Source organism: Mustelus asterias, chromosome 3 (genome assembly GCF_964213995.1).
Source record: "Mustelus asterias chromosome 3, sMusAst1.hap1.1, whole genome shotgun sequence".
Classification (NCBI taxonomy): domain Eukaryota; kingdom Metazoa; phylum Chordata; class Chondrichthyes; order Carcharhiniformes; family Triakidae; genus Mustelus; species Mustelus asterias.
Window position 1 is genome coordinate 72,474,461 of NC_135803.1, and position 144,179 is coordinate 72,618,639.

At 43.3% G+C, this 144,179-nt stretch overlaps 4 protein-coding genes, 1 non-coding gene and 1 pseudogene across 11 annotated transcripts in view; 2 read left to right on the forward strand and 4 right to left on the reverse strand.

The window, feature by feature from the left end:
• Positions 1–10,405, reverse strand: part of scly (selenocysteine lyase) — a 26,642-nt gene extending 16,237 nt beyond the window's left edge. The window contains exons 1-6 of one of the 2 annotated variants that reach the window (XM_078209187.1): positions 10,290–10,405; positions 8,271–8,372; positions 5,167–5,276; positions 4,118–4,218; positions 2,080–2,266; positions 914–1,041 (exon numbers count right to left, since the gene is read on the reverse strand). In XM_078209187.1, the coding sequence (XP_078065313.1) occupies positions 914–1,041; positions 2,080–2,266; positions 4,118–4,218; positions 5,167–5,276; positions 8,271–8,332 (588 nt within the window). In that variant the 5' untranslated portion in view covers positions 8,333–8,372; positions 10,290–10,405. The remainder of the gene's footprint in view (positions 1–913; positions 1,042–2,079; positions 2,267–4,117; positions 4,219–5,166; positions 5,277–8,270; positions 8,373–10,289) is intronic. The other variant, XM_078209188.1, reaches the window with a different exon arrangement.
• Positions 10,406–23,180: 12,775 nt separating this feature from the next.
• On the forward strand, positions 23,181–36,174 carry LOC144491404 (alpha-1,4-N-acetylglucosaminyltransferase-like; annotated as a pseudogene).
• LOC144491916 (U2 spliceosomal RNA) lies at positions 28,307–28,499 on the reverse strand. The gene has a single exon (XR_013497512.1). It is a non-coding gene; the product is annotated as a U2 spliceosomal RNA (small nuclear RNA).
• Positions 36,175–42,232: 6,058 nt separating the features above from the next.
• On the reverse strand, positions 42,233–86,453 carry pigx (phosphatidylinositol glycan anchor biosynthesis, class X). 3 transcript variants are annotated; one of them, XM_078209190.1, is made up of 8 exons: positions 86,240–86,436; positions 80,438–80,516; positions 79,100–79,244; positions 67,159–67,294; positions 62,431–62,644; positions 57,351–57,451; positions 48,669–48,840; positions 42,233–43,077 (listed from the first exon to the last, which is right to left on the reverse strand). In XM_078209190.1, the coding sequence occupies exons 3-7, from the start codon at positions 79,105–79,107 to the stop codon at positions 48,697–48,699; spliced, it is 603 nt and encodes a 200-aa protein (XP_078065316.1). In that variant the 5' UTR covers positions 79,108–79,244; positions 80,438–80,516; positions 86,240–86,436; the 3' UTR covers positions 42,233–43,077; positions 48,669–48,696. The 3 variants fall into 3 exon arrangements, 2 of the variants coding, with proteins under 2 accessions (XP_078065316.1, XP_078065315.1); XR_013497438.1 differs by lacking the exon at positions 79,100–79,244 and having other exon boundaries at positions 48,538–48,840; positions 86,240–86,453; XM_078209189.1 differs by lacking the exon at positions 79,100–79,244 and having other exon boundaries at positions 86,240–86,453.
• Positions 86,454–86,489: 36 nt separating this feature from the next.
• On the forward strand, positions 86,490–100,347 carry cep19 (centrosomal protein 19). The gene is made up of 3 exons (XM_078209191.1): positions 86,490–86,637; positions 97,069–97,355; positions 99,650–100,347. The coding sequence occupies exons 2-3, from the start codon at positions 97,226–97,228 to the stop codon at positions 100,012–100,014; spliced, it is 495 nt and encodes a 164-aa protein (XP_078065317.1). The 5' UTR covers positions 86,490–86,637; positions 97,069–97,225; the 3' UTR covers positions 100,015–100,347.
• Positions 100,348–116,166: 15,819 nt separating this feature from the next.
• Positions 116,167–144,179, reverse strand: part of LOC144491407 (septin-2) — a 94,062-nt gene continuing 66,049 nt past the window's right edge. For 2 of the 4 annotated variants that reach the window (XM_078209193.1, XM_078209192.1), the window contains exons 7-13: positions 143,231–143,348; positions 133,298–133,399; positions 127,924–128,069; positions 126,534–126,656; positions 121,660–121,717; positions 121,012–121,128; positions 116,167–120,087 (exon numbers count right to left, since the gene is read on the reverse strand). In XM_078209193.1, coding sequence (XP_078065319.1) covers positions 121,021–121,128; positions 121,660–121,717; positions 126,534–126,656; positions 127,924–128,069; positions 133,298–133,399; positions 143,231–143,348 — 655 coding nt within the window. In that variant the 3' untranslated portion in view covers positions 116,167–120,087; positions 121,012–121,020. The remainder of the gene's footprint in view (positions 120,088–121,011; positions 121,129–121,659; positions 121,718–126,533; positions 126,657–127,923; positions 128,070–133,297; positions 133,400–143,230; positions 143,349–144,179) is intronic. The other 2 variants (XM_078209194.1, XM_078209195.1) reach the window with 1 other exon arrangement.

Consider the following 144,179-nt stretch of genomic DNA (forward strand, 5'->3'; position numbering starts at 1 on the left):
GCCCTGTATCAATTTGCATTTACATTTCTTACTTGCTGGTTTATCTAGCACTGCTGGTTCATCAGTGGATGAACCTGAACATTTTTTCCTTTGGCTAAAAATATACAAGGTAAGAAAAATGTATTTGATTTTATATGTGGTTCATGAGACTCCATGAAGCCAAGGACCTTACTAAAAGCTCAAACACCACTTCAAGAACAACATGACATGTGACATGAAAAGGACATTTTAACCAGGAGTACTATAATGTAGTGGTTATGCTACTGGACTTGTAATCCAGGGAAAGCGAGTTCAAATCCCACCATGGCAGTTTGAAACACTGAATTCATTTTAAAACAAAATCTGAAAATAAAAATCAGTTAAAGTGAAATGAACATAGGAAATAGGAGCAGGAGGCAGCCATTTGGCCCCTTGAGCCTGCTCCGCCATTCTACCTCAATACCATTTGCCTGCACTATCCAGATATCCCTTGATGTCTTTAATATGTAGAAATCTATTCAGCTCTATCTTGAACGTACTCAATGGCAGAACCTCCACAACCCTCTGGGTAGAGAATTCCAAAGATTTATCACCCCGAGTGAAAACATTCCTCTTCATATTGGTCCTAAATGGACTCTCTCTTATTCGGAGACAGTCGTGTCATGTTTCCTGCATGAATTTGTCAGATCGTTGTGAAACCCAATTGATTCACAGGGTGGGAATCCTGCCATCGTAACCCAGTCTGGCCTACATGGGACTTCAGTTCCAGACCAACATGGTTAACTCTGCTCGCCGAGCAAGCTACAGTTGTATCAAACCTCTACCAGCAGTTCAAAAATAAGGCCCACTACCACGTTCTCAGGAAAATGATACGTATTAAATGGTGACCTTGTCAGACACCCACTTCCTGAGAATGAAATAAAGACATAATTACCATGACAACACCTGTCTCATTGTTAGCAAGCATAACAGAAATAAGACAGGTGGACGACCTGACAGCAGCCATTAAATCATTTACTTCAATGCGGCCGGATACCTTGGAAACAGGCAAAAACGTGGCTTCTGAAATGGAGAAAAATGGTCCTTTCACTTAAAGGCAATTTTTATTATAAAATCACTCAATTTGTAACCAATTGGAAGATTTTTCACTACTTTTTAGCAGCTGCTTTTTCTCCTGCTAAGAGGCCACAGACTCCAAAGCACGCTTAACAACATGCTCAAAAATTCTAAACACACCTGCACTCCGAGTTAAGTTTATTTATTGGTGTCACAAGTAGGTTTATATTAACACTGCAATGAAGTTATTGTGAAAATCCCCTAGTCACCACACTCCGGCACTTGTTCAGGTACACGGAGGGAGAATTTAGCATGACAAATGCGCGTAACCAGCATGTCTTTCGGACTGTGGGAGGAAACCAGAGCATCACTTCCACAAACATTCACTCCCTCCAGCAATGACGAACAGTGGCAGTCGTGTGTACCATCTACAAGATGCACAGCAGGAACTCACCATGGTTCCTTAGGCAGCATCTTCCAATCAATATTCCTCTATCACCTAGAAGGACAGGGCAGCAGGCACATAGAAGACCAACACCTGGAAGTGCTCCTCCAGTTCACTCACCATCCTGACTTGTCATTTGTCTTTTTTTGTCACCTTGTCATTTTTTTCATTGTCACCAGGTTAAAATGCATGCACCTACACAACAGGGACTGCAGCAATTCAAGGTGGCAGCTCACCGCCACCTTTTCAAGGACAGCTAGGGATAGGCAATAAATGCTGGCCTAGCCAAAGACACCCACATCCCATAAAATCCATTTTTTTAAAAAGTTCCTCCAGTGGTTGTAGAATGTACTTGGCCTGCCATCAGAGTTCTTTTGGAGAAAATCTGCTCCAACATTCCAAAATAAAGAAAATACATTTCAGCTGCTCATCTCAGATGATGTGCTGATAATCATAGCCAAGATGCCAACCATGTAAATGCTTTGCATATTCATAACACATTGGTAGAACTTTGATTATACATTTACATTTGGAGGTATTGTATCATGGGGAGAAAGAGAGGCAGAACTGTTTTTCATTTCTAGATGCAAGTACATCACCTGCTTTTCCCTCCTTGATCAGATTGTCTACCACCAGTTGCACTGAATCATGCTCGACATTTGATATAATGATGTGCGGTAATGGCTTAGCAATGCAAGCAATCTCCATACTCCCAGCTTGCTGTGCCAGATGCTGATAATGGTCCCAATAGTGCTTGATTGCCGTGTGAAAGACCAAATTGTTCGCCTGAAAAACATGGACCCTTCTAAGTTTAAGTTGGGACTCCCACATTCTGCATAAATACCTGTGCATGAGACAGTGACAAACTCTAGAAAATTCTTTGAAGAGACATAGCATGTAGAAGAAGGGAATCTTTCTATTTTTTTAAATTCAGTGTCTTCATTGAACACACTAAGGATGGCTTCCTTCACTGTATTTTTAGCCACTCACTTCACTGCAAAAAACATCAAGGGGCTGGTCCCACAACATGACATGGGCTTTGATTGACTCTGCCCAACCAGATTTTTAACAAATGAAAATACAAACATCCTCCCCCCCACCACCACCCATCATCAGGCATAAAAGCCTGATAATGATACAGAAATTTATGCAAATGCAGATCGCAACTTTCAAAGTCAGGATTCCCATTATGTCATTGGTGAGGGGGAGGGATGGGATTGAGTGGGGAACACCTGCCAGCATAACAGCAGTTTTGGGACTCCCATGGGATTTTCCACCCTTGCCGCTGTTCCCTCCCCCCCCCCTCCCCTGAAAACAAGAACGGAAATCTCCCCCCCATCCCCCCCAAACCATGCGGGCGGTTCTCCCAGCCCGCTGTGCTGCCACAGTGGCGCATTGGGCCAGGAAACTCAAGGGGAGGCCGTGTAGTGGGCATCCTACTGGGCACCACAGCCTCTGGCTGCCAGATTTCCAGTGTCACCAGTTCTGCACCAGAAATCAGCGCAGAACTGAATAAATCATTACAATGAGGGTTAACATATCATTAACGGGCCTGGGACTGAAGTCTCCGGGCCCACTAGCCTCCCTCCATCCCCCCAGCACCCCCAGCAGGAATGTTTCACTTCAGTGGGGTTTACAACAACTCCCCTTTAGTAGGGAACGGGCGGCCCAACCCTGCTGGAGTGAAGGGGGGGGGTCCCCCAGGAGGTTGGGGTAAGAGGGGTGCCCCCTGGGCATTGCCAGTTTGGCAGTGCAGCTGGTCCCTTGGCACTGCCCAAGGGACAAAGTGGCAATGCCCAGGGGGCATCTTAGCACTGCCCACTGGGCAGTGTCACTGATACTCTGCAGTCGGGCTTCATGACAGAAGGAGGAAGGCCAGCGATTGGGGCAGGAAATCGATGCTGACCCGGACACGTCCAGAAAGCCAGCGATCGTGTAGTAAGGGGTCGCACAGCCAGCGATTGAGAGGCCGGCAGTGCGGGGCTACTGTGCATGCACCGATCCCCGTTCCGACAGATCGCCGCATGTGCAGTGGCCCACTCAGTGCTTTGCTGCCGGCCTCAAGTGGGAATAGGCTCCACCCCAGGATTTTTCATGAGATTCACGCTAGGGCATCCTATAATGCATAGAGTATGGGAGGTTCATTTTGAAAATCCCGCTGAAAAAAAACCAGGGCTTTACTCCAGTTTTTACATGAGTTCAGCACGTAGAATCTTTTTGGAAAAATACCACCCCATGTCAGGTACTGTATGGGGAGATTCATAATCTTTTGATATTGTTTCATTAAAAGTCCATGTTTGAAAGTCTCCACACTTTCTCTTGCTCCCCCTCTATCCTAGCTGGAAGGACTGAAATGAACGTCAACCCAACTCTTTAAAGGGCATGAGCACATTGCATAGAAGTGTTTGTAACTTGTCACAAATTGTCAGTCACTCAGGAAGCTCATCTATCAAAGTTGAATGTGATGCAGGTTTGCAATGTTGACCCTTACATTGTCTAACAGCCATGGATTTTGTGGTGGCAGGGGTAAAGAGTTGCGTGGAGTTAGAAGGGTGGATTGCCTCACACATGGGTATATACCACAGGCAATCAAAACTGGAACTTAAATTATATTTCTTTAGATAGAAACCTTCTTACCTCAGTTCCACCAGAGGTAAAAATGATATCTTCTGATTGACCTCCAACCATTTGAGCCACTTTCTCTCTTGCCCAATCTATCAGCTCTTTGGCTTTTCTACCTAATCATAATTAGACACACAAAGAAAATGGAAGGCATCATTTGTCTTTATTTTCACTGAAACAATGTCAAAGTCTTTTCCACTTTTAACATGGGGAGGAGGATTGGGCATTTGATGCAGGGACCAAAAAAAGTTTGAAGTTTATTTATTAGTATCACAAGTCGGCTTACATTAACACTGCAATGAAGTTACTGGGAAAATCCCCCAGTCGCCACACTCCAGTGTCTGTTCGGGTACACAGAGAATTTAGCATGGCCAATGCACCTAAATCAGCACACCTTTCAGACTGTGGGAGGAAACCCACACAGACACGGGGAGAACATGCAGGCTCTGCACAGACAGCTGGGAATCGAACTTGGGTCCCTGCGCTGAGAGGCAGCAGTGCTAACCACTGTGCTACCCTGAAAGAAGAGCTTCTTTGCAGTTGAAACAGCTCTGAAAAAAAATCACCCTCAGTGCAAGTAATCCAGATTTTGACCGACTTGTAAGAAGAGAAGCTAATTCCTGCTACAGCCTCTTTCAACACAAATGTCAGGTCATGTGATAGTTGCTGATATGATCTCTGCCTTAAGGGTGCATCGAGACCGTGGCTACCGGTTTGAGGCCAGTAGTTGCAGTACGAGTTCCAGCCAGGCAGTACATGTTGCCCTTATTTAGGAATTATGTGCAGCAAACAGTTGGGAACATGCATGGAGACCCTTCCCAGTAATTAAAAGACAAGAGGTGGAATTTTCCGACCGTTCCCCTCACTGGGTTCTCCAGTGGCAATGCAGGCAAGCCATAGAAAATGCCACAGACCTCAGTGGGATTGGAAGATCCTGCTGATGGCCAATGGCGAGTTGCCTCCGCTGCCGGGAAATGCGCTGCAGGGGATTTCTGGAAAATCCTAGCCAAGGTGTAAAATTTCCATGGTAGGGAGGCAGGAAGGACAGTTAAGAAGTTACACACCTGGTCTGTACGAACTGCTGGGGTTTCCCCAGGCCACTTGTATGGCTTCGGTAACAGTCTGGATTACCTCAGTGTCCACAGGCGTTGTTGCATTGTAATCCATGTAAATGCTGTTTCAAATGGAAGGTATTATTTTAACTCCATTTATTTATTCACTTTTCCTATAAAAACACAGGACCCAACCTTCACTGGGTGGCTAAAACTAATTACACCCACAGTATGTCACTATGAAGGAAAAATTACAAATTGAGGAAATTTAGTTGATGCAATGGTTTTGATGGCTTCCTTTTACCTCTATAACCTGGATGCAAATCTGTTCCATAGTGAGAAAGCAAAGATCTCCTCATTCTCAGAATGACAAGATATGGATTAATTTACATTAAATCAATATTAAAATACACTGGCAGAAAGTGGCACCAACTTAAGGCGATTAAGCAAAAGAATAAGAGACGTTGAGGGAAACGTTTTTATACAGTGAGTGGTTAGGATCTGGAGTGCACTGCCTGAAAATAGAGGCTGATTCAATTGTTGCTTTCCAAAGAGAATTGCTTAATTATCTGAGAAATAAAAAAGTGCAGGGCTACAGGGAAAAAGCAGAAGTGTGGGGCTAGCTGCTGCTTTTCCAAGAGCTGGCATGGATATAATAGGCCAAACTGTGCTGCAACTATTCTGCAGTTCTATGATTATTCAGTGGATTGGTACTCTGCACTTTCATCCTAGCCCAGACTGCAAAGGTATAGGTTTCCTTCTCCTGATACCATAAATGATCCTTGTGCAAAAAAAAAAGAGAGCCTCAAATCAATTCCCAGTTGGAATATATTCAGAGCCATTTTCCACTGCCCCCACTAATCGCTAAGCTTTAATTTCACAGTAGACAGATCTCAAGCATAGGAGACAGAAATTGAATGTAGCAATGGAGAAAGAGCATCCATTCATGTGTGCACCGCCTGAAGCCAGGTCATGGCTCGTTGTCTGCTGTTGCTACATCCGGAGCCATTTTATGGACAGTTTTTGTCAGAGATGGTTTGCCACTGCCTTCCAAAGTCAATGGACAGGGTGAGGAGACATCTCTCAGCCAGAATGGAAATCAAACCCATGCTGTTGGGTTTTTTTTTTTGCTGAACCACACACCATCCATCGAGCCAACTGAACTAATTAGCCCAAGTGGGCATTAAAATGGGAAAACATACAAGATCCTGAGAGTAATTGATAGGTGGTTTACCATGATGGAAGATGTTTCATCTTGTGGGGGAGACGGGATCTAGCCAACACAATTTAAGAATAAGAGATCTCCCTTTTAAGATGGGGATGTGGATGAGTTTCTTCCCCACTTCCGTGGAAGTTGACTCATTGAACTTATCCAAGACGGAGTTAGATCATTTTTGATTGACAAGGGAATCAAGGATTGAGGAGCAAACAAGAAAATGGAGTTTAGACCACAACTAGGTCAGCTATGATCTTACTGGTGCAAGCTCGAAGGGCCAAATGGCCTACTCCTGCTCTCAAGTCTGATATTCCTATAAGATCGAATTCCAATGAAGGACCTTAGCAAAACCTTTCACAGATGCGGTCAAGCCTGGAGTATATTTTCTAGTTTACCTTGGTATTCACTGTTTTAATTCAAATACAGTGCATAAGGAGTTAGAAGTGGTTGCAGTTTATATTCATGTCCCTTGTCTGCCTCAATGAGAACTACTGGTCAGTTCAGTTTCATCTCTCAACAGAATGCTTTAATGAGGAGCTAAAGCAAGCAACTCAAATAGACTTAAGTGTATGATTTATTCAATTATGTGCATAACTGGGCTATCCTCTTACACTGAGCTGGCAATTGTTCAAATCCACAAACGCTTTGGTAACTGCTCTAATTTCTTGGAATTAAGAATCTAATGGTGACCATGAAACCATTGTCGATTGCCATTAAAAACCTATCTGGGTCACTAATGTCCTTCATGGAAGGAAATCTGTCATCCTTACCTGGGTGGCCTATACCAGAGCCACAGCAATCTAGTTAACTCTCAAATGCCCTCCCTAAAGGCCTAGCAAGTCACTCATTAAGGGTAATTACAGATGGGCAATAAATGCTGGCTTTGCTAACCACATCCTTATTCCATAAAATAATTTTTTTTTTAAAAGAAAGAAAATTAGCTTCGACTGTTCAAATTGAGATGGCTAGTAAGGAACTTTTAGAGAGACTAGGAAGATGGGTCAGCTTCTCAACAGCAAGAATTCATACAACACTTATCATAAAACATCCAAAGGATCTTAATTAAAGTGTTATTAAATAAAATATGACACCAAGCCACCTATGCAAATATTAGGACAGATGACCAAGAGCTTAATCAAAGAGGTGAACTTTAAGCAGTATCTTAAAAGGAGGAAAGCAAGGAAGAAAGTCGAAAGGTTTAGGGAGAGAATTCCAGAGTTCAGAGCCAATTGAAGGCATTGCTATCAAAGGTGTAGCGACTGAAATTGGGCGTGTTGCAAAAAAAGGCTCTAGATGGCTCGATGGAATTATGCCAACAGCAAGGGTTTGATTCCTGTTCCGGCCACGGAGGACTTGGCACCTGCCTTAGAATGGAAGGCAATGTTAAACCACTACTAGCAAGAGAACAGCTTAGGTTGAAGCATCAGCAGACAATGAGCCAAGGACCTGCTTTTGTGCAAAGTACACATGAATGGGTGAGTTGGTAAGAACATAAAAAGTTAACGATAAAATATAGTCCAATCTTAGAGATTGTGAGCCACTTGCTTTCCTTATTTTAAGGAGTTAGTGCAGCATAACAACAATTGTAAATATAAAACTTAGAATAAAAGCAAAATAATGCACATACTGGAAATCTGAAATAAAAACAAGGGCTGGAAATGCTCAGCAGGTCTGGAAATGCTCAGCAGGTCTGGAAGCAGCAAGACAATAACAGTTAACATTTTGAGTTGAATATTACTCTTCTTCAGAACAGAAGTATCTGAAAGACCTCTATTCAACTCGAGATATTAAATGCTGTTATAATTGAGAGTGAATTGGCAGCCCCTTTTCACATAACAGCTGCTATCATATTGCACAAAGGCAAAATTATCTCCAAAGTGTTTCCCAAGCTCATACTTACTTGTCAGATGCAGGGTCGACTGCACACCCACCAGTTATTGCAGTACAGCAATTCTTCTCCATGGCCTGGCACTTTACAGATAGCACAATTCTCAAAACAAACCTTTAAAATACAATTAAAATATCAAATTCAGATGTTTGAATGAATCACATCTGACTAACAGAGGGACAGTGTGTAAGCCATGAGATTCTGAGAGCTTTGTATCAGAGGCAGTGAAACAACTTTAAGGGGTTATATGAAAAGCAACACAGTGGTTAGCACTGCTGCCTCACAGCTCCAGAGACCCGGGTTCAATTCCAGCCATGGGCGACTGTCTGTAAGGAGTTTGCATATTCTCCCTGTGTCGGTTTTCTCCGGGTGTTCTGGTTTCCTCCCACAGTCCAAAGATGTGCGGGTTAGGTGAATTGACCGTGCTAAATTACACCCTGGTATCACAAGCTGTGTAGGTTAGGCAAAGACCTATGTTTTGAGAGTTTGATTGTATTGCTGCCAGGTTTCAATGTTCAACTGTTGCCCAGCATTTTGGCAAAGAAACACAACAGCTGCACACGTAGACAGGGCAGAACAGTGTCAGGAGACACCATTCTCTCAAATAGTAGAACCATAGAATCCTTACTGTGTAGAAAGAGGGCATTCAGCCCATCAAGTCTGTACCGACTCTGAAAAAACATCCCACCCAGGCACTCCCTTCTGCCTATCCCCATAACACAGTAAGAGTTTTAACAACACCATGTTAACGTCCAACAGGTTTATTTGGTAGCAAATGCCATTAGCTTTCGGAGCGCTGCTCCTTCGTCAGATGGAATGGATATCTGCTCTCAAACGGGGCATACAGAGACACAAAATCAAGTTACAGAATACTGATTAGAATGCGAATCTCTACAGCCAACCAGGTCTTAAAGATACAGACAATGTGAGTGGAGGGAGCATTAAGCACAGGTTAAAGAGATGTGTATCGGCTCCAGACAGGACAGCCAGAGAGATTCTGCAAGTCCAGGAGGCATGCTGTGGGGGTTACTGATGGGTTTATGTCACACTATCAGTAACCCCCACAGCTTGCCTCCTGGACTTGCAGAATCTCACTGGCTGTCCTGTCTGGAGACAATACACATCTCTTTAACCTGTGCTTAATGCTCCCTCCACTCACATTGTCTGTATCTTTACGACCTGGTTGGCTGTAGAGATTCACATTCTAATCAGTATTCTGTAACTTGATTTTGTGTCTCTGTATGCCCTGTTTGAGAGCAGATTTCCACTCCATCTGACGAAGGAGCAGCGCTCCAAAGGCTAAAGGCATTTGCTACCAAATAAACCTGTTGGACTTTAACCTGGTGTTGTTTACCCCAGTCCAACACCGGCATCTCCACGTCATATCCCCATAACCCCATGCATTTACCATGGCTAATCCACCTAACCTACACATTTTTGGACTGTGGCAGGAAACCCACACAGACACAGGGAGGATGTGCCAACTCCATACAGTCACCCAAGGCTAGAATCGAACCTGGGGTCTCTGGCACTGAGGCAGCAGTGCAAACCATTCACCATAGCATCACAAAAACATACATACATCAAGTAAACCAGCTGCCCACACTATTTACAATTTTTAGTTTTACCTCTGAACTTTTGAAAATGTCATGGTACATGACTGAGGGCCAGTCAGGTCAGCAATATAACTATCAATGTGAAGCTGACATGGATGTGGCTCAGCTGACTTCACAAGAGGACCTTTTGGGAGGTCCTGAGACTGTGACAATAGCTGTCTAAAAGTGAGCTCCCATTCGCACAACAACAACAAAACCAATTGCGGAGAACAGCAAAGTCTGGCTAGCTGACCCCTGAGTGGCAAGGTCCTGGTGTGCAGAGAGCCCCCCCTTGTATTTAAAGGAGACTGAGTTTATTTTGCAGAGTGTGTGAGAGAGCTGGGGATGTTGTGAATGAGACTTCCATGTACCATTTACAGCACCTGCCCACCTCCTGCTGCTGCTGCTGCTGCTGTTCCCCCATCATTTTACTCACTTGCTGTTCACTGATTATGGTTTATTCTCCACAGACTCCGGCTGTTGAATCCTGTGAAGATTTTAGCAGCCACTCAGCCTAATACTTCCTCCCCTGGCCGCTGGCCCCTCCTCACCCCCGGCCTCCGCCCACTTTCCCATTGGCGACTCCCTTCACAGCGCCACCGGCAGCGGAATGGGAGAATTACAGACAGGCGCCTACTGTCACGGTGGGGGGGGGGGGGGGGGGGGTGATGGAGAGAATTGGAAGAGGGAAGAATGGAGGAGGATGAAGGAAGGAAGGAAAGGATGGGGGAGGAGGGAGAGGAGAAGAAGGGACGGAGTGAGGGAGAGCAGAGAGAACCGGACGGGGAAAGGGGGGGCGAAGATGGGAGGAAGAAGAAATAAAGGGGGTGAGAGTGCTGTAATGTGTGGGAGCAGGAGGAGGCAATGGGAGGAGGCAATGATTGGATTACTTCACCTCAGATCTTTTCGTTACAAAAACGCAGAGATGGAGAAAAAACATTTATTTTCTCCTAATTTTCAGCAGCTTTTAGTATCCCTGTTTGAAACCATGGTCATGATGTGGAGATGCCGGCGTTGGACGGAAACCATGATGTCAGATCTTGCATCTAATTAAAATTGTTCTGTTTACCTGCCTGCCATTCCCTAAGGATCCGCTCACACATGTCACCGGCTTTCTATATTTCACTTCCACTGACATCTGGAATATGTTCAACCAAATTCAGTGACCTTAGGGTTGAGGGGAGGAGAAATGGTGGGGGATACCTGCTTCATCCCTGTTTCAGAGCAGATTTCCACTCCATCTGATGAAGGAGCAGTGCTCCGAAAGCTAATGGCATTTGCTACCAAATAAACCTGTTGGACTTTAACCTGGTGGTGTTAAAACTCTTACTGTGTTTACCCCAGTCCAACGCCAGCATCTCCACATCATCAGCTTGGACCAGGAGAAAGCCTTTGACCTATCAGAAAAGTGATGGAAGGTGTTGACACACACCTGCATGATGAATGTGCTCTCCTAAACATCGCTTGTGGAGAGAATCCACAATTGGATCCAACTGCTCTGCAGAAACAGCTGTACTGTTTTATTTGCACAGTAAGAAGTCTCACAACACCAGGTTAAAGTCCAACAGGTTTATTTGGTAGCAAATACCATAAGCTTTCGGAGCGCTGCCCCTTCGTCAGATGGAGTGAAAATCTGTTCTCCAACAGTGCACAGAGACACAGAAATCAAGTTACAGAATACTAATTAGAATGCAAATCTCTACAGCCAGCCAGGTCTTAAAGGTACAGATAATGTGGGTGGAGGGAACATTAAACACAGGTTAAAGAGATGTGTATTGTCTCCAGACAGAACAGGTAGTAAGATTCTGCAAGATCAGGGGGAAAGCTGTGGGGGTTACTGATAATGTGACATAAATCCAACATCCCGGTTTAGGCCGTCCTCATGTGTGCGGAACTTGGCTATCAGTTTCTGCTCAGCGACTCTGCGCTGTTGTGTGTCGTGAAGGCCGCCTTGGAGAACGCTTACCTGAAGATCCAAGGCTGAATGCCCGTGACTGCTGAAGTGCTCCCCCACAGGAAGAGAACAGTCTTGCCTGGTGATTGTCGAGCGGTGTTCATTCATCCGTTGTCGCAGCGTCTGCATGGCTTCCCCAATGTACCATGCCTCGGGACATCCTTTCTTGCAGCGTATCAGGTAGACAACGTTGGCCGAGTTGCAAGAGTAGGTACCGTGTACCTGGTAGATGGTGTTCTCACGTGAGATGATGGCATCCGTGTCAATGATCCGGCACGTCTTGCAGAGGTTGCTGTGGCAGGGTTGTGTGGTGTCGTGGTCACTGTTCTCCTGAAGGCTGGGTAGTTTGCTGCGGACAATGGTCTGTTTGAGGTTGCGTGGTTGTTTGAAGGCAAGAAGTGGGGGTATGGGGATGGCCTTGGCGAGATGTTCGTCTTCATCAATGACATGTTGAAGGCTCCAGAGGAGATGCCGTAGCTTCTCCGCTCCGGGGAAGTACTGGACGATGAAGGGTACTCTGTCCACCGTGTCCCGTGTTTGTCTTCTGAGGAGGTCGGTGTGGTTTTTCGCTGTGGCGCGTCGGAACTGTTGATCGATGAGGCGAGCGCCATATCCTGTTCTTCTGAGGGCATCTTTTAGCGTCTGGAGGTGTCTGTTGCGATCCTCCTCATCCAAGCAGATCCTGTGTATTCGGAGGGTTTGTCCGTAGGGGATGGCTCCTTTTACGTGTTTAGGGTGGAAGCTGGAGAAGTGGAGCATCATAAGGTTATCCGTGGGTTTGCAGTACAGTGAGGTGCTGAGGTGACCGTCCTTAATGGAGATGCGTGTGTCCAAGAATGCAACCGATTCCGGAGAGTAGTCCATGGTGAGTCTGATGGTGGGATGGAACTTGTTGATGTCATCATATATATTGCTCACCATGACTCCAAAGGAAGAAAATGTCATCGATGTATCTAGTGTATAGCATCAGTTGAAGGTCCTGTGCGGTGAAGAAGTCTTGTTTGAACCTGTGCATGAAGATGTTGGCATATTGAGGTGCAAATTTTGTCCCCATGGCTGTTCCGTGTGTCTGGATGAAGAACTGGTTGTTGAAGGTGAAGATATTGTGGTCCAGGATGAAGCGGATGAGATGTAAAATTGCATCTGGAAACTGGCAGTTGACGGCATTGAGTACTGAGGCCGTTGCAGCAACGCCATCCTCGTGGGGGATGCTGGTGTAGAGTGCCGAGACATCCATTGTGACGAGGAGTGCTCCTGGTTCAACTGCTCCATGTGTGTTGAGTTTCTGTAGGAAGTCCGTAGTGTCGCGACAAAAGCTGGGGGTTCTTTGTACAATGGGTTTCAAGATGCCCTCGACATAGCCGGAGAGGTTCTCGCACAGGGTTCCGTTTCCTGAAACGATGGGACGGCCGGGTGTGTTTGCCTTGTGTATTTTTGGGAGGCAGTAGAGATCTCCAACGCGTGGAGTACGTGGGATGAGAGCACGGAGGGTGCTCTGAAGGTCCGGATCAAAGGTTTTGATCAGAGTGTTGAGTTGACGGGTGTGTTCTTTGGTCGGATCTGTGGGTAACTGTCTGTGGTGTTCCTCGTTGTTCAGTTGTCAGTACACTTCTTTGCAGTAATCCGTTCTGTTCGGTATGACGATGGCCCCTCCTTTGTCTGCTGGTTTGATGACAATGTTGCGGTTGGTCTTGAGAGCGTGGATGGCGTTGCGTTGTGCTTGGGTGATGTTCGGTGCTGTCTTGTGAGTGCGGCTGATGAATTTGGTGTTGACGCACCTCCTGATGGCTTGGGCATACATGTCAAGTCGAGGGCAGCGGCCTTCCGGAGGAGTCCAATTCGACTCTTTCCTCTTCGGTTGCACTGCGGATCTCTCTGTCGGCTGTTCCGGTTCATTAGCTGTCTCATTGTGTTCGCTGTTGGCCTCTTGGGGTTTGTGGAAGAACTCCCGCAGCCTCATTCGCCTGATGAATTCCTCTGTGTCCGCTGCGAGATTGATGGGGTCTATTTTGGTAGTGGGGCAAAAGTTGAGCCCTCGGCTGAGAACTTCGATTTCATCTGGTTGAAGTGTGTAGTCGGACAAGTTGACAATGGACTTCCCTGCAGTGGTACTGTTTTCTACTGTGGTACCGGGGGAGGCTTGGTTGCTGCTGGTGGTGATGCCAAGTTTCTCAAGTTTCTTGTTCTTGGTGTGCATGTAGATGGTGTCGTTCCTTTGTCTTGTCTGCTTGGCAGAGTTTCGCAGCTGGTCTGCGTCCTGAGCGTGTTGTAGGTAAAAAAAACCTCTGACACTATTAGTGGATCGAAGTGCAGGTTTATTTTCACAATTGTGAGAGAAGTGAGGTTCCTAACAGTGGACCCCCAGCCTTCTCTTCGAACACAAGTAAGAACAGAGTTTTATACATCCCGGTTCCCGCCCCTATTACATTACAATTTTCTCAGATGTCTGTCATTGTTCATGGTGAGATTCTTGTTCTGTGTAGTTTGTTCGATCTCCAAGGCCACAATCGTTCGTCATTTATAGCCTTGAAACAACATCACAGGTTTTGCACAACAAGTTAACTGATATACATACAAGTGTGTATAATACTTTATATCAGTATAAGATGAATAACATATGATGAATATATATATGAATCTATGGTTATACGATCACCGAAGGCATACATGTCAACTCCATCGTGTTAAACAAAGGTACAAAAAAATGGAGTCTTGCTTAGCTTATTTGAGCTGGGTTAGCTGCATTCCTGAATACGATAAGTGGAGACAGCAGGGTTATTTGTTCCTCTTATCTGGTCTGGATGCACGAAAACAATGAATTCTAACAAAAACAATGAATTCTACAGTACCCCTCACGAATCTCTTAAGTATTACAGAGGTGAGTCTAAATGCTTAAGCGTTACAAAGTTCATTAACCCATTCCGTCTTCATTTTCCCCCCTTTTGGTCAGGTGCCAGGTCCAAACATGGCACCTATGACCAACTCAGAACCACATGTTATTGGGGAATGGGCCTAGCTCCTTAGTCGGGAGCTCTGCTCTCTCTGCCTGTACGCATAATTTGCGCTGTTACTGTTTTGCAACAGGCGTTCAATAATGCCATACAAACACAGCAAGTAATTACAATTACAATTAATACTATCAATCTATGCATCAGGTATGAACCCCACGACCCGAACCATTGCCCCAGCCAGCCCGGGGGGTTATAATTGTGATATTGGTTCCCCTCACCCTGTATTGTTTTCGCCACGTGTTTAATATGGTCTGCCAAGTGAGTTATATTCTCCGAAGCATCAGGAATATACGTACAGCATTCGGAGCCAACTATGGCACATGTTCCTCCTTGGGAGGCTAGCACATAATCGAGTGCTAATCGGTTCTGTAACACCACAGTCCGAATAGCTACGACCTCTGCTGATATTTCAGAGACGGCCGTGCTCACCTCCTCTAACCCATTTTTAGTCTCATTTGCAATTTTCTCTAGGGTTGAGGCCAGCTATATAAGTTCCAATGTCAAGCCAGTGTTCTTGTCTGACCGCTGCCTCCTACTGGCTGACTGTCACCTACAGAAAGACCAGAGGTTTAGCAGGGGGACATGGAAGCTGAATGTAAAACTGTGGTGGCACGGTAGCACAGTGGTTAGCACTGCTGCTTCACAGCTCCAGGGTCCCTGGTTCGATTCCCGGCTCGGGTCACTGTGTGGAGTTTGCACATTCTCCTCGTGTCTGCGTGGGTTTCCTCCGGGTGCTCTGGTTTCCTCCCACAGTCCAAAGATGTGCGGGTTAGGTTGATTGGCCAGGTTAAAAATTGCCCCTTAGAGTCCTGGGATGCATAGGTTAGAGGGATTAGCGGGTAAATATGTGGGGGTGGGGCCTGGGTGGGATTGTGGTCGGTGCAGACTCGATGGGCCGAATGGCCTCCTTCTGCACTGTAGGGTTTCTATGATTCTTCTATGTTGACCCCAGAGAACCTCGAGGAACTGAAAAGATTGGAGAACTGTGAAACCCCTCCTTGAGTCTCCATCAATCTGGTGGGAAGCAATAAAGGAGAACATCAAGAGGTTTTTCATCCTTAAAGGTGTTTAGAAGGGAAGAGAGAGAGCCGGGGTCCTGCTGCAGTCAATGGGGAACGATGTCAAGGAGGATCTCCAGGAGGTGAAGAGCCAGCAAGCCTCGCTCTTTGCCTTGGAGTCCTCCAAGGTCATCTTCTGATCCAGAGTCTGCTCCGTGGAGCAGGAAGAAATGTGCTCACATTCCTTCTTCCAAAAGGTGCATAAAGAGAGCTCTGTGATCAGCAGCCTGAAGGAAGAAGATGGCTTGGTAAAGTCATCGCAGTCTGACTTTCTGAGGATCAGCAAATCCTTCTATACCAGACTGTATGAACTGAAGCCAACAGACAGCATGGCCTCCCTGTCCTTCCTGCCTTCTATCACTGAGGTCTTCACAGATAGTGAGCGGGAGAGCCTAGACAAACCATTATCTCTGGATGAGTTGACAAAGGCCGTCAAGTTCTTTGAGATGAGTAAACCTCCCGGAAGTGACGGCTTAGGACTAGATCAGCCTAGACCTGCCAGAAGTGTACAAGAGTATGCTTCTGGAAGGCAGCATGTCAGAATCCATGAAGAAAGGCAACATTACCCTCATCTACAAGCAGAAGGGGGGAAGGGAAGAAATTAGAAATTGGCGACCCCCCATTTCACTTTGAATGCGGACTATAAAATTCTAGCCAAGGTCTTTGGGTCAAATCTGCTCTGTGTTAGAATGTAACCAATGATAACATTGGATCTGTTGTAGTGTGACCAATGGTAACTTGCTGTAAGGGTCAGCTGACCCAATAAACTATGTAACCAATGACAAAATGATGTGGTGGTCAGCTGACCAGCTGACTCAGTATAAATAAGAAGCTGCTGGGGTTTGTGGGAGCTTGGAATGGCCCAGGGTGATGCCTCAAGTGTGGAGTAATGAAGTTTCTTTATAAACCTTTTTTTTTGATTTATAAGTTGGAGTAAGTCTTGTTTTATTTTATTGCCTGCAACTGAAGAGTTCCTTCTGGTGGATCAATACTCTGGAGTGTGTGATCCACCCTGACCAAACCTATGCTGTTCCCAGCAAGAAGATCTCTGATAACCTCATACTACTCAAGGATATAATTGCCTACATGCAGGACAGGAGGGTGGATATGTGCCTTATCAGCCTGCCCCAGGAGAAGCCATTTGATAGAATTTGATGGATGTGCTCTCCAGAATGGAGCTTGGGGAGGGAATCCACAATTGGATCTGACTGCTCTACATAAACCAGTAGTGCAGTTTCAGTCAGTGGGAAGAATCGTAAAGCTTTCAGATCAAATCTGGAGTCAGGCTGGGCTGCCCTCTTTCCTCTGCCCTGATTGTGTGTTGCATAGAATCTTTTGCTGAGTCCATCAGGAAGGATCCAGGCATAAGAGATGTGACAACCCCAGGTAGCAGAGGCAGGCTGGTCAAAGCCTCCCTATAAATGGATGACATTGCTGTCTTCTGCTCAGATCTGTTGCTGGTGTGCAGGCTCCTGAACATCTGCGACCAGTTTGAACTGGCCGCGGGAGCAAAGGTAAATTGTGGCAAGAGGGAGGCCATGTTGGGGTTGGAGTATAAGAGTAGGGGAGTCTTGTGCAATTGTACAAGGTATTGGTGAGACCACATCTGGAGTACTGTGAGCAGTTTTGGTCCCCTTATTTAAGGAAAGATATGATTACTTTAGGGGCAGGTCAGAGAAGGATCACTCGGATGGTCCCTGGTATGGAGGGATTGTCTTGAGAAAAGATTGGACAGGTTGGGACTCTACTCGTTGGAGTTTGGAGGGGTGGTTTTATGGGATTCTTGCGGGACTTGGCAGGATGGGTGTGCTGAAGGGTGGGGGGTGGTCTGGGACCAGAGGGTATAGTCTCGGGGCGGAGGAGCTCCACTTTGGGACTGGGATGGGGCGGAATTTCTTCTCTCAGGAGGTTGTGGTCTTTGTGGCTCCTTGCTGCAGGAAGCTTTGGGGGCAGCGTCCTTGTGTGTACTTGGGGTTGAGAGATTTTTGATCGGTGGGGGAGTTGTGGGGGTGGGGGCTGGGGAGTGGACATGGGGAGGTTTGAATCAGCTACGGTCCTGTTGAATGGTGGGGTGGATCAAGGGTCAGGTGACCTGCTCCTGTTCCTACTTATGGTCTTGTGTTCTTTGGGAACTGGGCTGATGGATCCTTTGTCCCCTTCGCCATCAGATCAGATCAACTGAAGGTGTTGGGATACAGATCAGAGTGGCTGGGGTGTGCACCAAAAACTGGGAGGAGCATATTGCCAAGGTAAAGCAGAAACTGGGCATGTGGGGACAATGCTTCCTCCCCACAGGAAAAAGCCTGATCATCAGGTGTGAGGTACACTCGGGTGTACATGGTGTAGATCTGACCCATACCTCCGTCCTGTGCAGCAGCAGTCACCCAAAACATCTTCAAGTTCATCTGGATTGTGTCTGGAGGGAACCATGTATCAATCTCTAGATAAAGGAGGAAGAGGGGTACCGAATGCTGCCCTCATCCTGATGGCCATCATCTGTAGATTTGATTGTTCTGATCCTCTCCTTGCTCGATTCCCAGCTGCCATCGATCATAAAATCCCAATCACCCAACTTCCATTGCCAGCATCCTGTCCCACACTAAGCTCTGTTCATCTATTTCGCCCATTCGTTACTAAACGACATGACCTCCTATTTCCCAGTGGTTCGAATTTAAAACCCTCGCCTTTATCTACAAATCCCTCCATGGGATTATAGGAAGTGGGAGCAGGAGTGGGCCACTCAACCCCTTGAGCCTGCCCTGCCATTCGGTAGGATCGTGGCTGGTCCGGCATTCCTCGCATCCGCTTTCCTGTCCTTTCCCCATGGCCCTTGATTTCCTTGCTCATTGGGGGTCTGTCTATCTCAGCCTGAATGTGCATGGGGACTCTATGGCGGGGTGTTCCGGGGGCTTGCGGCCCTCTGAGGGAGGAGATTCCTCCACATATCGGCATTCGTACAGACACGTTTTGTGAGATACTCCTGACTTTTGCCTTATAGATGGACAGCAGTCTTTGGGGAAATTAATTTTGCTAACTAAACTTCCATTCTGAAAGTTCATTCAAATGTTCTCGTATTTTTCCTTTGTGTTAACTACATTTACCCCCCCCCCCCAACCCCCCCCACCCCCCCCCCCCCCCCCCCCCCCCCCCCCCGCCCCCACCTCCCAATTTGGCAGCCTTTGCAAAATTTGAAATTGTAGATCTGGGGCAAGGTTTTCTGGCCCATCCCACCAGCAGGATCTCCTGGTCCTGCCAAAAATGACCCCCTTGCAGCCCGTTCCCTGGTGGTGGGACAGGTGAGCCACAAAATGCTGTAGCCACTGGTGGAAAGACACTATAGTTAAGAAAGCCCACCAATGCCTCTACTTTCTCAGAAGACTAAGAAAATTTGGCATGTCAGCTACAACTCCAACGTTTATAAATGCACCATAGAAAGTATTCTTTCTGGTTGTATCACAGCTTGGTATGGCTCCTGCTCTGCCCAAGACCGCAAGAAACTTACAGAGAGTTGTGAATGTAGCCCAATCCATCACGCAAACCAGCCTCCCATCCATTGATTCTGTCTACACTTCCTGCTGCCTCGGCAAAGCAGCCAGCATAATTAAGGACCCCACGCACCCTGGACATTCTCTCTTCCACCTTCTTCCGTCGGGAAAGCAATACAAAAGTCTGAGGTCACGTACCAACTGACTCAAGAACAGCTTCTTCCCTGCTGCTATCAGACATTTGAATGGACCTACCTTGCATTAAGTTAATCTTTCTCCACACCCTAGTTATAACTGTAATAGTACATTTTGCACTCTCTTCTTTCCTTCTCTATGAACGGTATGCTTTGTTTGTATAGTGCGCAAGAAACAATACATTTCACATTTCATTATGACAATAATAAATCAAATCAAAACCCGAAGATCCGACCAGCGGGCAATGGCGATGAGAAATGTGCATGAATAGAAAGCAGCACCCAGCTTTTGCTTCCCACATCTCCTTAGGAAGTATTCCAAAGAAAGAACTAAGTGGCTCATGGGGAAGTTAACATTGCTCATGGGGAAGTTAATATTGCTCATGGGGAAGTTAATGTGGTGGATTAAAGGTAATTCCTTTGTCATTGTTTGGGTTTCAACACATCAGATTTAACAACTTGAAGCAATTTATTGTTATCATTGTGCAACACACTGAAATCTAAAAGCACATCAAGCCCCAGGAAATAGAAGGAAGCAAGGTCCTTCTCTCATCAACCGTCAGCTTTCAGATATCATCATGGGGCTCAGTGCTGAGAGTGGGAAGGGAGCATCTTTGCAAGATAGCCATTCTGTTTGCTCAAATGTCCAACCCTGGCACACCTAGCAGCTCACTTCATAAGAGAAATATTGGACTGATACAGATCAGAAGGTGCCAGATTTGATTCCATGTCCATTCTCAGCCAGGGTCGCAGTATAACTCGCTTAATGTTCTCTGCTTGATGCTGAGGTTGTTTCCCCTTATGGGAGAGTTTAGGGCCAGAGCGCATAATCTCAGAGTAAGGGGTTGCCCATTTAAGACAGAGATGAGGAGGAATTTCCTTTCTCAGAGGGTGGTCAATCTGTGGAATTATTTACCGCAGGGGGCTGTGGAGGCTGGGTTGTTAAGTTTGTTCAAGGCTGAGATGGGTGGATTTTTAATCAGTAAGGAAATCAGGGATTATGGGGATAAAACAGGGAAGTGGAGTTGAGGATTATCGTTTTGGACCAGTCATGATCTCATTGAATGGTAAAGCAGACTCGATGGGCTGAATGGCCTACTTCTGGTCCTATATCTTATGATCTTATGGCTAGAGAAGGAAATCAAATCAGCCAGATCTCAACCTGCAGGAGGTGATCCACTGATACCGACTGGGTATGCTGATACATGGACACTGGAGAAGGTCAGGATCGAGCAGGCCGTGATGCAGTCCATGGTTGATCAACCTGAAAGCATCTACCAATTAGTCCCTTGGGTAAAGAGACTGCCTGGGCAAAGTGCTGCAGGGCAACCTATGCCCATGGAACCCAATCATAGCTGCAGTCAATGACTTCAGGGGAGGAAAGTAGAGAAAATTAGCAAACTCCAACCCCACAGATTAAGATTCAAGAAGCCAGCATGGGTATCAGGGCACCAAGGTGGGAAATATATCCAAATCCCTAACACAGCAGTCCAGCCAATTTGGAATTTGAACATGTTTCCAGCAAGGGGCCAAAAGCACCCCTTTCAGCACCAGGGACCCGGGTTCAATTCCGGCCTTGGGTGACTGTGTGGAGTTTGCACATTCTCTCCATGTCTGCGTGGGTTTCTTCCGGGTGCTCCAGTTTCCTCCCTCAGTCAGAAGATATGCAGATTAGGTTGATCGGTCATGCTAAATTGCCCCTTAGTGTCCCAAGATGTGTAGGGATATTAACGGGGTGAATACATGGGGTTACAGAGATAGGGCTTGGGTAAAATACTCTGTCAGAGAGTTGGTGCAGACTTGATGGGCCGACTGGCCTCCTTCTACACTATAGAATTCTATGATTCAGAGGACACTGATTTAGGTGGTTGGAAAAATAATCCAAAAGGGACATGAGGAAAACCTTTTATATGCAGCGAGTAATTAGAATCTGGAATGCACTGTCTGAGCGTGTGGTGGAGACTGATTCAAAATGGCTTTCAAATGAAATGTTGTAATTATCTGGACAGCTAAGTTTCTTACCTTATGGAGAAAAAGAGAGGTAGCAGTATAGGTGGATAGATTTTACCAAAAGCTTGCACAGTCACCACTGGCCAAATGGCTTTGCTGTGTGCTGTAACCATCCCATGATTCTATGGCTGGAATTTTTCAGCACCCCTCTCCATCCCCATCCCCGGTTCGAGGCCGATTGAAATCGCCATTTGCTGCGGCAGGACTGGAAGATCCCGCTGTGTTATGAGGGACTGGAAAATCCAGCCCTATGAATCAAGGACTGGAACTCACAGAAGTTAACATACCAAGAAAATTATATTCGAAAAAAAAATAGCATCAATAAGTGCCAGGATTTTCTTCAGGATTTGACACCCATCGTGTTGAATTTTACCTGCTGCTGGGCGTGTTTCCTGTGGTAAGGGGCACATAAAGTAGGGTGGGCACCTGTAGCCCCAGATAGTGCTCACTATCTACAAAACTGCTGTCACCTACTACAGGTATTGGAACCAGAACCTGTAAATGCCACAGTGCCCCAGCCATCCAGCTTACAATGCAGGTCCGATACACCAGTGGAAATGGAGACTTCTCCAGAGGCCCATGCAACAAACCCTACACCCACTGGCACACAGTCCCATTGAGAACACCAGCCTGAAAACACCTCTGACGCAGCCAACTGGCACAATCATAAACTCAGGGTGTATGATCAAACACAACACAAGGTTCCAGGTCAATGTAATGAACTAGTGTACAACTGGCTTTGTCTTTCTTACACAAGGAGGTGGCAGCACAGTGGGGTGGGGTGGGGTGGGGTGGGGTGGGGGTGAGGTGGTGGGAGGGGTTGGGGGGTGGGGTAGTGGGTCTGCGTGGGATGCTGTTTCGGACAGTCAGTGCAGACCCGATGGGCCCCAGATGCATTGTAGGGATTCTGTAGAGATTCTATGGAGGGGGGAGGTGGTGGTGATGGTGGTGAAAGGAGATGCAATGGGCAAAGCGCCAGTTGCAACAGCTTAACCTGTGATTCACCCTATGTAACTAGTTGTGTATTTTTAACCTCTTCAATCTGTATGCTGTAAAAAGGTTAGCACACAGTTACTGTTACATCTCAGTACCATTGATTGTCCCAACCTAAACAGGGAAGATGTAGACCGAGTAGTCATGTGAGGATGTGGCTACTTAAAACGTCATTTTATGGGAGATCTCCCCGGAGCGTGGGCAAAGTTGAAACATGTAAGAGCTGCTCAGACTACTGAATAAACTATTATTGTAAGTCCTTGCTCGCGAGTCATTGGAACCTAGCACCTCTACAATTGGCAGAAGACAAATGCAAACAAAATGGTCATATGTTGAAAGTGGATGGAAGTGACTCGTGTTGTCATCCCACATGGGTCTGTAAATCAGATTTTAGATGAACAGCTCCATAATTTCCTGGTTTCTCTGCCTTATTCACTCATAGCAGGAATATCTTTTGACTGCATTTGTGCAGGTGTTAATGACATGATAGTTAAATGCATTTTATGCAAATCCTGGATGATTTCAGTACAAGTGTTAATAATATGGTGTTCCATTACTAAACAAAGACTCTCCATCTTTATGTTTCACAGGAGCCTTTGAAGAAACAGCTCAGCTCCAGACCATGGGATCCCGGTACAAATGGTTCTTGCTCATTCTCACCCTTACTGTTTGTGGTATTCTGTTCCAATTGTACAAGATGAAAACCTATCAGTTTATGAAAAATAACATCTTGGAAATAGTACAGATAAAGCAGACCCAAATCATTCAAAATGAGTCATGGATCCTGGCATTATATTTGTGGAGACGATTGAAGTTGAGCCCACACCATTGGCGGTGTGTTCAGTGGAATCGGCCGCTCAGTTAAATCCAGACAAACATGTCCAGTATTTCATGAGGGGTTTCAGTGACAAATTATCACAATATCCACAGCCTAATTATACTGGTGTTCCATTGCTATCTGCAATAAGTAATGTTGTCCTTCTACCCTTGAAATCATTCAACTGTTTGAAAGAAAAGTTTCTAAAATGGAGATTGGGTTGATGGAAATAAGTTTATAGAGAAGAAAAATAAAGTTATTTAAAGAAATAGTCAGAAAGTAGCCTTAAAATAAATATTTCACAAAGTAAAACATATTGGCAAGATTACATGTATAGGTATCAGGTACAGCTGAAGTTAACTAAAGCCACAGATGAATGTCAAAAATGCATTGGAAAAAAACAACTGATCAGGTTGCATTATCATGGTAAAGCTTGACCAGAAAAGCCATGTACATCCTTTGAAAGACTAAGCATAATGGTGAGGATTGAGGAATAGGATATGGCCGAAATGTAAATATATGTGTTTTGTATTCATTTTCACTATTGAAGATGATACAATGGTTGCTGGACCTGATGACAGTTAATCTCGAATGCAGGAGAAAATCGGAGAGGTACAAATGAGCCGTTAATTTAGCTGACTAATAGTTTGAAATCTGGACTAGTTTGAATTGACTGAAGAAAGGGTTTGATGCATGAAGGTTTTCACACATATGCCAAACCCATTCGTTAATATTGATACAGCAACATACGAACAAGAGCAGGTCATTCAGCCCCATGAGCTTGCTCTGCCATTATGACTTGTCTATTACTTATTTACTCAGTTATTTTCGATATAGAATCATTGAATCCCTACAATGCAAAAGGAGGTCATTCAGCCCATCAAGTCTGCACCAACTCTCTGACAGAGCATCTTATCCAGACCCTTTCCCTTTAACTCCTGCTAATCCACCTAACGTACACATCTTTGGACACTAAAGGGCAATTTAGCATGGCCAATCCACCTAACCTACACATCTTGTAAGTAAAGCTGTTTTAATAGGCTTGAATCACATAATAAAACTTTAGCATAATGAATTTCTAGCTATATGAAAGACTAATGCTTCAATGATTCATGGTTCAAAATAAAATGCCAACTGGCCCTAATCTTTCACTTAAGAAGCATAGTTTTAGTGATGTTTTGGGAATCAAATAATTAATATATAGGAAAACAATGGGCAGGATTTTTCCCCAACTCCGCTGCATGTTTGGCGGTGGGATCTTATGGTCCTGCTGTTATCAACGGGGTTTCCTATTGAACACACCTCTCGCCGCTGGAAATCCTGCGACGGGGTTTTGCCATTAGCGGGACCGTGGGATCCTGCTGGCGTGGACAGGAGCAACATTTTGGCAAATTTAATAGAATATTAAGAAATTATATACACACTTTCTTAGAGCTCCTGCACCTTGAAATTTCCAACTACACCTTTGGTGGTGGCAGAGAGAGAGAGAGTCACTGTTGGTGGTGGGCGGGGGGAGAAGAGAGTGTGTGAGGGGTGGGGAGGAAGAGAGTGTGTGTGAGGGGAGGGGGTAGAAAGCGTGTTAGTAAGGGGTGGAGTAAGAGAGAGTGTGTGTGTGAGGGTGGGGAGGAAGAGAGTGTGTGTGAGATGGGGTACGTGAGAGTGTTTGTGAGGGGTTGGAGGAATAGAGAATGTGGGTTTCGGACATCAGATCCTGGGGTAATGGGGGGCCCAGAAATGATGTTGAGCACAGAGCCTCACGACCTGGTGCTGTGTTGTAACTGTAGCATATGGGTCTCTGTAGAACACACCGCAATCCCAAACAACCATATCTACTGCAAATGTCTGCCCCTCAGGCAACCTCAGCTCTGAGTTACTGTACTGGAGGCTGAGTTACGGACATTGAAGGATGCCTTGTTTGAGGAGGCAGTTACTTCCATTGTTTTAGGCAGAACTTTAATGTTTGTCAATTGTCAAGGACAGGAGGGTGTGACTGCAAGTCAGGCAGTGAAGAGGAAAACAAAAGTAGACATTTAGGAGCCTCAACTCTTGACTTTGTCCAACAGGTACCGACGTGCTTGCTACCTGTGTGGCTGAGATGAAAGACTGCAGGTGGATGAACAGTGTGACTATGGCACCATGGTGAAGCTGTTCAAATGGGGAGAGCAAAGAGGATTGTAGTGACAGGAAAAAGTATAGTCAGGTCGGGGCGGGGGTGTTGGGTAGGGGTGTAGATACTCTTCTCTGGAGTTGAGAGTTTGAGTCCAGGTGGCTATGTTGTTGCTCATTGCCATGGTTAAGGATATTTGCTCTGGGTTGTTGAGGTATGTGCAGTGGGAGGGGGAGGATCCAATGATCATGGTCTATATTGCTACCAGCAACATAGTTAGACTAAGAAGGACGTTGTGTTTAGAGAGTATGTGCAGCTAATGGCTCAATTAAAAAGCAGAATTTCAAAGATAATAATCTTTAGATTATTATTTGAGCTACAAACAAGTTTGCTTGGGTAAGTAAGATTAGAAGTGTAAGATTGGTGTGGAAGAAATATATTTGTTTCCTGGAACATTGCAACAATATTGCGAAAAGTAGAAGCTGTATTGTTGGAAGAGTCTCCACCTCTACTGTGCTGGGACCAGTGTTCTGGAGAGTTGTATGTCTAGGACATTAGAGAGGTCTTTCAACTAAATTTTGGGGGTGTTGGAAGATGTGATAAATGAAAAAGATAGGAGAAGGTAAGAGAGCAGGACAAAAATAAGGGAAATGGTTATCAAAGTGTGTCGGGAAGAGACAGAATGAACACAAGAGTACATGAGCAGTTAAGGTTAGAGATTGAGAAAAGTCAGAAAAGTCACTCTACCAGAATATGTGCAACATTTGCAACAAGGTAGATGAATTGAAGATATAAATAGAAGTGAACAGAGATAATCTAATTGTCATTTTGGATGTGTGGCTGCAGGGTGACCAGGGTTGGAAAATCAAATTTTAAGGCTATTTGGTATTTAGGAAGGATAGGCAAAAAGGAATAAAAGGTGGGGTTGCACAGTTAATCAAGGATGAGCTCAGTATATTAATGAGAGAGGATCTTAGATTGGAAGATTAAGATATAGAATCAATTTAGGTTTAGGCTAAGAAACAGTAAGGGACAGAAATCTTTGGTAGGAGTTGTTTACTGTCCACCAACAAATAGTAGTGGTAATGTAGGGCACTATAATAATCAGGAAATTAGAGGAACATGTAACAAGGATGGCATTGTGGCACAGTGGGCAGTGTCCCTCCTCTGAGCCAGAAGCTCCGGGTTTCAGTCCCACCCCAGGACTTGATGACCAAGGAAAGTGCGATCATAACGCGGTCAGACAGGTTGAATGTGCCTATCTGCAAATCCTTCCAAACATGCCAATAGGTAAGAGTAGGATAGACTCCTGGTCAGCCCCTCAGCTATAAGTCTCTGATAACAAACTAACGACCTGGTCCAGGAATTATTAGCCATAGAAATGGACGAAAGTTTGTCTTAGGCACAGGAAGAGAATTGGAATCAGGAATGTAACAAGGGTAACATAGTAATCATGAGTGGCATATAGACTGGATAAACCTTGGAACTAATGTTGAGGATGACAAATTCCTGGAATGTATAGGGATGTCTGGTGCAGTATGTTTAGGAACCAAATGGATAATGAGTCATTTTAGATTCAACATTGCGCAATGAGAAAGGGATAATTAATAATCTCATTGTAAAGGAGCTTTTAGGGAAGAGTGACCATAATATGTTTGAAAATGATTTGTTTTAAACCAAAACTAGGGCCTTTCATCTAAACAATGGAAACTAAAATTATGAGGGACAAACTGGCTGAGATAGATTAAGGAACCACATTAAAGGTATGATGGTAGTCAGACAATGGCTGGCATTTAAAGAGTTAATGCATGATTTGCAACAAATTTGCATTATTTTAACTAATAAAACAGCAGGAATAGTGATCAAATTACGGCTAACAGGAGAAATTAAGGATTACATTTGAACATATGAAACGGGAGCAGAAGTAAGTTATTTGGCCCCTTAAGCCTGCTCTGCCATTCAATAAGACCCTGATTGATTTGTTTGTGTTTCGAATTCCACATTCCCATCTACTCTTGATAATCTTTGATTCCCTTGCCTAACAAGAACCTATCTATGTAAAAATATTCAATGACCCCACTTCGAATGCCTTCTGAGGCAGAGAATTCCAAAGTTGCACATCCCTGAGAGAAACACTTTCTCCTATCTCTGTCGCAAAAGAGTGACTCAATTTTTAAAACGGAGCCCCATACCTGTGGATACACCCTCAAGAGGAAATGCTCTTTCCTCATCCACCTTGTCAAGACAATTCAAGATCTTACATACTTCAATCAAGAGACCCCCTGCTCTTCTAAAATCTAGTGGAAACAAGCCCAGCCTGTCCAACCTGTCCTCATAAGACAACCCACTCATTCCAGGTTTCAATCTAGCAAACCACCTTCGAACCATTTCCAAAATATTTACATCCTTCCATTAATGGAGACCAACACTGAACATAGTATTCAAGATGTAATCTCAACAATACCCTATATAACTGAAGAATAACATCTTTACTTATGTTTAATTCCTCTTCTAATAAAGGATAACATTCTTGATTGCGTGCTGTATCTTTTGTGACTCATGCACTAATACACCAAGATCCCTCTGCACCCTCAGGCATGGGAATTCTGCAGTCACTCTCCACTTAAATAATACTCTGCTTTTTTATTTTTCCTGCCAAAGTGAACAACTTCACATTTTTGCACAATATTTTTTTTGTTTTTTATACTTTTCCAATTCAATCAAATCAAGTCCAATTCAGAGTCTCAACAAGTTGAGACATTTCCGATCCAGGCTGACAAGACAGGGCATGCAATCCTCTACCCTGTCTTGGGCCTGATCTACATGAGCCAAGCTGATTGGAGGAGGCGGAGAATTCCTCCTCCAAGGCTTGATCTCATTTGCCAAAAGGCCGAGATACCACTTTTAAAAATTGCTTCATATGAAACATATGAAGCTTATAATGTGACCCAATGACCACTACCAAGTGCAGCATCAGCAGACTACACTTGATCTTAGCCAAAAGGCCGAGAAGCGATACTCCAGCTGCTGGAATTTTTTTTATTTGTTCATGCGACATGGGCATCGCCCATCCTTAGTTGCCTGAGGGCAGTTGAGAGTCAACCACATTGCTGTGGGTCTGGTGTCATATGTAGGCCAGACCGGGTAAAGATGGCAGACTTCCTTCCCTTAAAAACATTAGTGAACCAAATGGATTTTTCTGACAATTGACAATGGTTTCATGGTCATCAGTATATTCTTATTTCCAGATACTTCGTATTGAATTCAAATTCCACCATCTGCTATGGCGGGATTTGAACCTGGGCCCCTAGAACATTAGCTAAGTTTCTGGATTAATAGTCTAGCGATAATACCATTAGGCCATTGCCTCCCCCACGAGGGAGTTGCTGAGGCACCAGACAAGCTCATTTTGATGGTGAAGCAGTGGATGCATAGGTCCATTTCAGGAAAACCCTTCCAGCATGAAATGCATCAAACAAAGAACAAAGAACAGTACAGCACAGGAAACAGGCCCTTCGGCCCTCCAAGCCTGTGCCGCTCCTTGGTCCAACTGGACCAATCGTTTGTATCCCTCCATTCCCAGGCTGCTCATGTGACTATCCAGGTAAGTCTTAAACGATGTCAGCGTGCCTGCCTCCACCACCCTACTTGGCAGCGCATTCCAGGCCCCCACCACCCTCTGTGTAAAAAACATCCCTCTGATATCTGAGTTATACTTCGCCCCTCTCACCTTGAGCCCGTGACCCCTCGTGATCGTCACCTCCGACCTGGGAAAAAGCTTCCCACTGTTCACCCTATCTATACCCTTCATAATCTTGTACACCTCTATTAGATCTCCCCTCATTCTCCGTCTTTCCAGGGAGAACAACCCCAGTTTATCCAATCTCTCCTCATAGCTAAGACCCTCCATACCAGGCAACATCCTGGTAAACCTTCTCTGCACTCTCTCTAACGCCTCCACGTCCTTCTGGTAGTGCGGCGACCAGAACTGGACGCAGTACTCCAAATGTGGCCTAACCAGCGTTCTATACAGCTGCATCATCAGACTCCAGCTTTTATACTCTATACCCCGTCCTATAAAGGCAAGCATACCATATGCCTTCTTCACCACCTTCTCCACCTGTGTTGCCACCTTCAAGGATTTGTGGACTTGCACACCTAGGTCCCTCTGTGTTTCTATACTCCTGATGACTCTGCCATTTATTGTATAACTCCTCCCTACATTATTTCTTCCAAAATGCATCACTTCGCATTTATCCGGATTAAACTCCATCTGCCACCTCTCCGCCCAATTTTCCAGCCTATCTATATCCTGCTGTATTGCCCGACAATGCTCTTCGCTATCCGCAAGTCCAGCCATCTTCGTGTCATCCGCAAACTTGCTGATTACACCAGTTACACCTTCTTCCAAATCATTTATATATATCACAAATAGCAGAGGTCCCAGTACAGAGCCCTGCGGAACACCACTGGTCACAGACCTCCAGCCGGAAAAATACCCTTCGACCACTACCCTCTGTCTCCTATGGCCAAGCCAGTTCTCCACCCATCTAGCCACTTCTCCTTGTATCCCATGAGCCTTAACCTTCTTAACCAACCTGCCATGTGGGACTTTGTCAAATGCCTTACTGAAATCCATATAGACGACATCCACGACCCTTCCTTCATCAACCGTTTTTGTCACTTCCTCAAAAAACTCCACCAAATTTGTAAGGCACGACCTCCCTCTTACAAAACCATGCTGTCTGTCACTAATGAGATTGTTCCGTTCTAAATGCACATACATCCTGACTCTAAGAATCCTCTCCAACAACTTCCCTACCACGGATGTCAAGCTTACCGGCCTATAATTTCCTGGGTTATCCCTGCTACCCTTCTTAAACAACGGGACCACATTCGCTATCCTCCAATCCTCAGGGACCTCACCCGTGTCCAAAGAAGCGACAAAGATTTCCGTCAGAGGCCCAGCAATTTCATCTCTTGTCTCCCTGAGCAGTCGAAGATAGATGCCATCAGGCCCTGGGGCTTTGTCAGTTTTAATGTTCCCTAAAAAACCTAACACTTCCTCTCTTGTAATGGAGGTTTTCTCTAACGGGTCAACACCTCCCTCCGAGACACTCCCGGTTAACACGCCCCTCTCCTTCGTGAATCCCGATGCAAAGTATTCATTTAGGATCTCCCCTATTCCCTTGGGTTCTAAGCATAATTCCCCTCCTTTGTCCCTGAGAGGTCCGATTTTCTCCCTGACAACTCTTTTGTTCCTAACGTATGAATAGAATGCCTTAGGATTCTCCTTAATCCTGCCTGCCAAGAACATCTCGTGACCTCTTTTTGCCCTTCTAACTCCCCGTTTGAGTTCTTTCCTACTCTCTCTCTATTCCTCCAGAGCTCCATCTGTTTTCAGTTGTTTCTTCAGTTGGCCTTCTTTTGCATGTGTCTCATTTAGAATGGTATTGTTGATATTGATACACTTGATTTCATGAGCTATGATGTTGATGTGGTGTTCAGGTCTATCGCTCTCAAAGGTCTGGGGTTATCCATGCAGGCCCTGAAGTTCCAGGTCCCAAAGTTAATTTTGACCAGAGGGAAAAACCTGCACTTGAATTTTTGGGGAACATGGAGTGTTTGTTACATGCTATCTATGACACGATCTCGGCAGGGTGGCTTCCTGGTCCAATGGCAATTCGCAGACAATTGGAGGGCAGGCTCTGCTGTGAAACATTAGCATTCTGCGCATGATCATTCATATGTATGTATGTAACCTGTGGCCAGGTACATGGGTGAATTTTCCTGTTCTGCCTGCCATGGGAATCATAGCAGGCGCGGAGCGGACCATGGAAAGATCCATTGACCTCGGGAGGCGTTTTCTGGTTTCAGGCGGAGCGCGGTTGGAAAATCCCACCCATAATGTTACTATATTCAGGAGTTTTAGATCGAGTGAGGGTACATGCTGCAATTTGCTGGTGTTGCTGGATGCTCAGATAGTTGTAAGGGATGAAGAAACAAGGCATGGAGGTGGGAATAGTTTCTCAAAGAGCAGCACTGACAGTTAATATTAGTTAAAGGTGTGGTGCATGGATGTCATATTGATAATTAATGGAGGGAATAATAACAGGGCAAGCAAAATGTTTTAGCCTCAGCAAAACAGAAACAGGAAATTCACGTCAAAGAATGCCCTTCAGCCCATTGTATTTGTACAGGCTGAAAAAGAGCTATCCAGTCTTATCCCACTTTCAGCTTTTGGTCTGTCTCCCAGAAAGTTCTGGCACTTAAAGGCACTATCCAAGTGGTTTTATTAAATGTGATGTGGGTTTCAAGCTCTACCATCCTATCAGGCTGGGTATTCCAGGCCATCACCACCGTCCGGTTGAACAAAGTTTCCCCAATTCCCCCCTATCCCTTCTACCAATTGCTTTAACCTCCTGTGCCTGGCTGTTCGCCTCTCATAGGCTTTCAGCCTCTCATCAAATCTGCCCCCAGCCTCCTTTGTTAAGAAGAAACAACCCAAGCTAATTCCAATCTTTCTTTATTACAAAATTCTTAATTCCTGTCAACATTTTCATGAATCCCCTTCTGTAATTTGATCACATCTTTCAGTAATATGATGATCAGTTTTCTAGCTACGGTCTAACTAGTATTTTACAATGTTCTGACCGGCAATGTTCCCCAATTTGATAAGCTCTTGAGTGGGACCCCAATTCTTTTATGCTCCTGAATGAAGAGGAATTAGTTGGCTCCCCTTCTTTATTCAGCCCCACCTCAGTTGGTCACAACAAGGTTAATTTAAAAGGAATCCCTTCCCCCCCCCCCCATGGATACCTTTCCCCAGTCCAAATATATTGACTTTTTAGAAGGAGCCCATTCAACCAGGCTTTCTTGAGTCAAAGAGCAAATTTATTAGTTACAAAGAAATTCTGAGAAAGTAATAAAGAAAGCAACACACAAGTTAACAAACTGATCAAATGAAAAGTTAAAAGTCCAGATAAAATTAAAAACTATGCAAATCAGTCATTGGTTTGTCCATGGGAATAAATGTACGTTGCAGCCATTAAGTTTGGTGATTCCTGTAGAACTGATTTTGATAGTTTAGCAGTTAGTTTGGAGATGCTGGATTCTGCAGGGAGGTTGAAAAGTTATCTGATTTTTATTAGCTTGTTGCTTTTGCTGACTTTTGTTCCAGCAACAGATATATTTTCTTGCAGGCTTTTTTCAATGGTGACTGACTGCTGTTCCTTCTTGTTCCTGTGTCACACACGCTTGTATCCCAGCACCAGAATACACTGATCAGGTCTGCCTGTGGCTTTTTATCCAAGTTCCTTGTGTATTCCAGAAGGGGTTTAAACAATATATCTTCCACCCAGATTCTATGAAATCAGACCACTTCCACATTCTGAGGTATCGATCAGCAGGAGATGGGTTTTAGACGTCTGCTGGGATGTGACAGTCAGCCTCTGTTGTTTCTGTAATCACAGGGGATTAAAGTTCAGTCTCTTTTTCCTACCTCCCCTTTTAGGTGTTTCTGCTTGTATTTCTTTTAAAGACATATGTCTTCCTTAAGGAGTTATATATGCTCATAAATAATTTGTGGCTGTAGTGCATCATCAAGACAACAGTTTGCACAGTACCACCCTATTCTACATCATGAGTAATAAAGGAAAGTACCCTGTATTAAAGCAGGTGATGTTGGAAAAAGTCAGCAAATCTGACAGGATTTTCACATCGCCTCCCCTTCAGCTAATGTTCTAGGGACCTGGGTTCAAATCCCACCACGGCAGGTGGTGCAATTCAAATTCAATTTTAAAAATCTGGAATTAAGAATCTACTGATGACCATGGAACCATTGTCGATTGCTGGAAAAATCCATCTGGTTCACTAATGTCCTTTAGGGAAGAAAATATGCCGTCCTTACCTAGTCTGGCCTACGTGACTCCAGGGTCACAGCAATGTGGTTGATTCTCAACTGCCCTCGGGCAACTAGGGATGGACAATAAATGCTGGCCAGCCAGCGACGCCCGTGTCCCACCAATGAATAAAAAAAAGGCTGGGATACATTTCATTCAAGTTTTGTAATTTATTCACTTTCAAAGATGACAAATCACAGAATGTTTCCTCTCCTGTATGTTTATTCTATCCAATAACTCACAATTCTCCTCCTTAACTACAATGTCTGCAGTTTAGATTTTACTTTGTAATATTTTTTCTTGCCATCTTGTTGCTTTTCCTTTTGAATTTTCACTGCTGCGTTTTTATATTGCTGTGGACTTTGTGTCACGCGGTCGTGGCGCACTGAGGACAATCACACCGGGAGCACGGTGAGCCCGTCCCCGCCCGCGGACGGGCAGAGAAGGCGCGGCAGCGGTAGCTTTCCTCGACCCTGGCAAATGGCGAAGACTCCTGCCGGGGGGCTGTAACACTCGCCACCGGAGCGACGAGCCACCTTCCCCACCGGCCTTCCCAGCCAACCCAGAGCCGGTCGCGGCGCACCACCAGCGGAAGGAATGCGCCCAGCGACAGCCGTGCCCGCGCGGGAAGCGGTCCCCAGCAACGGGGATCCGCCCAAGCCCCGACGCGACTGACCCGAGTCGCCGAGTTGAATCCTCCGGGCGGACTGCGCGGACCCCACGTGCTGTGCTCTGGTAGAATAGGATTCGGCAAAACAGGAAGCTTCTGTCTGCTTTTTGATATTCTGGGGTATCTAGATTTGGGAGTTTCAACATTTTTCTCTCTGGGAAGATATTTGTTCTGAATCCTTTCTAACTCCTCACTTAATACTTCCCACTCCACTGACACCAATTTTCTTACCCCCATTTGTACTCAGCAACTCCTACTGGCCCCCCAAGAAATCCCAACAGTGAGGGTCATGGAGACCCACATGGACCGACTGTCTGGAATGGCAGCTACTTAACCTAGGCCCAGCCACCCATCACCACCCACCCCTCTCACCCAACCCCTTGAGCATTGGACCAACAGTGGTGTCCCCAACCCTCACTTAGACATGGTCCTGGGTGTCTGTATGCAACCAGAAGGCAGAGGGAGAGACAGCCTGTAAGCTTATCCATCCCGGGCCCCTCAATCCTTCCTAGCACCCCGTGTCTGGAATCTGACAACCCTACACCATCCCCGGTGCCAAGTGCCACCTCAGTTGGCTGCCACACCATTGCCTCAGCAGCCACAGGCACTGCCTATGCCTCCTGATGGTCACCAATGGCCTCCCACACGGCTGTACCCTCACTTCACATGATGCGGCATGATGTCTTCTGCACCCCAATGCAGTTGCATGGTGTGCAGCGCAATGCTGTCCCTCCCAATGGTCAGCCACCCCAGATATGGACCCCTGATTCCACAGACCATTGGCAGCAGCATGTGGCAGACTGAGCTCAGCACTCTGGCGCTCATGTAGAGCATAAGGATGGCTGTGAGAATCATATGCTAATCAGCCTCATGCCCTTTCTGGATGCGATCCAGTTCGTGCCAGTAGAAAGGGACTGGGATGATTGCATATCATTTGGCACCAGGCGCAAAACCCATTTTTGGGTCCACAGGCAATTTTCCTGGATCGGCACTATCTGCGCCAGGTGTGGCGAGGCCGGAAAATTGCTCCCTACATATTTAGTCTTTAATGAATTTCCAAATGTTTGAAGTTTAAAAGAATATTGCCAGTTGTGTAATTATCCCAATTCCTCAGTTTAACCCCCATGGTTCCTCCCTGCGTTTCTATATGCCTTGATCATGTTGGGAACCCTAGAACCAGGAACATTGAGTTGTGATTCCTGCCCCTTCAGCCATGTTTCAGAAATAATTATAATCTCATTCTTCTCATTCTCTAGCAGGGTCTGAGGCCAAAGTCTTTCTTTCCAGACTTCCTCACTAACACTTTATGTACTGAACATTGTGCCATGTATGGCAGGGGATCCATTCAGGCCCAGAATTCTTCAGGGATGCCCCACTGGGGAACAAACAAATACAAAAATTCTCCCACTCTTTACTAAAGATTATTTTAGGGAAACAAGTAAAGCGCCTACAAACTGACCGAAATTATCTTTAACTGAAGGAGGAGCCACAAGAACTGGTGAAGAAATCAGTGTAGATATGCTGAAAAGGAACATAATGGATTCGATTTTACTTTGTATCACAGGTGAATCCAGATTTGGAAAAATATTGGATCTATGTCCTTGCTGATGGCTGCAGGTTAGCTCTGCTATGGAAATATGGTGGCTCAAACCTGGATAGTGATATTATATCAATAAAACCTTTGCCAATTGTGAATTTTACCGTTTTGAAACATGACGCTGTTTTCAGTAATGGAGCAATGGGATTTCATTTCAAACATCATCAGATTTTGTTTGACTGCATGAAAGATTTTGAAGCCAATTATATTGGGCACACCTGGGGTCATCGAGGTCCTACACTGATAACCGGTGTTATGAAGCGATGGTGCAAGTTTAAGGATGCATTCAAAATCACTGTAAAAGAATGCAATGGGATCTCTTTCTGGATTCCAAGGCGGTTTATCCAATCCCCTATTCAAGCTGGGAACGTTACTACGATCCCTGGAAAAAGGAGGATATAGAGAGCTTCATTTAGGGAGTACATATCTGGAACTATATGAATTCCGGCATGAAGAAAAAGGTAGTTGCTGGAAGTGGATCATTATTGGAATATCTTTTTCAAATGTATTGTCCAACTACATAGAGATTTAATTCAATCTCCAAAGAGTTCAGAGTCATTTAGGGCCTGAGATTTTGGGGATATTAAGTGAAAGGGACATCTAAAAAGCAGGTACAATTTGGGACAGAATCTGGAAATTCAACCATTACAACTTAATTAGGCACAATAGAACTCTCACCACTCAACTGGGTTCTGTTGTAACTGTTCCAAATCCGCACTGACATTTCATTATGCTCCATTAGGAGCATTTCAAATTCCCCATAACATGGTGTTGGATAGTGTTAGCTTGAATTATATCTTCTGATGTTAGGTTTCAAGGCATTACATTGGAGCTCCTACAATGCCCCTAACCAGCATATCTTTCGGACTGTGGGAGGAAACCCACGCAGACACGGGGAGAACGTGCAAACTCCGCACAGACAGTGACCCAGGACGGCAATCAAATCTGGGTCACATTTAAACAATGTGCTGCCCTTAACATGATTACAGTAATGGGAGAAAATACATGAGAATCATTGAGTGGAATTTGGAGCGTTCCATAATTATGCTCTGAGTGAGTAGTTTTTCCAAATATGAATTTTTTTTGTGTACGAAAAAGCAATTATATCATTGTTCGTGTTTGTAGTGAGAACACAACAATGAACGACCAATTGCATAATTGCACATTTTGAATTCCAAAAGCTGAAACTAATGGTGATGACTACACCGGGGGCTTGGAGGTCATTATATGTGGTGAGGGAAATGAGTGGGCAGTGCCCTGGCAGGGCCACGAGGGAATCCCATGTTGTTTCCCATTACATGGTGGTGTGGGGGTGGCGGGGGGGGGGGGGTAGTGTTCTGATGGCCCAATGTCGATGATGGTGGTGGAGGGGGGGCGGGGGGGGGAGACTTTACCTTCAATTTGAGATCAGTTTAAAATTTATTTATTAGTCACAAGTAGGCTTACATTCACACAGTAATGAAGTCTCAGAAGACTGGGAGAGATAACCTGCCTGTTTCTCTGGGGAGAAACACTTTGGTTTGCATTCACTTTGCCATTTTTTTGAAAAGTTCCACGCAATGAATTAATGATTACATGAAGAATTATTGGGATGATTTCATCTGGTATTGCTAACTATAACTGCTGATAAATGCATGACATAAGAATGTACATCTTAATACAAAATGGTGGTAAGAAGAAAATTAAGTGACAAAGCTTGTTACATATCTATTAAATAATACTTCTGATTTATCTGCCATTTGTTGAATCATTATTGATGTACTTGGACATATGTTACCCATTTCATTTTCACCCTTATATCTTTGATGAAGTACAGATAATTTTCAATTTAAAATGTCCCATCTCAATAACTACTCATATGTGAAATTTTCCAGAATCATCAGCTAATGTTAGCTTCTGGATGAGGTACATTACAAATGGCTTGAAAGCATTATTGGGGGCGGGGGAGAGAATAGAGAGGATCCAGCCATTGTGGCTCATGTTGCAGACTAACAATATGAGAGAGAGTGTACAGCGGGGGGGTGGTTTCAGTCTGTAAGTGTGTGTTCTGCAAGCAGGACCTGTTTTATGAGTGCTCCTGTTTGCATAGTTATTACTGTTCTGCTGAATTGCTGTTATTGTTAAACTTTATTATTTCATTATGTAAAGAAGATCCTTCTTTTAAACAATGTATTTCATTACCTTTATTGTGGTCTCAAGTTACCATAATTTGACGAAAGGTCATCCAGACTCAAAACGTTGGCTCTATTCTCTCTCCACAGATGTTGTCAGACCTGCTGAGATTTTCCAGCATTTTCTGTTTTTGTTTCAGATTCCAGCATCCACAGTTATTTGCTTTTACCACAGCCAGCATTTGTTGCCTATCCCTAATTGCCCCTAAACAGTGTATCTTATTGAGAGAGTCAACCACATTCCTGTGGGTCTGGAATCACAGGTAGGCCAGACCAGGTAATGTTGGCAGATTGCCTTCCATAAGGACATGATGTGAACCAGGTGGGTTTTTACATGTTACATTTAGGATCAGAGATACAATCATGTCATAACTGGCTTTCCAAAAATAATCGCATCATATGCCCATGTCAAATTTCATTTGAGTCTTCTTCTAAAAGCTTTACTCAACAACACAGGTATGCCAACTGTGATTACATTAGTTGTTATAAAATGATTTACTCCAGCTATTCTACATGAAATTACACCTTTGTGGCCTCAAAGCATTGTCATTGCCAAACCTAAAGCAAGTAGTACTTTTATATCCATTAACCCTTAGTGGATCTTCACTACCATTTTAAACAATCAATTCCACACTCAAGCACAAGCACTATTTAGTATTACATATTTAAATGAGTCTATGACTAATACATTCATCATAGGATTAAAACACCGTCAGGAGGATAATTTCACAGAATACTTGTAATGTGGAAGGAGGCCAGTCAGTCTATCAAGCTTGAACTGGCTCTTTGAAAGATCATTCTACCTAGTCACACTCCCCTGCCTTATCGCCATAACTTCGTATATTCTTTTCAGATATCAATCAAACTCCCTTTTGAATACCTTGATCAAAGTTTTGATGTGTCCAATGGTGCTTCAAGGGATCCCACTCCTGGAAGTCCCACATAAGGATATCTCGACTCCCCTGCACTCGATAACCTGTGGCATTACAACCTTCTCATCTGAATTGGAAAGTCAGTCAAGAAAGATGCAGCTGCATTTCAGGATAAGTAGCCAGGAGTCGCAATCTGACTGTGATTGCCACTCTACAGAGGTTATGACCCATTGTCTTTCTAGTTCATTTCATCCAGGAACTCCAATAGAATGTCCAAACCTTCATCGCTAAAGAAATTATGGGTATCCAGCTTGCCAAATACTTTACTTCTGATTTTATTGTTTGTAGCAGGAGGTTCCAGTGGGGTCATGGGACAAGAAATTGGAATCACGAGCTGCAAAGCATCAATACTGGCTGTGGAGCACAGCCTCATCTGTGACAATCCTGGATGAGGAGGGATCTAATTGAAACTTACAGAATACTGAGAAACCTAGATAGAGTGGACGTGGAGAGGATGTTTCCACTAGTGGGAGAGACTAGACCTCGAGGGCACAACCTCAGAGTGAAGGGACGCTCCTTTAAAACTGAGATGAGGAGGAATTTCTTGTTAGAGGGAGTGAATCTGTGTAACTCATTGCCACAGAGGGCTGTGGAGGCCACGTCATTGAGTGTCTTTAAGACAGAGATAGATAGGTTCTTGATCAATGAGATCAAGGGTTCTGGGGAGAAGGCAGGAGAATAGGGATGAGAATCCTATCAGCCATGATTGAATGGCAGAGCGGGCACGATGGGCCGAATGGCCTAATTCTGCTCCTTATGGACTGGCTCCAAAGCCATTTTATGCACAAATTATTTTTCTGTGGCCTAAAGAAACGAACTTTGAGGCGAAGTCACTGCCACCAACCCTGCTTGCAAAATGGTTAGTTCCCGTGTCTCTTTTTGTGTGCTTGTACACTAGCCTTTTGAACTCTCCTCTACTGTTCCCACCAGTCAGGTTACTCCACGCCAACCCCCAAGCCTCAGGCCCAGCCCAGCTCAAAAACTGCCCACCCACCGCCCCACTTAGCAATTCTCCTCCCTGCCATTTTCATTGGAGGTGGGGGGGCGGGGGCGAACTCACCAAGTGCCAATATTTAAAATGAGTACATTTTGGTAAGTTCTGAATTGGTGGAAGTGACAACAGCAAGGCTATACCTTGTTGTCTCTTAAATGCAGCACTAACCCATGACTACATGTTCACTTCATTCTTTCACTGATCAAATTACATTGAGGTAGAAGATCAGCCATGATCTAATTGAATAACAAAGCAGGCTTGTGGACCCATTTCCGACTTATCTATTTTGATCGTAATAATGTGAGATTTATCTATAGCCCATATTGGGATGAATTCGTGAGCATGGACAATCACACGTGTTTCAAGTGAAGAGTGGAATGCGACAAGGCTGTGTACTGTCACCAAAATTATTCAATGTCTACACAGGACAAATATTCAGAGAATTAGATGTACTCTCAGGGGTAAAGATTGGAGACAAGAACATAAACTCGTGGTATACTGATGGCACAGCGCTAGTCACGTACTCAGAAGAGGCCCTCCAAAATATTGTGGATCAAGAATCTCGATCAAGTATGAACAGCAAAAAAGGGCAAAAACAATGGTAGAGGAAGAAATACATGAGAAAAAGTAGAGTGAAGATTGAAGTGGATGGTGTCACACTGGGACAAATAGATAAGTTTGCCTATTTAAGACAATGATAACAGAAGACATGATTCATAAAAGTTAGGAGAGGGATAGCCAGAATAATTTTGTGAAGATGAGGAATGTGTTAGCAACAACAAAACTCAAGTTAGTAGGAAAAAACCTATAAGATGTTGCATTCTATCCATTTTCCTGTATGTCTTAGAAACCTGGACAATAAATAAAGGATCTGTGGAACAAAACAGAGACCTGTTTCACTTGAACGGTTACAATGGCTCAGACTTGAATGGAATAAGTAATGATACTGGTAAAGGTATGAGATTATTAAATTCTCTAACTAGTTCTATTTTACAAGGATACAAATAGCATACTGATAGCTGGTGTACAGGTGAATACAGTAAGAAGTTTAACAACACCAGGTTAAAGTCCAACACTTTGTTGGACTTTAACCTGGTGTTATTAAACTTCTTACTGTATTCACCTGTTCACCAGCTAAGAAGTTTAACAACACCAGGTTAAAGTCCAACAAAGTGTTGGACTTTAACCTGGTGTTGTTAAACTTCTTACTGTGTTTACCCCAGTCCAACGCCGGCATCTCCACATCAGAACAGGTGAATGACATCACGCAGGACCCATCAATTAAAAACAAAACTCTCAGACTGATTTTCCAGTTCAATTGTGGCCATGATTTTGAAACTGAATCCTCCCAATCCAATCTGTGTTTTACTTTTCAAAACTACAGGACAACTGACCTCATGCACTCAACCCCCTGTCGAAACATGATCGAAGGTTTATGCATCAAGTTGTCTGGACGATGCCCACAAAGCTGAATCTTGCACACTGTCCCTCGCCTTTTCCATCAATTTCTTTACTTTAACCCCATAGAAAAACAACTGGTCTCTTTCACCCAGGCCTTCTGTATTTAATTCAACCAGGAGACTAAAGGGATACTGGTTCCCTGAATAATAATGACAATACCCTAGACTCTGTTCACTCTGAAGCAATGATCAGACACTCAGGGGAAAGGATGCAACTTCTGACCTGTGGCCTGAACTCCAGCTATAACAGCAACTAAGAAAAGTGTGCCTTTCTCATACCCCTCAATATACCAAAGCCTGTGACAATCATGGATTGGTTACTCTCTGCATGTTCAACTGCATGAGTGGTCCAGGTTCATGTCACCTCTCATGGACAAAGTCCCTATGTACTGTCTCAAAATGCCCTTCTTGATTGTTTCAAGATCCCCAAACATGGTTGATAAGAATCACACAGATGCATCTTCACATTGTATCAAGCCTTTTAGCCCTACTAACCACAATGGTAACTCCAGGAAGTCAAATGAAATTTCAAAATTTCCTGAATGACGTCCATCCTGTTAGTGTCTTGATAATCGTAGTCATTGGCACCAATCCAAGCTCAATCCAGTCCTTTGAGCTTTGCTCTATATATTACAGATTGAGAGACGTGGATGGTGAGATGTTGAGAGATGAATACATAGCTCAAAGACTAGTGTGGGAGAAGTGGGTTTCGGTTCATGGGACACTGGCATCAGTATTGGGGAAAGTGGAGGCTGTACCATTGGGATGGCACAACCTGCACTGTGCTGGACCAGTGTTCTTGCAAACCGCATAAATAGGGAAGTAGAGAGGGATTTAAACTAATTGGAGGGGGAGGGGTGGTTCTGGAGAGGGAATATGAGGGCTTACAAAGCAACAGGATCAGGCAGAATTACAAGGCAGTTATTCAGGTAATGATTCACAGAGTGTGACAGGAAGAGACAAAGTGTACAAACAAAGAAACAGCAGAAAATAGGGTCAAAAAGGGAAAAAAATGTGAAAAGGCTAAATTAATGGTTCTTTATTTAAATACACATAGTATTCGGCACAAAATAAATGAAATAACGGCACAAATTGAGGTTAAAGGGTATGATCTTACAGTCATTATAGAGACGTGGTTACAAGGAGATCAAAACTGGAACTAAATATTCATGGATATGTGATTTTTTGTAAAGGTAGGCAGGAAAGAGTGGTGGGGTAGCTTTGTTAGTACAAGATGAATATGTACAAGAGCAAGAAATGACCTGGAATTGGAGAATGTAGAATCCATATGGGTGGATGTAAGAAATAACAAGAGGATGACGCTGGTTGGAGTAGTCTATAGGCCCTCTAACAGAAGCTATACTGTAGGACAGAGAATAAATCAAGAGACAATGTAATAAGTACTTTAAAATCATGGGTGACTTTAATCTTCATATAGATTGGGAAAATCAAATTAGCAGAGATAGCCATGAAGAAGAAATCATAGAGTGTATTTGGGACAGCTTCCTAGAACAATAATGTTGTGGATTCCAACTTTGTAGCTTCCCCAGATGTTGCAGGATACAATCCCTACCAGATATTGAATGACACAAACAACAAGGCTGTTGAACAATACAGTCTGTACAAGTTATTCAAATGTATACTCCAGTTTTTAGTCATACAGTACATATTATCCAATCCATACCAGTGAGGAAATTGGAGATGAGAAGAGAGCCCACACAGTGCCAGATGTGATGCTGATAGTATTGGGAAGGGTCAGACATTCATCCACAAGTCTTTGGGCAGGTGACTTGCTATGTCAGCTCCAAGTAGCAAGTGAAGAGCATGTCAAACATCATTCTGCATGCAGTTATCAAAGGGGCATGAGACCCTGTAGAAGGAGAGAGGAGGGTCAAACCTCCTATGTAGTTAATTTTATTCACTAAACATATCATTAGTCAATTAGGTTAGCATAGAGAAACTCCTCACAAAATACAACTTTATCGATAAATAGGAAATGCCTAGGGAATAGGCCCATGTGGGATAAGCCTGATTTTGAAATATAATCAGCATTCCTTCACCAACACTGGATCAAAATCCTGGAACTCCCTCCCTAACAGGACTGTGGGTGCACTTACATCACATGGACTGCAGTGGTTGAAGGAGGCAGCTCACCTTCTCATGGGTAATTAGGGATGGGCAACAAATGCCCCACAGAAGTTTCAAGGATTTACATGTGACAAAACCTTTTCAATTACAAGAGAAATATAATAGTGGCTCCCTTAAAGTTTGTGCTCCATTAAAGCCCAGACCCCCCAATTGCACTGTGCTACTGGTTACAGCTATTTAATGCCATCCTGACCTTCACGAAGCAAAGAATTGATGTAGAGTAGCACATGGAACAGAAGAGTCCGTGCAACATCCTGGAAGTTCAAAGGAGATGTACATCATCTGGCTCCAGTTCAGTCCATTATCTAACATCGCTTTCTGAATTCTGGTTGTGCAGACAAGTTTCTATGAACTTAGCAGTGATCTCATTTATTCCTTCTCAGATTACAGCTTGGAATTTCTACAGGCTTCTTTTCATCTTCCACTGTAAATGTGGCAGAATTGCAACATTTTGAACAGTGTTGGGAGTTGGGTGAGTGAGGAAGTAGGGTGAAGTGGAGGAGGAGGTGCTCCTTTGGTGTTTCTAACTTTTTCACCCTTAGGAATTGGTTCTTACTCTACAACAGGAGAAGCAGCCAGCTAATTGGTGAGTATTTGGTGCGTGGTTTAAGGTCTATTCTATTCCTGAGGTTCAAAATGGTATACAAACTGGTTGTAAGGTTAACAAAATAGAAAAAAAGGAAAATAATTAATTGAATAAAATTAGTTAATTAAAACACATTAAGGATAGCAGGGCAGGTGATTTGTCATGGCTGCAGCATGTAGGAGCTCCTGGATGGCAGTGTGATCCCGGGCAAATACGTCTGCAGTAAGTGTTCATGGCTCAAGGAGCTTCGGCTCAGAACTAGTGAGCTCGAGGCCAAGCTACAAACACTGCAATGTATCAGGAAGAGAAAAAATTACCTGGACGGTTTGTACCAGGTGACAGTCACACCTTCTAGGACAGGATCTTCTGATTTAGTCAGTGATCAGAGACAGTAGGGTGTGACTGAGTGTGAGACAGGCAAGGGGATCCAGAGGGCAGGAGAGTAGGAGCCTCAGACTTTGTAACTGTCCAACAGATTTGAGGTTCTTTCACCTTGTTTGGATGAGAGTGGGAGCTGCAGGGCAGATGAGGTGACTGACCATGGCACAATGGTATAGGAAGCCATTCATGTGCGGTGAGCAAAAAAGGAATATATGGGAGTAGGAGATTGTCTAGTGAAGGGGATTGACGGTGTTCTTTGTAGCAAAGAACTAGAGTCTCGAAGGCTGTCTTGCCTCCTGGTGCCAGGGTTTGGCTTCCGGTTCATGGAGAGCTGGCACCAGTACTGAGGAAAGTGGGGGCTGTACTGTTGGGATGGTCTACACTTGAATTGCATTGGGACCAGTGTTCTAGCAAGCTACAAAACTAGGGAAGTAGAGACGGTTTTAAACTAAATAGTGGGGTAAGGGATCAAATCTGGGAAGATGTGGAAAAGTAAAGAGTAGAGACAAGGTAAGAGAGAAAGATGCCAATATGGGAAATGATAAACAGACCGTGACAAGAAGGAATTAAAAAGTACAAATCTAAGAGTAAATCAGTGTATATGGCTCGAGGTTACAAAAATGCATGTAGTATTCTAAACAAAACAGATAAACTGCTAGTGCAAACATAAATAAATATGATCTGACAACCATTACAGAACATGGGTGCAGGTGACATAAATTTGGACCTGAATATTGAGAAGCACATGAGATTTAGGAAGGAGGAAGTTAGGAAAAGATGTAGGGATGGCTCTGCTAATTAATGTTAGCATTAGCACAGTAGAGAGGGATGAACCAAGTTCAGAGAATCAGGATGCAGAAGCAGATTGGATAGATATGAGAAACGATAAAGGCAAGGATTTACTTAAGGGAGTGGTGTACAGGACGCCTAACCGTACCAACATGGTAGGACGGAGTATAAAGGAAGAAATAATAGGACCATGTCACAAAGAAACGGTAATAATCATGGGGAATTATAACCTACATATAGATTAGAAAAATCAGATAGGCAAAAGGTAGCCTAGATGAGGAGTTCATAGAATATTTTAAGGATAATTTCTTAAAACAGCATGTTCTGGAGCCAACCAGACAGCAGGCTATACTATACTTAGTATTGTACAATGAGATAAGATTAAAGACCACACTCAAGGAACTTCCAGGTAGCACTGATCATAATATGATTGAATTTTACATTCAGTTTGAGGGAGAGAATAAGGAGTCCAAGATTAGTATTGTAAACTTAAATAAGAGCAATTATGAGGGCACGAAAGCAGAGCTAGCTAAAGTGATCTGGAAAATTAGGTTAAGTGCTTGGGTGCAGTACAGTGGTTAGCACTGCTGCCTCACAGCGCCAGGGACACAGGTTCAATTCCAGCCTTGGGTGACAGTGCGGAATTCTTCTCATGCCTGCATGGGTTTCCTCTGGGTGCTCTGGTTTCCTTCCACAGTCTAAAGATGTGCAGGTTAGGTTGATTGGCCATGCTAAAATTGCATCTTAGTGCCCAAAGATGTGTAGGTTAAGGGGGGATTAGCGGGGTAAATACGTGGGGAATAGGGTCTGGGTGGGATGCTCCGTCAGAGAGTCAATGCAGACTCAAATGGGCCCAATAGTCAGTTTCTGCCCTGTAAGGTTTAGATGATTCTTCTATGATAGGTCAATAGAATTGCAGTGGTAGACATTTAAAGGGATATTTCAGGATACACACTCCAATGAGAAATAAAAATTCAAAGGGAAGTATCCACCATTCGTGGTTTACTAAGAAAATAGTATCAAACTTCAAGAAAAATTGTGCAAAGACAGGTAGCAGGTCACAAGAATTACTGAAATATTAATAAGGAAGAAAAAAAGAGAGCATAAGAGAAAGGTAGCGAGAGATATAGATACAGATAGTAAGATTTTCAATAGATATTTGAAAAAAGAGTTGACAAAGTGAGCATTGGTCCTATAGAAAGTGATCTGAGGAATTAATATTAAAGGTAAATGGCAGATGAATTGAATGGGTATTTTGCACCAGTCTTCACCTTAGAGGATATAAGTAACACCCCAGAAATAGCTGCAAATCAGGAATGGAAGGGTGGGAGGAATTCAAGAAAATTACAATCATCAGGAAATGGTGCTGAGCAAATTGTTGAAGTTGTGAGCTGATAAGTCCCTAGGTCCTGATGGACGTCATCCTAGGGATCTTAAAAGAAGTGGCGAGTGAGATAGTTGATGCATTGGTTTTAATTCTCCAAAGATCCTTAGAATGAGGGAAGATTCCATTAGATTGGAAAATAGTGAACATAGCTGCTTTATTCAAAAAGAGATAGGGACAGAATTTGAAAAAACAACATGTGCTGTAGATGAAGAGGAACCTATGGATGTACTGTATTTAGATTTAGATAGGCATTTGATAAGGTGTCACATCAAAGATTATCGAGAAAATAAAAGCTTATGTTATGGAGTGACATATTGGCATGGAGAGAGGATTGGCTGGCTAGCAGGAAGGGGGACATATATAGGTAATTTACTAGTTGGCAAGGTGTAACGAGTGGTGTGCCAGATGGATATTTGAGATGGTGGCCTCAGCTTTTTACAACTTGTATAAATGATTTGGATGATGGGTCTGAAAGTATGGTTGTTAAATTTGCTGATGACACAAAGATGGGTAAAAAAGATATGAAGAGGGCATAAAGAGGCTACAAAGGTATATAGATAGGCTGAATAAGCAACGATCTGGCAAATTGAGCATTATGTGTGAAAATGCAGGGGAAAAAAAAGCATGTTTCCAAAATGGGGAGAGATTGCAGAGCTCCGAGGGAGCTGGGTGTCCTATTACATGAATCACAAAAGGTTAGTTTGCAGGTACAGCAAGTAATTAGAAAAGCAAAGAGAATGTTATCATTTTTTGCGAGAGGAATTGAATACAAAGGTAGAGGTTATGCTTCAGTTATACAGGGCATTGGTGAGACCATATCTGGAGTACTGTGTACAATATTGGTCCCTTATATAATTGTAACAGTATTGGTAACCTTTTGTGATTCATGCAATAGGACACCCAGCTCCCTCTGAGCTCTGCAATCTCTCCCCATTTCGGAAACATGCTTTTTTTCTTCCTGCATTTTCGCACATAATGCTTAATTTGCCAGATCGTTGCTCATTCAGCCCATCTATATACCTCTGTAGCCTCTTTATACCCTCTTCATATCTTCTTTTCTATCCATCTTTGTGTCATCAGCAAATTTAACAACCATACTTGCAGACCCATCATCCAGAAGTAGTCCAGAAAAGGTTTCCTAGACTAATACCTAGAATGGGCAGGATGTCTTATGAGGAAAGGTTGGACAGGCTAGGTTTCTATCCTCTGGAATTTGGAAGAGTAAGAGGTGACTTGATCAAAACATAAAAGATCTTGAGGAATCTTGACAGAATGGATGTTTCAAACCAAATTTTCTCTGGTGGGAGAATCTAGGACTAGGGACTACTGTTTAGAAATGAGGGGTCACCCATTTAAGGCAGAGATATGGAGAATGCTTTCTCCAGGACGGTCATGAGTCTTTGGAACTCTCTTCCTCAAAAGGCAGCGAAAGTAGAATCTTTGAATATTTTAAGGCAAAGCTAGATAGATTCTTGATAACCAAAAGTAAAAAGTTATTTTGGGGGGGGGGGGAGTTGAGATGATCTTATTGAATGACGGAGCAGGTTTGAGGGGCCAAGTGGCCGACTCCTACTCCTAATTTGTATGTTCGTTCATAAGTTTAGAACTCTCTTTAAACGGAATTGATGCTAGATTAATTGTTAATTTTAAAACTGAGATTAATAGATTTTTGTAAATCAAAGGTATTTAGGGATTTGGGGCCAAGGTGGATATGTAGCATTAGGGTGCAGATCAGCTATGATCTCAATGAAATGGCAGAACTGGTTTTTCCTTTCCTATAAATACTTAAAGGGAACAAAATTACATGCATGTGAGGAAAGAGCAGCAGAATGGGATTAACTGGATAGCTCTATCAAAGCTCTGACATAGGAATATTGGGTTGAATGGCTTCCATTTTTGGATGCATCTACTCTTAGCAAACAGAGCAGTTCTACCACCTCCCCGTCCCTGCCATAAATTCTGAGCATTGGAGAATGCATATGAACATTGCATTATCTGCAAGCACTCAAGAGACCAGAAAACACCACGCTGATACTAACTTCACTGGCTGCACACTTGCTTGGACTATCAGTGTATGCATTAATTGGCAGTTGTTGAATAAATGAAGAGGATTCCACATCAGTGTGTTATTCCAAACTATTCCAGGAATAGCCAAGACTGGAAACTGCACCTTTTGACAGCCTTCCATCACCCTTAAGTTAGTGTTCAAACTCGCCATGTATCCACACAGCTCTAAGAAGCAGGCTGCAGCACAAAATGGTGGTGAGTAAAGTTGTCGTGATCACAAGCACTGCATCCTTCTTCTGGCCGACAGGAACCTGTAGTGTTAGGGTTTCTACAACCTGCAAAGAGGTGGAAAATCATGAGATACAGCAACCGAAACAGGAAAAGATTCTGTGGCTTCGTAACTTGCAAATGGAAAGCAGTCACAACATTACACTGTACATCCACACTGAAATTCACTATTGTGGGAGTGCTTTTAAGAATAGTGCAACATTTACTTCTAGTTCAACAGCAAATTATATGAAAAACAGTTAACTGTGTAAATATAAACCCCCAAATTAGAGAGTGCTGCTTGATAGGAACAGAGAATGCCTAATCAGAGACAGAACTCAGCAAGCTGAGTATGCTGAGCTCCTGTTTTTGTGGAAGTTGAACTCTGGGATAATAGGAATATATCCAAGGCAGTTACATCAGCATCACAAAGCATGGTAAAAGTGTTCCAATGTACTTCCAAATTACCCTCTACTTTCCTGACCTACACAACGCCCTTAATCCAACTCAATTATGAACATAAAGAACGTTTAGCGTAATAAAACACCCCAAGGTGCTTCACAGGAGCATTATAATGCATAATTGGACACAGCTACATAAGGCAAAAGTAGGGCAGATGGTTAAAGTGGTGGGTTTTAAAGTAGCGTCTTAAACAAAGTAGAGAGCGTTGGAGAGGTTCATGCAGGAAACCCAGAGCTTTAGGCATCAAAGGCACGGCCATCAATGGTGAGGTGATAAAAAAAGGAATGCTCAAGAGGTCAGAATTAAATGAACTCTGATATACCGGAAGATTGAGGACTGCAGGGGATTATAGACAGTAAGAAGTTTAACAACACCAGGTTAAAGTCCAACAGGTTTATTTGGTAGCAAAAGCCACACAAGCTTTCGAAGCTCTAAGCCCCTTCTTCAGGTGAGTGGGAATTCTGTTCACAAACAGAGCTTATAAAGACACAGACTCAATTTACATGAATAATGGTTAGAATGCGAATACTTACAACTAATCAAGTCTTTAAGAAACAAAACAATAGGAGTGGAGAGAGCATCAAGACAGGCTAAAAAGATGTGTATTGTCTCCAGACAAGACAGCCAGTGAAACTCTGCAGGTCCACGCAACTGTGGGAGTTACAAATAGTGTGACATGAACCCAATATCCCGGTTGAGGCCGTCCTCGTGTGTGCGGAACTTGGCTATCAGTTTCTGCTCAGCGACTCTGCGCTGTCGTGTGTCGCGAAGGCCGCCTTGGAGAACGCTTACCCGAATATCAGAGGCCGAATGCCCGTGACCGCTGAAGTGCTCCCCAACAGGAAGAGAACAGTCTTGCCTGGTGATTGTCGAGCGGTGTTCATTCATCCGTTGACGCAGCGTCTGCATAGTTTCCCCAATGTACCATGCCTCGGGACATCCTTTCTTGCAGCGTATCAGGTAGACAACGTTGGCCGAGTTGCAAGAGTATGTACCGTGTACCTGGTGGATGGTGTTCTCACGTGAGATGATGGCATCTGTTTCGATGATCCGGCACGTCTTGCAGAGGTTGCTGTGGCAGGGTTGTGTGGTGTCTTGGTCACTGTTCTCCTGAAGGCTGGGTAGTTTGCTGCGGACAATGGTCTGTTTGAGGTTGTGCGGTTGTTTGAAGGCAAGAAGTGGGGATGGCCTTGGCGAGATGTTTGTCTTCATCAATGATATGTTGAAGGCTCCGGAGGAGATGCCGTAGCTTCTCCGCTCCGGGGAAGTACTGGACAACGAAGGGTACTCTGTCCACTGTGTCCCGTGTTTGTCTTCTGAGGAGGTCGGTGCGGTTTTTCGCTGTGGCGCGTTGGAACTGTTGATCAATGAGTCTAGCGCCATATCCTGTTCTTATGAGGGCATCTTTCAGCGTCTGGAGGTGTCTGTTGCGATCCTTCGTTGTCCAGTACTTCCCCGGAGCGGAGAAGCTACGGCATCTCCTCCGGAGCCTTCAACATGTCATTGATGAAGACGAATATCTCGCCAAGGCCATCCCCACACCCCCACTTCTTGCCTTCAAACAACCGCACAACCTCAAACAGACCATTGTCCGCAGCAAACTACCCAGCCTTCAGGAGAACAGTGACCAAGACACCACACAACCCTGCCACAGCAACCTCTGCAAGACGTGCCGGATCATCGAAACAGATGCCATCATCTCACGTGAGAACACCATCCACCAGGTACACGGTACATACTCTTGCAACTCGGCCAACGTTGTCTACCTGATACGCTGCAAGAAAGGATGTCCTGAGGCATGGTACATTGGGGAAACTATGCAGACGCTGCGACAACGGATGAATGAACACCGCTCGACAATCACCAGGCAAGACTGTTCTCTTCCTGTTGGGGAGCACTTCAGCGGTCACGGGCATTCGGCCTCTGATATTCGGGTAAGCGTTCTCCAAGGCGGCCTTCGCAACACACGACAGCGCAGAGTCGCTGAGCAGAAACTGATAGCCAAGTTCCGCACACACGAGGACGGCCTCAACCAGGATATTGGGTTCATGTCACACTATTTGTAACTCCCACAGTTGCGTGGACCTGCAGAGTTTCACTGGCTGTCTTGTCTGGAGACAATACACATCTTTTTAGCCTGTCTTGATGCTCTCTCCACTCCCATTGTTTTGTTTCTTAAAGACTTGATTAGTTGTAAGTATTCGCATTCCAACCATTATTCATGTAAATTGAGTCTGTGTCTTTATAAGCTCTGTTTGTGAACAGAATTCCCACTCACCTGAAGAAGGGGCTTAGAGCTTCGAAAGCTTGTGTGGCTTTTGCTACCAAATAAACCTGTTGGACTTTAACCTGGTGTTGTTAAACTTCTTACTGTGTTTACCCCAGTCCAACGCCGGCATCTCCACATGGGAATTATAGAGACAGGGAGAAGCGAGGTCCGGCAGGTATTTGTAAAAGGGTACATTTTAAAATTGAATTTTTAAGAAATCATTTATCGGGTTTGGGCATAGCTGGTTAGGCCAGCATTTATTGCCCATCCCTAATTGGGGGGGGGGGGGGGGGTGGGGGGTGCGTCAGGGGGGTCATGAGGTGTGTTACGTGCCACAGGATTCCTTGCCTTTGACCTACACTGGTAGCCATAGTATTTATATGGCTAGTCCAGTTCAGTTTCTGTCAATGGTGACCCCCCCAGGATGTTGATAATGGAGGATTCTGCGATGGTAATACAATTGAATGTCAAGGGGCAATGGTTAGATTCTCTCTTATTGGACTTCCCAATTGTCAGCCCAAACCTGTTTATTGTTCAGGACTTGCTGTATTTGGACATGGACTGCTTCAGTATCTGAGGAGTCACGAATGGTGCTGAACATTGTGCAGTCATTAGTGAACATTCCCAGTCCTCATCTGATCATGGAAGGAAGGTCATTGATGAAGCAGCTGAATATGGTTGGGCCGAGGACACTACACTGAGGAACTCCGGCAGAAATGTTCTGGAGCTGAGATGATTGACCTCCATCGCCACAACCATCTTCCTTTGCGCCAGTTAATATTCTAACCGTGAGGGTTTTCCCCTTGATTTCCATTGCCATACTCCAAATGTTGCCTTGATGTCTAGGGCCTCACCTCGGGGGTTCAGCTCTTTTGTCCATTATTGAACCAAAGCTGTAATGAGGTCAGGAACTGAGTGACCCTGACAGAACCCAAACTGAGTGCTGTGAGCAGGTTATTACTGAGTAAGTCCTCAGCAATGCTTGACAGCGCTGCTGAAGAATCCTTCCATCACTTTCCTGATGATCGAGAATAAACTGATGAGGCAGTAATTGGCCAGGTTGGACTTGTCCTACTTCTTGTATACAGGACATACTGGAGCAATTTTTCCACATTGCCGGGTAGATGCCAGTGTTGTAGCTGTATTGGAGCAGCTTGGCTAGGGGCACGGCGAATTGTGGAGCACAAATCTTCATTCCTACTGCTGGAATATTGTCAGGGCTCATAGTCTTTGCAATATCTAGTGTCTTCCGCTATTCCTTGATATCACGTGGAGTGAAGCGAATTGGCTGAAGAACACACTCAGGTTTTTGCCCTTGTTGAAGCACTGAAATGGCTCTTATCAAATCACAAGGAACATAGAAACTAGAAGCAGGAGTAGGCCATACGGCCCATCTAGTCTGCTTTACCATTCATTTTGATCATGGCTGATCAACGAATTCAATATCCTGATCCCCCCCTTTCCACCCCCCATATCCTTTGATCCCTTTAGCTTCAAGAGCCATATCTACTTTCTTCTTGAAATCACACATTTTGGTCTCAATTACCTTCTGTGGTAGTGAATTCCGCATGTTCACCGTTCCCTCGGTGAAGAATTTCTCCTCACCTCAGTTCTAAAAGGTTTACCCCTTATCCTCAAACTATGACCCAAGTTCTGGAGTCCTCCACCATCAGGAATATTCTTTCTGAATCTACCCTGTCTAACGCTGTTAGAATTTTATAAGTTTCTATGAGATCCCCTCTCACTATTCTAAACTCCAATGAATATAATCCTAACCAACTTAGTCTCTCCTTATACAACAGACCTGCAATCCCAGGAATCAGCCTGGTAAACCTTTGCTGCACTCCCTCTGTAGTAAGAACATCCTTCTTCAGATAAGGACACTAAACTGCACACAATACTTCAAGTGTGGCCTCACCAACGCCTGGTACAATTGCAGTAAAACATCCCTACCCCTATATTCAAATCCTCTTGCTATGAAGGCCAACATACCATTTGCCTTCTTTACTGCCTGTTGTACCCGTGCGCTTACTTTCAGTGACTGATGTACGCAGACACCAAGGTCTCGCTGAGTATGCACCCCTCTCAATTTACAACCATTCAAGTAATAATCTGTCTTCCTTTTATTGCTACCAAAGTGGATAACCTCACATTTGTCCACATTATACTGCATTTGCCATGCAGATGCCCACACATTCAGCCTGTCCAAATCACACTGAAGCATCTCTGCACCCTCCTCACAGCTCACCCTCCCACCCAACTTTGTATCATCTGCAAATTTGGAGATAATAGAGTCAGTTCCCACTTCCAAATCATTAATGTACAACGTGAACAGTTGGGGTCCTAGCACAGATCCTGCGGATCCCCACTAGTCACTGACTGCCAATCAGATAAAAGACCCATTTATGCCAACTCTTTGCTTCCTATCTGCTAACCAGCTTTCTATCCATCTCAAGACATTACCTGCAATCCCATGTGCTTTAACTGTCTGTTATGTGACACCTTGTCCAAAGCCTTCTGAAAGTCTAAATAAACCACATCCACTGGTTTATTTGGATTTTCAGAATGACATTCTTTGTGACTGAGAAAGTTAAAACTTCCCTCCTCATGCTTCTCAACTTGTCTGCAACCTTAAACTCTGGCCGTCAGTGTACCCAAACAGGTGCTGGAATGTGGCGACTGGGGGATTTTCACATAACTTCAATGCGGTGTTAACGTAAGCCTAATTGTGACGCTAATAAACAAACTTAAAACTTGGCTGACCACAACATCCTCCTCCAATGTCTCTATTATGCAGCTAGGTAAGATTGCATTTACCTATCTAATCATAGCCAGAGTATCCCTTGAAATGGCTTCTCTTCCTGCCCCCGCACTGTTATCTCTACTGTCCCCAAGGATCTATTCTTGGCTCCTTCCAATTCCTCAGATACCTGACAACATCAACCAGAAATACAACATTCGTTTTCACATGTATGGATACACAATTGTATCTCACCAAGAGTTGATGCTAACTTATCACACCACTTCCCTCCAACTAAATATTGGGAAGAATGAAACAATTGTCCTCAATCTCTGCTCCAAATTATGTTCCCTAATTATCACCTCCATTTTTCAGCATGGCAATTGTCAAGAGTTTTGCCTTATAAACTAGACTGTTTGCAACCTTGGTGTAATATTTAATCTCAAGTTGAGCTTCCATATCCCTTCCATCACTAAGACCATCTATTTCCACCTCTACAACATCAGCCAAGTACTCCTGCCTCCACTCATACTTTCATTCATGCCTTTGTCACCTCTAGGCATGAATATTCTAACACACTGTTGCCCGCCCTCCCTTCATAAAACTTGAGGTTATCCAAAACTTTGCATATCACTCCTATGATCACTGATCTACATTGGTTCTCAATAATTCAAAACTCAATAAAACATCTAGAATTAAAAGTCTAATGATGACCATGAAACCACTGTCAATTGTCATTAAAACCCAACTGGTTCACTAATGTCCTTTAGGGAAGGAAACCTGCCGTCCTTACCTGGACTGCATGCGACTTCAGACCCAGGATGAAACCAACAGATGGAGCACCCAGTATCAACCTAGGCACCAGAAACAAAAATGGCAAACCCAGTATTGTTGGCCCTGCAAAGTCCTCCTTCGTAACATCTGGGGCTTGTACCAAAATTGGGAGAACTGCTTCACAGACTAGTCAGACAAGTTTGATAGTCATACTCACGGAATCATCCCAGACAGCACTATCACCATCCTATTCCATCAGTAGGACTGACGTGGAGGCGGTGGTACGCAGTTGCCTTGGGTGTCCTCAACATCATCTCTAGACCATGAAGTCTCATGGCATCAGGTCAAATGTGGGCAAGGAAACCTCCTGTTGATAAACATGCATCATCCCTTCTCAGCCAAGGAATCAGCTCCTCCATGTTGACCACCACTTGGAGGAAGACAGAGGGTAGCAAGACTTCAACGTCCATCGCCACCACAGACCAAGCTGGCCAGGTCCTAAAGGACATAGCTGCTAGACTGAGACTTTGGCAGATGGTGAGGGAACCAACAAGATGGAAATACTTGACGTCATCCTCACCAACCTGCCTGCTGCAGATGCAACTGTCCATGACAGGATTGGCAAGAGTGACCGCCACCCTCCATCATGTTGTGTTGTACTACCACCATGCTAAATGGGATAGAGTTTGAAGAGATGTAGCAACTCAAGGCTGGGCATCCACGAGGCACTGTAGGCCATTAGCAGCAGAAGAATTATACTCAACTATAATTTGTTACCTCATGACCCGACATACCCTACCTTTATCATCAAGCCAATAAACAGTGCAGGAGGACATGCCAGGAGCAATGCCAGGCATACCTAAAAATGAGGTGTCGACCTGGTGAAGATACAACAAAGGACTACTTGTGTGCCAAATAGCATAAGCAGCAAGTAATAGACAGGAGCGAAGCAATTCCATAACCAATGGATCAGGTCTAAGCTCTGCAGTCCTGCCACATCCAGCCATGAATGGTGGTGGACAATTAATGAACTCACTGGAGGAGGTGCCACAAATATCCCCATCGTCAATAATTGAGAACCTTTCACGATAAACACATCAGTGCAAAAGATGTGGCTGAAGCATTCACAACAATCTTCAGCCAAAAGTGCCAAGCGGATGATCGATCTCAGCCTCCTCCACAATATGTCCTTTGAAATGGCTCAGCAAGCCACTCAGTTCAAGGGCAATCAGGGATGGGCAATAAATGCTGGTCCAGCCAGCGACGCCCACATCCTATGAATCAACAAATAAACAATCATCCATCTATGTGCTGTAACCAAAGCTCAGAAGGCTGTCATGCAATCTCAGCTTGTGCCATGGAAGCTCAGACTTTTTGCCACAGTGCAAAAGGTGACATAACACTCTTGCAATCTGTTCTCTAACAAACCTGCTCCCCAAAGAACATTTAATAATAAAGCTTCCTGTTGAGACACCTCTCCTCTGCTAGCAGCTTGTCCTGCTCTGAGGCTTCTGCTCATTCTCCCAATCATGCTCAATGCCAGGAGGAAGTACTAAAAAGCCACCATCCATGTCTGGAAGGAACTGGTTTGTGCACAAAACTTTCAGTCACCAGAAAAGGACCTCAGCACCCATGGAATTACAGCAACAGCCAGAAGAAATATCCGAGTATTTGATGATGCCTTTACATGACGCTGAGCAGGAGGGGGTGTGATCCAGCTGTGCAAGGTCAAGAGAGATTGTAGAGGGGAGTGCAGCAGCAATAGCATAAAATCAGCGTTGCACAGTGATTGATGCTATGATCTGCCTGCTCTGCGTACATCTGGTGGATGTTAGATGTGGGCATGTCAAACCCTTCACCTGGTGTCTGGCCCACTTTGCATCAGAAATGTGTATACATGCCTAGATACCATTTTGGAACCCCATCTCTGTTTACCAACAAACATTTTCACAATTGTATTAAATGAAGAAGGAAATGCAGAAGGATGGTTTGTTTACAAACTGAAAGGGTGGTAAGTATGTGAACAGGTTACTGACAAAGGTGATTTCAGGAAACTCCAATTGGTTTCAAGAAGAAATTGGACAGGTTCTCAGAAAAGAATAGATTGATCAGCTAGACATATGAAAGTTTTTCTCCTGTCTGAAACCATTAATAGGAGCATTACAACTATATTTATACCAAATAATGCGCTCTATTACTGTTTTTACCAGAGGTCCAATGGAACAAATGGGAATAATTTTGCTCATTTCTACAAAAGGTGCATAGAAAATACAAAGGGAGCACAGTTTCACCCACAGAGATGGTAGTGTTTCTTAAATAAGTTACCAACTTACATTCCGATAGTTAATATTCAGCCAGCTACAGATATTGGGGCTACTTGCTGAGCAGGGAGCCTCAGTCACACCAAGTTTCCAACTTTCCACTAATGAATTATCTAAAAGAGACAAAAGAATAAGAGGAGCAGATTCTCTTCCTAAATTAGGATTTAAAAAAACAGAAGTTATTTAACAGAGTAATAATTTGCATAGGCTTTTAGTAATGAGACAGGAGAGGAGGTGAGTTTTGAGATAAAGATAAAATACTGCAGATGCTAGAAGCTGAAACAAAAACAGAAAATTCTGGAAAATCTCAGCAGGTCTGACAGCACCTGTGGAGATGAAACATTGGCTCTATTCTCTCTCCACAGATGTTGTCAGACCTGCTGAGACTTTCCAGCATTTTCTGTTTGGGTTTTGAGGTGTTGAGCGTAAGCATGGATTTCAAAAGGTGACAATTATGCATGACAAACACCAAATATTTTGAGACATTTTAGATAAGGGAAATGCAATGCATAGCGTACATGAACTTTAAGGAAGACTTTGATAAGGTACCACAGCATATAAACATGCATGTGAACATAGAAATTAGGAGCAGGAGTAGACCACTCGGCCCTTCAAGCCTGCTCCGCTATTCAATAAGATCATGGTTGATCAGACTCGAACCTCAACCCCACATTCCTGCCTTTCACCCCCTTGTTAATCAAGAATCTATTTAGCTCAGACTTAAAATGTTCAAAGACTCTGCTTCCATTGCCTTTTGAGGAAGAGAGTTCCAGAGACTCAAGACCCTCTAATTCCTCCTCATTCTGTCTTAAATGAGCGACCCCTTGTTTTTTAAAATATTATTAGATAAAATTAAGGGTCATGAAATGAATGGGGAAAGGGTTGGTTGACAGCAAACTGGATTTAAAAATGGATTAAAAAATAGTTAAAAGGGAGAAACAAGTGAGAAAGGGTTAATGGCAGTTTTACGATGTGGCTGCCTCACAGGGTTCACTTCAGGGATCATTTCAGTTCACTGTGCGCATCAATAATTCAAATATAGGTCTAGAGGGAAAGATGTTGAAAGTTGCAGATGGTATCAAAGTAGGATGTACAGTAAAATCTTGAACAAAGGGCATAACGATAAGATGTGGTGCAGCTTGGCTAAAAGATGGGATCAACTGTCAGCAAGTGAGAGCAGATACATGTTGGTTAAAACGATTAAGAGCAATAATTGTACTATGATTGAAACAGGCTCAGAATGGGCGAGCAAAGAGATTTGAAGGGTACATGTTCACAGGACATTAAATCATCACCTCAAAGATGCAAATTAAATGCAAGTCTTTCTTTCCACATTGTAGGAGGATATTGAGGCTTTAAGCAGATAACTCACAGATCTACTCGGATGTTGCCTGGTATGAGCAAATACACATGAAAAAATGAAAGTTTTTTGTTAGACCAATGCAGATTATGAGGGGATCGGATTGAAGTGTTTAAAATTAAGAAAGAATTTGGACAAGCTAGATGAAGTAGACCATCATCAGTAGTTGAGGAGGTCGAGATCAAATGGTCATAAATACATGATTAAATGCCTGAGATTTAGAACTGACAGCAAAAAATAATTTTACTCTAAATTGTGAGGCTTTTCAAATTCACTCACAGTATTAATGGTGGAGGCAGAAATAATTTCAACTTTCTTTAATAGGTTAATGAGGAAATGGCAGAAAAAGAGATATAGGGACAGCAGGTAAATGTGAATTTCCAAACATAGGACAGTCAACACCATGGTTGGATCAAATAGCTGTTTTTTTTGTGTGGTAACTTTATATACATTTTGATGTAACTAATCACATGAAGAGGAGACCTGGTCAATTACAGACAGACTACTGCTAGCTAACAGAAATTCCAAGTACTAATTTCTGTACAGAGGTGACGCTACAATTGCCCCACAGTTGAGAGGGGCACGCAAGACCAGAGCCTATGATTGCCTATTTTAGTGGATGGATAGTTACCAGCTGCACTGCCCACCTGTAATAAGTAATAAGAAATAGGAGCAGGAGTAGGCCATCCAGCCCCTCGAGCCTGCCCCGCCATTCAATAAGATCATGGCTGATCTGATAGTGGTTTAGTTCCACTTACCCGCCCGCTCCCCATAACCCTTAATTCCCTTATTGATCAGAAATCTATCTACCTGTGACTTAAACATATTTAACGAGGTAGCCTCCACTGCTTCAATGGGCAGAGAATTTCAGAGATTCACTACCCTCAGTGAAGAAGTTCCTCCTCAACTCTGTCCTAAACTGACTCCCCCTTATTTTGAGGCTGTGTCCTCTAGTTCTTGTTTCATTTCTAAGTGGAAAGAATCTCTCTGCCTCTACCCTGTCTAGCCCCTTCATTATCTTATATGTCTCTATAAGATCTTCCCGCAGCCTTCTAAACTCCAACGAGTACAGGCCCAATCTATTCAATCTCTCCTCATAAGCAAACCCCCTCATCGCCGGTATCAACCTGGTGAACCTTCTCTATACTCCCTCCAAGGCCAATACACCCTTCCGCAAATAAGGGGACCAAAATTGCACACAGTACTCCAGTTGCAGCCTCACCAGTACCTTGTACAATTGCAGCAAGACCTCCCTGCTTTTATATTCCATCCCCTTCGCGATAAAGGCCAACATTCCATTTGCCTTCTTGATCACCTGCAAACTGAGTTTTTGCGATTCATGCGCAAAGACCCCCAGGTCCCTCTGCACAGTAGCATGTTGTAATTTTTCACCATTTAAATAATAGTCCATTTTACTATTATTCCTTCCTGACCTGTTTATCTGCCCAAGGGCAAAACCTTCCATTAATTTTCAAAACAGCGTATTGCGTGTTTTTATAAGTCCTGCATCAATTTAAGGTGGAGATGGGGCTATTTTGTCTACTTGTTCTCATTGTGTTTCGGTACAAGGCATTGAGAAAATGCAAAGTAACCATCTCAGGAGGGAAGTGTCGACAAAACCTGTGAAGCTGTTTGGCAAGACCAAAATTTAAGGTCTCTCATTGTGTGATCATTTATATAGATATGTGAAGTGAAAGTTAACAGGGTTAATCCCCAGCCAAGTAAAATCCAAACATACAAAATTCTACATTTCTTCCTCAACTTTCTTCAGCAGTACACTAAAAAGCTATACTTATATGCTTAGTCACTTGGAAAATGGACATCTGTAAATAGTGATTCACTAAGAGATACAGAAGTGCAGATTTTAATCAATCACAGGAGAAAGAATTATTACAGAACCTGGTCTTAACCCTCCTAAACCAAATGATCACAATTTCTGTTCATAAATCACAATGGAACCAGAGGACTTAGTCCATTACTAACTCCCAATTTAAAACATGTAGATAATTAAGTCCACCTATGACATTTTATATAGCACCTTTAACATATTAAAACATCCCAAGGAGCTTTACGAAACAAAATATGGCACCAAGCCACATTAGGAGATTTAGGCGGCATGGTGGCACAGTGATTAGCACTGCTGCCTTACAGTGCCAGGTTCAATTCCAGCCTTGGGTGATTGTGTGAAATTTGCACAGGGTTCCTCATTAACCTATTAAAGAAAGTTGCAATTATTTCTGTCTCTACCATTAATACCGTGAGTGAATTTGAAAAGCCTCACAATTTAGAGTAAAATTATTTTTTGCTGTCAGTTCTAAATCTCAGGTATTTAATCTTGTATTTATGACCATTCGATCCATACCTCCTCAGGGTTATAGGGTGGGGGGGATGGGGGGTGTGGTGGTGACGACTCTAGGTTAAGAGGAGTCAGAGAGTTGGTGCAGACTTGGTGGGCTAAATGGCCTCCTTCCGCACTGTAGAGATTCTATGATTCTAAGTTGGGTTCCCAGCCCTTCAGCTTTCAGTCGGCATATCCTGAGCACTGTCACTCACAACTCAGGAGCAAAATTTGTTCAAAGCTGATGGATTTTTTATTTAAATGGACAGGTTCGAAGATTAGCAGGCTGACATTTCAGCAGATTGCATTGAAGAGCTGCTGGCTGTGCTGACTGAGAAATCTGGGAGCAATGACAGTGCAGGATGATTCTGGCTGTTGTTTCAAGGTGACCGTGATCATTAGCAGGTAATTGGATTACGATTAGTAACAGGTAGGATACTTGCGTGTTAAGCCTATTACCCATTGACTATGTCTTTCAATAAATTAAATTATTTTAGTTATAACTAGAATCATTGCTAGTTATGTGTTCTTTCAGTGAGTTACTAGTAGTTATTGATGGAATTAAAATTCCTCCCATCTCTGGTTGTCCATTAATCCCTTTCCCACCCTTGGATATCCCTCTCCCCACCTCTTGATTTCCTCTTGCCCCCTTTCCATCATTTACCTCCCCCTCTCTCCAAATCTGATTTCCACTCTTTTCTGCCACCCTCCCATCTCACGCTTGGTTACCCCTCTCCCACCACCGTTACCCTGCTTGCAGGTGGATGTCTGGTTCTCTGAACTCCTTGCGCAACAGCTGCCGCACAAAATCACAAACAAAGATATTCAAAGGCATGAAACCCAATCTTTGTAGGGTAAACACAATAAACACTTGCAGAAGACATGTGGTCAAACCTCTGGAGATGTCAGCAACCAGAGTTGGCAGTTCTACTTACGAGTTTGTCTTTACAATAAAAGTTTTCATTAGAAAAGCAAGCTTGCTGCAATCTACAGCACAAAAGCCAGCCCTGTGTGGGTGCAAGCTAGACAGATGACAGGTTTCACCTGCTCTTCGTGCTTTGTTGGCTGACCTGGACTGGAACAGCAACTCAGGGCACTGCATCCCTAAATTATGGAGGGGGAAAATGGCCAGAGTTTCCACTCAAGGTTGCAATCCAATGACTTCTTGCTGGTAAACATAGGTGTAGGAATTGTCTGTGGAAGGGATTGGCAATTGATTAACTGTGGTGCAGACCCACAGTAAATAAAGAATGTAGTCTCAGCGAGTGAGAAACAAAACAACAGCTGGACTTTATAGAACCAGAACCAAACAGTAGCAGGAGTCAGGGGAGAGGACAGAAAATTGGAAATCAAAAATACAAAATGGAAACCACCCATTCTAATTTGTTACATACTTTCCTGGCAATGAATCATCAACTGTGGATCAGCAAGGGTCACCAAAGCAGTAGCTTCCTCGGTGTCTGATGGCCGGTGGTATCGTACATGCACAGGGACAGTGCCAGTAAAATGTCCACTATGTTTGGGGCCAGGCTTTAGGTAGATGATAATTGTGAATGCTGTTGACAAATATTCTGGAGGTTCGATGTCGATCTCATTCTGAATGAATACCTGCACAGCAGTTACAACTGTTAACAAACCAGCACCAATAGCAAGGAACAAACAACAAGCACTGTCGCTACACACATCCAAATGAATAATTCTCAATAGTTACTACTACCAGTTTACAACACAATAGTGTTAGCACTATTGTTGCTGTTGAAATAAATGGCATTGCCATGTACCCAATGGTTGTAATAGTGTAGAATGTAGAATAGTGTAGAATAGAATGTACAGCCATTTTTACATTTGTGGTGATTGCCCCTTTAAGGGCAGCACAACAGAGTAGGGATCACCTGCCCTGGATGACCAATCAGGACCCCAGTGGGATGAGTTCTCCGAGGCAGAGGCATTCCAAAACTAACTGCAGACATGCTGATGGTCTTGTAGATCCTTGTAAGTAAAATCTTTGTCGTTCAAAGTCTTTGAAAGTGCATCATTACGACAAGACTCCAAAAAGGACCTAAATGAAAAGCTCTCCTGCATTTATTGTGCAAGGTACAGCAGCAGACATAGCTGTCACAGGATGGCTCTAAAAAGAAAATTTGGGCATAATGGTGTCATGATGTCAGCACCAAAACATAGCAGCAATTCACTTACAGGCCTCAATGAAATCAGCAACAGGCAGTATATGTGGAAAACACATCTAAATGCATGTCAGGTGTAAGCTATCAAAGTCCTATACAGCTTTTATAATGCTCTATAACAATGCCTGATGGTAGGAATAATATACCTTAGATACAACTTATGTCCACCTTGTTCCATACTTGGATCAGGAATTATTGAATGGGGCTGTGTATGGAACGTTACCCTGAATTTAATATATGCAGTACTTGACCTTGCTTGATGGTGATATTGCAGTTTTATCCAACAACAAATTGTACTTACATAGCACCTTAATATAGTAAAAACACCCCATTTGCTTCACAGAGAAATCATTAAACACCAGGCCACAAAGAGCTACTAGAGCAGATGACCAAAAGCTTGGTCAAAGAATAGGTTTTAAGGAGTGTCTTAAAGGAGTTAGAGAGTCAGAATAGTTTAGAGAGAGAATTCAAGGCTTATAGCCCAGGCAGCTGAAGGCAAGACCACCAATGATGGAGCAATTAAAATCAGGCATGCTAAAGAAGCCAGAAATGGAGAACCACATATCTGGAGAGGTGTTGGCCTGGGGGAAATAGAAATAAGGAGGTGCGAGGTCATGGTGGAATTTGAAAACAAGAATGAATTAATACTTAACCAGTAGTCAGAAAAGGTCAGCAAGAATAGCAGTGAAATGTGAATGGGATTTAGTGTTAGTACACAGGCAGTGTTTTAGATGACCTCAAGCTTTGCAGAGGGTAGAAACAGAAAATAGGAGTAGGCCATTTGGCCCTTCGAGCCTGCTCCGCCATTCATTATGATCATAGCTGATCATCCAACTCCATAACCTGTTCCCACTTTTCCCCTATATCCTTTGATCCCTTTAGCCCCAAGAGTTATATCTAATTTCTTCTTGAAAACATACTCTGTTTTGGCCTCAAATGTTTTCTGTGGTACTGAATTCCACAGGCTTACCACTCTTCGGGTGAAGAAATTTCTCCTCATCTCAGTCCTAAATGGTCTACCCGTATCGTCAGGCTGTGACTCCTAATTCTGGACTACCCGACCATTGGGAACATCCTTCCTGCGTCTACCCTTTCTAGCCCCATTAGAATTTTACAGGTTTCTAGGAGATCCTCTCTCATTCTTCAAAACTCCATATAATTCTAAATCGACTCTGCTCTCCTGTTTTTGCTATCAAAGTGGATAACCTCCCACCCAGCTTTGTGTCATCTACAAATTTGGGGATATTACATCTAGAATATACATTGTGAATAGCTGAGGTCCTAGCACTGATCTCTGCGTTGCCCCACTAGTCATTGCCTGAAACTTGGAAAAAGACCCATTTATTCTTATGCGTTGTTTCCCATCTGTCATCCAGTTTTCTATCTATCTCAATACACTACCCCCAATCCCATGTACTTTAATTTTACATGCTAGTCTTTTCTGTGGGACCTTATCGAAGCCTTTTGAAATCCCAGAAAAGCACATCCACTGGTTCTCCCTCCAACTCTTTTAGTTACATCCTCGAAGGATTCCAGAAGATTTATCAAGCATGATTTCCCTTTCGTAAATCCCTGCCAACTCTGTCCAATCCTGCCCATTTTCCAAGTGCACTGCTATTAAATCTTTGATGATGGACCCACTACCAATGTCAGGCTGACTATTCTATAATTCCCTGTTTTCCCTCTACTTCCCTTTTTAAATAGTGGGGTTAACATTAGCTACCCTCCAATCTGTAGGAACTGTTCCAGAGTCCATAGAATCTTGGAAGATGACCACCAATGCATCCATTATTTTGAGTGCCACTTCCTAAAGTACTATGGGACGTAGATTATCAGGTGCTGGGGATTTATCGACCTTCAATCCTATCAATATCCCCAACACCATTTCCCTACTAATATTGATTTCCTTCAGTTCCTCCCTCTTACTAAATTCTGTGTTCCCCAACATTTCTGGCATGTTATGTGTGTCCTTCTTTGTGAAGACAGAACCAAGTATGCATTTAGTTGGTCAGCCATTTTTTGTTCCCCATGATAAATGCCTCTGCTTTTGACTGTAAGGGACCTACTTTGGCTTCACCAATCTTTTTCTCTTCACATACCTGTAGAAGCTTTTAGTCAGTTTTTATGCTCCCCGCAAGTGTACTTTCATACTCTATTTTCCACTTCTTATTTATTCCCTTTGTCCTCCTTTGCTGAATTCTAAACTGCGCCCAATCTTCAGGCCTGCTGTTTTTTCTGGCCAATGTGTGGCCAGAAAAAGCCTCTTCCTTGAATCTAACTCTGTCTCTAACTTCCCTTGTAAGTATGGTTTGGCCACCTTTCCTGTTTAATTTATTTTTGTACCAGACAGGAATGAACAATTGTTGCAGTTCATCATGCGCTCTTGGAATGTTGGCCATTGCCCATCTACGATCATCCCTTTTAAGTAACATTTTCCAATCCATCATAGCCAACTTGCTAGTTGCAGTTTCAGGTCCCTAGTCTCAGAATCAACTACATCACTCCATCTTGATGAAGAATTCTATCATGTTAAGGTCGTTCATCCCCAAGCGGCTGTGCACAACTGGACTGCCAATTATTCCTTTCTCATTACACAATACCAGTCTAGGATGGCCTGTTCTCTAGTTGGTTCTTCAACATATTGGTCTGGAAAACCATCCTGATCACACTCCGGGAATTCCTCCTCTTTGTTTGTTACTAATTTGATTTGCCGAATCCAGATGCAGATTAAAGTTACCCGTAATTACAGGCATTTCTTTATTGCACATGTGTCTCTAGTCTCCAGTTTAGTGCCATCCCCAACATCACCACTACAGTTTTGGGGTCTATACACAACACTCCCCCCATTAATGCTTCTTGCCCCTTGGTGTTTATCAGCTCCATCCACACAGATTCCACATTGTTGGAGCTTTTATCCTTCCTCACTATTGCGTTAATTTCCTCTTTAACCAGCAATGCAACCCCATCGCATTTTCTTTTTTGCCTGCCCTTCCTAAATACCAAATACTCCTGGATGTTCAATTGCCATTCCTGGTCATCCAGGAGTCTGTTAGAATTGTCAAGTCTAGGGGTAAAAAAAGACATTGATGAGGGTTTCAGCAAGGAAGGTGCTGTGGCAAGGTGAGGGGAATTCTAGTGATTCTAGTGGTACTGACATATGGTTGGAAGCTCATCTCAGGGTCAAATATACCACAGAAGTTGCGAACTGCCTGGTTTACTCTCAGACAGTTGCCTGGGGGAGGGCTGCAGTTGGTGGCATGGGAGTGGAATTATGGTAGGGACTGAAGAATTGCTTTCAGTCTTTCCAGCATTTAAAGGGAGGAAATTCCTGCTCATCAGATAAGCAATCTGATAATTTAGAGATAATAAAGAAATGGCATACCTTAAATCCAACTTCAGGCAATGTTATAGTCATACACAACTTTTATAATGCTCTTTGACTGATAACTCTTGCACCTAAAGATTATTTAAATCTATTTTCCACCACTGGATGTATCACCTTACAACCCAACTTTCTCTCCTGGCTCCCATGCTAGCTGATGTTGTTAACAGTTAGGTTCTGTCCTTAGGTTCTGTCCCTCTCTCATTCAAATCTGCCATAATCATCCCCTCTCCTCAGAGCACCACACCTTGACCCACCATCCTTGCAAGTGCCATCCCATCTCCAACCGCCCTTTCCTCTCCAAAGTCCTTGAAAGTATTGCAATGTTTCAAATTTGCCCCCATCTTTTCTAGAACTCTATGTTTGAATCCCTGGTGCCATGCTCCCCCCCCACCCCCCAACTCCTCCATTATCTCTAGAAGAGATGGATTATAAAATTAACATTGCCACTGTGAGGGAGTAGGATATGTTTTTCCACGAAGTGACCAAAAGTAACTAAGCAAGGTTACAATACGACTACCTCGTCCTTTTAAAAATGATAAATAAAGCAATCATACCTCTTCACTCATATGCTCTCGTAGTGACGCAAGCTCAAATGGATCCACATAAACTCCTTGGGGTAACTGCGCCTCAACCATAATGCAACAGTCTTGGTGAACACCTTCATCAAGGTCAACATCCATTACTAACTCTCTACAAAAATTAACAAGTGGTCAATTAGTCACAATAAGTCAGACTCTTACCTGTTCATCAATGTATTCTCCAAATTAACCACATGAAGAATAAGACATCAAGATTTATTTTCTCATGTTCCATATCTTGCTTTAACCTTGAAACTTTTTTGGAACTCTCCTCTGGCTCAGTGAGTGAAGACATCGCACAGTATTGAACCATTAGAACAGAAGATCCATGATTCTGCCTGGTCTGCATGGAAACATATCGCATCATGATATAGGAGAGGAATGGAAGCGCGGAGTGTAAAATTGGTAGAGAATGATGGCTGGAGGAAAGGTTTGGTCTTTCCTGGATTTATACCAGATACTGTCATACAGGTTCAAGGAGTAGGGAACCGCTGACAATGTCGGATTAATATTCTTTATTAAGTCAAGTCAATGAGATAATAAAACAATCTCTTACATGGAGTGAATTTGAATTTTATGTACCAAAATACTCAAATATCCCAGGAGATATTACCATTGCTGCATAAAAATTTACAAAATAGGAAAAGGAGTAGATCATTTGGCCCACTGAACCTGCACCACCATTCAGCATGATCCTGACTGACCGTTTAGTCCAGCTACAGCTTCTTGCACTAGCACCACACGTCCCTCGATTTCCTTAGTATCCTAAGATCTTGAACTTTAACTTAAATATATTAAACAGTTTTCTGGAACAGAGAATTCCAAAAGATTCACACCACTTTAAATGAAGAAGTTTCTCCTCATTTGAACCTTTTAAATGGCCGACCACCTATTCTGAGACGGTGACCCCTAATCTCCAACCGAGGGAAACAGCCTTTTGGCATCTTCCCTTTCAGGACCCCTAAGAATTTTATATGTCTCAATTAGATCATTTCACATCTTATGAAACTCTAGAGAATGTAAGTATAATCGATTCAATGTCTCTTTTTAGTGCACCCCAGGAAATCAATCTGGCAAACGTATGTTGTGCTCCCCCTAGTGGGGCAATTATATCCATCTTTAGGTAAGGAAAGCACAGTACTCCAGATGGGGGGCCCTATTTTACCATTTTGATTCTACGTGCTGGGTGGACTTGAAACCGGGAGTGTTTCAGATCCAACTTTTAGACCCGTTCTCAGGCGCCCCCATACACACTCTGCCTGAAAAAATATCAATGATTCCGAATTGCACTGCACAAGCCTGTGGGCGGGGCGCAATGCGCCCGAAACCCTGCAGCTGCGATCGGAGCCTCCAACTGCACATGCGCAGAAAAAAAAAATGATAGAATGCTGCTCTCCTGCCCCATCCCTCCCAGGCCAGATAATGCCTTCCCCTGGCCTGCACAAACATTGCCCACCCCCCCCCAAAATTACTGACCCGCTTATCCCCCCCATCCAGACCGATCGCAGGCCCATTCCCCCTTTGTCCCCCACTGATCACAAGCAGAGTGGCAGTGGACCCCCCCCCCTTCCCCCCACTGATCACAGGCAGACCAGCAGCGAATCCCCCTTCCCCCCCCCACTGATCACAGGCAGAGTGGTAGCAAACCCCCTCCCCCCGACTGATTACAGGCAGATTTGCAGCAGACCCCCTCTTCCCCCTCCCCCCCCCACTGATCACAGGCAGAGTGGCAGCGGACCCCCCCTTTTACCCCCACTGATCACAGGCAGAGTAGCAGCAGATATACCCTTCCCTTCCGCCCCCCCCCCCCCCCACTGATCACAGGCAGAGTGGCAGTGGACCCCCCTTCTTCTCCCCACTGATCACAGGCAGAGTGGCAGCAGACCCACCTTCCATCCATCCCCCCCACCGATCGAGCAGAGAGCCATTGGACCCACCATCGATCTCAAGCAGAAAGCCGTTGGACGCTCTGTACTTACCTCCTCGCTAACCCTCACTGATAGAGTGCCCAAATCGAATTTATATGGAGCATGTCTGTTTCGCGCTGATTCCGGATGGGCAAACGTGGTGTTAAAGGGGGAAGTGCTGGTAAAGTCGGGCGTGCAGCCCATTAAGTCAATTTAAATGCATGCATTTTCAGGTCTTGGTAAAGGGGGAACCGGCACGGAGGCAGGCACGAATCGCGCCACTTGCCTCACGCCTAACTTTATCAAGTTTGCACATCCGAAAACGGGCACAACGCGATGGTAAAATTGGGACCGTGGTCTCATGAAGGCTCTCTACAATTGAAGTACTTGTATACTCCAATTTTTCTGTAACAAAGACCAACATGTCATTTGCTCTCCTAATTGCTTTCTGACTTTGTAATTTGTTACAGTAGTTCCAGGGATACGTCAGACTCCTATTTATTGACTACAGCTCAGCCTTCAACACCATTATTCCTATGAAACTCATCTCCAAACTCCATGGCCTAGGCCTCGGCTCTTCCCTCTGCGACTGGATCCTGAACTTCCTAACCCACAGTCCACAATCAGTAAGGGTAGGCAACAACACCTCCTCCACGATCATCTTCAACACCGGTGCCCCACAAGGCTGTGACCTCAGCTCCTACCATACTCCTTATACACCTATGACTGTGTGGGCAAATTCCCCTCCAACTCGATTTTCAAGTTTGCTGATGATGCCACCGTAGTGGGTTGGATCTCAAACAATGATGTGATAAAATGAGATAGAGAAACTGGTGAACTGGTGTGACAATAATAATCCCTCCCCCAATGTCAACAAAACAAAGGAGATTGTCACTGACTTTAGAAAGCGTAGTGGAGAACATGCCCCTGTCCACATCAATGGGAATGAAGTAGAAATGGTTGAGAGCTTCACATTTTTAGGTGTCCAGATCACCAACAATCCGTCCTGGTCCTGGTTCCCCCCATGCTGACACTATAGTTAAATAAGCCCACCAATGCCTCTACTTTCTCAGAAGACTCAGGAAATTTGGCATGTCAGCTACGACCCATACCAACTTTTACAGATGCACCATAGAAAGCATTCTTTCTGGTTGTATCACAGCTTGGTATGGCTCCTGCTCTGCCCAAGACTGCAAGGAACTACAAAAGATTGTGGACCTACCCAATCCATCACGCAAACCAGCCTCCCATCCATTGACTCTTTGTCTACATTTCCCGCTGCCTTGGCAAAGCAGCCAGCATAATTAAGGACCCCAAGTACCCCGGACATGCTCACTTCCACCTTCCTCTGTCAGGAAAAAGATACAAAAGTCTGAGGTCACGTACCAACCGACTCAAGAACAGCTTTGTCCCTACTGCCATCAGACTTTTGAATGGATCTATCTCGCATTAAGGTGAACTTTCTCTACACCTTAGCTATGACTGTAACACTACATTCTGCACTCTCTCCTTTCCTTCTCTGTGAATAGTATGCTTTGTCTGTATAGTGCGCAAGAAACAATACTTTTCACTGTATACTAATACATGTGACAATAATAAATCAAACCAAAAGGAACTTCTGTATGTGCATAGATTGGGGAATTTGAGACTGTTTCCTTGGAAAAGAGAAGGTGAAAGATTGAATAGAGGTATTCAAAATCATGAGTGGTCTGGACAGAGTAGATAGGGAGAAACTGTTCCCATTGGTGTACTGATGCATTGTTGTTCAGCAGCTGACTGTAGTGCAGTAAATGTGGCATTCTGGTCGCACTGTCTCCCAAGCAATTAGTTCCTAGCTCTTTAGGAATAAAATAACATAACAGTACCTCTCCCCTGACTATATAGTCCCCCATCATAACTATATTCCTTTCCTCTCCTTGACTTGAATGGTCTCCTGTACCATGGTCAGTTGGCTCACTCACCCCACTGACCATTTACACAAGTAGCTAGAAACTCATACGTGTTGGATAAGGGTAAAGTCTGGACAGACTCTTCCAGCACTGGACCGGGTCCTCCTAATTAGCATATAACTAACCTCAGAAAGAAGATATTGGATTGTATATTCGGAGATCAGCGAGTTGCATTCCTAAATTAAATTACACGGAACAAATGTATTTATTATTGTGTCATCACAACCTCCCTGTGTGAATCCTGTTGACCCAATTGCTATTATTTAGTTCATTAGTTTTCACCTTCCACTGTATACACCTTTGATGTTTTTTCGGCTTTAACCCAAAAATTCCAGCTTAATGTTATGTAATGCTATATAATACCAGCTAGCTGATTCTATTTAATAACTTATATGCGTGTTTCCTTACAAAGTGCAAAGTCATCAGCCCTGAAATTCTGTTACAAATTGTACAATTTTATGAGTTTCAGTATGATCAAAAGATAAGATTTGTGAGCACACTACTTTAACTTGTTATGGTGTTTGTTTGGGTTTAATCTCAGCTGTTTGGGTTTAATCTCAATTTTAGAGTCTCCCACCCTCCCCCCTCCTCTAAACTAAAAAAAAGGACTCGGAGTGAGAGCAGGTAAGCTTTTGTTTCTCTCTTTTGTTTCTTATTAAGGGAAGTTAGCAGGGATGTTCGCAGGCAGTGCAACGTTCCTCCTGTGGGATGTTTGAGGTGAGGGACACCAGTAGTGTCCCAGCTGAGTACACCCGCAGGAAGTGCATCCAATTCCAGCTCCTTGAAGACCATGTTAGGGATCTGGAGCTGGAGCTGGATGAACTTCAGATCATTCGGGAGGCAGAGGTGGTCATAGACAGAAGCTTCAGGGATGTAGTTTCTCCGAAGAATGAAGATAGATGGGTGACGGTGAGAGGGGCTGGGAGGAAGCAGTCAGTGCAGGGATCCCCTGTAGTCGTTCCCCTCGGCAACAAATATACCGCTTTGGATACTGTTTGGAGGGGGGGGGGGAATGACCTACCAGTGGTAGGCCATGGTGACCGGTTCTCCAGCAACGAGTCCGTCCCTGTGGCTCAGAAGGGAAGGGGGGAGTACAGGAGAGCAATAGTCATTGGGGACTCGACAGTTAGAGGGACAGATAGGAGGTTCTGTGGCAGCGAAAGAGACTCACGGATGGTATGTTGCCTCCCAGGTGCCAGGGTCCGTGACGTCTCGGACCGTGTTTTCAGGATCCTTAAGGGGAAGGGGGAACAGTCACAAGTCGTCTTACACATCGGTACCAACAACATAGGTAAGAGAAGGGACGGGGATTTAAAACAGGAATTTAGGGAGCCAGGGTGGAAGCTGAGAGCCAGGATAAACCATGTTGTCATCTCTGGTTTGTTGCCAGAGCCACGTGATAGCGAGTTGAGGAATAGGGAGAGAGTGCAGATAAACATGTGGCTGCAGGGATGGTGTAGGAGGGAGGGTTTCAGTTACATGGATAATTGGAGCACATTCTGGGGAAGGTGGGACCTGTACAAACAGGACAGTTTGCACCTGAACCAGAGGGGCACCAATATCCTGGGAGGGAAATTTGCTACAGCTCTTCAGGGGGCTTTAAACTAATTTGTCAGGGGATGGGAAAACGAGTTGTAGTCTAGAAGCCAGTGTTGAGTGTAGTGAGGTACTGAGGAGGGTATCAAGGTCGCAGGAGAGTACCGGCAGACAGGAAGGTGGGTTGAAGTGTGTCCACTTCAATGCAAGGAGCATCCGGAATAAAGTAGGTGAACTTGGAGCATGGATTGGTACTTGGGACTACGATGTTGTGGCCATTACAGAGACATGGTTAGAACACGGACAGGAATGGTTGTTGGAAGTTCCGGGGTATAGATGTTTCAGTAAGAATAGGGAAGGTGGTAAAAGAGGTGGTGGAGTAGCATTGTTAATCAAGGATAGTTTAACGGCTGCTGAAAGGCAGTTCGAGGGGGATCTGCTTACTGAGGTAATATGGGCTGAAGATAGAAATAGGAAAGGAGCGGTCACGTTGTTGGGGGTTTACTATAGGCCCCCAAATAGTAATAGAGATGTGGAGGAAGAAATTGCAAAGCAGATTATGGATAGGTGTGGAGGTCACAGGGTAGTTGTCATGGGTGGCTTTAACTTTCCAAACATTGATTGGAACCTTTATAGGTCGAATAGTTTGGATGGGGCAGTTTTTGTACAGTGTGTGCAGGAAGGTTTCCTGACACAATATGTGGATAGGCCGACAAGAGGTGGGGCCACATTGGACTTGGTACTGGGTGATGAACCGGGCCAAGTGTTAGATTTGGTTGTGGGAGAGCACTTTGGAGATAGGGACCATAATTCGGTGTCTTTCATTATTGCAATGGAGAGGGATAGGGCCTTACGGCAGGGCAAGGTTTATAATTGAGGGAGGGGTAATTATGATGCGATTAGGCAAGAATTAGGGAGCATAAGATGGGAACAGAAACTGTCAGGGAAAGGCACAAATGAAAAGTGGAGCTTGTTCAAGGAACAAATACTGTGTGTCCTTGATAGGCATGTCGCTGTCAGGCAGGGAGGAAATGGCTAAGTGAGGGAACCATGGTTCACAAAAAAGGTTGAATGTCTTGTCAAGAGGAAAAAGGAAGCGTATGTAAGGATGAGAAAACAAGGTTCAGTTGGGTCGCCTTGAGGGTTACAAGGTAGCAAGGAATGAGCTAAAAAAAGGCTTTGGAGAGCTCGGAGGGGGCATGAGAAGTCCTTGGCGGGTCAGATCAAGGAAAACCCCAAGGCTTTTTACTCTTATGTGAGAAATAAAAGAATGACCAGGGTGAGGTTAGGGCCGGTCAAGGATAGTAGTGGGAACTTGTGCATGGAGTCAGAAGAGATAGGAGAGGCGATGAATGAATAGTTTTCTTCAGTGTTCACCAAGGAGAGGGACCATGTTTTTGAGGATGAGAATGGGATGCAGGCTGATAGGCTGGAGGAGGTAGATGTTCTGAGGGAAGATGTATTAGCAATTTTGAAAAACCTGAGGGTCGATACATCCCCTGGGCCAGATGGGATATATCCTAGGATTCTTTGGGAGGCAAGGGATGAGATTGCAGAGCCTTTGGCTTTGATCTTTGGGTCCTCACTGTCCACGGGGATAGTGCCAGAGGACTGGAGAGTGGCGAATGTTGTTCCTCTGTTCAAGAAAGGAAATAGGATTGACCCTGGCAATTATAGGCCGGTTAGTCTTACTTCGGTGGTCGGTAAATTAATGGAAAGGGTCCTGAGGGATAGGATTTCTGACCATTTGGAAAGATGCAGATTAATCCGTGATAGTCAGCACAGATTCGTGAAGGGTAGTCTTGCCTCACAAATTTGATTGAATTCTTTGAGGAGGTAACTAAGTGTGTAGATGAATGTAGAGCAGTTGATGTCGTATACATGGATTTTAGTAAGGCGTTTGATAAGGTTCCCCATGGTAGGCTCATGAAGAAAGTAAGGAGGTGTGGGAGAGAGGGATCGATTGGATAAGTAACTGGCTATCTCAGAAGACAGAGGGTGGTGGTGGATGGAAAATTTTCAGACTGGAGATCAGTTACCAGCGGTGTACCACAGGGATCAGTGCTGGGTCCTCTGCTATTTGTGATTTTTATCAATGACTTGGAGGAGGGGGCTGAAGGGTGGGTCAGTAAATTTGCTGATGACACCAAGATTGGTGGAGTAGTGGATGAGGTGGAGGGCTGTTGTAGGCTGCAAAGAGACATTGATAGGATGCAGAGCTGGGCCGAAAAATGGCAGATGGAGTTTAACCCTGATAAGTGCGAGGTGATTCATTTTGGTAGGACAAATTTGAATGCGGATTACAGGGTCAACGGCAGGGTTCGGAGGAATGTGGAGGAACAGAGAGATCTTGGGGTTCATATCCACAGATCTCTGAAGGTTGCCACTCAAGTGGATAGAGCCGTGAAGAAGGCCTATAGTGTGTTAGCGTTTATTAGCAGGGGGTTTGAGTTTAAGAGCCGTGGGGTTATGCTGCAACTGTACAGGACCTTGGTGAGACCACATGTGGAATATTGTGTGCAGTTCTGGTCACCTCACTATAAGAAGGATGTGGAAGCATTGGAGAGAGTGCAGAGGAGACTTACCAGGATGCTGCCTGGTTTGGAGGGTAGGTCCTATGAGGAAAGGTTGAGGGGGCTAGGGCTTTTCTCTTTAGAGCGGAGGAGGATGAGAGGCAACTTAATAGAGGTTTATAAGGGGGATAGATAGAGTGGATGCTCAGAGACTATTTCCTCGGGTGAATGTAGCTGTTACTGGGGGGCATAACTATAAGGTTCATGGTGGGAGATATAGGAGGTGTCCAAGGTAGGTTCTTTAATCAGAGAGTGGTTGGGGTGTGGAATGGACTGCCTGCTGTGATAGTGGAGTCGGACACTTTAGGAACTTTCAAGCGGTTATTCGATAGGCACATGGAGTACACCAGAATGATAGGGAGTGGGATAGCTTGATCTTGGTTTTGGCACAACAAAGCTTGGCACAACGTCGAGGGCCGAAGGGCCTGTACTGTTCTAATGTTCTATGGTGGAATTAAAGTGATGGACACAAAATGGTTACTTGGCACACAAAATAGTTACCTGGGAAGGGACATTAAAAGGTGCTGGCTTTTGGCACAGACAGTACACAAAAAGTTAAGACCTGCAGTATCTGAATTGCTGCAGGAAGCTGGTCAGAGCTCGAGGCACTTTAAGATAAGAGCAGACCCAGAACAATGAGTCTAATAATAGGGTCAGCCACAGATGGGGACATAAATACATAAATGTAACAAGATCAGCCACTGAATGTATAGATCAAAACCAATCATTGATAGAGGACATAACTGCATAAATGTATCCATTCTATGAACAATGATATGTTAACTGTCCATGTCCGTACCTGTCTGCTTGTAACGATGTGTTAACTATCGATGTCCGTATCTGTCTACTCAACTTGTAATGATGTGTTAACGGCTAATGTCCGTACTACCTATTGTCTAAAAGGTATAAAAATGATCAACTACCATTGTGTAATTGAGAAGGTAGCTGCCAAGTACTGCGGAGTGCCAGTGTTTTCTCCCGAAGCTTTGTCCGAAATAAAACTGTATTATTGAAACCTCCAAGTCTGACTCCGAAGTGGTAAATTTCCCACAACAATTGGCGTAGTCGGCAAGGATCTCATTGCTGGCAAGTTCGATTGATTGGCCACGATCGGAAATCCGGGGTAGAGATCACTGAATCTGTGGGAGTCAGACGGGGTCAACAATACAGTTTAAAAGGGGTTAAAAATTAAGGCGTATTTATAGTGATAAGTATTGATTGTATATGGTATAGTGTTAAGTACTAACTGCTGATAGTGATAAGGAACTGTTACTAGTGCTGACCGACTAGAGGACAAGGAAGTGCCTGTCTCAAACGCGCATGCTTAGACCGGTTGTTAAGAGGGAAAATCCCCCACACGAAGGTCAGGACCCTGAAGTGGGCGTAGAGGCACAAGGGCACTTAGGATTGTGAAGCACAAGTGGCAAAGGTCGGTTAACATCAAACTCTGTAGTGGCGAACAAACGCAGAGTTGCCACCTGTTTGCATGAAAGTTTGTATAGTTGGATACTGAACTGTCAATGTTGTAAAGCGGTGCGGAAAAGGAGCTGATCAACTCTGACCTGGAGCCTGACTCTGGTGGAGAAACACATTGCCGAGGCGGTAATAGTGGAAGCCGTGAGTATAAATTGAAACCCTGAGACGGTAGAGAAACACAGTGCTAGAGTAGTAATAGTGGCCGGGGTAGTGAAGTCCCTACGGTAGAGAGCACACTTTAGTAGGGAGTAATCGTGGCCGTACGGTACCTAAAACACGTTGCCAAGGAGGCAACAGTGACAGGGGGTAGTGAAGTCTGCGAGATGGCAGATAAAGAAGTTCAGAGAGGACCTGCAGGATCTCTTATTGAAGTGTACATGACAGACAGGCAAGCGTTAATAAAGAGGATGCAAAGGGATGGCTGGGATGCTTCTCAGACCTTAGAACAGCAGAGAAAGTGGATAGATGGGGAAAAGAGAAACAAGACAAAGAAGACAGGGGTATTATTAGTACATCAGTTAGCTGGACTAATTGAGCAAGTAGTCACCTCTACTAAAAAGTGGAGTGAAGATAAAGAAAAGATTAGAGAGTTAGAATCCAGAGTAAGGGAACTGGAGAAACGAAACCGAGTGTTAGAAAAGAATCAATGGAGAGGGGAAACTGTTCCTCTACCTCCTTATGAGTCCACATGACAGGGACCAACCGCTCCTCCAGAGGAGTGGGAAGCGCTAGAACACAACTTAGTGCCAGTAACCCGAGGGGGAACAGATGTGCAGCCAAAAGCGAATTATAAACCATTCACACCAGATGAGAGGCAGCAGATAATGGCTTCCCTGGGTAAATTACAACCTAGAAGCACAAACACTAAATTCTGGGAAGAATTAGATACAATATGGGTAGGACACCAATTACACCTGAGAGACGTACACCAACTGGTCAGGGCAGCCTGTCCAGCGGATAAGTGGAGGCAGGTAGCAGGTGGACCCGCCGCTCCTCCAGCACAAGATTATAGTGGGGAACGTTGGGCACATGTAGTTGCCTTAACAGCAAAAATAGATGCCCAACAGGCACCCTTCACCCAGTTTAAGACAGAAATTCAGAGAGTTTTAGGGAATGCTCCCACTAACTGGAGCAGAATTACCACAACCAAACAGCTAAAGGGGGAAGGAGCTTCTGAGTACGGGGAACGGTTGTTCCAAGTATACCAGGAATGCTCAGGGCAAGGAAACCCAGGCCGTGGGGATCGAGCGTTCATCCAGGCTTTCAAGGATGGACTCTCTAGTGCTCACCAAACCGTCCTAAAAATGGGAGTGATTATGTCCCAAGATTACGATGAATTGGTAGAATGGGCTAGTGACGTACTGGGAGGTGAAGAGGAGAAATCCCAGACAAGAGCAAGGCTAGAAAGAGTAGCCGCTTACAGTAATGGGAACGGAACAGGAGCACAAAATATTCACAGTATTGGATATAGCCAATGGATTCTGGTCCCTACCCTTGGATCCTGAATCCCAAGACAAATTCGCCTTTACAATGGGAGACAAACAGTACACTTGGACTCGCCTACCACAGGGATTCCACAACAGCCCCGCTATCTTCCATCAAGTAATGAGTGACATCCTGAACAGGGTAGAACTACCAGAGGGTAGCACGATCCTACAATATGTAGATGGTATCTTAATAGCTTCAAAATCCAAGTCAGGACATCAAGAAGCACTATATCTAGTATTAAACGAACTAAAAACCGCAGGGTTAAAGGTGAGCCCCAAAAAGGCACAAATCGGGAAAGCACAAGTCCTGTACTTCGAACACCTTATATCCCAAGGCTTAAAGAAATGCCAACAGACCGAAAGAAGGCAGTACAACAAATGCCGCGACCCGTCACCGTAAGAGGGGTCAGGAAGGTGCTAGGACTGTTTAACTAGAGCCGAAGTTTTATCCCGGGATTCGCAAAATTGGCAGAACCAAGATGTGTGGAACTTGTAAATCCCACAGATTGTGTGAGCAGGGGGCTCCAACAGGTGGGAGGAAGAGCTTGCTCAGATAATGCAAGCTATCCGCTTTGTTTTTTGGGGCAGGGATGGGGATGTGCATATGCCTTGGTCCCCAAGAATGATTCTTGCGTACAGACGCAGTGTGTCCGTCAGCACTGTCGGGTAAATAGGGGTCAGTTTACTTGCACCTGTGATGAACAGAAATGCCTGAATGTAACCGTGGGGAGGCAGCTCATTTGTGGACAGTGTAATGGGACTCATGTCAGCTCAGCCGAATGGACATACCCGTTTGATACTTACCAGGTGGTGGGATCAAACGGGGAGTCAAGTAAACCGAGCAATTGGCGCTATACACAAACTAATAATCAAGACACTAAATGCTACCGGGCTGAGAGGGGATTTGTATTCCTCTTCCATGGTACCTACACGACAGAAACACCAACCCTCCCAATCCTTTTTGCAGTAGGAACAATAGGACCACTCACTGTTCCATGTTCTCAGAAGGGGCATATCCGGAGAAAGATAGTAACCTGGGCTATCAGCAAAGAATTCTGCGCTGATTAGGAAACCCCGGGCACAATGGGATCATCACTGGGATACGGGTTCCTCAGAGTCCTATCTCACTGGAGGCTGTCAACCAAGAAATGGCTAAATTGAGATTATATGCACAGCAGACACGATATGCAGTGGACTACCAGTTAGCACAAGGGGGAGTATGTACAATCATAGGAAACAAATGCATAACCCATGTCACAGACGAATCCTATAACATTACCCAAGTCATTAATAACATCAGAAAACAGCTTGATAACTTCAGACAGGGACCCAAGAAAAGGAGTAGCTGGCTGGAATGGCTAGTGGGGGGATCCTGGGGATCCTATTTACTGCATGGACTGATCATACTCATTTCAATTGTAATTGTCTGTTGCCTAATTGTTGGATGCCTTAATGTCTGTTGCAAAGCAATGGTGACACGAATTGTGCCAGGAGCCAGTGTAACCATCGAGGAAGAATACATGATAGGAACCCCTGAAGACGTCGAAAGCTACAAAGAAGGAAAGAAGAAGATGGACCTCTACCTGTGAAGATGCAGTTTGTTAGTCTGAGGATTATTAAATAATAATCCTGACCAAAAAGGGGGAGTGTTATGGTGGAATTAAAGTGATGGACACAAAATGGTTACCTGGCACACAAAATGGTTACCTGGGAAGGGACATTAAAAGGCGCTGGCTTTTGGCACAGACAGTTACACAAAAAGTTAAAACCTGCAGTATCTGAATTGCTGCAGGAAGTTGGTCAGAGCTTGAGGCACTTTAAGATAAGAGCAGACCCAGAACAATGAGTCTAATAATGTCAGACACAGATGGGGACATAAATGTAACAAGATCAGCCACTGAATGTATAGATTGAAACCAGTCATTGATAGAGGACATAACTGCATAAATGTATCCATTCTATGAACAGTGATGTGTTAACTGTCCATGTCCGTACCTGTCTGCTTGTAACGATGTGTTAACTGTCGATGTCCGTATCTGTCTACTCCACTTGTAACGATGTGTTAACGGCTAATGTCCGTACTGCCTATTGTCTAAAAGGTATAAAAATGATCAACTACCATTGTGTAATTGAGAAGGTAGCTGCCAAATACTGCAGAGTGCCAGTGCTTTCTCCCAAAGCTTCGTGTCCGAAATAAAACTGTAATATTGAAACCTCCAAGTCTGACTCCGAAGTGGTAAATTTCCCACAACAAACTAATTCTGCTTATATTTGCTATCCTGTATGAAAATAATGTGGAAACATACCCATATTCTTACATCTCTTACCTATGAAATCCATTCTTTACAATGCGTCTGTTCAAACTCACTGATTGCAGCCAGGGCTCAGAGTATAATGGATCTATGCCTGTACAAACAAGAACAGTAAGCATTTGATTCTTGACTTTATTTAACAGGTAAAAAAAAGTTACAAAATTTAAGAAATTCAAAGCAAAGAATATGGTTTTCTTAATTTTCATGTTACTCATTGAAATTTCCCATCTGTGTTCTCTTCTCGCACTAACACTGCAACAACACATTCTGAAGAAAATTTTCTTCCCAAAAAAAAAAACCACACTGCTGAATTCTGGAAAAATCCAAAGGCTTGCTACTGGAATTCTAGAAGAAGTAGGTCTCCCAAGGAAAACTGAAGACACAGGGATTCAAATACGAAACATGTAGCATATGGCTAAATAACGTTTAGAAAATTGTCAGAATGATATGTGTAAGATTGATCAAATTGTTTGAGAAAAGGCTTGAAAGAGAGGGAAAGGAGGTAGATAACATTTGCATTATGTAACATCTTTGATGACTGTAGGACATCCCAAAGCAACTAACAGACAATGAAATCATAGGAGAAAATGCCGGAAAATCTCAGCAGGTCTAGTAGCATCTGAAAGGAGAGAAAAGAGCTGACGTTTCAAGTCCAGATGACTCTTTGTCAAAGCGAAAAGGCATAGAAAGTGGGAGATTTTATACTGCAGGGATTTTGCTTTTAACAGGCAATTAAGTTGATTTTCAAGGAACAGCCTGTTCAGTTGGTGGCGTTCACCTTAGGAGATTTTGGAGTCAAATCCCACTCCAGAGATTTTAGCACAAGAATCAAGGCTTATGTTTGAATGTTGTACTGAAGGAGTGTTGCACTATCAGAGGGGCCATTTTCCCCTCTGATAAGATGTTGAACCAAGGCCCTGTCTGTTCTCACAAGTGAACTCTGGCACCCTCTTCAAGAAGAGCAGGCTAATTATCCCTGCTAACCTGGCTGATATTTATCCCTCAATCAACATCGCTAAAAGAAATGTCAGGTCATTATCACTTAGGCCGCATGGTGGCTAGCACTGCTGCCTCACAGCACCAGGGACCCGGGTTCAAATCCCAGCTTGGGTCACTGTCTGTGCAGAGTCTGCAAATTCTCCCCATGTCTGCATGGGTTTCCTCCAGGCGCTCCAGTTTCCTCCCACAGTACAAAAGATATGTGGGTTAGATGTATTAGCCATGCCAAATTCTCCCTCAGTGTATCCGAACAGGCGCTGAAGTGTGGCAACTAGGGGATTTTCACAGTAACTTCATTGCAGGGTTAATGTAAGCCTACTTGAGACACGAATAAATAAACTTAACATTGCTCTTTGTGGAATCTTGCCTCGCACAAATTAGATGCCACGTTTACTAACTTACATCAGTAGCTGCACTTCAAAAGTATCTCATTAAGTGTAAAGTGCTTTGGGATGTCTGGAGATAATAAGATGCTTTATAAATGCAAGTCTTTCTTCAAACATTGTCGTCATATTGGTAAATTGAAGGGAGAATAATGGCTCCCTAGCTGTATAGCTACTTGATATTTGACTAACAAGTGAAAAACACTCCTTTTTGAGCTGATCACTAACTTTTGACACACTTTATTGAGTTCTTAAAGTCATGGAGAGGGTTGATGAAGGTAGGTCAATTGTGTATGGATTTCCAAAAGGCATCTGATAAAGTTTTAAAGCACATGGAATCAAAATTAGCTCACAAAGGTGGTGTTCCCAGGGGTTCCCCAACATTATGACCATTATTTTGTTATATATCTGGACTTGGAAATAATTCAAGAAATAAGACTTGAGAAAAGTACAGACGGATGCAATGGGCAGAAACATGGCAGATGAAACTTAATAGAGGAGAGTGAAGTGATGCATTTGGAAAGGAAGAACAAGGGAAGGCAATATAAACTGAATGCTACAACTTTAATAGTGCAGTAACAGGGAGACCTAAGGGTTGGTGATGGAAGCACTATGCGTTCTCTGAAATCCAGAGTGTCAGCACTGTGTTCACTAAACTTGGGACCCCGAATTGTATTCCCTGTCTCTCTCCCTCCCTTCCTGCACACACTCATTCTCCCTACCTCGTTGACTCCTGCATTCTCACTCTCTCTCCCTTCCTCACTGACTCCGCGTGCACTTTCACTCTCCCTCGTTGACTCCAGCAATGTCTCTCCCCAACCCTTACTGACCCCTGGCGTGTCTCTCAACCTTCCCACTCGACTCCCCCAGTCTCCCTCTCTGTCCCCCTCATTGGCATCCACTGTCTGAGCCGCTCCCTCCCCCACCCCGGTCTCTCTCTGAAGAAGTCATAGGGATTCAAAATGTTAACACTGTTTGCTCTTTCCATAGATGCTGCCAGACCTGCTGAGTTTTCCAGCATTTTTTGTTTTTATTTCAAAAGTGCAGCATGTCCTGATCAGAGGACCTGATGTTGATGATGCCACATTAGTTGCTCAGACAGAGGACCAACTCGAAAGGCTCATGCGTTGTCTGCCCATACCAGTGTCATATTTTCCCTCACCATCAGTGTCAAGAAAACTTCAACATTTGGTTTAGGCTATTTTGTCTCCACTTGTGATCAGACTCAATGAAAATCTGCTGGAAGCAATGAACAAATTGCACTCCCTGGATCTATGACAACCTGTCCCTTGATGAAGACCTCAGCAAACACATCAGAAAGGCAGCACCCAATTTTGGCAGACTGACAAAACGGGCATGCCGAAACAGCAAACTGGGAGCCTGGGTGGTTTAGTCTGTAATCCTCAGACATTTAACCTGGGGGTTCCAATCCCTGTCTGGGTGCTTGAAATTATGGTAACCACATTAAAATTTAAGGTTTGTTTCTAGATTTCCAGCTACCGTAAGTGAGAAACAGCAAACTGCCCCACAGGTCCAAGATGCTCGTCAACAAGGCCTGTCTCGTCAGCAAGTGGCTGTAAGACAGCAAAGCCTGAACAACCTAGACCCACTGATCAAGAACTTTCATCTCCGCTGTCTACAACACATCCTTGGCGTTACAGTGACCAATGAAGCAGTTCTTTCTAGGGCAAAGCACACAAAGCACTCATGTCAATCAAGCAAAGATGGCTTTGCTGGCTTGGGCATATACACAGGATGGAAGATGACCATATCCCCAAAGATATGCTGCATGTGGAGAAACCCCATGCCATAGGACCAACAGAGCATCCAAATTACTGTCAAAAGAGACTTGAAAGCTCTCAACACCAATCACAACTAATGGCAAGTGTGTGATGATTGAGGCAAATGGTGACACCAGCTTTGGCAGGAATTTGCCTCCATGGTGACAGGTGGTTTCAGAATCTACAAAGTAGACATCAGCCCTGCAAACAGGCATCAGCAGAAATTTTATTATCTAGTGAATGCAAATTCCTGAAGCCAAACAATAGCCTCCTCATTTGCTGAGTTTAAGATGATTAGTCCACCACTTAGTATGTAGAGAGGATCCTCCTTGGTAAAATGCAACATAATTTGTCTTTGCACAAGTACTTAAGGAGTTTGTACTAAGGCCCCAGTGGTGAAGGTTGACTGCAGATAAGCCCTGGACTGTCCTGAACCTTTTTTAGCAAGGACCATTATCACTGTGGCAGCACAAAGCCTGCTATTCGACAGAATGGTTTGTCACAAGGAACTTATTAGTGTCATCTTGTGTTGCCCATTTGTTAATCTAAAGTATGTCTGTCTGCTGATAGATCTTGCAAAGAAAGGGTGTTCTGTTGGGATGTTAAATGGAAAGTAGGCAATAGGTGGGCTGAACATGTTACCATGGAGACATACGTAAGGTGCAGCATGGATAAATTAAACAAGCTTGTGGGTTTTCATCAGTAAGCGTATGTGAGGCATAATGATGTTTGCAGGGACAGGAAGCCAGGGGAGAGGTGTTGAGCAGACAGTTCCAGTTATGGTGCAAATTGCTGGATACAATTGAGTGTCAACAAGTTGAGTGTGAGATGACCTTCAGCAGATAGGTGTGCAGTCATCCACTGAGGAGTATGTCAAATCCTGAGATCCCGAGTGTTGTGACAGCAGCACCCCACGTGGATCCAGGAAGTTTAGTTAGTAGGTCATTTCTGGTTTTGACCTTTTCTGCTGTATCCTTCAAATGTTCCCAAAAGGAGTCCTGTTTAGAGTCATTCCCAAGTATGTTAGACTAGGGATTGTGCTTTAGTCTCTGGTCATCCACGCACATATACAATTCTTTTTAACATTGCCATTGTGTAGGTGGAACATACACTGGATATGGTTTTTGAGGGATCTAACAAGAGATAGCATGTGCTTACATAGAAACATGCATGGAAAATAGAAGGAGCAGGCCATTTGGCCCTTCGACCCTGCTCCACCACTCATTTTAATCATGGCTGATCATCAAATACAAAACCCTGATCCTGCCTTCCCCCCCATATCCCTTGAACCCTTTAGCCCAAAGAGCTATATCTAATTTCTTCTCGAAATCACACAATGTTTTGGCCTCAACTACTTTCTGTGGTGGTGAATTCCACAGATTCCCCCCTCTCTGGGTGAAGAAATTTTGTCTCACCTCAGTCCCTTATCCTCAAAATATGATCCCTAGTTCTGACTCCCCACCATCAGGAACATTTTTTCTGAATCTACCCTGTCTAACGCTGTTAGAATTTTATAAGTTTCTATGAGATCCCTTCTTACTCTTCTAAACTCCAGTGAATATAATCCTAAACAATTTAGTCTCTCCTCATATGATAGTCCTGCCATCCCAGGAATCAGCCTGGTAAACTTTTGCTGCAATCCCTCTACAGCAAGGACATTCTTCCTCAGATAAGGCCACCAAGACTGCACACAATACTCAGGGTTTGGTCTCGTCAATGTCTATGCAATTGCAGTAAAACATCCTTATCCTATACTCAAATACTCTCACTATTGTGCTGCAGTAGACAATTTTGCAACATCACAACAGCGATAATCCCACACCAATGACAAGTGACAGCTTCAAATAAAAACAAAAACTGCTGGAAACACTTAGCAGATCAAAGCTAAAGTAAAGCTTATTTATTAGTCACAAGCAGACTTACATTAACACTGCAATGAAGTTACTGTGAAAATCCACAAGTGGCAAAACCCCGGCACCTGTTTGGGTAGACCAAGGGAGAATTTAGCATGGCTAATGCACCCAACCAGCACATCTTTCAGACTGTAGAAGGAAACCGGAGCACCCAGAGGAAACCCACACAGACGTGGGGAGAACGTGCAGACTCCGCACAGACAGTGACCCAAGCTGTGAATCAAGCCCAGGTCCCTGGCGCTGTGAGGCAGCAGTGCTAACCACTGTGCCACCGTGCCACCCCTTCCTACACTTTGGGCAAACATTGACTTTCCAGAATCACCTTTTCAGCCAAAGGGAATGCAAACAGGTGATTTCATCTGACCTGACCAAGGTTCTGGTGCTGTGTTCCCATCATCTCTCAAGGCTAGGAGAATGCCAACTATAGCTGCGCAGCTCAGGGAATGTTAGTTCTGTTGTTCCTTGCCTGCCTGACAGTGACTGGATCCAACTAGATATTGCAGAGAACTGGAATTGTTCTACAAAAGACAGGATCACAACACTCCATAGAGACAGAGTTTGGGGTGAGTGCGTCCTGCCCACAACCTGCCGGTGACAGGGGGTAAAAGAGGTGTTTGACACTTCCAACCCTCCGAAACCGCAGCACTTCCTCCATACCGACAGTGCGGCGCTCCCTCAGCAGTGACCCTCCGCCAGTGCGGCGCTCCCTCAGCAGTGAAATTCTTGCTCATTTGCCCTTACCTGTGATAAAAGCGACACAAATACACCCGACAATAAGCAGCGCTCCACACACACCCATCCAGCTTATCTCCGGCCAGCCGGCCCGGACGATGGCTTTAAATTTAGCCCCAGGCTGTGCAGGCCCGGCCTAGGACCCCCGGCTGCCAGCGGCCCTGAGCAGTGCCTGAGTGCACATTGACTCAATCCCTGCAGTGGATAGTCTCTCCTTGACAGGAAGTAGCGAGATGCAGAGAGTTACGGATATTTCGTTCTGCAGAACTATTTTTAGTGTTAAAGTAGGTTTCTGGCTGAGATGATTTTTAAAAAAATCTCAAGCATTGCATCAGTCGGCCGCGGAGAGGGGTTTTTTACTGGCTGGGTTACCATGGGGACAGGGAGGTTGTCAAGGCTCAGTTCAGGTTTGTATTGAGAGAAAATAAGATTTATTTTAGTGATTAATGAGAGGAAGAAAGCTAGTGAGAGTTTCATGTCAGTATCGAGGTAGTGCCGCACTGTCAGAGGATCAGCACTGAGGGAATGTCGCCTACATCAGCACTGTGGGAGGGTCAGTGCTGAGGGAGGGTCAGTGCTGAGGGAGCGCCGCACTGTGGGAAGGTCAGTACTGAGGGAGGGTCAGTGCTGAGGGAGCGCCGCACTGTGGGAGGGTCAGTACTGAGGGAGGGTCAGTGCTGAGGGAGCGCCGCACTGTGGGAGGGTCAGTACTGAGGGAGGGTCAGTGCTGAGGGAGCGCCGCACTGTGGGAGGGTCAGTACTGAGGGAGGGTCAGTGCTGAGGGAGCGCCGCACTGTGGGAGGGTCAGTACTGAGGGAGGGTCAGTGCTGAGGGAGCGCCGCACTGTGGGAGGGTCAGTACTGAGGGAGGGTCAGTGCTGAGGGAGTGCTGCACTGTGGGAGGGTCAGGGCTGAGGGAGGGTCAGGGCTGAGGGAGCGCCGCACTGTGGGAGGGTCAGTACTGAGGGAGCGCCGCACTGTGGGAGGGTCAGTACTGAGGGAGGGTCAGTGCTGAGGGAGTGCTGCACTGTGGGAGGGTCAGTGCTGAGGGAGCGCCGCACTGTGGGAGGGTCAGTACTGAGGGAGCGCCGCACTGTGGGAGGCTCAGTACTGAGGGAGCGCTGCACTGTGGGAGGGTCAATACTGAGGAAGTGCCGCACTGTGGGAGGGTCAGTACTGAGGGAGCGCTGCACTGAGGGAAGGTCAGAACTGAGGGAGGGTCAGAACTGAGGGAGCGCTGCACTGTGGGAGGGTCAGTACTGAGGGAGTGCCGCTCTGTGGGAGGGTCAGTACTGAGGGAATGCTGCACTGTCAGAGGATCAGTACTGAGGGAGCGCCGCACTTGGGAGGGTCAGTACAGAGGGATCGCCGCACAGTGGGAGGGTCAGTACTGAGGGAGTGCCGCATTGATGGAGGGTCAGTACTGAGGGAGCGCTGCACTGAGGGAGGGTCAGTACTGTGGGAGGGTCAGTACTGAGGGTGCGCTGCACTGTCAGAGGATCAGTACTGAGGGAGCGCCGCACTGTGGGAGGGTCAGTACTGAGGGAGTGCCGCACTGTGGGAGGGTCAGTACTGAGGGAATGCTGCACTGTCAGAGGATCAGTACTGAGGGAGCGCCGCACTGTGGGAGGGTCAGTACTGAGGGATCGCCGCACTGTGGGAGGGTCAGTACTGAGGGAGTGCCGCATTGTGGGAGGGTCAGTACTGAGGGAGCGCTGCACTGTGGGATTGTCAGTACTGAGGGATCGCCGCACTGTGGGATTGTCAGTACTGAGGGAGCGCCGCACTGTCAGAGGGTCAGTACTGAGGGAGCGCCGCACTGTGGGAGGGTCAGTACTGAGGGAGCGCCGCACTGTGGGAGGGTCAGTACTGAGGGAGCGCCGCACTGTGGGAGGGTCAGTACTGAGGGAATGCTGCACTGTCAGAGGGTCAGTACTGAGGGAGCGCCGCACTGTGGGAGGGTCAGTACTGAGGGAGCGCCGCACTGTGGGAGGGTCAGTACTGAGGGAGCGCTGCACTGTGGAATTGTCAGTACTGAGGGAGCGCTGCACTGTTTGAGGTGCTATCTTTTCGCTGAGGCATTAAACTCTTTCATGTGGATATAAGATTTCATTGGCACTGCTTTCAAGAAGAACAAGGGAGTTCTGTCCAAAGTGTATCCCACAACCAATATAGCCCAGTGGCAAATTGCAGTGTGCAAATCTATCTGCCATGTTTCCTACGTGACAGTAAAAACTGATCAGCCTTGAAAAAAGTTAAGTGGCTGCAAAGTGCTTTGGGATGCCCTGTGGTTGTATAAAGCACTATAGAAATACAAGACTTTCTGGGGTTTTTTCCATTTAGTTACTATTTAAAGATGTGAAATTATTTTAGTAATTAATAAGTGTTCTATCAAACTGCTCACAAAATTGTTACGGCACGTAAGGACACTATTCGGCCCATTGTGTCTGCATCAACTCTCCGAATGAGAATTATGACTTAGTGCCTTTTCTCCTTACCCTTGAACGTTGTTACTATTCAAATAATCATCTAATGAATGCCTCGCTTGATCCTGCCTCTACCACTCTTCCAGGTAATGCATTCCAGACCCAAACCACTCTGTGAATGAAAAAGTTTTCTTTCGCATCACATTTGCTTCTTTTGCAAATCACTTTAAATCTGCGCTCTTTCGTTCTTGATTCTTTCAAGAACAGGTGCAGTTTCTCCCCATCTACTCTGTCCAGTCCCCTCACGATTTTGAATACCTCTATCAAATCTGCATTAGAGTGCACATATTGACTCAGTAGAATGTGACAATTGGAGTTTGGTGACCAAGGGAATTTAAGGGTTTAAATAAGGGTTAATTGCTACCTTAAGTCTAGTTTTTCTTTAAATTAGCAATGAACTAAAAGTTGCTCTTTGGGCTGGAAGAAGGTGAGTTTTAGTTTTAGCTTTAAAACAAGGCTAATTCGGGCTTTGCTGCATTGGCAATTAATTAGATACAAAAACAGAAAATGCTGGAAAATCCCACTAGGTCTGACTGCATCTGTGGAAAGAGAACAGAACCAATGTTTTTGTGTCTGGATGACCCTGTGTCAGAGCTTAGCTTATTAGACCAACTGGCTTAAACAGGTTTCCAGAGGCTGGTTGAGTATAAAATTAGGCATTCTTAAAGTGGTGCTTTTGTCTGTACTGGAGTGTGTATTTGGGCTGCAATAGAGTGTGACAATTGGAGTTTGGTGACGGGAGCCAAGTGAACCTTTCCTGGGAAAGAGGAGCAACAGCCTTGGTAAGTAGCACCTGGTGAGTATTTCTATCATCTTTGACATGCTCTGAACTGGAGAAATAAAAGTTAAGAGAGTTGTTTAAGTCATGGCAGAGTAGGTTGACCATGTAGAATGCTCCTCTGGTGCGATGTGGGAAGTCTAACAACAACAGGTTTATTTGGTAGCAAAAGCCTTACCCTTAACCTGGTGTTGTTAGACTTCTTACTGTGTTTACCCCAGTCCAACGCCAGCATCTCCACATTGCGATGTGGGAAGTCAGAGACACTTCCAGTCTCCAGGGTAACCATGTGTGCAGGAAGTGCCTACCACTGCAGCTACTTGAAATTCACGTTTTAGAGCTGAAGTTGTAACTGGAGTCACTGTGGAACATCCGCAAGGATGACATCTTCATGGATAGCATGTACAGTCACACCGCAGGTAAAGAGTACACAGGTAGAAAGGGGATGGTGACCGGCGGACAGAGCAAAAGCACCAGGGAGGTAGTGCGGGGGGAGGGTGGGGGTGGGGCAGGTGGATGAAGAGCAGGAGAGCAATAGTGATGGGGATTCTATCATTAAGGGAACAGATAGATGTTTCTGTGGCTGCAGACATGACACCAGAATGTTATGTTGCTGCCTCGGTGCCAGGATCAAGGATGTCACTGAGCAGCTGCAGGACATTCTGACAGTGGAGAGTGAATAGCCAGAGCTTATGGTCCATATTGGTACCAATGATGGAGGCAAGAAGAGTGGCGAGGTTCTGAAAGCAGAATATAAGCGAGGAAATAAATTAAAAAGCAGGACCTCAAATGTAGGAATGTCAGGATTATCCCAGTGCCATGTGCTAGTGAGAGCAGGCATAGAATAGCCAGATAAATGCATGGCTGGAGAGATGGTATAGGGGCAGCTCGGTAGCACAGTGGTTAGCACTGCTGCTTCACAGCTCCAGGGACCTGGGTTCGATTCCCGGCTGGGTCACTGTCTGTGTGGAGTTTGCACATTCTCCTCGTGTCTGCGTGGGTTTCCTCCGGGTGCTCCGGTTTTCTCCCACAGTCCAAAGATGTGCGGGTTAGGTTGATTGGCCATAAGAGGGGAAAAATAAAGTATGAGAGTAAACTTCCAAGTAACACAAAGCAGACTATAAAAGCTTCTTCGATGAGTGTATAAAAAGATTAGTAAAAACAAACATAGGTCCCTTACAGTAGATTGGGAAATGTTGATGCACAAAGCATGCAGGTATAATAAGCAGTTTGGAAGGTAAATGGTATGTTGGCCTTCATTGCAAGAGGACTAGAGTACAGGAGCAAAGGTCTCTTGCTGCAGCTGTACAGGGCCTTGGTGAGACCACACCTGGAGTATTGTGTGCAGTTTTGATCTCCTTATTTAAGAAAGCCATGGAGAAGAGTGCAGCGAAGGTTCACTAGATTGATTCCTTGGATGGCAGGATTGTCATATGGGGAAAGATTGGGTTGACTGGGCCTGTATTCACTAGAATTTAGAAGAATGAGAGGGGATCTAATTGAAACTTAGAAAATTCTGACAGGGCTAGACAGACTGGGCTGTTGTTGTTCCCTTTGACTTTGGGGGGATCCAGAACAAGGGGTCACAGTTTCAGTCTTAGGACTGAGATGAGGAGAAATTTCTTCAATCGGAGGATGGTGAATCTTTGGAATTCTCTATTACTTAGAGCTGTGGAGGCCAAATCACTTAATATATTTAAGAAGGAAATAGATAAAATTCTAAACTCTAAAGGCATGCAGAGAGCTCTCCGAGTGTGGCATTGAGATAGAGGGTCAGCCATGATCATGTTGAATGGTGGAGCAGGCTTGAAGGGCTTCCCCACCACTGACGTTAAACTGACTGGTCCTAATTGTTGGGCTTATCCTTACCAACATTTTTGAACAAGGGCATAATATCATTTCCAAGGTTCAACAATGCATCCTTTCTTGTTGCACAGGATACATACTGCTGTAGAAAAGATTCATAAACACAATCATGGAATGTTTACTCCTCTCCACCCTTTACACTACCACTGTCCCAGTCTATACTTGAAGTTTGCCATTATAACTATTCTATAATGTTTACACCTCTTTGTAATTTCCCTGCAAATTTGATCTTCTACATCCTTCCCACTAGTTGAGGCCTCTATACCATGTCGAGAAATGTCATTGCATCCTTTTTGTTCTTTGACTCTAGCCAAATTGATTCTGTCCTTGAACCCCCTGGGATATCCTGTTTCTCCAGCACTGCAATGTTCTCCTTAATACCACCACCTCTCCCTCTTTTCCTGTTTTCTGAACACCTGATGACTGCGCAATGTTCAGCACCACCCACAAGTCCACAAATACTGAAACAGTCCATGTCCAAATGCAGCAAGACCAGGACAAAATCCAGGCTTGGGCTGATGAGTGGCAAGTAACAGGACCATATGATTGCAGAACCACATCCCCCTTCCTAGATACCCAATGTGGATCACAACCTTTGGCTATTTGCCGTCCCCTAGAATAATGTCCTGCAGCCACTCGGTTACATCCTTTACCCTGGAACCAGGGAGTCACTGTACCATCCTGGAGTCATATCCACAACCACAGAAACAAACGCCTATCTGTTCCCCTAACTAACAAATCCCCTTTCACTATTTTCTTCCTCCCCTCCTGCACAGCCAAACCGCTCGTGGTGCCTTGAACTTGGCTCTGACGTACTCCTCTGAGGAACTAGTGCCCTCACCAGCTTCAAAAATGGGAAACCAATTTCTGAGCGAGACCCCAGGGGAAGCCTGCACTATCTGCCTGGTTCTCCTGGACTTTCTGGCAGTCACCCATTCCCTCTCTGTCTCCAAGCTACTAATCTGCATTGTGACCATCTCTCTGAACGTGCTAACTATGTAGCTCTCAGCCTCACGGAAGCTCCACGGTGACTCCAGCCGCCGCTCAGTTTCTGAACTGGCAGCACTTCCTGCACATATGGTTGTCTAGGGCACCGGGAGCATCCATAACTTCACATTAAAGGTCATGCATTCCACTCGAGAGCTGCCCTGCCATGTCTTAACTTTACTTCCCTTACGTTTATTTTACTTTGGATTACTTATATTATTATTCTGGTCCTGACTTTCCTTATTCCTGATGTTTCTCATTTAAATCCAAGTGTCGCTGCTTCTTTAAAAAATACACTTTGCTAATTTACAGCGATTTAAAGACAATCCCCAACAGCAGTTTCTTACCAACCATGGTTTTCCTGTGGTGCCACTATTTGTTTTTATACTCTCCTTTCAAACTCAGTGCGGGCTGAGTTGCTGAATGGTCCACTGCTTCCCCAATTCCTAGGTAAGGGGAATGTGCCTGCTCTGCTCTGCAGCCACATCCTGGACTCAGTTGGATTCATCCACTTCTCCCTGGCTCTTCTGGTGGTGGTTACTGCCTCCAGGGTCCTCTTTTATAGAAGGCTTTATTAGTGGTGAATGGGTGTTGTACTAATAATACCAGTGAGTATTTTAGTACTGACTAAATAGCAGTTATGTTAGTAACTCATCACAGTGAGAGTAAAAAAGCTGTAAGATTGTTTTTTTTTCTTTCTTTCAAAGGACATGGGCATCGCTAGCTATTTTGCCCGTCCCTAATTATCGCTGAGGTGGTGATTTTGAGTCACTTTCTTTAACCATTACAGTCCATGTGGTGTAGGTACACTAATAGTGCTGTTTGTAAGGGCGTTTGAGAATTTCGACCCAGCATCAGTGAAAGAATGGTGATATGGTGTGCGGCTTGGAATTTGCAGGTTATGATTTTCCCATGCATCTGTTACCCTTGTCATTCTAGGTGATAGAAGTCACGGGTTTGGTAGGTGCTGTCGAAGGAGCCTTAGTGAGGATGTTGATAGTGGCAGATTCAGCAATGATAATGCCATTGAATGTCAAGGGGAGATGATTGAATTCTCTCTCGTTGGAGATGGTCATTGCCTAAACATTAATTGCCATTTATCATCCCAAACCTGGATGTTAGCCAGGTCTTGCTGTAAATGGGCACCGGCTGCTTTGGTATTTGAGGAGCTGCAATATCAATATTGTTTTTGATAATGCCTTTGAAGTAATATTATCCGGTAGGCACTTGTCAGAGCTATAATGAAAAATTGGAAGTTTCACTGGAGAAGGTGATAACAGAAGGAAGAGATGGAGAAGCAGAATGGTTTAATAAGTGAATTCTAGAACATGGTGGCTGGACTCTTTGCACAGCATTGTCGGGCTGAAGGATGTTACAGAGATAGACAGGAATGTTGCTACAAAGGGATTTAAGCACAAGGATAACAAAAATTAAATTTATGTTTAAAATTATGAAGGGCTCAATAAGAAAGATGGGCAGCACATGGTGACACAGTGGTTAGCACTGCTGCCTCACAGCGCCAGGGACCTAAGTTCAATTCCAGCCTTGGGTGAGTATCTGTGTGGAGTTTGATTGCAGGTTAGGTGATTGGCCTTGCTAAATTGTCCCTTAGTGTCTCAAGCTATGTAGGGGGATTAGTAAATACGTGGGGCTACAGGGATAGGGCCTGGGTGGGATGCTCTGTCAGAGAGTCGGTGCAAACTCAATGGGCCTCCTTCAGTACTGATCTATGATTCTATGAAAGGGGTAGAAGAAGACATTTCCACTTGTGGGGGAGCCAAAACTGGGAGGGTATAAGATGGTCACCATTAAGTCCAGTAGGGAATTCAAAGGAAATTTCTTTGTCCAGAGTGTGATTAGAATGTAGAACTCCAAATGGGATAGTTTAGGTGAATCACTTGGATGCACTTGAGAAAATACATATGAAAGGAATGGAAAGAAACGTTGATGGGGTTAGACAAAGATAGGTAGGAAGAGGCTAGTGTGGAGCATAATCATTGACCTATTGGACTGAATGGCCTGTTTCTGTGCTATACTTTCTAATTGTGTACATTTGAATTATTGTGGTTCTGGGAGTCAATGATATGTTGATGTTTGTGGGGGAGTATGACCAGAAGAGTTCTGAAATAGTCGAGTGTAGGTAGTGGTAGGCAACCTAGGCTCTTCAGTGGACCGCACAAGACCCCCTCCATCTCAGTGTGCTGCAAGACTGAAATCGGGCATGTTCACTAACCATGACCCTATGAATGAGACTGAATTCATTTAGTACACGCCAAATATTGCTTAATGAATTATAGAAAATGCTGAATCATTTATATATTAATAGAACTATTAACTTCAAATGGCAAAACCAAAATAAATATTCATGCTTTGATTGGATGCAGAGGAAGCGCACAGCTCTCAGTCAATGTTATGTGAAATCAGCACGATTCTTTGCTTTGCGTGCATGTCACTTTAATCAGACTGGTAGGAAAACTCTACACGGGCAGAAACCAGTGGAATTATTGTGGCAATCCTGCGCGTGGACAACAGTCAAGAAAATGTCTCATGGGCCGCATGTGGCCCCCGGGCTGCAGGTTGCCCACCACTGTGACAGGCACTGATGCAGCTTGCAGCAGCACAGGGGTTGAAACAGTGCAGAAGCATGTGATTTTACTGTGATGGAAAGGATATGGGAGTAGAATCTGTTCAAACTCAAATAGAATGCTGAATCTGAAAACAGTCTAATTGAGGCTGAGACTAACGGGAGGGCAGTGGAATCCGTGTTAGGGCATAGTTTGTCCTGGGAAATCAAAGCAATGGAAGGAATTTTCCATTCTCTTCAGAGTGCTGGCTGAGGGGAGAAAACTGGTGCACAGCTCGCAGGCTGCATAGCTGGCATTCTCTTCAGACAATCCAGCATTCTGTGCATAAAACTCTGGAGGCATGGCCCATGCCGTCACATTGCGGGATGGGAAAAGGACGCTCGGATCTGCAAAATAAAACAAAGGGCCCCCCCTGCCCACATGCACGAGGGGGGACCTTCCACCTTCCTACATGCACAAGGAAACATCCCTCCCACCACCACCAGGGTACGACCCAGCTATCTTTGATGTTTCAGAACAACAGAAAGGTTGCACCACGTAACCCACAAGTTAAGTCATTTTGAAAACTGGTGCCGGGGGCTGCGCTGAAGGGCTAAGAAGGCCACATCTGACCCCCAGATCTTTGAACAAGCCTGGTCTAGAAATAAGGGGTCTCCAATTTAAGGTAGAGATGAGGATTTTTTTTTACTCTGAGGGTTGTTAATCCTAGAATTCCCTTCCCCAAAGAACAGTGAAAGCAAGGTCAATGAATATTTTTAAGGCTGAGTTAGATAGATTCTTGATTGACAAGGGAGGCAAAGGATATCGAAGGCAGGCAGGAAGGTAGAAGCCACAATCAGATCAGCCATGATCTACGAAATGGCACAACGGGCTTGAGGGGTTGATTGGCCTACTCCTGTTCCTAATTCGTATGTCCTTTTGAACCACCTGTAAGTTATTTAGAACTGAATAATTTTACAGCTGTTTATTGAAAACACCTATGGAAAGTTCAAGGCTAACAGTAGCACAGAATGTTACCAGCGTTGAAAAATATGACATTGGTTACAAACAGCTGCTGAGTAATGGAAAACCAACCCCTATCTTTCATCACATCCTGTCAACCAGGCAGCTTCTTTGGGGCACCAATTACAGCTTTGAAAGTCAAAACTGTCTGATAATTCACCTTTTAAAATTAAATTTGGCTTTCATGATCGCGCATTATGGATATGCTTGGTGTGCCATTGCACTGTGTAGTCCTAGTTTCCAACCCATCTCTGGGCTGAGTTTATTGGTCTCAGCCAGGACTGTGGTGAGCATTACAATTCCTTTCAGTGTCTTTGGGCATGAGTTGACAATTTCAAACAGTCATCCTGTTCTAAATTGCCTTTCACTAGCCACTGTTCAACAGGATAAAGGTCCCTTTGTGTAGCCACAGTTGGAGCCCACAATGACGAGTCTCACCCGTTAGGTCAACTGGGCTGCTGACGTCAAAAGAAAAACTCTTCCTGTCACCAAATTTAGGACAGAGATGGAGGGCTATGGTTAGAAAAATGATTGTTCAACATATTTGTGAATGATGCTCACATCAACCAAGGACCATAGTGAAGCAGAATAAAATATTGTGTACCATATATCATTAATATTGTAAGATGAGTTTTCCTAATGGCTCAGTAAGTAAATATGCCATATGGACCAGGAAGGCCCAAATTTACATTGACCTGTCTGGTTCCAACCAGCAATGCAGTGAAGAACTACTATTAAGCTCATGGTCCCAGGAATGGAAAAAATCAGCCACTGATTCTGGGCACGCTTGCTGAGCAGTGAACCTTTATGGAAAGCACCTACATGCAGACATGATCGGCTCACTATTCTTGAGGATCATAGTCAAATTCCTTGTGGATACATACTTGTAAAGTTTTTTGCTTCTGACCAATGGCTACTTCAAGAAGTTACTGGAAGGTACCAATGCTAATTGAAGCATTTTTCAGGCAGATAGATAGATAGATGGACCTGTTCCATTTATTCTCAAGAGTTATGATACACCAGTATTCAACACTGCTGCCACAAACTGCCATCTGTTCGAGACACAATGTTTTTCCTCTAATTTTACAGGAGAGATTCAGACACTTGTACTTTACTTATTTTTCTCTCCATACAGGATATTCCTTGTGGATTATTCTTCACCAATGCTTTAAAATGTAGAAAAAAGGGTTATGAAAATTCCTGGAGCCAGTTGAGTGTCACAACTTCACCAATTCTCTGAACCTTGCTGATCCATTGCCTGCAGGCTGAAAGGATCTTGTGGCTGCAGCAAGATGGCCTACATTCCAAGGAAGTGTGGTGTTAAGTTCAAACCACCTGCCATTGTTTTAATCTATGACGATGAAAATACTAAAAAAACCCGACAAAGGCTGATACCTGTTCGAAATTTCTCCAAATTTTCAGGTGAGAACCTAGTTTTATGTTTATTCCCAATTAGGCCATCAAACAATGCAACATTCAAACAGATGCTAATCATAACAGAAAGGGAGAAATTACAATGATCACCTTATGGAATGCTTTTGCAGTGCTGTACGCTACGATTTCAGTAAAGCATGCTGAATAAGTGAAATTCTCCATCCGCTTAGACTGTTAAAAAGAGCAAACACAATGAAGAGAATATTTTCCTTTCCAAATTTAGAACATTTTGTGTAATATAACTACATTGCACTAGGTTACTACACATTTGCCCACTGGTATAGTAAGTGGTGGGAGCAAGTTAAGAAGATGTACTTAAACCACGAGAAGCTATCTCACAACATGAAAACTCTTTTGGTTAAGTGTAACATATTGCAACAAACAATGTAGTGACAATCTGCATAGGTTATATACCACACTCCAGGGATAGTTTATTGATTGTGAAGTATTTTAAACATCAATGGAGATTTGGAGCACATGTTTTTGTATTTATTTCTTTAAGAAGCGAATTAAACCTGCTCAGGATTTCATGCTGGAAATATGTCCACAAATATTGATCTGGATGAATAGTTGATTTGAAGAACTGTGAGTTCTTCCAATGTGTGTCTGTTGCCAACCACCAAAATAATACAAAGTTAATAGCTCATCTCACTCCTCACAGGAAGGTGCACCAAAGTGGCTTGGAACATTTTCCCACGTTGGTGGGGTGTCATCACCTCTGTTACGCTTGTGCTTTCATGAGAGGAAAAGATAAACGGGCTGGATCTCTTTTTTTCCTCGTTGAAGAAAGAAAGCTAAGGGGTGTCCTAATAGAGATCTTTAAAATTATGAAAGGTTTTGACAGAGAATGTTTCCACTTGTGGGGAAGAGCATAACTAGTGGCCATCAATAGAAGATAGTTACCAAGAAACCCAATAGGGAATTCAGAAGAAACATCTTTGTCCAAAGAATGGTGAGATTGTGGAACTCACTATCACAGGGAGCAATTGAAACGAATAATAAAGATGTTTTAAGGCAAGCATATGAGGGAAACAGGAATAGAGAATTATAATGATAGATTTAAATGAGAAGATGGGAGGAGACTCGGGCGGAGCATGAACATGAAGTATCAACATCCTGGGGGTTACCATTGACCAGAAACTGAATTGGACTAGCCAGGGAAGGCAGCTCACCACCACCACCTCAAGGGCAATTAGAATGGATAATAAATGCTGGCCTAACCAGTGATGCCCACATCCCGAGAATGAGTAAAAAAATAAGTTGATCTTTCTCTACAACCTAGCTATGATTGTAACATTATATTCTGCACTCTCTCATTTCCTTCTCTATGAACGGTATGTTTTGTCTGTATAGCACGCAAGAAACAATACTTTTCACTGTATGTTAATACATGTGACAATAATAAATCAAATCAAAAAGAAAATGAGCATCCGCATTATCTGGCTGGACTGAAATGCCTATTGTGCCATATCCTATGTATATTGGACAAGAATGAGACTACTTCACTCCATTCCTGTTTCCTTTCCTTTTATGAGGACCAGTTGAATTATAACAGATGAGAAATTGGGCTACAAATTAATGCCAATAATGGGACAATGAGGGCTCAGAAATTGGGGCACATATCAGGAAATCAGGTGATGAGGTCAGTGTGTTAGCCCTGATGGATGGAAAATTAAGTGGGACTCACTAAACACCATGTCCAAATTCTTGATGTGCACTCTGGTAATGCAATGTTCTGCAGTGATTTATATTTATACAAGAAAAGCCGGGAGTGGGACACAGCCATTCAGCTCATTCCTCTAGAATCATAGAATTATACAGTAGGCCATTTGGCTTATCATGTCTGTGCAATCTCTTTGAAAGGGCTATCTGAATAGTCCCACACCTAGGCTCTTCCACGCAGCCATGTAAATGTCACCCCTTCCAGTATTTTTGAAAGTTACCACTGAATCTCCTCTTGCCACCCTCGATACATTCACACATTAATTCTGCATTCATGGACAGTGTGGTGTTGTGAGGTTACTCTCCTAAAATGGAACTGCATTGGATATCAGTTTGGGGGAAGGGGCCAAAGGCCAGGTTGACATCACAAAAGACTCTACACTGGGATTGCATTTCCCCTGCTATTTGACCTTTGAATAACTTCAAAGTTATTTGCTTCCTTGTTTATGCTTCAGTTGAGTCAATGTTGTTAGAAGGGATAAAAAGGAAAGAAATGGGAGAAATATTAAATCGTGACAGTATATAATATATTTTCTCCTTTTGAAAATGTTTGACCATAGATTGCAGCCAAGCTGCAGAACGGATGAAGAATAATCCCCGGCACCAAGTGTATCTGAATCACGTGTCACAGCAGCAGCTGCAGAAATTATACCAGGTACTGCGGGATAGCCTTAATGGACTGAGCCTTGACCAGAGTCTGAAGGCCATCCTGAGGGAAAGGTCTATCAACCCAGAAGAGGATCTCAACAAACTTGATGATGATGAATTGGCAAAAAAGAAAAAAATTATGGATGAACTGTTTGAAAAGAACCGAAGAAAACCCAATGACCCAGAGTTTGTTTATGACCTGGAAGTTGATTTCCCACAAGATGGACAAATTGAGTCATGTGGCTGGGATGAGGAAGACCAAGATGGAGAGTTCTGATTTGTCTTTTGTTTGCAGAACTGTCAGTGTGCATCCATGATGGCAGAAGAATAAGTGAGTGGTCAGCTAACCTTGGCTGACCAGCCTATTAGTTGCATTTAGAGGCATGGAACAGGTTAAAGGGGACAGGGACAAGTTTTGTTATCACTTATGAGTAAACTGCAAATACTAAACAGCAAACAAAATAGCTTTTGTCCCCATTAAGGTGAGGGACTTTGTTGCTGGAGAGGAAAAGATGTTATGGTGCGGGTAATAGACCACCAAATAATTTCAGTCCCAAGATGTCAAAATTATTATCAATAAATGCAAAATAAGATCTTTTGCAGTTCTGCCAACCCAGTTTTATTGGGAAACTGATGATGGTGCCTTTATTTGATGGGCCACCCTTAATCTCATGTTTTCAGAACAGAAACATTTGCTCGCACTCAGTGTGTCAATTTTTTCACCAGATAACTAGCCTGATGTTTCCATTGATTTGCTTTGTTTGAAAACCTGTTCTCAAAGGTTTTCTCTGCTTTTTAACCGCTTGCTTCAGTTCTCAGCTAATCCTGTAGCTAATACGTGCTGATTCCTTAGATATTTTCAGATGGTCCCCACTTCCTAGACCTTTATCAACTCGTGCTCATTCTTGCAGAGAAGAGTATATGGTACCTTTTAAATTAGGGTGAAGAGAAGAATTATATTTTTTGAAGACTTGTATTTTTTTTTTAAATCTTCCAAAGTGGGGAGCTGAAACCATGGTGTTAAAGTTCCACTGTTATTAGGGGACTGATTTGATTTTGATTTTTCATTAGGCACTCTGCTCTTTCTTTAAGGTGAGTAATTTTTGTTTTAGATTGATGTCTCTTGACCTTTTAAGAGTAAGAGAGGTTGATATATTTTATTTTTCAATTTTGATAATATAAAAGATCCCGTGGCTTTATATCCGCTCTTTAAATGCAATATAGTGGCAACCATCAGGCTCTGGAGGTTTGTCAATCTTAAGTCCCATTATTTTCTCCATTTTTATAAACTTGCATTAAATTCAGTTAAGTTCCTCCCCTTAGCTTAAGGTTCATTGCACCACAAAATTTTAGTTCTCTTCCTTGACTATGAAAACAGTATTTAATTTTGCTATTTCATTATTAACCATCATAATATCTGTCATTCGTGTTAGGGTCCCAGGCCAGAACCCCAATTCACATTAGGAAGCCAGACTAAATCTCAACACTTTTTTTATTTTGGCATAAATGTGAGAATAGGATGCTTCACTCCAGGAGTAATTCAACTGACAAATTAGAGATCTTTTATCAAAACAAACTTTATTCACACCACAGTTTAAATATAGCTCAAACAAAATGAAGTAGCTTAACTTTTAACAGTTGAACGATAGTTAGGAAAAATGAAAGGAAACAATGCTAATTCTTAACTTATCACTATTTCAGTTCCAAATAAGTAACATTTTTCTTATGGGCTTAAAACCCACTTTAAATATAGTTAGCAAATCCAGGTATGCTTGCAATAACTTGGGTTAACAGCCTTGAAGCTTTCAGAGAGGTTTTGATTTTCAGAGCAGCCTACAGAATTTTATCTTTAAACAGCCCCAGCCAACAACTGAACAGAAAACTGTTTCTCTCTGCTACATACCTAGCTCCTCACATTAACACATCATCATGTGACCCTGCACACCTAATCAAAACCCCAGCTTCCATTCCTTTAATCAAAAAAACCCAGGGGAAATCTACATTTATAAACAAGAGTCCATTGCCCTCTCCTAAGTAAACACTACTAGGCTAAAATGAGTAATTATCCTGCTTCCCCAGCATCTGAGCCATATTCCTTCCAGCCATACCAGTTACCTGTAGAACAAAACTGAACTTTAAATATTCTACAAAAACATAAAATATATCAATAGCACAGTGTCATCACACCGGTATCTGTCTTTAATGGGCCAATATCAGTTGGCCCATAATATTCCCCTCATCACATTCTTAGTATATTTATAAACTTTTATTAACTTTCATATTTAAGTTTTTATTCATACTCCCTTTCTGCAACACTTGGGATGCTTTATTACCCCTTATTGTTTTTAGCTCCTATTCCTCTGCAGCATAGGGAACAAGACAAGACAATATCCACTTATCCAGTATTTCCCAATCTGGGTTCCACGGATGGGGTTCCCTGGGAGACATCCAGGGGTTCCGTAGTAGGTCCAGCCACTGTAAATTTGAAAAACGCTGTCCTTCCAGGTTGTCCAATTGGAAGTGATTTTCACACTTCATTTGCCACTGCTGGATACACTAGTCAACTTATCAGCAGGCAATGCACTGAGAAGCTGGCCTTTGATTGGATGAGCTGGAAATAGTTGCAAAGTGAGTATTCAAAGTCCCAGGCAAGGGTGAGCAGCTGGCAGAGCTGGTTGACATATTTTTCTTTCTATTCATTCATGGGATGTGTGCATCACTGGCTGGGTCAACATTTATTGCCCATCCCTAATTGCCTTTGAACTGAGTTCAGGGCTCATTTAAGAGTCAATCACATTGCTGTAGGCCTGGAGTAACATTATAGGTCAGACCAGGTCAGGATGGCAGATTTCCTTTCCTGAAGTTCATTGGTGAACCAAATGGGCTTTTATGTCGATCGACAATGATTTCATGGTCATCGTCTAGATTTTTTAAATTGAATTCAAATTTCACCATCTACCAAGCTAGAATTCATACCTCGATCCCCGGAGCATTACCCTGGGTCTCTGGATTACTAGTCTGCTGACAAAACCACTACATCACTGTCTCCCCTTGTTTAGCCTGTTTACTGCAGTCAGTTTATTTCTCACTCCTATGAAGAGTGCCTTTTCAAAATTTAACATTTGATTTTTGTTTCTCCCTAATATCAAATTGAATTATATGATGGTCATGATCTGCAAGATGTTCCTCTGACAGTCAGATTGTTAACTAATTCTGGCTTGTCTGGGAGGGGACAAGAGTGGTGAAAGGAAATGGGCATCCGAGATTCAAGGCTGACGTTATGGAACAAAGAGCCCCATCTGGAGTATGCCAGTACTTGCTGAGGAGAGGCCTGGAAGCATGAGTAGGAATCACAGGGATCCAGTGAAATTGGGCAGAGGTGGTTGAGGCCCAGGACTCCTTGGGAGCTTGGCTAACTCCTGAGGAGACAATGAAGAAGTACCACCCCTTGGAGGAATTCAGCCACAGCACTTGGTAAGGAGGCTGGTGTGAAATGGGGTCTTGCAAAATTGGGGGAGGAGGCACAGGATGATAATGAGGCACAGGCCCAGCTCAAAACATTTCATGTCACTTTATAGTATTAGCAACAGATGTTTTACTAGTTTCCACAGTGAAATTGATTATTAAAACAGCAAAATTATGATTACTCTGTGAAACATGGAATGTACAATATATAACAGCACATCATTCATTGAGGGTATATTTTTTTAAAACCCTTAAATACAACAATAAAATGACACCTTGGTTTAATGATCATCCAAAATATAATGCAGACTTGCATTTATATAGCACCTTTCATGAGAACATGACATCCCAAAGTACTTTAGTCTGTAAAGTACTTTAGAAATGTAGTCACAGTTGTAATGTAGGAAACTTGGCAGCCAGCTTATGCACAGCAAGCTCCCAGAATCAGCAATATGATAATTACCAAATAATCTGTTTTTTGCTATGCTCGTTAAGGGATATATACTAGTCAGCACACCAGGATAACTTCCCCCTTGGAAATACACTTGCCTCTGTTTAACATCTCATCTGAAACGCTGCAGCCTTTAAAAGTGAAGCACCCCTTAAATACAGTACTGGAGTGCTAGCCATGATATTTGTGCGATGATCCTGAATTCCAAACCTTGTGACTCAAAAGCAAGTGTGTTGTTAACTGTGCCACAAGCTAAGCAGATCAAATTTAACTCCCAATTAGAGCAGAGCAGTGTTTCCCAAACCAGCCTCCCATCTATTGACTCTGTCTACACTTCCCACTGCCTTGGCAAATTAGCCAGCATAATTAAGGACTTCTTACATCAGGAAAAAGATACAGAAGTCTGAGGTTGTGTACCAACTGACTCAAGAACAGCTTCTTACCTGCTGCCATCAGACTTTTGAATGGACCTACCTAGCGTTAAGTTGATCTTTCTCTATGTCCTAACTATGACTGCATTCTGCATTCTCTCCTTTCCTTCTCTATGAACGGTATGCTTTGTCTGTATAGCATGCTAGAAACAATACTTTTCACTGTATACTAATACATGTGACAATAATAAATCAAATCAAGATACCCTTTTGACCTCCATTGAGTACTCACAGAACCCCTGAGAGAGATTCTTCTTGTATTGAAGTTATACCACAAAACATTTGAGTATTTTTATGCAATAGGTACACTACAAACATACAAAAACAAATTTATGGAAGTCTTTTATATTTCATATATGTATATATTTATTATAATTAAAATGTTATTTTATTCAACCAAGTACTTGAGTCTTACCTTGTCATTTTTAATGGGAGGAGTGATGCCACTTTTTTTGCTCGCACAATCATTTAATAAAAGGAGTGCTGCTGGAGAGCAAAATTGTCATATCAGCCATGCAAACACTCACACTAATCTCTCCCTCAACTTACTCCCACCTCTCTCTCTCACATACACACCCTCATCCTGCTGCCTACTTGCTCCATTGTTCACCTCGCTCTGCCAGCTGCTCACCCTTGCCTGGGACTCTGAATACTCACTTTGCCACTATTTCCAGCTCATCGATCAAAGGCCAGCTTCTCAGTGCATTGCCTGCTGATAAGTTGACTAGTGTATCCAGCAGTAGCAAATGAAGTGTGAAAATCACTTCCAATTGGACAAGCTGGAAGGACAGCTTTTTTCAAATATACAGTGGCTGGACCTACTACAGAACCCCTGGATGTCTCCCAGGGAACCCCATCCGTGGAACCCAGATTGAGAAACACTGGATAAATGGACATTGTCTTGTTCCTTATGCTGCAGTCCAGTAAGATATTCAGTGGAATGGTATGATCCTGCAGTCTTGATGGGTAGCCCGGTGGCACAGTGGTTAGCACTGCTGCCTCACAGTGCCAAGGACCAGGGTTCAATTCCACCCTTGGATGGAGTTTGCACATTCTCCCCGTGTCTGCGTGGGTTTCCTCCAGGTGCTCCTGTTTCCTCCCACAGTCCAAAGATGTGCCGGTTAGGTTGATTGGCCATGTTAAATTGATCCTTAGTGTTGGGGGATTAGTCGGGTAAATACATGGGGTTATGGGATAAGACCTGAGTGGCATTGTTATTGGTGCAGGCTTGATGAGCCGAATGGTCTCCTTTTGCACTGTAGGGATTCTGTGATGAAATCCTGTATAGTTTATGAATTCTTAACGTAACTTGGAAGATGCTTTTGGAGATTGTGAGGTTTTGTAGATTACTCATGGGAATCTGATTTCTGGAATGATGTAAGGGATTAGGATGCCTTCAGAGTAATTGTGAAAGATGAGGATCATTGGTATGGGTATCTATGGAATGCAAGACCACCTGTGGGTGCAAAATTGCCTAGATATCCCTGGTCAACAGTTGTAACATTGCTTAATTGACAATTATTGCAAAAAAATAACTCCACATACCCACAATATACTTTATGATAAAAGAGTCAAATGCATATGGTATAAATACATTCCTGGCATTAATTTTGAAATGAATGATGATTATGTGAGGAACATTACTTGATTTGATAATCAGCAACTGCACAATTGTTGTATGTAACTCTTATACATATTGATGTCCTCATGCTTCATAATGCTCCTGTGAAGCTGCTTGGGACATTTCGTTTTTACTTTTTGGGGCCCTTGTGTAGTAACAAGGCTTACATTTGGAGTCTCTGTCACAACCCCAGGATGGCCCAAAGTCCTTCACAGCCAATGAAGTACTTTTGAAATGCAGTCGCTCTTCTCTTGTAGGAAACGTGGCAGCCAATTTCATCACAGCAAATGTTCCAAGATCCCACCAACAGCAACATAATATTTTTTAAGTGATGTGATTGACAGATAAATATCACAGGGAAAACTCCCTTATTCTTCGAAGTACGGTAATGGGAATTATCACAACCACTTGAGAGCAGACGGTGTCTTAGTTAAACTGAAAAACAGTATTGTAGACTGTACGGCACTCCTTCAGTACCACTGCGGGGTTTGTGCTCAAGTGTCTAAGGGGGACTGAACCCATGATGTTCTGGAGTAAGAGTTCTACCAATTGAACCATAACTTAAATCATGGAATGTAGTCCATCAAAATCCAAATCTTGGGCAGGATTTTATGGCCTCGCTCGACCCGAGACCGGAAAGTCCCACCCGAAGTCAATGGATCTTCCCATTATCCGCCCCTGACCCACTCTGATTCCCGTGGCGGGCAGGGCAGTAGTATTCTGGTGCTTATCATAGAATCAAAGAAACCCTACAGTGCAGAAGGAGGCCATTCGGCCCATCGAGTCTGCACCGACCACAATCCCACCCAGGCCCTACCCCCACATATTTACCTGCTAATCCCTCTAACCTAAGCATCTCAGGACTCTAAGGGGCAATTTTTAACCTGGCCAATCAACCTAACCCGCACATCTTTGGATTGTGGGTGGAAACCGGAGCACCCGGAGGAAACCCACACAGACACGAGGAGAATGTGCAAACTTCACACAGACAGTGACCCGAGCCGGGAATCGAACCCTGGAGCTGTGAAGCAGCAGTGCTAACCACTGTGCTACCGTGCCGCCCCTTATGTTCTTGGCAGATGCAGAAGGACCACACCAGTCCCAACCTACCAGAGTTTGCAGGGCAACTAATTTGCATGTAGCAGGTAGGTGCAAGTGCCACTGCAGGTACATCTCCATATCCACCTTCTAGTCCATCCAATGCAGATATTAAATCTGGCATATGTCTACCATTGAGGAGCAGGTGGCCCTGGTCTCCCACTTCCCCCACCTCAATCCTGCCCCCTTCAGTTCTATGGAACTGACCTGACTTTTAAAAAAAAGTATAGAACTTTTCACAACTACTGAACTCTCAAAATGCTTTACAGACAATGAAATGCTTTTTAAAGTCCAGTCATTGTTGTAATGTTGGCTACTGTGTTTCCTATGTGTGCACACAACTCCAGCAAACAGCAATATGACAATGACCAGATAATTTGTTTCTGTGATGTTGATTGAGGGATTAATAGTGGCCAGGACATCGGGGGTAACTCCTTGATCTTTTTCAGAATAGTGCTGTGGGATCTTTTACATCCACATGAGCAGGTAGCTGGGCTTTGGTTTACTGTCTCACCTGAAAGATGGTGCCTCTGACAGTACAGAACTACCTCATACAGGTGTGTCAGCTTTGATTCTTGTATTCAAACCCTGGAGTGGGACCTTGTGTTTGCGAGGCAAAAGTGCTACCAGCTGAGCCATGACTGACAAAAAAAAAAGCAGTTTTCAGGAGTCCAGACCATTGAGGTTCTGGGTGAGACCATTTCTGCCCCGAGGGAAGCTGGAAAATCTCAAATGGGGAGATCTAGCATAGCTGGTTTCATGTCATTGTCTAATGGTTCCACTGATTGCCCACAATACCTGTGAGTTTCCACGATCAACATATGTGAATTTTTCCCTTGGAGACTTGCAATGGGGGCAGCATGGTAGCACAGTGGTTAACACTGCTGCCTCACAGCGCCGGGGACCCGGGTTCAATTCCTGGCTTGGGTCACTGTCTGCACTTTTTCCCCATGTCTGCGTGGGTTTCTTCTGGGTGCTTTAGTTTCCTCCCACAGTCCAAAAGACGTGATTAGGTGCATTGGCCATGCTAAATTCTCCCTCAATGTACCCAAACAGGCTGTGGAGTGTGGCAACTAGAGGATTTTCACAGTAACTTCATTGCAATGTTAATGTAAGCCTACTTGTGATAGTAATAAATAAAATTTTAAACTTTAGCTCTCATTCTGGTTTATATCAGTATTGGTAATTTCATAATATAGGGGTGATGGACAGCCACAACTGAGGTGCTTCAATCCAGGTACAGGTCAGGCTGAGTAGTTACTGGCGAGTAGTCATATCCAATGTATCACATAGGAACTAATGGCATATGAAACAGTAAGTTGGAGTTTTGCAGTGGGAATCTGAGAAATGATATTCCATTTGGATAAAGATAGTAATATCAAGTGTACTCCTCATTGGCACTTGCTGAGCCAGTTGGGCTGAAGCCAATTGGATGTGTCAAGACTAATCTTGGAAAAAGATTCTGGTGGGACGTCCAGTTAAGTGGTGTCAAGGAATTTAAAGCACACAGGAGGTGAAAAAAAACAAATGATAAGGAAATGCCTGCGAGATGGCTTCAGTTAAGATGGTGACCAGCTCCCTCACGCCTTTGACGACTGAAACCCTAAACAAAATCTCCGTCACTGAGTTCAACAAATCCTGATGAAGTTTAGATCTGGAGCTGAAAAATTCATTGGAAGAGTCGCTGGGTCAAATTCAGTCCACCCTTGACACCATTTGTTCAGTTGTTGATTCTCACACCAACACCCTTACCGGCATCGAGACCACAGCGACAGGATCTGTTCGCTGGAGTCCAAGCTGACTGTGGGCCAAAGCCGATAAGCTGGCAAATCATTCATTGTTCATCCTTTCCTCAACTACCTCTAAGCACATTATTGGAAGAAGTTTTGTCACTGTCTCAAGCTCACAGAAGTTTTCTTTCAAGATTGTGCGATCTCATGCAATCCTCTTGGACCCTCTCGTCTCCACAAGAACTGACTGGGAGGTCAAACTTGGGCTCAATCTCACGGGCATTTGGTGGGAGTAGATCCTCCTTGGGGCCAATCCACATACTCCTGTGCTCAGTTAAGCTTAATTCAATTTAAAGTTTTGTATAGAATTCACTCCACCAAGACCAGAATTAGCAAGTCTTTTTCCAACACAAACAAATGTGACAGGCGTTCACTTGCCGCTGCAGACAATAGCCACGTTCTGATCGTGCTTGAAACTGGCTGGTTTTGATCATCCTTCTTCGACACTCTCCAAAGTTCTAGAGTTTGATTTTTAGCCCTGTCTTTTGATAGCCAAATTTAGAGTCCCATCTGAGCTGGCCAATCTCACTAAGACTAAGGCAGACGTCATTGCATTTGCTTCATTGATAGCCCACAGGCGGATTCTATTAACCTGGAGGTCCTCCAAGCCAACACTGCTTCACCCTGGTTAGAAGACTTAATATTTTTTTTATTTGGAGGCGATTAAATACATTATAAAAGGATTCGCTGGGAAATTTTACATGGATGGCAGCCTTTCGTCTCTCTCTTTAAGAAGTTAATTACTGTCGACTGTTAATTTGAGTTTTTTGTTTTGCAGTTTTTGTTTGTTTACTGGGGGGGGGAGGAATCTGCGTCATTGTATTGTACTTTGTTTATCTGCTCCTTATCTCTTACTGAAAAATTAAAAATTAAAAAAGAATAATCTTGAAAGATTCAATTCCTCCAACAATGTGAAAGCTAGCTGTTTAGTCCAGGTTAACTGAAGTCCACCTTGCCTAATATAAATCTACATTTAAAAAAGGAAAATAAGGCTTTGGTGTTTAGCAATGCAGCTGAGTAAACTGAAAATCTGTGAGCACTGCGGGTTATAAATAGAAAACGCTGGAACTATGCAGCAAATTAGGTAAGATAGAGGATGAGATAGAAAAAGGTAATGTTCCAGTTGTGCTCTTTCATCAGAACTAAGAAAAGCTAGAAGTGTAATCGGTTTTAAGCAACTGAAAGGGTGAAGGTGGGAAGAACAAAAGGGAAAGTCTGACAGGGTGGAGGGTAGGAGAGATTCGAGAATATAAGGTTTCATTTGTGCAAGGCCAGAGGGAGTGGTAATGGGACAAGAAATGAAAAATGTGTCTGGAGAAGGTGTGAATGGCAGGATAGCAGCTGTTTGAAGGCAAAGTAAAGAAAGTAAGAGAACAGAAAATAAACCAGCAAAAACAAATGTGGGACAGCTTTCTGGACTCCAAATCGAGTTCAACAACTTTAGAACATAATCCCTACCCCAATGTTGTTTCATGTTTTTGCATTTCTTAATTTATTTACTTTGCACATAGATGGCTGCTGTACCAACCTTCTAGACACGTCTTTTGTTTCTTGTCCCATTACCATTCCCTTTGGTCTTGCATCATGAAACCTTGTCATTTAATGTATACTGTCCTCCACCCCATCACAGGTCTTTTCCCTTTTGTTTTTCTTCCCACTCTGTTGCTAACTTCTGATGAAAGGGCATGGAACTAAAACATTAACTCTCTCTCTCTCTCTCAGCATATTGTGGTTTGATTTCAGACCTCCAGCTTTTTTAAGAAAGTCCTGAAATTTAGTCACCATTGATTTGTATATTGAGCTAACAGTATGGTGGGACAAGACTTTGGAAAAGCAGGGTGAATGATTGTGGAAAGCTTTAAGAATTAACGGAGTGGGAATGGAGGGATACAAAAGAATGGTCTAGTTTGGACCAGGGAGCGGCGCGGGCTTGGAGGGCCGAAGGGCCTGTTTCTGTGCTGTATTGTTCTTTGAAAGCAACAAACTCAGAACTTGTATTTGTTGTATCCAATGTATTTTTCCTGAAATTAAAACTATTTCAACAAAATGTTGAAAATGTCAGTGTGTGTGTGTTCAGAGAAGGTTTACCAGACCAATACTTGGAATGGGCAGGTTCTTACAAGGAGAATTTTGACAGGCTAGGCTTGTATCCGCTGGAGTTTAGAAGAGTAAAAGGTGACTTGATTGAAACATACAAGATCCTGAGGGGTCTTGACAGAGTGGATATGGAGAGAACATTTCCTCTTGTGGGAGAATTGAGAACTAGGAATCAGTTTGAAATAAGGGGTCACCCATTCAAAACAGATGAAGCTAATTTTTTTCACTTGGGAGAGTTCTGAGTCTTTGGAATTCTCTTCCTGACAAGATGGTGGAAGCAGAGACTTTAAATATTTTTAAGGCACATGTGGATAGATTCTTAGTAAGCAAGGGGGTGACAAATTATCAGGGGTGGGTAGGTAGGATGCAGATTTGAGGTTACTATAGGATCAGCCATGATCTTATTAAATGGTAGAGCAGGTTTGAATTGCTGAATGGCCCACTCCAGTTCCTTATTCATATGGACAGGAAGGGGTTAATTTAACCAGCCCTGATTTCTCCTCACTACTCATCTGTAAAAAGAAAGGTGCTTTTGATTTTTGATTTCCCTCTTTATAAATGTTGGTGTATTTTCCCTCTTACATTTGGAGTGTCCCAATCCTCTATGAATAAAGTAAGGGATTCTTTTATTTCACACACACACCATGCGGAAAGGGTTTCACAACACACACACTAAAAGATGGAAAAGGGATACAGGGTCACACCACCATAAAATACAACTGGTTTTACAGGATCAAAACTTAATGGACGGTTTCTGCCAAGGGTAGATCAGTTGACTGTTGCAGGGTGATCCCGCCTTTCTAGAAGTGACACTTCCACGAGGGGAGAAAGTATGTTGAGTCAAATTAGGCTTGAGGGTACCAGCTCCAACGTTCCAGTGGTTCAGTATAGATGGGGGCCAGGCAATTGTACTTCAACAGACCTCTTTCTGCTGTTACCCATTTGATGGTAAGATGGCAAACAGCCTAGGAGTCCTGTTCTCTTTGGAGGTCAAGCAGCAACTGCCCGGGTTCAGCTGCACGGGGCAATATTGCAGCTTGGAGATCACGTAATGTTGGACAAAGGCTGTATTTTCCCCAGGGCTGGAATCTTGAGGCATTTAATAGTCAAGATTCCTTTTGTTCTTGGAGGTGTGACATCTCTGGCCCAGAATTTTTCCCTTAGAATGCAAAGAGGTTTTGTGCAGTTCCAGGGAGGGGCATTAGGTTTTTTTTTTTAAAAAATGAGTTTATGATGGTTGGTCTGAAGGTTAGAAATTCTTTTGCATTGAGTCATGGCTAGCTAGGGTAAACTTTGTCCATTTAAAAAATATATAGTCTGCTTGATGTCAATATATATTTATTTTCCTTCCTGTCTCAACACTTTCATGCAAATAACCTGCCTTTTGTATGAAGTTGTTCTTCTACAGCAAGACACAGTAGAGTTCCAGAAGATTGCACATCTTCCACTTGGTCACCAGCCTATTTTGTCATTTTCTAGTCTTTGACTTGTGTAGAGGGTTTGAAGACAAAATGTTTACAAGACCTATATCAATGGCATTTTTCTAAGCAATGCCTCATTTTGATAATTTCCCACCCCACACTTAAATAGGTGCTTCAATGTCTCCAATGAAATAGAAGTATCAGTGTCGCCATTGAAATAGTGGACAGGAGAATTTTACACTGCCATTGAAACAGTCCTCAAACAGTAACTGCAAAGTGTATGTGAATAAAAAAAAGTAGGCCCAAACTTTTTATTTGTTCATGATGTGGACATTGCTGGCTAGGCCAGCATTTATTATCCATCCCCAATTGCCCTCGAGAAGGTTGTGGTGTGCTACCTTGAACTACTGCAGTCCACATGTTGCAGGAACATTCATAGTGCTGTTAGGGAGTTCCATGCATAGAGTTGTGCTGCCTGTGTCAGATATGAATTATGCAGCACAGGAGGCAATTTGGTCCATCATAACTGTGCCAACTTTTGCAGAGATATCCAACTAATCCCATACCACTCTATCCCCATAACCCTACAAATGTTTTCCTTTTTGAGTAGAAATCCAGCTCTTTTGAAAGTTAATGCTGTATTGTTTTAGCTTCCACCACCCTCCAAGCAGTGCATTCAAGATCAGTGTAAAAAAACACATCTCCCCATTTCTTTTGCCAATCATAAATCAATGTCCACCAGTTACCAACTCTCCCTTGCCAGTGAAAATGGGTTCACTTTGTTTACCCTGAATTATGAACACTTATTAAATTAACAACCTTCTATCCCAAGGACAATCTTAGCTTCTCCAGTGTCTTCACATAACTGAAATCCCTTATCTTTGGTACCATCCTAGTAAATCCACCTGAAGAGTTTGCATTGGCTATCAGTGTAACTCACTGAAATATGTTCAGGTGCTTGGAACTTACAGGATTTAGAAACCCAAGTCTGACCGGGAGAGCAATAGTTAAATAAGCACTGCTTTCCTCACTCCATATTCACTATTAGTCAGCTGGTCTAGACATCAGTGCTAATGTGCCACATTTCAGGAATATATTACAGATGTGGCTACAGAGAATTGAGACGAACAACGCAACAAAAAAACACACAACTTCAATGACTTAGATTTGCAAGCCCTCTAGAAATTGAACGGTAAAAACAGATCGCTGGTTAGTTGTAGGAAATTTCAAAAACGTGTGATACAGTGAGTGGTGGCACTGAATGCCAACTCTCAACCCCCAGAATTGCAGAGCAGCAGTGCCGGCACTTTCAAATTTGCTGATGACACAAAACAAATCAAGGTGATTTAGACAAGTTGAGTGAATGGGCAAACATGGAAGGTGCAGTACAACATGGCCAAATGTGAAGTTATATACTTCAATGTGAAAAACAGAAGAGTATTATTGAAATAGTGATATAGAACATAGAACATAACAGCGGAGTACAGGCCCTTCAGCCCTCGATGTTGCGCCGACATGTGAAACCAATCTAAAGCCCATCTAACCTACACTATTCCAATATCATCCATGTGTTTACCCAATGACCCTTTAAATGCCCTTAATGTTGACCAGTCCACTACTGTTGCAGGCAGGGCATTCCACGCCCTTACTACTCTGAGTAAAGAACCTACCTCTGACATCTGTCCTATATCACCCCTCAATTTAAAGCTATGTCCCCTTGTGCTAGCTATCACCAAGTAAAAAGGCTCTCACTGTCCACCCTATCTAATCCTCTGATCATCTTGTATGCCTCTATTAAGTCACCTCTTAACCTTCTTCTAACGAAAACAGCCTCAAGTCACTCAGCCTTTCCTCATAAGACCTTCCACCATACCAGGCAACATCCTGATAAACCTCCTCTGCACCCTTTCCAATGCTTCCACATCCTTCCTATAATGCGGCGACCAGAACTGTATGCAATACTCCAAGTGCGGCCGCATCAGAGTTTTGTACAGCTGCAACATGACATCATGACTCCAAAACTCAATCCCTCTACCAATAAAAGCTAACACACTCTACGCCTTAACAACCCTATCAACTTGGGTGCCAACTTTCAGGGATCTATGCACATGGACACAGATCTCTCTGCTCATCCACACTACCAAGTATCTTACCATTAGCCCAGTACTCTGTATTCTTGTTACTCCTTCCAAAGTGAATCATCTCACACTTTTCTGCATTAAACTCCATTTGCCACCTCTCAGCCCAGCTCTGCAGCTTATCTATGTCCCTCTGTAACCTGCAACATCCTTCCACACTGTCCACAACTCCACCGACTTTAGTGTCATCCGCAAATTTACTAACCCAGCCTTCTACGCCCTCATCCAGGTCATTTATAAAAGTGACAAAACAGCAATATATATTGGGAAATGTGGATTTACAAAAGGACCTCTGTGTCGTTGTGCACTAGTCAGTCAATGAAAGTGGAAAAGCAGGTGCAGCAAGCAATTAGGAAGGCAAATGTTATGTAGACCTTCATTGCAAGAGGATTTGAGTTGAGAATTAGAGATATCTTCCTGCAGTTATGCAGGGCCTTGGTGAGGCCACACCTGGACTATGGCATGCAATTTTGGTCTCCTTACCCAAGGATGGATATACTTGCCAAAGGGAGTGCAGTGGAGGTTCACTAGGCTGATACCGAGGTTGGCAGAACTGTCCTATGAGGAGTGATTGGTTTGACTGGGCCGGTATTCACTAGAATTTAGAAGGATGAGAGGAGATCCAGATTGAAATATATAAAATTCTAACAGGACTGGACATACTAAATGCAGGGTAGAGGTTTTCCCTGGTTGGGGAATCTAGAACCCAAGACAGGGTAGACCATTTAGGTCCGAGATGAGGAAAAGTGTCTTCATTCAAAGGATACTGTGGAATTCTCCACAACATAACATAAGGTTGTTGAAGCCAAGCCACTGAATGTATTCAAGAAAGAATTTCAACTATTTTAACGGCATCAAGGGGTACGAGGAGAAAGTGAGAATCTGACAGAGGATTAGCCATGATCATACCGAATGGCGGGGCAGGCTCAAAGGGCGAAATGGCCTGCTCCTAGTTTCTAATATACATTTGGTGGCTTGGGGATTAGTGCATTCTTCACTCTAAAACAAACTGCACAAAGAACCTGTGATGTAATTTTGATGCAAATGAATGATTGATCCCACTGCCATCCTGCTGTAATTCAAGAAATTAGATATAGCTCTTGGGGCTAAAGGAATATGGGGGCTGGGGGAATAGAGGGATCAGGACATTGAATATGATTAGCTATGATCAAAATAAATGGCGGAACAGGCTCGAAGGGCCTACTCCTGGTTCTAGTTTCTATGTAACGCAGTGGGTAAACTCTTCAACTCCCCTGTAAAAAGTGTGTTGGTCGCCTGCGTTCCAATGGAAAAGCAGGGAGTGCGAGTGACTAAACTCTTTCAAACTATCTGCACTGATACAATGGGCCAAACAGCTGCCTCCTATGCTGTGAGATTCTGAGCAGAGGCTGAGAAAGGCAGAGTGGTAATGATGGGGTTAGCTCAGTTGGCTGTACAGCTGGTTAGTGATGCAGAGTGACACCAACAGTGCGGGTTCAATTCCTGTACCGGTTGAGGTTATTCAAGAAGGCCCACCTTCTCAACATTGCCCCTTGCCCGAGGTGTGATGATCCTCAGGTTTAATCACCACCAGTCAGCTCTCCCCCTCAAAAGGAGAGTGAAGCCTATGGTGACTTTATCTTTTATAGCGACAGGTGCTAATGACACCTTCAGAGGGCAAGTAATGGGAAACGTGTCAAATTTTAATATTGATGGGGTGGGTAAGAGTTGTCCAATTTGGCACTTCAGTGTCTTCCCAAAGGATAGCAATTCAACATTGCTAGCAGGATGTGCCAGTCAGGCTCCACAGTGTTGTGCACATCACCCCCCCGTAGTAGATTGTCACATTCAAAATCATTAGCAAGGTCATCATACAATTTGTCATCTAATTATTTCAACCACAGTATGTTTATAGAATCAAAGCAAGACTATCTGCTTGGGTATTTTGTATGAGTTTATTATGACATTACAGTGAACAATATGCATGGAATGACATTGTTATAACAACCAGTTGGGCAGAATTGAGTTTAATTACTACTGCCTCAATCTCTAGTACATCAACAGATATGGCTGACCCACAGGCCAAGACACAATACTCAGAGTTTGGCATCACTTCAGACATTGCAACCAGATAGAATACCAAAATCGTTTGCAGCTCCAAAACAGCTTTTTAAATCTCAAACTTTAAAACCCATGAAGGTAAACTGTAACAGTCTCAATATTTTGGCAGTAAAAACACTTCATAACTTGGCAACTTGATGCTCAATAGGTGACTGAAGCTCCAATTAGGATGGAAGTACAGAACAGTTGGAGAAATATACTCAAAAACTCCTTCAGAATTGTCTCAGCATTAACTGCAAACAGCTTGCATCTCTCGGGCTTTTCATTCCACCTCCCCCTCCCACACAATGATATTTTCCCTCAACTGTTTTAGCCAAAATACAAGGAACATTTTGCAATTTGTTCCCCACTAAAATTAGGAGACAAAGGAAAATCTGAATTAGTATTGGAAATGTCTATGATAGAAAGTATGAACAAATATGTGCCCTTTTTCTTGTTTCAGTCTCATAACAGGCTAGCACCAAAGCGAGGGACCAGCTGTCAAAGGCAACATGTACCACGCACATACATGCAACAGGATAAAATGCTAACTATTTCACATATTAAAGGCTTTGATATAAACATATTATTTGTTGGGCACAATGATGATGCTGTTTCTCCCAACTATCCCATTTTACAACTGCAGTGGTATCAAATTATGACACTTCACTTTGAGGCAAATGGCCAACTCCACCAAATGCATCTTCTTTTGATTAATACTATTCAAGTACAAAAACCGAAAACTACAAAACCTGCATCCCCAGTTCTTGTTCGCACACTAGTTTGCTATTGTGCCACTCTGGAAATAAATGCAGGTGAGAATCATTAGCTGTGGGAACTTCTTCCTTTGTGCATTACTATGACAGTCAGGTACTTCTGTGATAGCAAAGAACCTTTCTGAATTTGCAGTGCTTTGATGTGCTGTATCAGAGGTTTCTACAAGAGTTAGCAGATGCATGTGACTTTATAATTTGGGCAAATAACTAATTACACTAGATCAAGGAATGTTCTCTTCACAACAGGCCCATTTACATGATGCTTTTCCAGCAGCTATATAATTTGCCACTTAAACAAAAATAGTAGCTTTAGTGTCTAGTTTAAGTATTTCAAGAAAGCTACTGATTTAAACATATGCAACTGCATGTATGAACATATATTTGTGCAGTTCTAGAGAAATGTTCCAAATGAAATTAAATTTATTGCATTTGCAGTGCATGTATTTGTTTTTCTGAAACATGTCCATTCAGGTACAATTTGATCACCCAGACTCTCACTGGAGCTCAAAGCACACAACTTATTTCTCACAGGGGCAAACTCATGCTTCTCATTGCATATACCTTAAAATGCTGTTAGATGTCAGAGGTGGCAAGACCAGCTACTTTCTCAGTTAACTAAAATATTTCCATCAGGATGCCAATCCACATCTCCAACTCCATTATGGACATCGCCGCCTGTTAATCATCCAAACCTCTGCACTTCCACTGCTCCAAATATTAACATGCACAATTCTGCAACTGCAGGGCAGCCATACCTTCTTGCAGGTTAAACATTTAGAAAGGTTCACTGGTTAATAAATCCTAAATCCGAACACCCTGACAGAGGTTCGTGGGAATATGGATGAAGATTTTACAGCACCTCTTTTCCCCCCTCCAACCACAGGCTGCATGTTTTTATCTTTCACAGAAGCAAAAGCTTGGAGACCCTGCTGTGAAGGGAATTTATTTGGCCACTTTTATAAATAGATTTAAACACAAGACCTCAAAATGAGGTCCAAGCTCTTCCAAATTACAGGTGCCAGAGCCTGTAATTCAAAAGCCTACTAATATGCAATAATTCGTATAAACTGCACAACATTTGCAAGATCATAATAGTATGTTGTTAAGAGCCTTCAAATTTTGAAGATGTAATGAACTAGCTCTTCTGCTAAGCATTACAATAGCCCATTTAGGCAGCATTTTATTTGAAACACCTGGTTCTTGCATAATAGTTGGTTCAGCAGACCTAAACACAGTCTGCCAGCAATTAATTCAGAAAGAGCAAGCCACAAAGCACTCGGGCAGACTCAGTACCACTGATAACAAAAAATTGAAAGTACATGCCCGGAGGCAAGTCTAAACCATTGGCAAGGAATTTTAAAGCAAATCTGATTGTAGTAATAATGATCATTGGCTAAGTAATAAGAAAGGCTCTGGCATTTGTGCGCTGAGCGCTCACTCGGAGTAAACTGGATATACTATAACCAATCATACCTATTGAGCCTTTAGGAAGCTGCTTTGAGGCCTTTCTAAGGAACGCCTCATATCTGGGTGGGCATGTGGCCGGGGGGGGGGGGCAGCCATGTTCAATCTAACCAGAATTTTAATATGCCTTGTTATGAATCGAGTGATCAAAAACACTTTTTTCAATACAGGTATTTCAATTAGAGTCCATGAGTAGGCTCATGTTGGAGCCGAGGATGAAATAAGTGAAGCAGTCTAGTACACAAAGTTGTACGCACAGCTTCCTAACCGTGAATGTGAATGATCAGGTCAAATGGAGACAGTGCACTGAAGACATGATGATATTGCTGTTGCCCGTTATCATACAGCATAGCAGTGTACACATCACATCAATTCTAAAGGGCTATATTTTAAGAACATTTTACTGAAAGTACAAGAAATTAAATAAAGCAATTTAAAATACACTGGAAAACAAATCAGTGCATCAGAGTAAACAGACTTGTTCTCCAGTTATTAGTTAAAAAAACCCATCTAATTTACCATCTAAAGGCATTTATTTAAATTGTTATACCAGCCATTTGCAAATCTCTTAAAACCCAGTAGCCAGCATTTTGAGAGAAGACAGCACTGTTGCCGTGCTTCCCACAAACACATTACAGAATCCAACTAACTCCCCCTTCCCCTCAAATTATGATATGCCAGTCCACCTACGCTTCCCACCTCAAAACAAATATGAAACGATACTAGGTCAAGACTCAGTCACATGGAGTTGCACTACTAAGAGACAGGGCTCGTCAAACTGCTGTCAGCCAAGTAGAATCATGGGCCAAGAGTCCCTGTACCAAAGTCAAGAACACAGGACAAGCCCCACAGCAAAGCAACAGGCAAGTCCATTAACAAGAGAAAAAGGTCACTGAACAAGACTTCCACTAAACCATTGTACTTTTGAAAAATGTTTCTGTTCCGAGCCAAGATGAGGATAAAGTGTGCAGAACACAATACAGAGGAGATAGCATACAATAACTGTTAATACATACAATAACCCGATTCATCACCAGAAAATAATATCAAGGTCCAGGAAATGAGTCCAACCTGCATCTACCTTCAGTATACTATGGATCAGCAGCAATACCTTGTACATCCCTCTCCATCTCACCCTGTACCTATGAAACCAGATGGTATTTAATAGAATTGGCTACAGCTCCTTTATAGTTAAACTTTTCCCAATAATAGTGGCTTTTGCACCCTTAACCAGTGTTGTAAATACTTTATACCAAGTACTAGAAAGCTACAACTTCATAAAAAGGTACGTAGGTACAAAATTAACACAACAGGAATTGATAATGCAAGATCATTGCAATACAGAATATTAAAAAAAGAAATATCAGTAAAAATACAGCAGAAATAAGGGTACAAAGGTTACAATACTGCATTGTGAACTAAGCACTGAAATCAGCTGCCAAAACTGGCTACCATATTCTCCGCACTTCAAATCCCTCTCCACCTCTGCTTCAAGGAGGTGCAATGCTTCAATCTTTGCCTGTAACAAATTGTGATAAAAGGATAACATTTTAGAAGTAATGTACATCCTGAAAGTCTACTGATAATGAATGACTTCAGAAATAGACCCCACATTCAGTCCGCCATTAAACTAATATCTGTGGCACTCAGCCATGTAGACTTGAGTGACAACAGATTCAGCTCAGGATCCATGCTAGATCACAGAAACAGGAGTGGCCATTAAACCCATGCCAGTGGCAGCCGCCTTCAATGGCCTAAACGTTCTGGAATTTCATCCCTGTTCCCTTTAAATCTATCATAAAATCCACCACTGCAATCAGCCTTCTGGCTTGGTATCATACTGTGTATCTGAATCATTCAAAAGCTGGATTAGTGTCTTAAACTAATGGCAAGACCATTGTTCAGGTTTATTCTTTTACTATGTGATCTGTCTGTTGCAAATTTGTCCATTTAAAGAATGACAATGAAGCCAGATTTTATAATGTAGGAACCTTGGTCCCACTAAGTTCTTATTCTGGAAACCAGACAGACAATATTCCCTTCTATATAATCCAAATTCAACAAACTCAGCTCTTCATTTGTGCTCTGATGCAAACTTATTGCAGGAAGTTCTCACAAGACCCACATGGTTTCAGTTCCAAACCATAAATGTCCAGACGAAGAAAAACTCCAACTCGCCATCTTTTCCTCCCAGATTCACTATCCATAATTTAATGTATGACCCACTCCCTCCCAGCATTACTGTGCATCCACACACGAGTTTGAACTATCCACATTTACTGTCCTTGCCCTCATCCAAGCTAACTGCTTCACTGGCATTCTCAATCGTTCCACCAGATCACCAGGATACCTGCACCTACAGTACATTCACTGCACCACCTATATTTCTTAGCCAATCCCTCTTAAGTTGGTTAACCAGTAGTTTGTGCATGTTAATACTTACTCTCCAGGTTTAGACATGCTGACTGTGCACACTGCTGGTGTCTCCATCTCCTGGTTTCTGCATTTGCATCTGCATCTGAGCCTGCATCTGGGCAATCATCTGTTGCATGCGGCGCAACTGAGAGAAAGAATAGTGCAACATTTTGCCCATTGAAGCAACTACTAAACAAACAAACAAACATTGCAGAGCCACTGAAAGTTACTACTTCAAACTGGGAGAATTAATCATAGCCAAAGGCACTCAAAATTTGATCACAAAACGGGAGAAGATTCACTAACAAACGGACTTTACATAATATCAGGATAAGAATCCCAGTCCAAAGCCGAGATTCAGCAGTCACCTGTATTGTACGTGTCATGTAATAAGCTAGGTTGTCTCAACTGCGGAAGGGGGACCCAACTGAACACCACAAGGCAACAGTGGAGGGGTCAAGACTATGAGTCATTTAAAGACTCCAAGTTCAGGTATCTCACCTTGCATTATATGTAATATATAATATATACACATACATAACCTATGTAGGTGGGCCAGAAGTGTGTATTGTTTTTATATCAACTGAGCCCCCATCCCTTGATCAAATCAGTGACGAGTTAGAAAGAGATTTGTTAAAAGGGGCATTGGGATTTCCCGCATTATCCCATCTCTTACCTCAGCTTCTTTCTCCAACAGGATTTGGTCCTTATCCTGAGGATGCTCTTCCCCTTTCCTGAGAGATAGGACAATATTAGATACACAAAAGCACTGATCCATTCCAAACCATGCACCTTGGCTCACCTGTATCACTATCAAGTACCTGACAGCTAGAATAAATAAGCCGAATTTAACCTGACCATCAAATCATTTCAAATTGCTGTCTAGAATTAAATAGCTTTCCCAAGGCAATTGCAACATTACTAATCTTGCTCGCACATTGTTCCTTTTAGAAAAATCTTGATATCACTCTCCAAATTTTGTGTTTACTATCTGCCAGCAGAATCAGCCTGAAGTAGGGAGGTTGCAAAAAGAGTGGCAAAACCATTAAGAATAGAAGCAATCTGGAAGACTTACACTGGCATGGAAACCATTCCTGCAGCATAGTCCAGTATTTGAATTATTTTTAAAATGTTATTACAGATTTAATTTTCTAACAGATAGCATGAATAAACCAATGATCTTTGCAATTCATAGTCCTCCAAGGATTAGTGTTTTAAGTGTCACACGTGGACAATGTCACAACAACCTAAGGTAAATGCCAGGAAATGGAATAGCAGCTCCTGGTCAGAGGCGCAATTCAGTCTAATCGCTTCCTCTCATTTAACCCAATGATGAAAAGCTGCTTCACAAACATGGACTTTTGTTACCCCGAGTAATGATCCTCAAAACAAGGCAGCGCAATGTTCACTTCATGCAATAAGTTGCACGGATTCATGTTTTAAACTCAACCACAAAACTAGATTCAGAATCACTTTACTTCAGACTCCTTAAGAGAATATTTTCATTTAGCCCATCTTGGCCAAAGCCAGACTTGATCTATCTGAGCTACATTTGAACTCAAGCAAAGGACAATGCCTAACCAAACACATCAAAATATACTTTTTGTACTTTTAATCAGTGTTTGGAATCTGTTCTCTATATTAGCAATGGTAGCATGAATGTGATGCAATATAATCCCCCACCATTAAGCTTCATGCAGCATCACACTATAATGGTCACCAGCTGGATGAAACCAATTTTATTCTGAAGGGTTCAGAGTTCCATTGAAGTACTGTGAGAACAAGCTCAACTTAGTTTAACAGCACATTCCACTCAGGGAATATCTGCAGCCAGAAATTAACTGCGACACAGAGAGGTGACCTTTTGAATGGCACCAACCAAAACATGACTGGCATCAGGACAGCCTATTCCCAGTTCACGTGCTAAACATTTTGTACTGAAATTCCAGGCCCAATGTTAGTCTAATATTTATTGTGACTATGGAGACATCTTTCCTTCAAATCAAATATGTTCTGCATCTCCAACCCATCCATCAAATGAAGGCCATGAATCATTGGTAAAACAATTTTAAAAACAACCAAGTGCAAATTAACATCCAAGAATGTGGGAAAAGGAGAAATATAAACATATAAAAGGAAAGAGGAAAATGGTAATAAGGATAAGTGAATTAGGAGGAAACGGTGTTAAATTCAGTCCCCCACCTAACCATTTTCTTTAACATTAGATAATTAAATTTGACAGCTAGTAATTTTTTTGAAAAAAGCTATAAAGAAAAAACATTACAAATCATAACCATCATTGTGTGTTGTCCCTCAAATACAACAAATGTCAAGCAAAAACAGAGCAAAAAAATGAAACCACAACAAGGCTACAGCACAATTACATTTTCCTGCAAAGCCAAGTTAGAAGCATGGAGAAGCACATACTACCTTTGTTTGTTAATGAAACATACAAACAACCCTTAAAACACACTGCTTTACGGTTTTGTTTGTAGGGCACAGAAGCTGCCGTGGGCAGTCTACTGCAGTATTACCACAGTGCAGTTTGGGTTATTCTGGGATAAGAGAAATGTTTTCATACAATTAGTTATTAGAATATGAACTGCATTATCACAATTTTTTTTAAAGAAATCAAATATTTGAAAAAAGACTGAAGGTTGTAATAAAATAGGTGTTACACTGCATGATCCTGTGGAGCCAAAAATCAATCTTGGGACAGACAAATTTGATCAAATGGCCTCCGTGTGCTTTATGAAGAACTTTATGAAGTTATGTAGTAATAGTTTAAACTTTTTCTAATCCATCCGACCACACATACATTCAATGTATTTCAGTTAGAACCTTTAAGGAGTGCTATATTATGCTTCTAACAGTCAGAACCCAACTTTTGTCGAATCATCCACACGACATTGGAACCAATCAATCTTCCTACCTATGGCAGAGAGTGCCCAAACACACAAATACATGCAGCTAAGAAAGCCTTGGAAGCCAGTGTACACCTTGCAGCCAAAGTTCATGTTGCTTTTTTAAGCAGGACGACAGGGTACACCAAATAGTAAAAAAAAAGCAACATGCTGATTTGACAATTCAATTGATGTGGAAAATAAGGCCAAAGCAACATGGTGCAAACACTAATGTTACTAACGTAACTGACACTACACTTTTATAAACGCTCATACAAAATATTTTCTACTCTGACCTTATTAGGGTGCAGGAACAACGTGTAGGATAAACAGCACCCAGGTTGTTAATAACGAGAGTGAAGCAAAATGTAAAGTTTATTTATTAGTGTCACAAGTAGGCTTACATTAACACTGCAATGAAGCCACTGTGAAAATCCCTTTGTCGCCACACTCTGGCACCTGTTTGGGTACACTGAGGGAGAATTTAGCATGGCCAATGCATCTACCCAGCATGTCTTTCAGACTGTGGGAGGAAACCCATGTAGACATGGGAAGAACATGCAGACTCCACACAGACAGTGACCCAAGCTGGGAATCGAACCCAGGACCCTGGCACTGTGAGGCAGTAGTGCTAACCACTGTGCCAACCCTGCAGTCAACCAATGTGCAAAAGATGCCCAGTTCCTTCGGCAGGCCAATTAAAATGGGGAGATTTTTCTTTTTAAGTAAACCAATAACTTTCAGCCAAATAACCATCGCAAAACAGTTAGAACTTCATGGCAATGGCAGCTGTCAGCAATGGATAAACAGCTGCTGTAGTTGGCATTCTGACAGTCTTACTGTACAACCATGATACCACATTGCACACCGTCAGTTACACTTTGCCTGTGTCTCTGGAAACAAGTGGTACAAGCATGTTCTGGATTGGCAGTGAGTGCATGTTTGAAACGTAGCATGTTGGGACATATTTTGAGCTCAATGTAATCTTAAAATTACTCCTACCAAATCAGCATAGGATACATCACAGCTTAATTAATCCATATACCTTCTTTTCAGGAACTGTGCTGCTCAAGATGGGGAAAGGATAGATATTAAAACATTACTCAAAAAAAAAATTGAGAACCTTGATTTCAAACATTTTTGAAAGGAAATACTAAATCTAGCTTCATGGACACCAAGGTAGTACGTATAGCAGTTCATATAGTATAGAATTGAATCAATTTCTTCATTAACATGTCCCGTTGTCTCCCACTTCCGGTATAACACTGAATGCAGAGATTTTATAAAAAGGTCAGAAAAAGATAAAAAGGACCTCCTCAACTCCTCATGTTTTCATCAATTTGTTGCTGCATACCACATCTTTCCCCAGTGTGTGTCGCACACTAAGCAACTCTTGAAACAGTGCACTCAACAAATGGGATGAGTCACTGGAATCAGTTTGTACAAAGATTGTCTTTCAGAATATGAGACCATGCATTCTCATTAATGGGCTTCTCCATTGCTCTACCAGGATGTGCTCCGAGCTCAGTCCCATTGTCCTAGAACTAACCTTAACTGCAATCTTGTGTGGACACAAGACCAAGTGCTAAACAAGCCAATAAGAGCCTTTAAATGGGAGTGTGGGAAGGTTGTCCTTTCATCCACAAAAGTAGTTAATTTTTCTGCAGGGGAGGGATTAATGAGATTTAGTGCAGAGTTGAAGGCATGGAAATGTGCAATCTGATGCTAGTAAAACCACATGGGGCACTAGTAAAACCACATGTAAAACCACATCCTGACACTGGAAACATCGCAGCAAGGCTCAACACCCCAAAAATTCCTTCAAAAGACTTTTCCTTTGTTGCCAGAACTAAAACTGCTTCAGTGCAGCTATTGCAGACTGGCAAGCTCATCCAACCAATCACTCCAGCATTGTTTGAGCAGTGGCTGAAAATTCCAGTAGGATTGAGCTTCCCCCTCAAATACCTGCAGGAGGAAAGCCAGCAATCAAGAGGCTTTTTTTGGCAAGAGTGATGAACCTTAGGTGAACTTCCTTCTGGCCAGGAATCATTCCAAAATTTCTATGGAAATCAGGGATTGTCCTTTTCTGAAGAGAGTTCATCAATAGCAGAATAGTTTACATCTTAATGTGCGACTAGGAGTCTGTTTTACATAATCTGTATCAGGGCTATCAGCAGATACAGGTCAGTACCCAGTTTAAGATTAAAGAGCTGAACTGGTAAGGGAAGAGACCCAAATAAGATGTCATGTTGGCTAATTTGTTCCATCAGTTCAATGTACTAATAGAACATGGATGGCTTGAAGATATAGCTCATCTGTGTGGGGAGAGGAATCTTACTTTCCAGTCAGGTTTTCCAGTCCAAGGCTACTGGTTAATGATTAGATTAGTCAATTCCAGGCTAGGAATATATAAGCAGTGATACTAAAAGAGGAAAACACAATGGTCAGTTTTATCTACAACCCTTCCCAGGTGAATCCATTGGGGAATTTGATGAATGGGATTTTAGACCAATTGTATACCCTCTCCTCAGGAACAGCTGCACATCAACCCTTCACACACTGAGTGCAGATTGTGGTATATCAGAAACTTCTGTTCAAATGGTTTTCAGAGGGTGAGAAGGTAAAGAGACAGGTGACAGATACGTACGAAGGAGACAGAGGGAGAACGTAACCATGTGATGACAACCTGCCGCCCCGTTTGAGACGCTCCGAGCGGAAGTTTTCATAGTGAAGATCCTGGGTTACCTCCTGCAGATCCTGCATGTGCGTACTGGAGGGTTGAAAGAAAATGGAGGACATTAGAATTTTTTTTTAAATGGGAACAAGCTGGGTAATTAATCTTTTCAAACTGAGCAGGACCAAATATAAAATCAACAGCAGTCTACAACAGTAAATATTTACCTGGTCAACGCCATGATGTTCAAAATATTGACCAGAAAAGTACAACTAGTGTCTAGAAACAGTAAAACATTTCATCAAAACAGCCCCAACAGTAAGCAGTAAGAATCATAACCTGTTGAAGAAATGCACACCTTGAAACCAGAGTGAAGTTTAGATGTGATCCCAGCTGAAAGGTTAGCTGCTTGCAGAGAGTAAAATGTGATGCTTGTGATAGGTATTAAGCCACAAATGGCAACCCAGTACAACTGTAGGTCACAGTTAGTTGACCTGAACCAAGGCAAACTGGGCTCAGCTGCCCATAGCTTTAAGGAAAGAAGAAATTTAAAAAGCCAGGGTTCCTTTTCTGGAACACTACTCACACATCAACTAGGAAAAAAACACGCAAACGTTGAGCAGCAGGAGCTGACTTGGCTCTGGGTCTGTAAGTGAATTAATCCAACACTCAATGAACAAGCCCATACCCAAAGAGCTGGGCATAATATTGAAGGGTTGCAGGGATAAGCAAAACTATACCCCAGCATGAATTAGGTGCCTCCAAGAGAGGACAAGCTTAAAGGAAAACATTATTTTTCTCCAGTTGTACATACACAATGTTTTTGTACAAACATTCAAAACCACTGAAACCCAGAGAAACATTCTGAAGTACTTGCTGTGCACATTTTAAAGTGCAGCAGCCACTTGAGGTTTTTTTTAATCCTTTCATGGCATGTGGCGTGGTCGGCAAAGCCAGCATTTGTTGCCCATCCCCAGTGGTGGTAACTACCTTTTTGGGCAGTTGCAGTCTTCCAGAAGAGAATAGTACACCGAATGGGTTAAGAGTCAACCACATTTCTGTGGGTTTGGAGTCACAGGTGGGTCAGATATGGTAAGAACAGCAGATTTCCTTCTCTAGAGGACAGGAACCAGGTGGTTTATCACGACCATGATAGTTTCACGGGCCAATATTACTAAGACTAGATTTCATTCATTAAAAATTCACTAGATGCCGTGGTGCGGTTTGAACCAGTGTCCCCAGAGCATTAGCCTAGTCCACCAACATCGACACTAGACAACCATCTCCCCTTAACATCTGTCTGAATACTGCACTGAAGGTGCATGGATCAATGCACTATGGCATGTACAGTCAAGATACTTACATTAACATGGTCCTCAGCTTCAGGAAATCATTGTGCTCTGGATTCTCCACTTCCACGACGCCCCATGGATACAGACGCCCTCGGACTTTTTTACCTTTTGCCTCTATCAACTGATTTGATCCAACGACAGCAAAAGGGATACTGGCCTGTATTCACAAGAGAAAAGACAACATGGTCCAAAACTGACCCACTTAACAAAAAAAATCTTCCCCCAAGGCTTCTGCTACGAAGACCTAGATGCACGTTTGACCAAAAGCTTAAAACAGAATTGTGACGTAAAGGACAGGCATAATCTTGTATATCTGTTCATGGAGATGTATGTATACACCCGTGAGATTATTTACTCACAGGTGAACTAAACATCTCAATTTCATACAATAAACACTCAAACAAATTTTCACCTGCATTAACAGTGGGTGGGATTTTTCGGTCTTGTTCACCCCAAAACTGGAAAATCCCGCCCAAGGTCAATGGGGTCTGCCCCTCGCACGCTGCAATTCCTGTGGCAGATCCCTCCAATATCTGAGAAGTAAATCTATTTTCACACTACTTTCACTTCAGGGGTGGATTAAATAAAGTTCCAAATCTCAATCGGAGTACGTTAAAATAGAATACCTACAGTGCAGAAGGCGGCCACTCAGCCCATCGAGTCTGCACTGACAATCCAGGCCCTATCCCTGTAACCCCACATATTAGTCCCTCTTACCTATGCAAACTGGGACACTAAGGGGTAATTTAGCATGGCCAATACACATAACCCACACATCTTTGGACTGTGGGAGGAAACCGGAGCACCCAGAGGAAACCCAGGCAGACACATGGAGAACATGCAAACTCCACACAGACAGCGACTCATGCCGGGAATCAAACCCGGGTCCTTGGAGCTGTGAGGCAGCAGTGCTAACCACTGTGCTACCCTAACAGAGTTCAGTTAATCTGCAAAACCTCAATTCTGAGAAGGTAAATAAAGCTGTTGCCTCTCTTCCTCCTTTTTTTGCACAACGTCAATAAACAGACATGGATTAATCACCACCAAGACTACTGATTCAGTTTCCTCAGAAATGTGAATGGAATTGTATGCACAAAATACATCAAAATGCAGACACCCAAGGACAAAATTGCAGGTTGACATTCCAACTCACTGTAAATAATCACAATGGACATCGACATGTCTTAATGGTAAAAAGATCAATTTTCCGCCTAAACACATTTAGAGAAATGCACAAGGACTGATTCATACACCTGCCCTTATAAAAGAGCTTTCATTGTCATAATTCAATGGGGCTGCCTACTGTTAACTGGTCAAATGAAGTAACAGTTAAGGGGTTTACCTAAATGTTAAATTAGCGACTTTAGATATGATCTTGCAATTGGAAGTTTATTGTATTGTGTGTGGAGGCTGAGCTAGATCTGAAGAATGAGAAACACCAAACCAGTGTTGCCACTAATGTATTTCAGAGTACCAGTAACGATCCTTTATAGAAATCACACTTTATGGTAAATTTGATGTTAAGTCAATATACTTCTAGTGTGCAATATTCAATGCATGTATATTTATTACCACTAAAGTGAGATCTCTAACACCATCTCCTAACCCAACAATCCTCATGCTCAATATGACCACTGTAGGCACACCTAAAAATTAAAATCTGAATTTCTGTACTTGGCGAGTACACAATTTTACAAATTCTACCATGTTCGTTTGAAATACTGGTGGTTAAAAAATGATACTCCTGGCAGACAATATATTGTCATACTTTCCTTTTATTTAGCAATTCCCAAGGTCCATTAATTCGCTCATCATCAGTAACAACATGATTCAACGATAATGGAACTGCTGACTAATCTTTGGAATCTCTAAATCAATTAGTCTAGAACAAACGCAGACATGAAGCTAGGAAAACCCCAGTGCTTTCGGAGCTATAGACCAAAGGTCACTCGTTTCCTGTTACACCTACAGCATGTCTCAAATTACTCAGACTATAGTTACATTTATTTTCAGCAAGAAACGTTTTTGGAATAATTTGTATCTGAATGATTATCTGCAGCCACTGACTCCCTAGGGAGCCTATTCTGTGGACTTGTTCATTGAAATATTATCTTTGCAGATTCATTTTAAATTTACACCCTTCCAAGTCTGCCCTTCCTGTCTCCTCTTTTGTTCTGGACAACACAAAACAGCTAGTCACGGTTAGCATCATCTATTCCCTTTAGAATCCAGGAAACAGTAATCACAACACTTCAACTTTCTATTTCCTAGTGAAAAGTTACCAATTTCCATAATCCAGTATCTTAATCTAATCCCTTCAACCCCTCAATCTCAACACTCCATCCTGCATTCTTTCAATGGAAACAGCAGAGAAACTTAGGACTTAATTTTCTAATTCCATTGATCTCAATGTTACTACTCATTACCATCTTAAGCAATTAGACAACAGAGTTTAGAAGAATTATGACTTTCAAAAAGGTACTTGGGCTCAACACCAAGGACCAAATTTTGCAAACTAGTTCAATTGAAAGAGTGGAAAGGGATCTTCTCCCAACCTATTAATACATGGCTATCTGTGCTGGAGAGCAAGTCTTCAGAAGGTTTACCAGGCTGATTCCTGGGATGGCAGGTCTATCATATGAGAGACCAAGTCGGTTAGGATTATATTCACGGAATTTTAGAAGAGTGGAGGGGAATCTCAGAAACTTATAAAATTCTGACAGGGTAGATTCAGAAAGAATGTTCCCAATGATGGGGGAGTCCAGAACTAGGGGTTGTAGTTTGAGGATGTGTGGAATTCACTACCACCAAAATGTAGTTCATAGAATCATAGAAACCCTACAGTGCAGAAGAGGCCATTTGGCCCATCGAGTCTGCGCCAACCACAATCCCACCCAGGCCCTACCGCCATATCCCTACATATTTTACCCGCTAATCCCTCTAATCTACGCATCTCAGGACACTAAGGGGCAATTTTAGCATGGCCAATCAACCTAACCTGCACATCTTTGGACTGTGGGAGGAAACCCACACAGACACGAGAAGAATGTGCAAACTCCACACAGACAGTGACCCAAGCCGGGAATCGAACCCAGGTCCCTGGAGCTATGAAGCAGCAGTGCTAACCACTGTGCTACCGTGCTGCCAAAAAAATGTTGAGGCCAAAATGTCGGATTTCAAGAAGAAATTAGATATAGCTCTTGGGGCTAAAGGGATCAAGGAATATTTGGGGGGTGGTTTGGGAACCAGGATATTGAATTTGATGATCAGCCATGATCAAGACGAATGGTGGAGCAGGCTCGAAGGGCCAAATGGCCCACTCCCGTTTCTAGTTTCTATGTTTCTAAAAGACTGTTTCCACAAAGAGAAAAACTCCTTTATAACCGAGAGCCTTTTCAGGGTCTTTAGCTCACTATTTTTGCATCTAGCTATGTGACAGAGATTGATGGGAATGCCATGTGGGATCAAAAACCCAGATAGATGTGTAGCTCAGAGCAAATAGTTGATAATTTGGTTCAAGGACCAGGTGTTTGGTTTTCCTAAATTCTGTTCCCTGTTTCTGCCTTTATACACCATTCAATGTTTCCTTGAAGAACAGGGTAGAAACGTTGCACTGAAGTTTGAGGCAAAATGAAACTCGCCTCATGTTTTAGACATAAATGCCAAAATGGCATTATTGAACCAAGTAACACAGCATAATGTTACAGGATGAACATGACGTAAAATGGTTTGTGTGATGCTAATAAAATATTGATAATCAAAAAGATATTTCAAGACAGTTATAGTGGCTCTCTCAAAATGGTCAAATATGAGCTGAACAATAGTAAATTATTTAGCATATTATGGACAGGTCAACCCCAACTCAAAGATCTGAGAATCAAATCATCCTCAGCCAACAGGGAACCATCACAACTATGCATCTAAGGTTAAGCTAGCTTTCTCTGCATAAGGAAGAAAGAAATAGAATATTGAAGTAAAGTCGGAGAGGTTTGTGTGAAACATGAACACCTGTTGTCAGAATGACCCGTTACTTTGCAGAAAATTTCGAAGTACATCAAAATTAGATAGCAAACTCATTTTACATCTAAAAGTGTTGTCCCACAAAATCTATGAAATAGCTTAACAAATTAATTAATTTTTGGATTCTGAAGGGTTTGATGCTACAAACTGAACTTTTAGGCAGCAAATACAGAAATACAATTCTGATAACTCAAAAACTATAATTCAAGTCCTGATACAGGATCACGAGTGCATTTCTTCCATATTTATCTCACTTGGGTTACTTTTCCAATTACACTCAGTTCATGGTGAACCTCTCTCCCTTTATAAACAGTTCAGCCAGATACACTCAAAGCCTGTTTGCATGTCAAAATGCATCTTTGCACTCAGCGCCATAAACACGGCTTCCTTCAGACCTAGGATTTAGACTAACATTCAGTTTGAATACTCCTTTCTGTTGGTGGAGCAAAGCACGTGTTGCATGCAGGGAGGAGTGATCTTCTAGTGTTAATTTATCTAGAACTGTCTAGCACAATGCAAAGGACATGTGGGAATTCTTTCAATAAGGAACTGCTGGACCAAAGTGTCAATATCTGCCCTCATTACTGGAGCTAACATAATAGGTGAAAAGCGTGGATTTTTACCTACCTAAGCAAATCTTATCTATGGTTACAGTAATCTCAAGGCTGACGTGAAATTTTTCACACAACTTCAAAGCTCAAAATTTCACGGCCTTGGTAAAGATATCCTAATAATGAAGTGATCTTTGACTATTCACAGTATCAGATCCTTTACACTTCATTGCTACAGCGCTTTGCAAGTGGGGAGGTGACGGAAGCATTAAGCACTAGCTATTGCAAACAACCCACAACACAGTACACAAAGTCTTAATTCCAACTCTGAACTCTAAACCGAAGCTTTCCAGCTTGCAAGGAAACAGCCAAAACCTTACAAAATTTTCTCCAAACTCAAATTAGTTGGACTACATTTGCATTATTCGAAGAGCAAGGCTCCCAGGATTCTGCTTTGCTCCAGGCTAGATTTAGCCATGTTTCTGAATGTACTTTGTACTCCGGTACCACTGTATTGGCCTGAGCTTAACGGAATACAACCTTAAAGAATTGAGAGATTAATTTATTGCCTAGCAAACTGTTTACAATGACTGGAGTAAACCAATTCAAGTATGATCAGAATAAGAGCAAGGGAATACACAAAAAAAATTCTCAGGTGTCAGAGGGTGATGTCCTGGTGCTACTTTTCCATTTGGATCACAGCCCATTCATTTTCAGGTGAAAGCTGTGCAAATAAGGAGAACTTTAAGTTTCCAAAACATAACCAATGCAAGGACAATAATCACATTAAGTTTTAATTTCTGCTGTTAAGTACCTTGAGGACTCGCGTTTGCTCCTTGAAATCCTCATCCTCGTCAGACTCTGCATCTGGAAGGTGGTATATCCTAATACTGTGCTCCTCTATCTCATCGAGAATCTTAATAAAGTAGCAAACAAGAAGTTAACAAAAAATATATAATTCCATTGAGTCACCAGGACACACTGGTTAAAGAATTCAAATTCAATGTTTAATTACACAGGATTGAGAAGTTTAAAAATTGTTTTGGGGACCAAATTCCTCAATTCCATCTACATACCATTGGGATCATAGATAATGGCAACTGAATACTTTATGACCCATTTTTTCATGATACTATTCCAGTTTCCTCAATGCCTTGCTCATTAATACTGCATCATGTACAGATTGCACTAACCCACAAACATAGGGACTGAACTTTAAGTTGGAGAGCTGCATTTTCTATAGTTCTACTTGCCTCAAAATTTCCCTCTACAAATAGTTTATTCCTAGAACAGCTCCTTATGTGGGGTTGTCAATTCCACAGTAGAATGATGGAATAATTGAGAGAGAAACAGAAATTGATTCCTTCCTTACTGCAGTTGTTTGCCTTACTGCAGCACATTTAATGGAGAAAAATATCACTGGTGTGGGAGAATTACAAAAAGAGGTGATTTGCTCTCCAAGATGCAGGGATGGAAAGTTGACGGAGTTCCAAAAGATAAGACTTAAGGACAGAAGATTCTGCTGCTTGTACAGACTAATTGGGCCTGATTCTATGCTGTAGATTCTATGCTGTGAATGAATACTGAAAAATCAGACAAGCTGGAGGCCAACGAGGACATAAAGGGTGAGGCTGTGTAAAGATTTGTATTAATTCCAAGTTTAATCCACTGGTGACAGAGCAGTGTAGGCCAACAAAGACCGTAGGTGGGTGGAGAGTGGGAGGATAGGCAAGTCAGGGTACCACGGGATAGGACCCGAGTGGCAGGATTGCAATTGAAGGGTACAGATTGGGAAAGCACTGGTGAAGTCAAGTCCAGGAGTTGTCAAAGTCATGAATACAGTTTCTGTGGCATTGGAAGTATGTCACCCTGATAGTGAACTGAATATGGGATTTGAAGCTCCACTTAGATCTGGGATAAACAGAATACTGGAGTTTGAAACCAGATAGGGTTAACCTGAGTGAGCAGACACCGAAATGGAGTTGAAGGCTTCAGTGGAGGTTTTTTTTTGCTGAGGCTGAAGGTAATAGTAGTAGTTTATCCAACCTTCTATTTTAGAAAATGCTAACACATTTATGAGCTACTATTAAACAGACAGTCTAATAGTATTGAATTTACAATAGAAAAACAAGTCTTTCAGTCCAAATTGTTTTAGCACAGTATTTACAAGTCTCCTCCTATTCCACCCAGTATATCATAGAAGCTTATAAAATAGGTGCAGGAGTAGGCCATTCGGCCCTTTGAACCTGCACCACCTTCAATATGATCATTGTTGATCATGGACTTTCAGTATCCCACTCCTGCTTTCTCTCCATACCCCTTGATCCCTTTAGCCACAAGGGCCATGTCCAGCTCCCTCTTGAACATATCTAACGAACTGGCCCCAAAAGCTTTCTGTGGTAGAGAATTCCACAGGTTCACAACTTTGAGTGAAGTTCTTCTTTATCTCAATCCTGAATGGCTTATCCCTTATTTTTAGACTGCGACCTCTAGTTCTACACTTCCCCAACAATCGGGAGCATTCTTCCCGCATCTTGTCTGTCCAGTCCCATGAGGATTTTATATGTTTCTGTCAGATCTCCTTGCATTCTTCTAAATATCCTTCAACTCCTTTCTTCCCCATTTGCTTATCTAGTTTTCCCCTGAAGGCATCTATGCTATTCATCTCAATGATCCCTTTTCATACCGAGTCCCACATTTGTGGGGAATAATGTAGATTGTCATGGAGATATTGAAGCCGATTCAGTGTCTAGAGATATCACCAGTGGGCAATACACAGTTGAAGAAAGGCTATGGCCAGGGTTGTGACAGAGCTGGAGGAGGAGAACCTATTGCTGGATATACACTAGCTTGGTACAGGTAGAATTCAAACCAGCTAAGGGTAGTTCCAATGAAGTGGACCACAGAAACATGACGGAGGATGATAGGACTAACTACTGGATGGTGCAGAAGGATCTTGAATGAAAGGCCAAAATTTCCAAAGACAGATAGATGGGTTTCTGGACTGCAGAGGTTCATTTTCAGCAGTTTGTTCGCTGGAAGTCTCAAGTTCAACAATACATAGAATTGCATAATTTCTGCATTAAGAAACAGGGCATCCAATCTATGCTGCTGCTATGCTACTCTCATTGTACAAGAAACTCTTCCCTTTCTAATTACCTCCACTCACCCTAACACATATCCCTCTGTCTTCCTCCTTCTGCTATTCCCATTACTAAATCTAAACTTTAATAGGGTGAGAACCAGTCAGGGATTACCCTTCCCAATAACACCTTTGTAGTTTGAATTTTTAAAATATTAGTCGCCAAACATATTGATTACTATGGTATTCCAGTACGCAGAGCTCACGGAGGACCTCTGGTAGCCTGATACAGCAGCATTTCAGAATCAAACGGGTACACAAAATAACTGGTCAAGTGGAATTGAACCAAGACATTTGTCAACACCACCTATCTTTGTCCAATTTTGAAAACTGATATTTTCAACTCCCGAGTCCTTATTTATTTTGCAATACAACAATGGGCAATGTCTTCGGGAACACATTTGTCCAAGACATCAGGTGTTTTACCAAGGAAGGTCCAACAGGTTATACAATGATGCAGTACTAGGACTGCAACACTGGAGGTCACTAGTAGTTGGCTGTCTTTAGCAAAGTCAGTCAGCTGAAAACTGGTGCTTCTACAAGTGGAGAGTGGATAATTCAGCATTTTAATTTGCTCCCACAGAATTTATTTCTTTAAATTCCTGCCATGTAGTCAGTTTCCAGAATTCGTTCCCATGAAATTTCAAATCAGTTAATTTCAAACAAAGAAAGCAGTAAATGCACAGTTTACTTGGCAATATATTAACAGCTAACAATGGGGAAACCAAAATCTTTTGCAAATGCAAACTGTAAAAGGTGTCAAAGGAAGGCTGGTGTCAATTTGGGATCAAATGGATCTTGTGGAGACAGAGGGCAAGGCTTGGGTACTAAATGAGTACTTTGAATCTGTTTTCACCAAAGAGAATAGAATGCTGTCAATACAGCAGTAAAAGCAGTAACGATATTGGGTAGGATTGGTCCGGATGCAAGGATGGAAACTGCAGAGTTTCTGGTCTTCCAATCCTCCCAAGATATGGAGGGAGGCCAAAGGACTATAAATTGTTATAACGGGTGGAGTGGTTGGGGAGAGGGAAAGAAATAAACTCAGCAACTGCAGACCAGTTAGCCCAGATTCTGTTATGGGTAAATTGAGATATAATCCAAACCAAACTGGTATTTGGAAAAGTATGGACTTAAAATGATCAACACAGACTCTTGAATACAAAAATCATGTTTGATTAACTTCATTGCATCCTTTGATGAAATAACAGAGGGGTGATGTGGCAGCACAGTTGATTTTTTGTGCACATTCACAAGGTGTTCAACAAAGTACCATATTAAAGATCTGTAAGCAAATTCAAGCCCGTGAGATTAAGGGATAGTGGCAACATGGACAGAAAATTGGCAATTGCTGTTTTTCTGAACAAGAGGGAAGTAGAAAATGCTGTTTCCCATAGGCTGACATTTGGATCAATGCTGTTTTTGATGTATTGACTTAGATACACGGGGCATAATCTCAATTTGCCGATTGTAAGAAAGTCAGAAATGTAGTAAGCAATGAGGATAGTAACAATTCAGGAGGGCATGGACAAACAGGTGAAAACGATAGAGAATTAGCAGATGAAATTTAAATGCAGGGAAATGTGAAGCAATACATTTTGGTAGTGTGATGATACTGTGCCTTTAGGAAATGTATTCATATCATTTTTCTTGTCAGGGGTATGTTTGGAATTCAGCTGTGTTTTACACAGTGCCAATCTGCAAAACAGGCAGCTCACATGCTGAAAATGCAGGCAAATGATTGACTTTAGCTAATGATATGTTTGTTTTAATCTGAACTAATGCATTTTTGCTTATTTGGATTTTCCTCTGGGGTTTCAGAGTAGGGTTATTAGGTTGATTGACATCGAGTCATGGCTTAAGGGGAGGAGCTAATATTACAGGGTAAAGCATGCAGCATCTGCCAGGTTCTGATAGGTGCAAGGTGTCTCTCTCTCTTGCTGTAGGCTGCTGTTTGGAACCCAAGAGAAATAATTCTCTCTCACCAAAGGTATTCTGGCGACTTGAGGACTGTAAGAAGTTTAACACCACCAGGTTAAAGTCCAACAGGTTTATTTGGTAGCAAAAGCCACACAAGCTTTCGGAGCTGCAAGCCCCTTCTTCAGGTGAGTGGGAATTCTGTTCACAAACAGAGCATATAAAGACACAAACTCAATTTACATGAATAATGGTTGGAATGCGAATACTTACAACTAATCAAGTCTTTAAGAAATAAAACAATGTGAGTGGAGAGAGCATCAAGACAGGCTAAAAAGATGTGTATTGTCTCCAGACAAGACAGCCAGTGAAACTCTGTGGGGGTTACAAATAGTGTGCCATGAACCCAATATCCCGGTTGAGGCCGTCCTCGTGTGTGCGGAACTTGGCTATCAGTTTCTGCTCAGCGACTCTGCGCCGTCGTGTGTCGTGAAGGCCGCCCTGGAGAACACTTACCCGAATATCAGAGGCCGAATGCCCGTGACCGCTGAAGTGCTCCCCAACAGGAAGAGAACAGTCTTGCGTGGTGATTGTCGAGTGGTGTTCATTCATCCGTTGTCGCAGCGTCTGCATAGTTTTCCCAATGTACCATGCCTCGGGACATCCTTTCCTGCAGCGTATCAGGTAGACAACGTTGGCCGAGTTGCAAGAGTATGTACCGTGTACCTGGTGGATGGTGTTCTCACGTGAGATGATGGCATCTGTGTCGATGATCCGGCACGTCTTGCAGAGGTTGCTGTGGCAGGGTTGTGTGGTGTCATGGTCACTGTTCTCCTGAAGGCTGGGTAGTTTGCTGCGGACAATGGTCTGTTTGAGGTTGTGCGGTTGTTTGAAGACAAGAAGTGGGGGTCCTACGTGAGGACTGGCAGCCCAAGTACAAGCATGTAAGCCTGTGTGTCACCAACTGATTCTGAAGTGGAGTTTAAGTCTATAAGAGGAATATTGCTCGAATTGGAAAATAGTTGGGGTCTCGTCTAACTGCAAAATATACCTTGGGGTATCTGATCAGGTACCTTAACAGTAGGAAGAATGCAGAGTACAAACTAAATGGCATAACTTTGAAGGGAAGCTCAAGACTTGATTGTATACACACAAATCTTTGAAGGATTTCAAGTTGAGAAGGCCATTAAATAACATATGGAATCCTTAAATGCATTATTAGAAGCAGAGTGTACAAAAGGAAGGTGGTTGTACCAAACTTTTATAAAACACTGGTTAGGCTTCAGCTGAAAAACTGTGCTCATTTCTGGGAAGTATATCCAGGCATTGGAGAGGATGCAGATGACTTTAGTATTCAAGGAATGCATGTGGGCTTTATGGCTAGGCCAGCATTTATTGTCTGAGAAGGTGGTGGTGAACTGCCTTCTTGAACTGCTGCAGTCCACATGGTACAGGTACACCCACAGTGCTGTGAGGGAGTTCCAGAATTTTGACCCAGAGACAGTGAAGAAGCAGTGGCACATTTCCAAGTCAAGATGGCAAATGGCTTGGAGGGGAACTTCCAGGTGGCGATGTTCCCATGCATTTACTGTCTTTGTCATTCTAGATGCTAGTTGTTAGGGTTTGGAAGATGCTTTCCAAGGAGTTGCTGCAGTGCATCTTGCAGATGGTACACATTGCTGCCACTTAGAGGAAGCGAATGTTTGTGGAAGGGGTGTCAATCAAGTGGGCTGCTTTGTCATGGATGGTGTCTCGCTTCTTAGTTGGAGCTACTATCATCCAGGCAAGGGGACAATAGGGGATTTTCACAGTAACTTCACTGCAGTGTTAATGTAAGCCTACTTGTAACACTAATAAATAAACTTCAAAGTTTAGTATTCCATCACACTCCTGACTTGTGCCTTGTAGATGGTGGACAGGCCTTGGAGAGTCAGTTGGAGAGTTACTTGTCACAGGATTCTTGGCCTCAAACATGTTGTAGCCAAAGTATTTACTGGCCATTGCAGTTCTCTTTCGATATTGGGGGAATTCAGCAATGATAATGCCATTGAATGTCATGGGGTGATGGTTAGATTCTCTTGTTGGCAATAGTCATTGCCTGGTACTGGTGTGGTATGCATGTTACTTGCCTTTTGTCAGCCCATGCCTGGATATTGTCCAGGTCTTGCTGAATTTGGGCATGGGCTGCTTTAGTATCTGAGTCGTCGCGAATGGTAAACATGATCAATGAACATCCCCACATCTGACCTTATGGTGGGAGGAAGGCCATTGATGAAGCAGCTGAAGATCACTGGACCGAGAACATTACCCCAGGAACTCCTGCAACGATGTCCTGGAGCAGAGATAACTGACCTCCATCTTCCGTTGTTCTAGGCTCCAACCAGCAAAGAGATTTCCCACTGATTCCATTTTTGCTAGGGTCCTTTGATGTCACACTTGGTCAAATGTTGCCTGATGCCAAGTGCTGTCAACTCTTGCCTCACCTCTGGAATTCAGCTCCTTTTTCCACATTTGAACCAAGGCTGTGATGAGGCCAGTAGCTGAGTAGCTCTGGCAGAACCCAAACGGAGTGCCAGTGAGCAGATTATTGCTACGCAAGTGCACTTGATACACTGCTGATGACCCCTTCCATCATTTACTGATGATCAAGAGTAGACTGATAAGTTAGTAATTGGCTGGGTTGGATTGGCCCCGTTTCTTGTGCAAGGACATACCTGGGCAATTTTGCTGGGGTTGCTGGGTTGATGCCAGTGTTGTACCTGTCCTGGAACAGCTTGGCTAGGGTCATGGCAAGTTCTGGAGCACAAGACTTCAGTACTATTGCCAAAATATTACCAGGATCCTGTAGCCTTTGCAGCATCCACTGCCTTCAGCCACTTTTTGATATCACAGGGAATGAATTGACTTGGATGAAGACTGCGATCTCTGATGAGGGGACCTCTAGAGGAGGCTGAGATAGATCATCCATGTGGCACTTCTGGTTGAAGATTGTAGAAAATGCTTCAGCTTGATCTTCGCACGGTTGTGTTGGGCTCCCCGTCATTTTAAGGGGTTGGGAAACTTGTGCAGCCTTCTCCTCCAGAAAGTGATACCAAGAATGAGACATAGTTATTTGAAAAGACTGGAGAAGCTGGGATTGTTTTCCTCATATCAGAGAATGTAAAGAGGAGATTGGTAGAAATATTCAAACCATGATTGGTTTCGATGGAGTAAATAAGCAGAAGTATTTCTTACAGCAGAAAGGCCAGTAACCACAGTAGATAGATTGAAGGTAATTGGCAAAGAACCAGAGGTGACACAAGGAAATAATTTTCTCACATTAGGTTGAGATTTGGTATGTTCTGTCTGAAACGATGATGTGGTGGAAGCAGATCCAATAGCAGCATTCGAAAGAGATTGGGATAAAAAAGTACAGAGCTAATAGGGAAATAAACAGGACCAATTGGATAGGCTCTATCCACAGCATGGGCAGTGTGGTCCAGATGTACTCCTATTGGAGCACCTTCATATGAAAATGTCTAGTTTTTAAATCTTTGGTTTAATTAAACGCAAAAGTATCTGAAGGCGAGAGAGTGAAATTAAATGAGAAAAAATATTCACAAGCACTAGAGTTAGGAGATGGGTGCTGACATTTAAATAGAAGCCCCTGATGTAGCTCAACTAAAGAACTTTGTTATTCAATCATTTATAAAAAGGTTCTATTTCTGTCCTAACTTCAGGCATCCTGAAAAATGCATCCTTAATGGGAGGTGAGTAATGCTCTGGGGAGCCAGATTCAAATCCCAACATGGCAGACAGTAAAATCTGAATTCAATAAAAAAAATCTGGAATTAAAAGTCTAATGACGACCATGAAACCATAGTCAATTGTCATAAAACCCTATCTGGTTCACTAGGGAACCCTTTAGGGAAGGAAATCTGCTGCCCTCTCTGATCTGACCTACGTGACTCCAGATCCACAGCAATATGATTGACTCTTAAATGCCCTCTGAAATGGACTGGCAAGCCACTCAACTCAAGTGCAATTAGGAATGGGCAATAAATGCTGGCCCAACTAGCAATGCCCGCATCCCATGAACAAATAAGTAATTCAGTTCAAGAACATTTGTTGAATCATACAGAATGATTGCACAACACAAAAGGAAGCCATTTGGCCCATCAAGTTTGTGCCAGCTCTCTGCAAGAGCAATTTAGCTAGTCCCATTCCTCTGTTCTTTCCCTACAACCCTAAAATTTTCCCTCGTCTTTTACATATGAAAAAGGAGTAGGCCATGCAGCCCCTCAAATCTGCTCTGCCATTCAAAGATCATGGCTGATCTGATAGTAACCACAAATCTGCATCCTGCCTATCCCCAATTCAAAGACTCTGTTTCCACCACTATTTTAGGAAGAGGGTTGGAAAGACTCAACGTTCAGATAAAAATATTGCTCTTTTGCCCTCTTCACAACTTTTTTCTACTTATCTTCGTGTCATCAGCAAATTTGGCAACCATCTGATATAAACCGTAAACAGTTGAGGTCCCCACACTGATCCCAGAGGTACATCACTTGTTACATCTTGCCAACCTAAAAAAGACCCATTTCTGCCTATCTCAGCTTCGTTAGCCAGCCAGTCTTCTAACCGTGCCAAGGTATTACACCATATCATGAGTTTTTATTTTCTGCAATGACCATTGATGTGGCACTTAATTGAACTCAAGCTAACTGGCCTGTGGAGTTCTGTTTTTCATTTACCTTCATTACTATACATGAAATCAACCACATTACCCTCAGCAACACTTTCACCTCATCAAGAAGCACAAACAAGTTTGCTAAACATGCATTACCTAAACAAATCTGTTCTGGCTTTCTTCAATTAATCCACTATTGTCCAAGTGACTGTTAATTTTGTCTGTACTATTGTTTGAAAAAGCTTTCCCAACACCAAGGTTAAAATGACTGGCCTATCGTTGCTGGATCACCCTTATAGCCAAGGAGGATTGGAATATTACAGCCCATACCTCCACAGCTTACACCCTGATTTCCCTCAGGATCCATCCCACCTGGCCCTAGTGACCCATCAACTTAAATACAATGAGGCATTACAGATGGCACAGAAAGAGTCACAAGAATGGTTCCAATGATAAGAAGTTCAGTTACATGTATTCCACAGACTTAACCCAGACCAGCATATCCATATGGCTTAATCCCAAGTACAAGATTTCAGATGTAGATTTCTGTTGACTGATCATTCACAAGTGAAGAGCATGACCCTAGAAAGAGCAGTCTATTGATATATGATGAAAGGCTACACTACAGAGTGCAGCATATTGTACCAATGGACAGAACACAAATCTGTGTGTTTGATTTCATGCACATCCCGATTCAATAAGACTCACTTGGAGCAGTTGCTATGTGAGAGACAGGCACAAAGAGTAATGAAACAAGGCCAACCAAACTATTCAAATAACGCCCACCCACTTGCCCAGCAAGTCACTTGTTTTCTTCATGGTCTTAACATCCCAGGCAGTTCATGGATGGATGTTCAAGAGATACGTGGAATAGCAGGGTTACCAAAAGACAAGTGACGGGAAGGGGACAGCCCCAAAATTGTATGAACCATCACTATCATGTATCGAGTTTTAATTGGTAATAGAGCACCAAAATTTGAGTGATCTCTAATTTTTCACATACGGGTTACTGTGCCTACCCTTCTTTTGAGTCTCTCTCTTTCCTTCAGCGTAAGGGTGTCTGCCTTAGCAATGACAGGAACAACGTTCACTTTATTGTGTATAGCCTTCATGAACTCCACATCCAGGGGCTTGAGTCTAAAAAACAAATACAAGATGATAAAGGACAGACAGCTGGCTGGAGATGGGCAGATGACATTTAATGCAGAGACATGACTTATTCTGGTAGGAAGAATGGGAAGAGGCAATATAAAATACAGGGCATGATTCTCAGAGCTGAGGGACCTAGAGGTGTATGCGCACAAGTCATGGACAATGGTAGGACAGGTTGAGAGAAGTTAATAAAGCGTATGGGATCTGGAGCTTTATAAACAGGAGCACAGAGTACAGGAGTAACAACCACATCATGAATCTTTACAAAATATGAGTTCGGTCTCAATTGGAGTATTGTGTCCAGTTCTGGGACCACACTTTGGGAAAGATTTGAAGGCATTAGAGAGAGTGCAGAAAAGATTCACACAATGATTTCAGTGTTGATTAACTTCAGTTTGTAGATAGCTTGGAGAAGCTAGGATTATTCTCCTTAGACATGGTGGTTGAGGGGAAATTTTTCAAAGGCATTCAAAATCATCAGGAGTCTGGGCAGAGTAGATTGGGAGAACCTGCTCCCTCTGGTGGAAGGATCGAAAACCAGAGGACATTGATTTTAGATGACTGGCAAAAGAAGCAATGGCAACATGGGACAAGTTTTTTTAAAAATACAGCGAGTGGTTAGGATCTGGAATGTGCTACCCGAGAGTGTGGCGGAGGCAGGTTCAATCGTGGCTTTCAAAAAGGAATTATCTGAAGAGGAAAATGCAATGCTACGGGAAAAGGCAGGGGAGCGGCACATGAATTGCTCTTGCACAGATCTGGCACAGACAACTGGCTGAATGGCCTCCTTCCGTAATCATTCTATGATCCTACAAC

Coding starts and splice junctions, on each gene's coding strand:
- pigx (XM_078209189.1), bottom strand. CDS start 86,297: ATGGGTGTGTGTGGAGCGCTGCTTATTGTCGGGTGTATTTGTGTCGCT. Junction 80,517..86,239: donor TTGTGTCGCTTTTATCACAG/GTAAGGGCAAAT, acceptor TTGTTTGTACAG/GCATAGATCCATTATACTCT. Junction 67,295..80,437: donor GTAAAGAATGGATTTCATAG/GTAAGAGATGTA, acceptor TAATTTTTGTAG/AGAGTTAGTAATGGATGTTG.
- cep19 (XM_078209191.1), top strand. CDS start 97,226: ATGGCCTACATTCCAAGGAAGTGTGGTGTTAAGTTCAAACCACCTGCC. Junction 97,356..99,649: donor AAATTTCTCCAAATTTTCAG/GTGAGAACCTAG, acceptor GTTTGACCATAG/ATTGCAGCCAAGCTGCAGAA.